The 121,896-nt window shown below is 46.5% G+C and overlaps 1 protein-coding gene and 1 long non-coding RNA gene across 12 annotated transcripts; one reads left to right on the top strand and one right to left on the bottom strand.

The window, feature by feature from the left end:
- Window positions 1-229: 229 nt before the first annotated feature.
- Window positions 230-115,980, bottom strand: SLC8A3 (solute carrier family 8 member A3). Of its 10 annotated transcripts, XM_041400215.1 has the most exons (9): window positions 115,867-115,980; window positions 115,444-115,691; window positions 94,042-95,853; window positions 25,268-25,374; window positions 14,457-14,474; window positions 4,319-4,443; window positions 3,686-3,785; window positions 2,333-2,608; window positions 230-2,011 (listed from the first exon to the last, which is right to left on the bottom strand). In XM_041400215.1, the coding sequence occupies exons 3-9, from the start codon at window positions 95,805-95,807 to the stop codon at window positions 1,635-1,637; spliced, it is 2,769 nt and encodes a 922-aa protein (XP_041256149.1). In that variant the 5' UTR covers window positions 95,808-95,853; window positions 115,444-115,691; window positions 115,867-115,980; the 3' UTR covers window positions 230-1,634. The 10 variants fall into 10 exon arrangements, with proteins under 10 accessions (XP_041256149.1, XP_041256139.1, XP_041256178.1 ...); XM_041400205.1 differs by having other exon boundaries at window positions 115,444-115,961; XM_041400244.1 differs by having other exon boundaries at window positions 2,333-2,605; window positions 115,444-115,961.
- Window positions 17,284-31,599, top strand: LOC121333702. 2 transcript variants are annotated; one of them, XR_005952349.1, is made up of 3 exons: window positions 17,284-17,407; window positions 18,400-18,493; window positions 31,417-31,599. It is a non-coding gene; the product is annotated as an uncharacterized LOC121333702 (long non-coding RNA). The 2 variants fall into 2 exon arrangements; XR_005952348.1 differs by lacking the exon at window positions 31,417-31,599 and adding an exon at window positions 28,665-28,745.
- Window positions 115,981-121,896: the final 5,916 nt, after the last annotated feature.

Genomic DNA, 121,896 nt, shown 5'->3' with positions numbered 1-121,896 from the left:
GCAGAACTGTACCTTTTGGCAGCCCTTTCTTACTTGCTGCCTCCCAGAGTTTAGCTTATTTTAGGGAACTTGATGAAAATTGCTCCCTTTTACAGCACCTGTTTCGTGATAGAAGAAATTCTCTTCATCTCAAAAACACTTTACACAGAGTAGGATTTTAACATTCTCTTACAGGGCTCTCAATTAAGAAATTTGTTTCTAGATAGCACTGTTTATATAGATATAGGTATAGGTTTTATTTATTTTATTACCAACCCAACATTTCAATTTGCAGCTGTTGATGTAACTCATGACATACTCTCATGGTGGTGGGTTTTTTTCTTCTTTGTCCTTAAAAAGAAATGCATTTCAAATTAAAATGATGCTTTTTTGTCTGTCTGGTGTTCCTAAAAGGTATTGAGATGATGTAGGAGTCCTGACGTGGGTGGCAGTTTTTAAGCCCGTACCTGTCAATGGCCTGGAGACCACCAGCGAGGTGCAGGTGCTCTGAAAAATGGAGTAGCAACGGAATGGAAGGGCAGCCACACCACAAATCTGGGTGGGATGGTGCTGGAAACATATGGGCACACTATCCAGGTTCTCCTGAATTCATTTCCACCTCTGCGCAGGAGGACCACGCAGCAAACCTGTCACCACCACCATCCCAAGGAACCAGTGCTGTTTTCCCTGTCCCCCTTGCTCCCCTCAGGGCAGGATGTTTTATTTCTTTAACAGTTGTAAATTAACATAATCTTCTCTCCCTGCAGTACCACGAGCTCAAAGTTAATTATACAAAGAGAAATGCCATAGTCAAAATATACATGACACGTATTGTATTAGAGGGTTGGGGTTTTTCTTTCCTTCCTTTTTTCTTAGCCCAGGCAGGTGGTTGAGATGCTACATGCTCCAGCTTTTGTCACTAAATGTGTGTGACTGTGTGTCTGTGTTTGTATTAAAAATATATCAGTCTTGTGATGTTCTTTAAAAAGAAAGAAATGGAAGGCGGCAGGGGAGGAAACGAGTAATAGTGAAAAAGTTTTTTGACTGTGTCACAGTCTTTTGTGGCTTCAGAAATACACATGTTCAGTTCCAGCACTGACGGCAGCTTGAAGCTTTAACTTTTTAACATTTTTCAGATTAAGTAGTAAAAAAGAAAGAAAAAAAAAAAAAAAGAATCAGCGTGCTCCCCCAGAACCAAAAAGCAACGAGCAAACAGAAAAAAAAAGAAAAAACACCCCCACAAATTCCTGAATCAGACTTCTGCAATTCTCAACTAGTAAAAATGAGGATACATCTCCTTACAGTGGAGGGGTGCTCGTCAGGAAAGGAGATGACCCCCTATGGGAGAGGTGGCCTTTGGAGATGGTTGAAACTTCATAATTTCATTGAATAGGGTCAGTGCCTGGGTTTATTGTGTTTTATTTCAACACTTGCCATTGTTGCTTTCTTTTGTACCATTTTTGGATGGGTTTTGTCTCTGTTTTTTCACTCTGTGATGGTTTTGCCCTTTTGGCACGCAGCTGTCTGACTGTCCGGGCAGCGGCAGCCCCTGGCAGACAGCCGTACCCTCCAGTGAAACCGCGCTTCCAGGACTGGTGTCCGGTGAGGTAACGGAGGAGGGGGTCCCTCCCCCGGCAGCACCGTCCCTCCGCCGCCTAAAACCCCTTGATGTAGCAATAGGCCTCCAGGGTGGCGAAGAGGATGTAGAGCAGCCAGAGGCTGACGAAGAGCAATGTCGTGGCCACTTTGCACCCTCGGGGGCCGCCCAACTCCCCCCCAAGGTGGGGTCGCCGGCGGTAGAGGAGGACGCTGATGCAGATGAAGGCGAAGATGGTGAAGAGGGTGACGGAGAATGCCAGGGTGCCTGCTGACACCTGGAACTCCTGCCCCTGCGACGCCCAGTAGATTGCTGCCACTGACCACGCCAGCCCGATGCCCAGGAAGACGTTGACAGCGTTGCTGCCTGTGACATTGGTGATGGAGGCATCAGCGTACATGTCCTGGATGGCTGCGGCTTTGCTGGCGAAGGTGTCTGGGGTTGAGGGAGGAGGGAAGGAGAAATCACTGAGGGTCCAACAGGAGAAACAGACAACCCTTCATGCCTGGGGGGCAAGGGAGGCTCAGGTGTGTTACCAACCAGGTTAGGACACAGAGCAAGAGGTGCACAGGCCCCTCCTAGGTTCAGAGACCCCATGTTGTCACAAAGCAAGGCGCAGACCTTGCCTGGGGACAGAACTTTGAGGATACCCTTCCCAGCCTGAACCCCATCCCATGACAGAGCTTCTCCCCTGAAATCAGGAGCATCTCCAGAGGATTTACCTTCCACCCCATCCCCTCCCCATGGCCACCCCACCTGGTACAGAAGTGCCAAATGCGACGAAGACAACGGCCGTCACCGAGTCCTTGAGGCCAATGGTGCAGCCAAAGTGGGAGGCGAGGTCTCCGATGACGGCCGTGAGCATGCCGATGATGAGGATGGAGACGACGAAGCAGGCCCAGCCATTGCAGTACTCGGTGGGGGGCACGCAGGCAAACAGCACCTTCCAGAAGACTGTCAGGAAGTGCATCACGTAGTCAAAGCAGGATGGCAGGCGCTCCTCACCAGACTCATCCTCGTCTTCATCGCCTGCTGCAAACAACACAGAAGGAGAGGTCCAGCATTATTCCAATGGGGCAGCTCGTGATTTGCTTCTCCACCCCAAGGCTCCAGGGATTCTGCTCTACTGGGACAAGGTGGTGTGCTGCTAGCCACGACAGTGAATTGAAGGCACACCAGGTCCTTCAGTGATGGGTGAGGCTCGGCAAAAAGAGTATCTCCCAGGCACCCCAGAGCCCTCAGGGATGGGGAGTGATGTAATGGGGCATTGTACCCACAGAGGGGCAGCCCTGTCCCTATCCATAGACAGTCACACAGGAGGTAGTCAACCTGTGGAGATCACTGTTGAGTGGCACGAAGTGGCATGAAGAAACTACACGGGCAAGTGATGTTTTGGGCCAAAACTAACGGAAAGTAATAGAATTGGGAAACTGGAGAGATCTTTTGATCCTCCTGTTCCAGAGCACAGGCTGGGTCATCCACTGCCTCCTCTACAGCTGGGTGGAAAACACCCTTTTGAGGCAGATGCCAAACCAGCCATCAAGGAAAAGTTCAGAAAGATGCCCAACTGCCATTAATGGCAGAGATATGCCTAAAATACCTTCCCCACAGCTGCCTAGCTCTGAAAGCAGTGAGCTCTCTCATCAGGCAACAGCTGGCAGGTCTCTGGGCCTTTTCCTTCACCAGCTGCTGCCTCATGAGACAACATCTCCAGTCTTCATGTGGTAACTCTCCCCATTCCCAGGAACTCCACTGGCTATGACAGGACATCTCCCAGTAGGAGCTACCTGCACTGGCCAGGATCTCAGCCAGGATGGGATTTTGCTGCCTGCACACTGCTCATCAGATCACTGAAGCAGCAGGAGCACTGCCAGCTGACGCAGCCTTTGAAAACTGGCCTTCTGGAGGGCTCTGCACCAGAAGATGGATCTCCTGGGCTCCTCACTAATGCACCTGCAAGAGCCCACTGTATTTGGAGCAGAGGAGCTCTTTGGACTGGCTTTGCTGATGGATGACTACAGCTGAGCATCACTGGCCAGGGAGACGCTGTCATTCCAGGCTGCATGAATCCTGTGGATGTTCGTATGGATTTTCTGATGTCCCGCTCACCTGCGCTCACAGTAATGGCCTCCATGAACTGGTCCCTCCAGGAATGTGTCCCTACAACCAAAGCCAGGTTTGTCTTCCTAATCAGTTTGTCCACGGTGCTCTGTTGAGGGAATAAAGATGCACAGCAATTAAACCAGCTGCTAGTGGGCAAGGATGATCTTGCAGTGCACTGTGGTCTCACAGACCCTTTCCAAACTATGGAAGTGTCACAAGCACTCTCCTACCAGCTAGATTAGGCCATGACTAGGGCTGAGCTCACCTTTTCACTGGACTGGCTGATCCAGACCTCACCAGAGCCAGTTTGTTTGCCACACCTCAATCCTGATTAAGTTCCTTCTTCCCTCAACCCTGCCTGACCAGAGACAGCTTTGCTCCTACATCCTCCTGCCCACTGGCTTCTTCTGCTTGCAGCAGGGCCTTCTAGCCTTTCTCCATCCACTCCCACCAAACAGCAGCTGCTACTTTTGACATTTCTTGTAGACTTCACCTACCCTTTACTGCATTACATACTTCTTTTCCTCTCTCAACAGCCCTTTTCCTGCACATGCTGCCCCCTCAGTCCTGCTCTCCAAGGCTGCTCGATAGTGCCACATGGCTTTCCCCTCCTGGAGGACCCTTAGGACACCTACTAACCTTGAACTCATAGGACTCCTCAATGATGACTTCCAGTTTGGGGTGCTCTCCGAGTATTGGCTTGCCCATCTCTGCAATTCTCTTGGCTTCCTCCTCTTCAACTGTCATCTTCCTCTCAGCCACCTCTGTGGAAGCAAGGCCAACACCAAGCTGTGGGCAGCAGCCCTGGACCTCCAGGGCACCATGGGGGCTTGTCTGCAGGGCCTGAGCATGAGTTTATGCAGCCCCCTCACAGCTTGCTAAGTTCACACAGCAGTTTGGGGGGCAGTGGTGGGGTGTTGGACCACAGAAACAAATGACCAAGATTTCTGAATATCAGTCACCAAGAACATAGGCAATGCATTTTAATTTATCAACAAAAAAAACCCCCTTGAGTGTTTCTTCAGTCTGCATTGGTGCTCTCAATTGACACTCTCCCAGCACCCCTACAGCAGCCACAGTTTTGGGGAGACCGAGGTACCAAATCATTCTGCCATTTGGCAGAAGTGCCCTTTAAGACACTTCTAACACACACTCCCTCATTTGAATTAACAAGAGACAGAGCCTTTTTTCCCCCCTTTGAGCAGAAAATCTTGGTTGGCTCCTTGTGCCACTCAGTGCTTGATCTAACACTCTGACACACACAGTCACAACCACATGTAAACCACACATGAATTGGAAAAATGAACAAGAGGTAATGAAACAACTAGTTTTTTCCATTCATAATGCTGTGAAGGTGCTAAGGCACTGGAACAGGTTGTCCAGAGAAGAAGTCAATGTCCACTGTCCCTGGAAGTCCAAGACCAGGTTGGATGTGGTATTTGAGCAACCTAGGGAATGGTGTCCATGGGAGTGGGATTGAAACCAGATAATCTTTAAGATTCCTTCCAACATATTCCATTCTGTAATTCCACATTTAGTTTCTACTGAAGGAAACTAAACCAGGACCCTGGGTCAGCAGCATGCTGAGATGACCTTGTGTCAGGCTCAATGTCGCTGATGACCCAGTTAACCCAGCAAGGTGCCTCAAGAGCGTTCTGGTTGCCCAGATGGGAAGGAGCATCCCAAACAGCTAGAAGGGTGCCTAGGTCTGGCCCAGGTCTTCTCTTCCACCCACATGCCTAAGTGCAGGAATATGCTGAGGGGCTCTCTGTAAAACTGAAGCCTCAAGAAAGGGGCTGGGTTTCCCCAGCTTTCCCGTGCCTGAGCAGTCAGGGTGTACAAGCTGCAATACAGGGCCCAGCTGAGCCTGGGAGTGCAAGCTGGAGCTTTTGGAAGGCATATCACAAAGGCAGAGCATCTTGTTCTGGCTGAGCAGTGGGTGAGATGTTACCTGAGGTTTCCTGTAGAGGTTACAAATGCCCAGGTAATGCCTCAGATGTGATTAATCCCATGTGGACTCCAGCAGATCTCATACTTCATACTAAAACTCACATAGAAATTATGCAGTGAAATATGTTTATAAACTCTGACTTCTGTCTTCATCTGCCTGGCTAGATTGACGGCAAAGACTGTGTGCCTTGCAAGACCTTCAGTTTATAAAACATAACTCCTGTGGCAGGTGACATTATTGTAACCCATCACAGAAACAGAAAAGTTGCACCCATCATTTATAATCAATGATGTACATCAAAACCATCACTGCCTAGCTCCAAGACAGCATCGTCTGGTTTTAGGAATCCCTGCTAAGTTTAGAAAAAAGTTACACAGGCAGAGGAAAACAGCACCTGGAGAAGAAGAAGGGCAAGCAGGATGCTGGGGGATGAAGGGGGCACACTTTTTCACTGAAAGGTTAGTTAATCATTGGAATGGGCTGCCCAGGAAGGTGGTGGAGTCACCATCCCTGGTACAGATCAAGAAACAACTGGATGTGGCACTTAGTGCTATGGTTTAGTTGACAAAGTGCTGTTTGGTCAAAGGTTAGACGCAATGATCTTGGAGGTCTTTTCCAACCTTAATGATTCTATGATTACATGATTCTTTGAAAATGTTCTACTTTACACTACACTTGGAGGCATGAATTGATGGTTATCAAGAACAAGATGCAAGGTGCTCATATTCACTGGAACAAGGAGTCAGGTATCATGTACAACTCTTCTTCTAAGACACAGAACAAGAAAGTTCAGTGTCTTGCTCTCCCTGGGAGTGTGTGAAGATAAGCTGTATCCATTGATGAAAACGCAGGTGCTCACACATCAGTTGCCATAGCACATATGACATGTGTCATGGTTTGACCCGGAAGTAAGGTTTTGGGAAGTTAAGGTCAAACCAATCAGTGGCCAAATTTTAGACTGGCACCTGGTGTGGCCACTGGGGATGTGGATACGCCTCTGAGAACACACAGGGGTTAAAAGCAGAGCACTCCCAGAGAGACTTCCTCTTTGGAGTCCGGCAAGTGAGCAGATCGGATCCTCTCCCCTGCCCAGCTGCGTCTGGGTGGGGAAGGGGGAAAGGTGTGCGGCCTGAGAATGGGAAGCCGGAGCTGCTGCGAGAGGCAGGGGTGGAGGAGTCCTGGGATGGTTTGGGCAGCCCCCCCCCCCCGGAGAGAAGGATAAGCGGTCGGGAGGAGAAGGGGTGGGCAAGGTGCCCAGCCGCTGCCAGGACAGGCTGTGCTTTTAACCCTTTTAGTGTTGAAACAATAGAAACTGTAAAAACACTGATCCTCTTCAGCTGGAAACTGAGAAGGGATGGAGGAGGGGAAAGATGAAGAAGGTTTGAGTAAGGGAAAGAATGCCAGCAGATAGAGCACCCGAGATGGAGGAGATGATTGGAGTGGCTTTAGCCGGACTTTTCTCTTACATAGCCACGGGTGAAGCCAGTTTCTTCCGTTAATGCAGAGACTGCACCTTGGGGGAGGCGGCTGGGCAAGCGCCAGGGATGATAAGGCCGCGAAGAGAAGTCGAAGGAACAGAGACTGGGGGGAGGGTGTGGTGAACCCTCGGCCTTCAGCGAAGAATCTCCGTTCCTGAGCCCCAGGCCCCAGGGGAGTGAATATGGGGGGGACAGGAGTCCCAAATGGTAAGAGGCGGCCACGTCTTGGAACTGGGGGGAAAGCATTCTTAAAAAACCTAAGGAGTAGTTTAGATCCATGGACAGTGGTGAGAGCACTGGACATGGAAGGGAGACGGTCACCATGGCAGATTTCTCTTTGAGCAGCTGCTGTGTGTGACATGGAAGCACAGAAGTTCTACTGTGTTTCCAGGGGGAAGCCGATGGCGAAAGAGGGAGACTTCTCTCTCTCCTGATGGACTGGGGGGGGCTTGTGTGAAAGGAGAGTATTGGATTAAGAATTAATGTATTAGAGGGGATTTGAATGTTAGAGGACTGGGGGGAGGAGGAGGAGTGTTCTGAAAGTATTCTATTGTGGATTGTTGTGTGTATGTAGTTTTCCCCTTTCTTTTTTGTGTCTATGTAGATTAATAAAGTGTTGTCTTTCCCCTCCATTCCCAAGTTAGAGCCTGCTTTGTTCTGTTCCCGGGTCACATCTCACAGTAACCATTTTGAAGAATACACCTCTCATGGGAGGCACTGGCATTGTGCCAAAGTCAATCCATGACAACATGACATTGCTTCTGAATGAGCTCCCCATAACCTGAAGGTCAGGGGCAAAGGTACCCTCAGCTCCACAAAACCCAGCTTGGCAGATGAGCTTGAGCACATGCCGACATGTGCTGACAATACAGAACTGAGCAGAAGCACTACAGCCATCCCAGCCGGGTTGCAAAGCCCAGGCTTGGTGACAGTCTGACTCACTACAACCTTCCCTGGAATAAATACATTTGAAAAGCTGTGGTCACAGTTGGCAGTGCAGTCCTTTAGGCTCCTGCCCACTGGCTGCAGTTGCAGAGTGCAGAGGAAATGCTCTGAAAATAAGGAATATCAGGCAGCATTTCCTCAGCTTTACTCCAGGAGAAATGATGCAATAAAAGCTCAATCCCCAATCTAACCGATTTGACAAAAGCCTTTGGCATAGTAAGAGAACACAGTGTCTCACGCAAATATTATGCCTCTAGGCAAGGCTGAACTGCAGGCAGGTCTGTAGCACATGCAGTGCAGCAAGTTTTTTTATCTCCATAGGAAATGGTATCCAACACATCTTTATCCCAGAATCTGGCATGTTGCTTATGCTAATTTATGTACTTGCACCAGGCAGGACAGTGAAAGATGTGAATCCCTCCCTGAGGAGGAAGATCTTCTGTGTCTCTTTGTGTGTTTTGCTGTGTCCAGGGCTGTTGGGCAGGCTGCATGGGAACGCCTGTGTCCACAGGACCTTGCACCTTCTAGTATGTGGCTTTGTTGTCTCTGCAAGCCACCTGTGGATCACCTACTGATGCAACAACCGAGGCAATCACTTGCCAGGCAGCTCTTAGAGTGAATCAAGCAACACAACCATGTCCAAGAGTGTCTGTCAGCCTAGGGGCTAGATGCTAGCATGAGCATGGGACCTGATACTTCACAAAGTGAAGGTGGTAGGAGTCCTGCTATTCCAGAAGGCACCTTGCCAGCAGACTAAGTGCCACCAGAGGCACCTCCAAGCCCTAGGTAAGCCACCTGGAGTGAAGAGATAAGATGACCGGCAATGGAGACCTTCAGCCTAGTGACAGCACACCCACGGAGACATGGATAAGGGAGACACTGATGTCACTTCCTCTTCCATGTGTAGAGTGAACTGGGGTGCAGAGGGAAGAACAGGGGCACCCAAGATGGCACACCAAGGGCATCCTGTGGGGACAGATGATTGAACATGACTGCCCAGCTAAGTCTTTCCATGTCAGCTAAAGGCAAACCACAGAGAACAGGCACAGAGAGCACGTCCAAATGGGTACCTCATAGAAATGTTAATAGTGGAAGCTTTTGGATAAGGAAGAAAGAAGGTAATTCCTTAATGTCTCATTAAAAAGCAGTCACATTTGTGAATGTGCAACAGGAAAGCAAAGCACAGAAACCTAACCTAAACCTAAATTTCAAAGCTGCATCTGAAAACATTTAAGCTGCAATTGTATTTTCACTGAGGCTCCATCCTAATGTAGGAGAAAAACACAAGACTCCCATGGCAGTACTGTACTGGATCTTGCTCAATGCACTTATGCAAGTGACCCACAGGCGCTAAATACCAGGCTGCTGACTGTGCTCTGAAATTAAGGCAGCGTCAGGAAGGACAAATTTAATAGTTCAGCTGATATTTTTGATCCAGAACCTATACTTGCCATACAGTCAAGGTGGGGAGCTAAGCACTTTCAAATAGCAATATGAAGCACCTACATGATTCCACCAGTGCTGCCTACCTACTGTTTTGAACACATGAGCATCTTGTGGTGGGAATCAGTGTCAACCTCTACAAAACACCACATCCCACCCTAAACCTGCTCCAGGCCTGTTGGGTCTGTCTGTTTCAGTGGAATGCTGAGGGCTGAGTTGAGCCTGTGTGTAATGACCCAACAGCTGAGAAGGAATAAACTCTTGCAAAAAACCCAGTGACAGAGAACAATCCCAATGCTCTGGCATTTCAGGGAAGCACTTCAGCCAGCACAGGGTGTACCAGCCTGCCTATAGAGCCACAGGAGGTTGCTATCCTCCCTTGCTTCCATCAATCCTTGCAATCCCTCTCTTGCTGTAAGGCTGCTCGCTTACAGCAAATGTGGAACATGCTCCTACACAGTCTGGTGTACGGCTGGGGTCTTGGAGGGCTCCTCCAGGAAGCAGAGACAGGACATCTGTGATGTGTGTCACACATCACCCCAGTATGGCAGCCTGCAAAGAACACTACTAAGGGCTGAGATAAATAAAACACAAAGTAAGGGGGAGTGAGGATGGGGGGATTGTATGTTGGGAGAGAGATATTAATTGGGAAGGTCAAGTCTGTCAAGGTGAATGCTGCCAAGCTGCAGCTTAATTATTAACTAGCCTGATTTCTGTTTGTATCTGCATCAGTACCTACTTTTCAATGTGGATTGCACCCTGGACTCCCTGCTGTCAACTCCAATTAAGCCTGATAAGGTCTGGCTCTGCCTATCGAGAACAGAGCTTGCCAGGGCCTTCTGGGCTGCCTCCACCTCCTCCCTGAGAAGGAGAAGGTGGCAGAGAGGGGTCCCCTAGACCCTGTCTGCTCTGACACTTAAGTATGTGCTACCTTTGAGTGTTAGGAACCTCTCTAGGCTGCAGGAGCACACACAGGCTGCTGAGGCCAGGCAAGCTGGGGCTGCTGTGCCAGCTGCTGCACCAAGGTACCCTGCTCCTGGTGCCAGGGAGCCAATGAGTTAGAGGGACTATTCTACATGCAGGTGAGACAACAGTCTGGTAAAATCAAAAGGCTGGGTGGGAGGAATGAGGATCAAGTACGCTTTTGCTTTTGCTGTAGCAACAGCCACAGCTGATACTCACTAGGTGCTGGACTGTGAAGGAAGCAAGAGAAATTCTCGGATAAAACCACTCCATGCTCTCATTCCACTTGGTTCAGACCCTTAAAGCTATGACAGACAAGGGGGCTGAGCAGCTCCTGGTTATGGTCCTGCCGCTGCTGTGCTCTGCAGCCCTGGGCATGTCTCTGCCATGCTCACTGCTCAGCTTTCACCCCACGTCTGTCTCAGTCTGCCTCTCTCAACTTACATCTGCAGGGCCATCCCAGGACTTGAGCCACAGTGATCTGCAAAGCACTTTCAGACCTGCACATGACAGGCCATTCCTTGGGGTCAAAATACTGTAAGCATATCCCCCCCTCATTGTATTTCTCCCAGGGAAAGGGAGCACTGAGATATGTTCCCACATCATGCATTGCTTGCCCACTCAACCTCCTTCAGACTGGGGGGATCAAACAGGGACTAGACATTGCCTGTGGCCTCTTGGACACATTACAAATCAAAGTTAGATAAAGTCCATTTCTGTGGTGTAATCTGGCCACTGCATCTTTTGAGCTGATGGCAATGATGAGCTTTGGCAATGGGAAGGCCCTGTAACACCATTAGAGAGGTAGATACTCATCACCTAGGCAATACTGTAAAACTACCAAACAACCATGGAGCAGTTTGTATTCCCTGACACTTGCTGAATAAATTGGACTAAAACCAGTAATGTATTCATGAAAGATTGCTATGAAGGCCATTTCACACTCTTCAAGCTATCTTGTCGCCATGCATTTCTGGGGGAGGAATGTATCTGCATGAAGGTCACCCCTTTTGGAGACTATGCTGCTAGGAAGAAATTAAAACAATTAAAATGGGATACTTTTTTTTTTGTTGTGGCTTAATAAGAAATAACCCTGGCTAAACAAAGTAAATAGAGAGCATGAATGAGTTCTTCTCTCCAGAGCACTGTCAAGCTGTCAGTCATAAGTGGAGAAGACTTCTGGCTAAAAGACACTCTGGCTTTGGAGATTAGCATATGGATATGCCCTTTATGGAAGAACATGCCCACATACAAGCACTGGAGCCCAGGCTGCCTTCTAAAATGTAAGGAATCTGCTTACTTAGCCCTGAAAGCTATTTTTGAGACATGATACATCCTGTATACATGCCCAGCATTCCTTAATGGTAACTGGGAAATGATGCACATTCATGAGAGAGAGGCTAAGGCACAGGGCTGGGAACTGAGCATTATTCCACTCCTGGCTCTGCCTTGAGATTGCTGCTGACATGACCATCCCTGTCTGGCCAGACAACTGGCATCTCAGTCTTTCCCACTGCTAAGTGCACATGGGAGTTTTAATGCATAAATAAAGAAAAATATTTAGAAATAATTTCTTGGAACTGGATGAACATACAGAAATTATGATATAGAAGTATCTGCCCTTTAAGGATCTAGATCACTTGAGCCCAAGAACTTTCAAGCAAAGGCTGCACTCAAGCTTTCAGTGACTTTTGCAAAGGCTGGAAAGACCTTGAGAGCAGCTCTTCCACTGCTGGCAAAGGCAGGGACAACTGGAGTACCTTTGCGCTTTGGTATCAAGTAATTCCCTGTGTAAACAATATAAAGAAAGATCATTGCCAGTGTCAAAACAGACTCTCCACAGTTATGCCATACTACTCTGAAGCCTGAACAGCTGGCGTTGGACACATGGCCAAGCATTGCATGGCCTTGCAAGTCTGGCTCAGAGACAGAAGAAATTTGGAAGAAATAAATGCTGAGCAGAACTGGTGCCCTGCCCAGTTACTTCACCTTGTGTAAAATTCACAGCCCTGTTTTCCTTGGGGGGGCCCTGCAAGGCTTGGGGGGGGCCAAAGTCAGGATCCCTCATTTCTTCCCAGGTAAGGGCTCTTGGGACAAGAGAGGCATTGTCACTTGGGCGCATCCATTAGGGCACCCACACTTTCTGTGAAGAGAAGGGATCACTCTTGTGATCCGGGGCTGTGCAGCTGCTGGCCCTGCAGGGGCTGCCAAAGCAGTGCCATGGGAAGGGGAATGCCCCAGGGCTGCAGAGGAGAGCCAGGGCACCCAACAGCCCCAGGGACACATTCCCAGGAATGGGATGCTGCCCAGGAAGAGCTGTACAAGCTGCTCCAGGAAGCAAGGGATGAGGTGTGGGACAGACAGATTCCACTGGAACATTCAATAATGCAGTTTTTAAACAAAGATTCCCATGCGCCGGTGTAACCTAAATCTAACATGACGTGGACTAAATGAGGACGTCGCTTCTCTCCCCACTGATCAGCCGTGATTGCTGCTGAGTGACACTCCAGCACGTGCCTGCTTGCCGGCCTGCTGCTGGATTGAAGCACGTGTGGGGGCCGAGCACCACGAGCCCAGCACCCCTCACATACACAGAGAACACCCTGAGGCAGCTGGGCAAGGGGGGCACCCCAGGGACCCCTCACCAGACAGAGAGGAGGCTCTTATGAACCGAAAAGTAACTTTTCATAGCTGATGACCAACTTCTCCAACAACAGCTGCCAAAAGCAATCAGCCTGGATCAAAACAGAGGGAGGAAAGTTATGTTATTTTAATAGGAATTATTTGGTTCCCGGGGTTCTGATCAAATTAGGCAGCTACTGAATTAAAGCAATGAAATTACTGGGAAGGAGGCTGTGCTTAACTCATTTCCAGTCCTCCTGGATCTGAAGAAGTAACAAAGGAAACCGTCCAAACCATTCCGAGGAGTTTTCCATAAACACCCTAAGCTGGTATTTGGGGAACTGGGGATTTCTGCCTGCCACTAGCAATTTTCTAATTAGTCCAATAGCCAATGGGCTCAGGACATCCCCTGTGCAGCAGATTTGGCATCCTCTGAAAAGGGGCCAGACTGAAGGCTGCGTGGCAGATGCTGCTCCTTGGATTTGCAGCACAGCTCAGGCATCATGAATGCTTTGGTTTTCAGCTCTGCTCGCAAACCTGTGGGATTTCAAGCTCCTCTCTGCAACCTCCATGCCCACCCTTATCTTTCAAGAAATGCTTCTTTAGTGGAAATTGAACAGTAATCGCATCTGGAATTGAAAGAATAACCACAATACAGGAGGCATACACTGCGCCACAGCAGGATAAAGACAGACCAGTGTAATGGGGATTTCAGGCAAGGAAGAGGGGCTCTGTATCAATACACAGGAAATCCTGACGCAGGGACAGGAGATGCAGAGTGCAGAACCAGAGCTGAGGGTGAGGAGGGAAATGGTGCTGATCATATTCTGGTAGTACAGCTCTGGTGCTGTGCACACCCTGGGGACCCCCTAGGATGGGAGGTGGAGAGCACAGGGGTGAAGGCGCTGAGGGGTGACATGTGACCCTCCATAGGAAGGGGACACCTGCACAACCTTGTACCCTCACCCACCCCAGGCAACACTGTCCCACACTGCAGAAATGCCCCCTCCCTGCAGAAATCCCCATCTTCCCCCAGGCATCAGCACAACCCAAGCACCAGAGCTGCCTAAAGAGAGGCTCGAGTAACAGCTTCAGACCAGGTATAGCTGCATGTATTGCTTTGCAACTCTGTCTGGATCATTTCCCTCAGACAGCAAGGAAAAATCTGGAATATGGGAAATGCTCTCAGATGTCAGTCAATCAATCAATAAATCAATCACTGTTATTTTCTTAATTGTAGTGCTCTTAACTAAACTAGCACAAACATCATGAGCTGAGGTTGTCTACAACATAACAAACACAAGCAGGGAGGATCTGACCAAAAGGGACAAAAAGAGAGCCAGAGCAGCCAGAGGAAAGGAGAAAAAGCACTTACCTTGTGTGAGCAGCAGGGCTGTGGTGAAAGAACATGAGAAAGACAGAGAGAGAAAAGAAAAAGAGGGAAGAAGTTAATATCCAACAGGAAAAAGCTGTTTTGCAGATGAAGGCTGTCAGTGAGCAATGGACATGGTGCAAGGCAGCGTGCGAGCTCACCAGGGCTGCATGTTGGGCACAGGCTGGGGAGCAGACACCACAGCAGCAAGATGGAGAGGAGACTGGGTGCTCCAGGGAGCCCCACGGCACTGGCTCCCCAAGGTCACCCCTTCCCCCCCAACAAAGGCAAAGGGATGGGATGCAGCGGGGGGAAGTGGCAAGGAGGGGAAGGGAAAGGGGGGGAAGGAGGGCGGTTACACTTGCCACCGGGGCCTGACACAAACCAAACTGACCCAAAGGCGTGGGAGGTGCCCCCGCCTAAGCTGGGTATGTGTGGTTGTGGTGGGGCTTGGCACAGCTGAGGAGCCCCAGTAAACCTGCAGGCATGGAGAAGAGGTGATGGGCAGCTCATTGAGGAGAGCAGCATCAGAGGGAGGCACTGATTAAACAGATGGCCTTCAGTGTCAGAAGGGCCAGGGAGTAACACAGCCATGCATCATCCCTCAGGATGATGCCCTGGCTGACCTACTCCTATCCCACACTCCATAGGTACCACTTTTAGAGGGTCAGGGTACCTAGAGGAGCTTAGCCACATGTAGAGCATCACTGTTTTAGTCCTCCTGGATCTCTTTGTTCCAAATTACTGATCTGCCTGACAGTGCTGCAGGGCCACAGGCCATGCAATGTCACCATAGTGGGATGCAACTGCCTGTCAGGAAATGTGGCTTCATGGTCTCAGGAAATGTAACTGCACGGTCCTCTGAGATTTGAAGTGGGAGAAAAAGAGGAGAAAGGAGCAAAGGTCCTTGCAAGGGATGACCTTACCCTGGCTCTCCATACAGACACAGCCCAGCCCCTTTGGGCAGTGACCCCCTGACCCTCTCCTCTCTTGATTTCCCCACTCCCCAGAGCTGTCACAAAGAAACATCTGGCTGGATCCCTCTTAAGTGTAACCCACAGACAGCCACAGCCTACATCCAAGTATCAAACCAGCTACAGCAGAATCCATACAGCTAAAAAACTCAAACGCTCTTTGAGAGGGGCCAAGCACCAAGTGTGTGCCTTAGCTTTAACTTCTACTTGTCTTTCAAACAGCAAACCAATCCCTGAAGACCTGGTTGCATGTGGTGACAGTATTGTAATTACTAACACTTATTATCATGCACTTTTAGTCTCAGAAGCTTAAAACTCTGTACAGAGTCAGTATTAACAGCCCTATTTGACAGATGGTGAAGCAAGCAAAAAGAAGCTAAAGGGAACATTTTGCAAACTCAGAAGTGGGCTGGAGTCCAAAAGTGCTGATTTTTCCAGACTTGCTGGTTTGGGCCTCTGAAAAGAAGGCACTTTTATATAGATGCACCCAATTGTATCTGTGGCATTTGAAAGTGATTTCCTAAGCAATTTATCAAAGGTTGCACAGCACATCCATGGCAGAGCCTGAGAAACTAATCCTGAGTCCTGACTGCCAGTCACTTCCTTGCTCTGTTGAGCCGCAACCATGGGCACAGCTTTCCCAACAGTCTGCAGAGAGACCCGGTTAAGATCTTCATCCACTGATCCGTCTCCTCAGCTGTAAGAACTGTGGGCAACCCAAGAGATCTTCCTTGTCCATGTGGACAGGTAGAGGCACAGTGAAGGGTGAAATGAAGAGGCTCCTTGCTGAGCAACCCTTCTGTTTCAGGGTCAATTCCTTTTGAGAGTCAAATACCTTGGGGAAACTCTTTGTGAGTACATTCTGCATTAAGTACAGTGCCACTGAGCCACAAGATGCAAAGGGATGTTTGCTCTGCCTGCACGTCCTGTCATCCACACACCTCTCCTTGAAGTCTCCAACAGGCTCGTCAGTACCCCTGGTTGCATGAATCTGGAGGCTCCTTGTAGCTCTGTCCTGCTACAATTCATGCTGTCATGTGACCTTCTTACTGTTCCATGGTCTTCTGGTTCTCCAGACAGTGTACAGAAATTTAATTTGCCTTTTGCAATTACAAAATGGGTCGATTTGGTGTTCAAATGTAATATAATGAAATATTACTGGGACCCTAAGCTACTGTGGCTATTAAAAAAACACACTGGTTCCTCATGTTTTTTAAAACTGTTATTATACTGCTCTGGGATTTGAGTTTATTTCTTTTTCCCCATTTGTTTGTGAGCCTGAAAAAGAACAATTTTTCTCCCTTTCACTTATGATATGATACATGAATATTTGAGGAAGCCTATAAAGCTATGAATGAAACATCAAGAATACAGCATGCAGAAAGCCAAGGGATTATTTTATCTTTATATTTCTGAGTGAATGCTGTGCATGCAAGCAAGAAAATGATTTCACGGACTAAAGCTTTCTTCCTGCACACACATCTGCTAATGTGCCCTTAGCCCTGACCTGTAATGTTTCCTGACAGCCCATCTGGGGATGCTGTACCTGTACCAGCTTCACTGATGGCCTCCATGCTGTTCCCATCCCACAAGCCTCCCTCCACTCTCCCCATCCTGGGCTGCATCCCTCCAGTCCTCCCCAGGGCACCTCTCCCTCTCCTGCACTGCTGCTCTGCACATCACGCTCCTTATGGGGCCAAGCCAGGCCACCTGACTGCTCTTGGCATTTCAGGTAGTCTCAGAGACTTAACATGTGTACTCTTACAGGAAACTGCTAAAATTAGCTCTGCAGCCAAATCCAAAATAGCAGTCCCAAGTATCCCTTACCTAACCCTCGCATGGTGTGATTGTGGACAAACACGTGTGCCTGCAGATAAGGGGGCTGTGACGCTGACTCACCCAGGAGGACCCAAAGCCTTTAGCTCTGCATCTCTGTTCCTCCTTCACTGGGGTTTCTCTGCCCTGAAGGCTTGGTTTTGAGTAGGTGAAGTCAAAATTGCATGCATGAACTCTGCTTCCCTTGTAACCCCTGAAAATGGACAATTTAGACCTGAATTTTAAAAAGCTGCTAAAAATCTGTTTACTAATAAGCCATTTAATCTGCATGTAAAAACATGTATACTTTGAGGTCAAATTCTGCTGTGACATGCATGTTGTGTGGGTTACAGATCAGGAATTTCATTACCTCCTGCTTTAACTCCAAAAAGCTTAAAGCAAGAGGAACCAGGCTTGAGATCGAAGCAGACCAGCAATCCAGCAGTCCTGTGTTTACAGCAACCTGATGTGCTGAACCTTTTTCTAAACAGGGAAACATTTTTCTCTGCTGTTTACCTCACTGAGAGATTTGACTATGCTGCATGCTTTATTCTGGACTCATTCTTCATTAACATAAAACTTTTCTAATCAGTATCCCTAAAGACTCAGAGAAGCCACTGTGTAGATAAGAGGATCCTTGTTAAAGGCCTGGGATTTAGAGAGGGAGTTGCAATGAGGGAGAGGAGGATGAATTTTGAGGAAACTCTCAGTCACACAGCAGGGCAGTCACAGGACGCCGCAGGCAAAGAGAACACACTGCCTCCACCTCCTGCACACTCAGAGGTGACCAAGAAGCAACCATGTGAAACACAGGCTCCCTTCCCCAAAGAGATGATGGTCCTCCATCTTCTAGATGTAACTGTCCACAGGCTCTGCCTCCAGATTTGCTCACTGAGGTGAGTAAACTGTTTCCCTAATAGATTGAAGAGACCCATGCATGAGGGTTTTTACAGGCTAAACAAGGCAGAGATTTTGCAGCATTAACCAGAATGCTATTATTATTGAAGTCAATAGCAGAGCTCTTGCAGGCTCCAAGAAACTCCTCCCCATCAGGAAAATCAGCAGCATTCAGCCTGATCACAGAGCTGTGAGCAAATGATTAAACCTTGAAGAAATGAGGTAATAACAATCTAACATTTTTTTGCTACTCTCATCAGCAGCTGATGGAGTTGGTGAAGAAGGAGTTTCCTGGCATCTTTTCACACTTCAGAAAACTGCAGCACATGTATCAATACAGCTTACCTTAAACAGGTATGGATCTTTGTAACAAGTCAAATAATTTCATCAATATTTTGATATAGATAACTTGATGGATCAATCCAAGCTGGGAATCCTTCCTTCTTTGAAGTTCAGTCCTTCCTCTGTGACTCCCAGTCACATCCTCCCTCTGGGCACAAAGCTTTCCCATCAGAGGTGCTGACACTTGATTAGAAGGAGATGTGCCATGAGATTTGTCCGCACCAGTTGACTCTGTGCTGGGAGGGCTGAGGAGACTTCAAACAAAATCCTCCCCAGCCAGGGCATGCCACCCAGCTGATAAAAGTGTTTGCCAGCCATCTGTACTCCCATTTCCAGCAAAGTCATATCTTGTGGGAGACATGCTTTCTGAAGCAAAACTTCACATGAAGGTTGTCAGTCCCTTTCACAAAACATAGCCCTCAGACTCAGCCTTCAGGCATCAGCCCTGAGGTTGAATCTTCTACCACTGTGCCATGAATTCTCACGAGCTGATTCCCAGTAACCCTCATGCAACATATTTTTCCAAATGCCATTTGCACCATTATCTGCAATCAAGTGAAATCTTCCAAAGTAGCCTCACTTGCCATTCAGGCTGTATCAAACTAAGTTTAGCCACAATTTAAGCAGAAGAGCAACTTCATCCAGGGAACACAAAGGAAGTTCTTCTCCTGTAATCCAGGGCTGAGGAAATACTGTAAAAGCTGATGTGTGAATAAAGTATTACTCCAAAATCTTGCTGGGACAGCAGCAAAATATGCATTCTGAGTTATGAGCTGACATAATAGCAGAGATGCTATGAGAGCAAGAGTCAAACCAACAGACAGCGTCTAGTAATAAAGGAAGACACTAGTTTCCCTGCAGGAACCCTTTAAAAAGGTGCTGACAAAAGGATGCCCAGAAATGTGGTGTAGGGTGCAGGGAAGTTGCAAAACCCTGCAGCTCTCAGTAAACAGGCATTCAGGTTACATGACTTTGCATATGGAGGAAAAGTGAGACAAGAAGGATTTGAAGATTAATTTCTTAGAAACTGAGAGGACAAAAAAAGTCAGGAAACCTGGAAAATGGCCAGGAGGATAGAGAAAAGCAACATTTACCATCCTGGCCAAGCAAAGAATGTGAGTCTCTCTCTTTGATTTCTTTTTACTCATTCACTAAGATACAACAAGCTTGCAGCAAGCACCATCTTTGCCAGTGCTCTGTGCATCTGATATGCCATTACTGAGTCAGCACTGGTCATGCTGGCTGGCAAGATACCAATCTCAGATCTGTTCTCATGTCTTTGAATTATTGGAGCACATCAACAAAAAGAGCTACTATAGTAAAACTACTTGATGTGATTTGTTTGGATGATCAGAAAGACTTTGAAAAACTCCAGCTGCAGAAAGTGGTTGGTGAAAAAGAACAGATGACCTGTGAGACAAAGGAGATGTGGCATTTATGTAGCAGGAGTAAGTAGTCAGCTCTCCTTACTGCAAGGGTTAACAGCTGAGCGTCCCAAGGCTCGAAGCAGCATGACTCATGTAACTGGGGATGAACAGTGAGGAGCAGCATCTGCAGATGATGCAAAATATTCCAGTTCAAAGCTGTATCAGTGCCTGGTCTGCATTCTGCAAGCCCTGGTCAACCTCAAGGCAGGCATTTGTGTTTGGACCACCACAGGAACACTTCTGTGTAGAGATTTTTCCTCCAGTAAGGTGATAGCAGATGCAGAGAGCAAGAGCAACAAGATGGATGTCATGCTGAGTTCTGGCCCTCACAGAGACCATCCTGGAGACCCCTGTGCCCCACAGCTCTGATCAGAGCCAAAGAGAAGTTCCCTTGACTGGAAGTGACTGCTTTGTATTGGCAGGTGTACAGGACAGCACAGACACTAATGCAAATCAACCGTGTGGTAGTAAGCCCTGCTCCCACCTGCCATCCTCCTCCACTGCATGTCTGTCAGGAGCCACTGCCACTGCAGCCTGCAGCAGCGTGGGTACCCTCAGGGACAGCACACTGGGTCTGAATAGCACCAGGCTCTGGACCAAGTTCTGCATCCCAAAATAAACCACTCAAACTCTGCCCCAGGCTGCTTTGAAAAGCACATACTACTTCTCCCTGTCATCAGTTCTGCCATCACTTCAGGGAACATTTCACCCCTGATTTCATCACTGCCACCTTGTTTGTATCCCTAGGGTAAGCTTGGATCTGCCCTCTGCATGGAGAAGTCCTGGGCTGGCTGCAGGCCCTCAGCACAAAGCTGTGGTAGTGCAGGCACAGCTAGCTGTCTCTGCGTGACCCGGATTGCAGATTACTTCCAAACATGACTGCCATTCATCTGAGGTGCCCAACGCCACTTGCCTTTCAGAGGAGCCAGGAGAAGTTTTGAAGATGCTGCAAACAGCTGAGAGCATCAGTCCTCCTACAGCACTGAGGCACAGGCTAGTGTGACACAGCTAAGTGAGGAGTAACAACAAAACGAGGACAAACTGTCAAGAAAACCACATCTTTTGCAGCACTGGGAACAAATGCATGAATAGCCAAAACCCAGAGAGACTCTACCTCAAAAGCTACCGGGCCTGGGTCCCCAGGGAGAGGCAACAGCTGTGCTTTGCCCTTGCTGAGTGAGTCACGTAGGGGTGCATCCACCACCACAACAAAACCCAGCAAAGCCCCTGCTAGGTGACTGCGGTGTGAGATTTTCCCCGTCTGTGGGCACGGGACAGTGACAGCACCTGTGCTGATGCTGGCAGGAACACGTGTGCTGGAGCCAGCACGAGCATCCCTTCCCAAGGCTGCACGTCACACAATGCCCGAGCACGAGCAAGCCCGAGCGTGGCCCGGGCTGCCTCCTCTCCGCCGGGAGCCAGCTGGTCATGCATGAATTCTGTGAAGCTGCTGGCCACAGCATCTGCTCTTGATCGCTCACAATGCTCTCTACGGGAAAACCTCGTGTAGCTCCTTATTCGTCATGCCAGGCACAAGGCAGGCTCATCGGAGATGCCGCAAAGCGCAGCAGTACAGAGCTGGGGATCTTTCCAGATGCACGGGATTTAGTGTAGCGACTGTGCCACCTTGTGCCAGCAACATTTACGAATGCAGTTGAATCTCCTGCCTCTCAGATTTTAAAACCATGGTGCTCTCACTCTGACTTTTCTCTAATGAGGCCAGCCAGGGCCCTGCGTCTCTTTCCTGGCATGGTCCTTTACTTCCTCCAGGCAAAAGAGGGTCTGTCCAAGGGAGTGCCCTCACCTCCTGGCCTGCAGCCTCTGTGCTGCAGATCAATTTAGTCCAGCTCTGACCTCTTTTCTGCCTCTTGGAAATCAGACAAGCACACTGGCTATAGCTCATATAGATGTAAATAAGAGATATATGATACTGGCTCTGTAGTTCTAGTAATAATGAGGACGTTTTACAACTGGTCCACTTCTGGGGCCATTTGGGTTTTTTGCAAACACTTGTTCTTATTCAGCCAGGAGCAATGTGACCTGTGTAGGAAAAAGAAATGTGGGACTACATAAAAACAGCCCATTTCTGACTCTGTTCTGATTCTGCTCATTGTTTAGAAAAGGCTGCAGGATTCACAGAGAACAGACAGCTGAGAAAAAATTCATTGTGTCGCTCCAAGCTGCCAAGTGCATAAGCAGGAGAAAGCCAGGGGCCTGTGATTTTCCTCCTGGACCTGCTGAGATGGAGGTGGGAGACCCGTAGATAGAAAGACATCCCCATACATGTGGAGAGGAGACCCCAGTGTGGTTCTAGGACTGAAGACTTTGATCCAGGACCAAACATTTGGCCTTCACAATATCCAAGAAGAAATCTGAGCGTACTGTGGGTGTAGAGAACAGATACCTACATGGAAGCTGTGGCATTATATGGTTCTTTTTTATGATGGAAAAAAAGTAGTAAAAAAACTAGTGGCTACAAGCTAACACCAGACAACTTCTACTTAGAAGCCATGCTCACATCTTTACCCTGGAGGGCAACTGATTGCTGGGACATACTCCCATGGGATATGGCAAGGTTGATCACTGCTTCTGCTCAAGAGCAGTTGGACTTCAGTGAAAACGGAGGGCTTGTGCTTCACAAAATGAAACCTGATATCCCTCATTGCCTGTGGGCTGCAGGAGGCTGTCTAACAGTATTAAAATATGGGTTTACATTTTTACAAGGCCACAGATGCTACATGATACTGAAATGCTAACGTAACCTGTGTCTATCCTGAACATCCTATGAAGCAGTCTGTGGGAGCTTGGACTGGCCAGAGGGCAGCTGCTGTGCTGGTGAGGTAAGAAATAGAAGACATTTCAGCAAGGGAGAGCTGTGCTGAGCAGTGCATGGGCAGCAGCCAGGTGTCCCATCACTGAGAGCAGCACCTCAGAGCAGAAATAAGCCTGTGGGCACATACATCTGGCTCTACTCTATAACAGGCACCCAGAAAGTGGATTTGAACTCCTTTTTGTAAAGTGCCTCTGTTTAAATCTTGGCTCTCCTAGGCCACCCCAAAGCTAGTGAAGCCAGTGGCAAGACTCAGTGAGAAAGGGGTCAAATACATATAGGATAAGAACAAAGATAGATGTTGGCAAGACACAACTGTAAGTTTGGATTTATTCCAGCTATGAATCCTGGTCTGCTGGGAGATGTTGGATCTCACTGTTGATGAAGTAGGACCTCAGTAGAGCTTCACGCCCTCTGCATGACAGATTGTGATTGTTTGTGACACATTTAAAGGGGTTTTCAAATGGAAGACATGAAGAACCATTTCAAAAAAAAAGCAAGCCAAGTTACTTCACACCTCCTCTCTTCTCCTATGGACTTTTCATCACACTTCATGGGGACCCAAGAGCACCAAAGCAGTGCCATTGGAGGCAACAACAGAGGGAAGGACAGAGGGAGTACAGGAGGAGCTGAAGGGGGCAGCCATGCATTACGACCTTCTCTTGCTTTTTGCATTCCCCAAGGTCCTGGCAAAGAAGCAGGAGGAGGGAGAACAGCAAAGGTGTGCTCAGAACAAAAAACATTTCAAGACAAGGAAACCCAATCAAAATAACACAGCCTCCGAGACTCAAGCATTGCACAAAAGGAGGATCAGAAGTAAGCTAGGCTCTTAAGGCAGAGATGACACCGAAACAGGGTAAGAGCAGAATACAGGAGGGCAAAGAGTACAAGTCGATCCCTCTACAGGAGGAGGAGAAAAGGAGGAAGGGTAAGGAGGAGAAAGAAGGTTATATTTTCTGGATTTGGGGTTTGGATACTTGATTTTGATTTTTTTCTTTTTTGCATTTTTTTCATAAAGGATCTCACACCTGATATTCCTCGTTCCATCCATTGCGGTTCACCAAGGGCAATGAAGAAATTCTCCTGCCTTTCGTATTCCTCCTCATCTACTATCTTAACCCTTATGGTCTTCCTGTAGGGACAACAAGAGAGACAACCGTGTACAGCGGGTCAGCTGGCTGGAGGCGAGGCAGCGGCGGCGTGGGCTCCTGGCACGCAGCCCCTTCCCGCTGGGGCGGTGCGCGCTGGCCTGCCTGTCGGACACAGCATCCTCGCAGCGGCTCCTTGGGAGCAGGGCTGTTAGGGGCAGAGGGGGCTGGCAAGGGAGTGAGGAGGCAGGGAAAAGTAGGAGGAGGACCTTGCTGATGGTTAGTGGAAGGTGACTTCTGCAGCGCATTTTTTTCCAGTGTCAGATGGTAATGGAAAGGGTGTAAGTTGCCTGAAAAGCATCAGGGACCACCAACCTGAGCTACCCACTGCATTTTAGCTGGAAGACCAATTTCTTCTTACCATTAATAATAAATACAGTAATAATACCCTCATGATTAATAATAAATCTGCAAAGACTCTGGGCTGGGAACCTGAAGAGAAGAGAGAGAGACACATTCCCCAGTGCAGTGAGGTAGGTCTCTGCCAGTGGCTACAGCTCCACCAGCTGCTAAGGAGGCTGATGGTTCTAACTCCCATTTTTAAAACGGCACATCTTATTGCTTTCTCTTCTTGATAGTATCTACCCATCTTCCTGTCCTGTTCTTCATATGAAGATGCAGTTTCTCCAGGAGATGGACAGCTTTGCTCACAGGGGACACAATGGGACAATGCCTCCAAGGCTCAAAAGGAAATGCCCTGGGCACTGAAGCAGGTCTAGCCTCTTTCCCCTGAGGCCAGCTTATCTGGCCCCCTCCACTACCCCTGCAATGCACACAGCTGCTGTGAGCCCCCAGGCAAACCAAAGGGTTTGCCTGGGGGCTCACAGGAGGGCCCTGGCTCTTCCTTGCCCTCAGCTCCTGCTCCCAGAGTTGCTCTGTGACAACCAGACCAGGGGCTGCACAGCCTTTGCCCACTGCTTCTCAGAAGTCACAGAGCTGCTTCTCTGCCAGGCCTCAATTCCTCTGTTTTTCTAACACAAGTCTGACTGGAACAACCCATAGGACCAGGGCTAGGTGATGATTTCCTGAGATGCTGGATGTGTTTCTAGCCAGCATCTTCCCACTGACACTACAAAATTTTCTTGGGCCCTCCAGTGGGGGTAGCAGAAGTTTCCTCTCAAGTCACCACAGAAATATGGACAAGCAGGACTGCTCTCCATCCTTCTCTCTCTCTCCTCCCCTTGCCACTTTGCCTCTCAGCAGCCCCAGCACCACTCCCCATGCCACCCCATGGGTACCATGTGACACGGTGTGCGTGCACAGCAGTGTTTAGGGCAGAGCAGTCAGAGACAGAGAGACATCAGAGGAAGAGAAGAGGAGGAAGGAGATGGAAGAAAGGAGGAAAGAACGTTAATGTTAGTCTGCAGGGCCAGTACTACACCTTTCTGTAAACTCATATCCACCATGCGGGGGCTCATCAGCTCAATGAAGAAATTCTTGGTTTTTTCATACTCCTCATCATCAATTACCTTGATGTGAACTGTTTTGCTGTGGATGGAAAAATAATAAGGGTCATAAAGGGGAGAGGGGAACAGAGAAGCAAAAGTCAAGGAAGGACGGAGTTAAATGGGTACATTAGAGAGTCAAAGTTTTCTCACCCACTAAACAAACTCAACATGGCCCTTTGAGAAAGGCTAAAGCCCCCTTTCTGCAAGCAACACTGGCCAATTTTCTGTTTAACCCAAAGGCAGAATGGCAGGCTAAACTAGAAAGTGAAGTTAGACAAAAACAATCCCCCAGCAAACTGGCTCAGGGCTCAGCCTGTGGGCAGTGAGGTCTGATGGCCAGCAGAGAAGCAGGCTTCCCTCACCCTGTTACCCCTGGGCACACACACGCACACAGGCATGCACACCAGCAGCCACACAAGCACACACACACACCCTGCTGCACCATGCTGCCACCTCAGCTGCACTGGCCTGCTCTGAGCTGCTGGAGCAGGTGGGCAGCAGATCCGGTGTTTCTCCTTTACCAAAATTCTTACAAGTTCTTGTACCATTTTGTAGGAAAATAAGAGCTCACTATGTCATGGTTTCCTTCACAGCAAATACATGCCTTATGCAGCGGTTACTGTCCCACAACTTTCATACCCAAAGAGAACAAGAGAAACAAGTCAAAGCTTGCCAACCCACTGCCTCCCTACAGACAGGCTGCACCGACTGTTGCAAGCTCAAAATGACCCCTGCACTCCCCTCATTCTCCCAGTGGCTGCAAAGGTTCATTCAGCCGCATCCCTCACTTGTGACTGAAGACATTGGTGCTTTCATTCCAAGCTGGTATGACCCCCTCTTAAATACAACATTGTTTGCATGTGTAACTCCTCTGAATGGGTATCTGCTTGCCATCTTGGGTCTCCTAGACTTCTAGTTGATCCCAACCCCAAGCTGGAACTGTATTTTTTAAACCAGAAGTCAGTTCCACATAAAAAGTGTTTCCCTTACCTCAAAACAATTGCTCCTGCCAGTGAAAAATCCCCTGCTTCCCACTGCTCTGTACCCACACGTAGCCCTGCAACAACAACCTCCTCTTCTTCTTCCTGCCCATTCTTAGCAGTCAAATCAGGCCCAGGTGCATGTTGTGCACAATCAGTCTTGCCTGGCAATGGGAAGGAAGAGAAAAGCAGGACTGGCAATCACAATCACTGGCAATCTGGAAAGACGTGCCCAAATTCACATCTCTATGTGCCTCAGCCTGTAGCCTTTGCAATTAAATCCTGTATCTTTGATCTCACAGTGCTTTAGAGAACAAGTGGTCTAGCCCTGCACCTTGGGAGTACTGTGGTCCCCACCCTGGGGATGCTGCCGTGGCCAGCAGCCTCTGGAAAATCACCATTTCAGCACAGACTAGGAGAATCATCACTGCAGCTTGCATTCCTACTGATATCAATAACAACCAAAAAAATTATTCAGTCATCCTACAGTTTGACCCTCAAGTCAATTCCTCCTGCACTCCAGCTGTGGAAATCCTGTTCCCTGTGCTGACTCTGGTCTTGATCTCGGTCCCAACCCCTCTCTTTCAAATGATGGCACAGGGGTAAGAGTAGAGTTTGGACAACATCAGTGTTGCCTATCCATCAGTGCAGGAATATACAAGAAAAATCATCTCCAATTCTTCTTTCTGCATTAAATCAGCTTTATTTTGGCAGTGCTTGCTCTACCCATACCACGCACCAATGCCAGCAAGCCTGCCTTCCCTTCTCTAGGCTCTTTCAATCTCTGCTAATCCAGCCAGAAAGATTTTAAAAGGTATTTCTCTGGTGTAAATGTTGCTGCTCTGCTAAGACTCCATCATGATGATTCTTTGTTTCATTTTTGTTGGAGATATTGAATTTGGCTTTTGAACCAGATTTTATCTGGGTCCCTGATACTTTGCAAAGCTTGTTCAATTTGCTGAGTTAAACCTACAGCTGATTCACAGCTCTGATCTTTCCTTGCTCATTACTACAAAACAGAAGGTGGGATTTTCCAAAGCAGACAGTGCTTCCTGGACGTGGGTTGCTTTTAAAAATCCTTTTCATAAGTACCATTACTTATGTTTTTTCCATTCTAGGAGCTTCGAAATAATCGGTATTGCTAAGTACGAGGAGCTCTATATGCCCTACCAAGTAGTTCCATAATGTTGAGACTTCCTTAGAATAGTCTTTGTTTTAATGTAAAAAAAAAAAAAAAAAAAAAAAAACAAAAAACCAAAAAAACAACAAAACAGTTCAAGGAAGGGTTGCTGGGGATCCCTAAAAGCTAGCATGGCAAAGTGCTGGCTTTGCAAAAGCAGGTCCCCTCAAGTCAGGAACACAAACCTTTTGGGCTCCAAAACCAACTCAGCTCTGCTGCAAACTGGACCACTACCACACACTCAAGCATCAGGTGGCTTTTCCAAAAAGAGAGTCTGAATTTGATTACCAATCCAGTAACTTCCTTGTTTCCTCCTTTGTGACAAGCTTTTAAGGGGAAAATAACCTTTTATCCAGGTTTGAAACACTAGGTGAAGGACAGATCAAAGTGACAGGCCAAAGCCACAGATGCCCTGCATGGACACAGGCTGGGCCTTGCACCCCCTCTCCCCATCTGACTGAATCCCAAAGGAGGTGGTGCCCAACCTCTCCAGCTTTGCTGAGAGGTGGTGAGTGCCCAGCAGGTCCTCCACCCCAGTAAAGCCTTGGGGACATAGCAGGAGCCCGGAGGTGATGCTTGGGGACCAGGTGTGGTGGGATGGGAGTGATGGGAGCCAAACTGCAGCCACTGCCAGCTCTTGCTCCAGATCAGGGTGTTGCCAGACCTCCCTGTGCAAGGAGAAAAGGAGCAGGGCAGAAGTTGGCAAGGACTGTGCAGTGACACGGGGAGGTGGGTGAGGGCTCACAGACTCAGTGCCACATAATGGGGAGTGGTTAACCTTTCCCTGGGATTTTGTGGCAGAGGGAAGAGCAGCATCCCTGCTCCCAGGCCGCTCTGCAGCCTGCACAGATGGGGGCACAGTGCTGGGTTTGCTCCCTTGAGGGGAAGTGCCCTTCTCTCGGCTGGCTGCTCCCGTGACTGTCACCACAGAAAGGTCAGTGCTGATGGAGGGGGGGTTGTGGTGGCCCATCAGGCCACCCCTCCCAGTCCACTGTGGCTGGTGAGGGCTGCCCTTTCCCCCGCTCTGCAGCTTCCCTACCTCTGTGAGCATTTCGCTCAAATCCAGGCCTATGAAAGCAACCATAAATACAGCTGCGTCCTGAGCTGTCATGAATTGTCTGGAGGCCAAAACACAGATTGCTCCCACACAATCTCATCTCTCACCTACAGCCACACTGAGAGCTGCGTCCTCGGAAGGCACGAAGAGTGCAGGAGATGGATGGGGAGAAGGGCTGGAGTGTAACGCTGCCCCGGGAGGACATCACGCTAATGTGAGAGATGTGACAGAAGGACACCGAGAGGCAGAGAGCGTGTGGGAGCAGGAGGCTTGGGAACATTTTGCTGCAAGAACATCATGACAGCTTCTTGAAATTAATGGAGGCAGAGGCGGGCACGAGAGGGGCTGGCCATGCAGCAGCCCTGATGGGCATGCTCACCACCATGGGAAGCAAGTAATCCGAAGCCTACCTTGCTCAGCTGAGCAGCTTTCATTCCCCAGCCTCTGGCTGCTCCACATGGGGAAAGAAAGCCTTCTCCATTCTCTCTGACAGTTTGACTAGGGGGCCAAGACACACCTCAGACAGCTCAAAAGCAGAGAACAGCAGAGACGATCCAAAAGCCTCTCCTGGCATCAAGGAGCCACTCTGCAAAACACAAAGCCCCACTGCCAGCACCAAGCCACAGCACAGTCCAATCTCAACACCTGCATGACTACAGTGATGGGAAGGGCTCTTTAATTCAGGGCTCGGTGCAGCTTTCAGCAGTCTGAGCAACACTTTCAATTTGGCCTGTGACACAGCAGGGCAAGCCAAAAGCCAGCACTCCCATGGAACACCTGGCCATACAGAAGTCAGGATAGCTGCTCACTTGCTTCTTTTTCTCTGAGGTTATTGCAAGCTGCCACCCAATAGCCTTCAGATGAGGTTCTGCTTTCAACATGCACTTAGAAACAACCACTGGTTTTAAAAATCAGGGATGGAAAAGCTCCTCTGGGGAGCAACATTAAGAATGAGATTTCCCTGAGTAAGCAACAGAAGATGAAATGAATAGACATCGATCTTCTCCTAAAGAACTTTGTGCACATGATGTTGCTAAATTCCCCATCTGGGAAGTACAGAGGATAATCTATAAAATCATTTTATTTGACAACATGTCCACTTCCAACACATAAGGCAACAACTGAATGGTTATTTGATTAATGTGCTAGAAAATACCGAGTATCTCTTTGTGTGGACACTCTCATTTGCAGGAATTATTGCTGAGAAGGTTAAGAGGATGTGTCTGTGTGGGTCTGTGTGACTTTGGAATGTGAAACAACTCTAAAAACAATGCAAGTCAGGAGATGTCACATAGTGTATACCACTGAAACAGGCAGGGCTGTGCAAGGGCACATTTTAGAGTCCCTGGTGGGACGCTATTAGCCAGGGTGAAAAGCAGCCGGGACAGCAAGGTAAACATTCTGGGGCAGTGAGATGAACCAGGAGATGTTCAGTAACTCATTAATGTGAATCATTAGTACAAACACTTTGGGTCAAGCCATTCTGTTCTTGACACATCCTGATAAACCCAAACCTTCATCTGATTTGCTGTGGGTACAGGTTCCTGCAGCATGAAGTTCAAAGCCTCTGGTACCAGCCTGACTCTTCCCCAGAGCTCTGCACTGGTTTGGGATTTCACTGTGAAGCTGCAGATAGGGTCCAGCTACTATGCTAGAAGACCTCATAGAGCAGTCACAGTATCACAGAATATGCTGAGTTGGAAGGGACCCACCATGCTCATCGAGTCCAATTCCTGGCAGGATACCCCAACAATCATACCATGTGCCTGAGAGCATTGTCCAAATGCTTGAACTCTGTCAGGCTTGGTGCTGTGACCACTTCCCTGGGGAGCCTTTCCAGAGCTCAGCCACCCTCTGGGTGAAAAACCTTTTCCTGATATCCAACCTAAACCTCCCCTGACTGGTCACATGAGGAAAGAGATCAGTACCTGATGCTTCCCCTTGTGAGGATGCTGGAGACCACAATGAGGTCTCCCTTCAGTCTCCTCCAGGCTGAACAGACCAAGTGATCTGAGCCACTCCTCACGTGGCTTCTCCTCCAGACCATTCACCATCCTCGTGCCCCTTCTTCAGACACCGTAATTGCTTAATGCCTTTTTTATATTGTGGTGCCCAAAACTGCACACAAGACTCGAAGTGATGCCACCCAGTGAAGAGCAGAGCAGGAAAATCACCTGCTTTGACTGGCTGGCAATGCTGTGTGCTTGAGGCAAACCAGAAGGGATTAAATAAGGTTATAAATAGTGGGGATCTGTCTTTGCCCAATTCACTGGGAGGTGGATATTTAACACAACAATGTGACAGTGTTCACAGGAAAGGTGAAGAAGCCAGCAAAAGTCTGATTTGATGCCCAAATATGGTCATATGAAATTGTGCATCAATAACCCAGAGTAACAAACTGAGAAATTTTGAAGTAAAGAATTATGTTGTCACATAGCACAGAAAAAGAAAAAAGTGTTTGAAGGGCAGAATCATTAGATCCAAAACCAGATTCACTAAACTCACCAAGGAGATGCTGAGTGATCTTAATTTCAAGAGAAAATAATGGTAATTTAAGAACCAATCCAGACTATGACCAAGACAGGAAGGTTGCACTTTGGTCTTAAAATCCTGTTTATGAAAGAAGATTTTTGATTAGTATGGAGATTATGGAATGGGGGGGGACAGGTTGTCAAACATTCAGCTGCAGAAACTGGCAATGGTCACAGTTTGTTGTAGCAGAAAGGTCAGAACTAAAGGTGCCTCTAAGGTCAGATTAGATGTTGGTACCAATTAACTAAGCAGGTGCCAACAGGATAGATGAACTGTCAGAACACCGTTTCGAGCAGATCACTGATGTGCATGTTGCTGATGTTTGAGTTACAGGAGAAGTGGTGCTGGTGCAGAAGCTGGAGACAAGCCATGGCAGGCCAGTTTCCAAGAACTGGCTGCATTGTTCATGAGGACCTTGGAAGAGCAGCTGTGCAAGAGTTATCCTACTTTGTGTAGCAAGCACATGGGAGACAGCCCCAACAGCTTCACTACCAACCAGTTCCCTATAAAGTAACATAGTCGAAGCCATCCCCAGAAAATGAGATTTTTCTCTTCTGTGTTTTCTCTTTTGTCATCAAGTTGTTTTATGGGATAACCAGATAGTAACTAATTATCTTTTAATCAAAATCACCTGATAAATTATTATAAGAAACTATAATCTTATTATTAAAATAAGGTTCTTTGCAGTGCTAATTACAATATGACCTACCGATTTCTAAGCCTGAAGCCATACAAGTAAGTCAGTTGATACTTCCATGCTTTAGTTTCTATATCCATGCAGTGCCCATGGTCCTTATTTCTCACAGGGACTTGACAGGGGACAGTCCCTACTTGGTTTGAACTCCTTATGTGGAAGATGCTACAGTGATGCAACCAGAAAGAAGATGAGGGAAGAGAGAAAGAGGGAACTTGAAGTGGTGGTGGAAGTATCATTTATTCATATGAGTATCAACTTATTCTGGCTTCATCTCCCATTTGCAGGAGCACTTCTGTAGGGCACTTTCTCTTCCTTGCTAAAGTCTATTTACTTCATGAGGGAACTAAAAGACCTCAGAAAATATGTCTGCAAAAAACTATCATCCTGCCTCTGGGCAGAGGCATTTCCACCTAGCCATTCCTGACAAGTAGGTGTTACCCAAATGCTTTCTAATAGCCACATTACAAAGATGGTTTTCTGGATGATCTTTCCCTATATTTCAACTCTTTACCCCTAGAAAGTCCTTTGCAATGTCCATCCAGACTGATAAAGCAGGAGGGGGAAGAAGCCTTTGGCACTGCCCCCTGGAGTCCCTGCTGTTCCTCCCACACAGGCAGAGTCTGAGACCGGCCCAGGAGACCCAGAGCCCTTCTGCAAGCCTCTATCCCTGCCACACATGCAGCACACGGGTGATCTCTGCTCCACTCCTGCAAGGGCCAGGGCCAGAAACATCCAGCTCTGCTACAGTAGCTCACAGGCAGGGAGGAAAGGTTCACTGGAGAAGACACCATGCAAGAAGCAGCTGTACCCCGAGGTGGAGACAATGATCCCAGTCCAAAGCTTTGTGTGACCCCTCATGCCCACCCTGGGACTGGGCAGGACAATGTGCAGGACCACCAGGAGCTCAGGGGCTCTGCCTGGCTGGCTGTTGGCAGTGTAGTTTGTTCACATAACACCAGATCTCCTAAGGCATAAAGGAGGAAATATTGACAGAGAAAGGCATCTTCCCTTTGTGTATTCCTCATGTAATCTTGGCTAATTAGTAAATTGGCTCATGCTTCAATTAGAACTATTGAAAATGCTTTAGTAGCTGACACATGATAATTAAAGGGACATAGCCAAAACTAAGAGCTGTATTTTTAGTCTTTAGTTGTATAAGAAAACTTTAAAGTATTACAAATAAAAGATTCATAGTGATAGCCATTAAAAAAATAAATCCAAAGTAAAAAAAAAAAAATTTAAATTTCCTGTCATGGTTTCTCCACCCTAGATGACAACACTAAAAGGGGTTTCTTTGTCTTTCTGGTCATCTTCATTTTTCAGTTTGTGCCTGTTTTGTGCACAGCAGCCCAGCCCTCGCTTCCCACTGCCACCCAAGACTGCCAAGAGACATGAAATGCTGTCAAATTCACATGACAATGTTTCACACCTACTTTGTACCAATGCAAATAACTGTACCAGCAATGAGAAATCAGAGCTGCTAAGTTGCAAGTGAGTCCATTAAGCACTTCCATGCCATCAAAAAAAACCAAAACAAAACCTTTAAGTGTCTAATAAATTCAGGGCAACCCAAGAGATGTGGTATATCCGTGTATCAGCCATAGGAATCACCACTGGACCCAGTGAATGGCAAATTCACTCCACTCTCAAGTCTCACACTCAGCTTGGAAACGCTGAAACACCAAAATGCTCCATGAGCTCTCATAATGCAGTCAGCCCTGCCAGACAAGATATCCAAAGCACTCTATATTTCACTTTGTTCAAACATGACAAAATGCTCTAATATACAGGGTTCTTCAAGGAAAGATGCCACAGTTTGTTTTTAAGAATTTCTGCAAAAAAAAAAAAAGGGAAAACCAGAGTTTGTTAAACCCCCTTCTTTCAGCCGAGTCCATGTTGCTGACCAGCTGAGCTATTTAGGTTCGGTTGTACAAGCATAACAGCCCAGCTCCACAGGTTTTCTTTTCCTTATTCAGTTTAATGAAGCTACTTGGGTTTGAATATTGAAGCTGTGTGTACAGACTCATGCAGGCCCTGCCTGGCTTGCTCCAAGTCAGCTTCTTCTTGCTTGCCCTATGAGACTCGATGCTTCAGGGCCAGGGGAGAGCAGACAAAATTTCAACAGCTTGTGGAACTATTTGTTGAGGTCTGTACAGTAAGTACATGTCTTGTACAAGCAATAATTCAACGTGGCAGCCCATGAAACCAGACAGTTGAGATGGGTATGAGCCTGGTGTAGGTGCAAAGCAGAGCCAGGGCCCTGAGCACAGACATTTCACCCCTCCCTACCTTGGGCAGATTCCCAGGGGAACAGCTTCATTGAGGAGATTCTGTGCCATTTTTCTCTTAGAAAGGAATTTCAGAAGGAGCAAGACTTCAACTACAACTATACTGTGGGGAGGGAGAAAGGGAGGAATGGAGGGATGGACAGAGGGAAGGACAGAAGGAGGAAGGAGATCTTTTGTTTGCTCTAGAGAATGGCTCCAAAACTTGACAGGGTGCAGGACTGGGAGTGCCCTGGACAGGACCGGGTAGGTTGGACTACCTCAAAGTCTCTTGAGGTGTTCTGAGCAAACACAAAACAGGGATTCAGCTGGAAGTGATCCCCTGTCCCACCACAGTGTTCCTGAATTCCACCTGCAAGACAGACACTTGTCATTGGCTGGTATTGGCAGATCAGTGCTTCAAGCTGTTGCCCCTAGTTTTAGACTTTTTGCTGAAGGCATGTAGATTTGGAAGCTATATTTAGATGTCTTTTCTATTCTTCAGCAACAGGGTTGCCATGGAGATGCTGGTGAGGACAAGAAGGTGGGGACGAAGGGGGGAGGAAGTTGAGGAATGAGAAATACTAGATTCAAAACAATCCTTACCAGCCTGGGAAGGCTTTGAATTCCTCCTAGGGCAAAAACTGCTGGAGCTTGTTAGCCGAAATGAGCCCCTGGCATTGCCTGATGGTGTGACCCTGCCATGCATTGCTCAATGCTTTGTGATAGCAGGTTTGAAGAGACACAAGGGGCTGGCCTTCAAGCATTGCTCCTTTGGGAAAGTGTGGCCCCTTTCACCTGAGCTTGCCAAAACCAGAACTCTGGGAACTTCATAAATGTCTTGCTGCTGCCATGCTGCTTCACAAGTTCATACTGACTCCATACTTGGTAGCTCCTGCCGTAGCTGGGGTGGCTTTGTCTCTGCTGCCAACAGTAGAGGCAGACAGGGCACTACAGCTGGGGCCAGAGCTGCCCAAGTCGACCCAGAAGCATGGGCAGGGACATGCTAGCACACTAGAGACAAACAACCCAGCACAGGAGCCAGCAAGTGGTGGGATACAGGCAGGGAATACAGGTCCTTGATCTCTGCCTGCCAGGCACACCCACATTCCCTGGGATGATACTACCTGCAGGCACAGATAGATGTGCAGATTCATACCTACAGCATTGCTGCTCCCAGCAGAGACAACACAGACTAAGGGCTCCTCCTAACATGGCTGTTCAAGACTCACTGTACAATTACTACACTGCTGATGTCCAGGTATTAGAAAGATAAATTACTTGTTGATAGAATTTCCTTGCTAAAAGTTTAGGCCTTGACATGCTACAGTGATCTCAGACCTAGGGGGAGGTTAACAAAGCCTGGGGAGAAGCATGTACTACTGATAGTGGACACAAAAAATGCAGGATTTCCAGGCCACAAGGACATTTGGCAGAAATCCCAAGATAAGGAAGGAACTAATAAAGCCAACTCAGCAACTGTGCTGAAATTGGCTCTGACTGGGCAAAAGGTCATTTTGAAAGGAGGAGATTGCAACCATCACTCATGAAGTACCGACTCAGGAAACTGATGGACTCAAAAGAAGAGAAAGACTGAGCATGTGGACTAATTAGCATGAAAAGGGATGAAAAGCTGGTAGAGCAGAGGACTGAAATAATTTAACCAACAGACAACAGAATATTGATTAATAAGAGCACTAATATGCAAGTAATTAATTAATAAGAGCATTAATAGCCAATGAACATCAATGCCTTTGTTTGCTAAAATGCATAAATAGTGAAAAGTTTTGATAGTCCTTGTGCTAACTTTGTGGATTTGTTACCCAGCATGCCTTTCTGCACAGAACTGTAAATCAGACAAATACCTTGATTCTGTATGTGGATCAGCCTCTTGCATACCAGGTGAAAGAACCTGTTTTAGGACAACAATGGCAATGAAATTTGTCTTTTCAAGAAAGGTCAGGATAGTCCCCCTAGTTCCCAGCACGGGAGCTGGCATATCTCAACACCCCACTCTCTTTTGGCTCCTGCATGTGACAGCATCCACAGATTTCAGTGCTCAAAGCACATCAAAAAGGGTGGAGAGCAAAGCCAACTTTCCCACCACAAATGCCTCCGGATACCAGCCTCACAAGTCCCCCATCCCCTCCCTCACCCTGCTCTTCCCACACACCCACGCAGACGGCGCTTTCAGCTCGGCAGGACGGCACTCAGCCCAGCCACTGGAGTTGCACTACATCCAAAGCAGCAAGGCAGCAATCTGTAGGAAATTAATGAGCTGCAAACAACGCTGTGCAGCTGCCAGCCTGAAATGAGCCCACTCTGCACACTGCAGATACAATTATTTTATATGAACAAAAGGAGCTGGAGCCAGAGCTGGGATGCTTTGGCTCTGGTCACAGGCTTCTTGTGACCAAGATAAGGGGCAGCACAATGAATTGACACAGCCAAATCTAAGTTGCATATCCAATCATTTACATAGAGCCAAGATACTGCATCTTTATCCAAGGCTCTGTGCATTTGGTGGGACTCACAGTTCTCTGTAGCACTGAAAATAGGGCAAAGGATGCTCAGTTACACATCACAGAATGTCATTTCACTCTTTGGGACTGTTTTATTTCTGTTTCTTATAGAATAAAAACACACGGGGAAAACCAAACAGGGCTATTTTCTGAATTTCCAGGAACTCATGCCTAGGGAGAAGCTGCAGATTCCCAGAAGGAGGCCAGCCCTGCTGGGCTTTTAGTTTCAGAATCCAGAGCTTTGCACCATTAAAAAACCACCTCCTTATTCATAAACTGAACAGAAATCATGTCATCAGCCAGCTTTGCACTGAACCAGAGTGATCCAGAAGGGTTAAATCTAGGAGCAGTGCAACCCTCAAGCCTCAACAGATGAGCTTCATCAGCTCCAGTTCACAGAGAGATGGGCTGCTGCACTGCCTCCCTGCCTTGCCACAGCCCAGCCCTGTGCAGAACAGTCTGGCTCAGCAGACAGGGGAGTGCTGCACACTGGCAGGACCCCATCAAAGGGACCAAGCACACCACGGCCTGCCCAGCATTCACCCACCCATGCAGGTCTCCTATAGATTCATGGAATCACAGAATGGCCTGGGTTGGAAGGGACCTTAAGGACCATCTAGTCCCAACCTTCCTGCCATGGACAGGGACACCTTTCACTAGACCAGGTTGCTCAGACCTTCAGTCTGGCCTTGAACACCTCTAGAGATGGGGCATCAACAAGTTCTCTGGGCAACTTGTTCCAGTGTCTCACTATCCTCATACGAAGAACTTCCTCCTAATATCTAATCTAAACCTACTCTCTCTCAGTTTGAATCCATTTGCCCTTGTCCTGTTTTTACATGCTCCTGTAAAAAGTCCCTCTCATCTTTCTCCTAGGTTCCCTTCAGGTACTGGTACTGGAAGGCCACCATTAGGTCACCTCAAAGCCTTCTCTTTTCCAGGATGAACAATCCCAGTTCTCTCAGCCTTTCCTCACACCAGAGGTGCTCAATTCCTCTAATCATCTTGGTGGCCTCCTCTGGACTCATTCCAGTAGGTCCTTGTCCTTCCTATGCTGGGACCCCAGAGCTGATGCAGCCCTGCAGTGGGGTCTCAGCAGAGCAGAGGGGCAGAATCCCCTCCCTCATCCTTCTGGCCCCACTGCTTTGGATGCAGCCCAGGATACAACTGGCTCTCTGGGTTGGGAATGCACATTGCCTCTCATGCACCAGCACCACCCAGTCCTCGGCAGGGCTGCTCTTGATCTCGTTTTGGCTAAGCTGCTAAATGAACCACGTGAGAGACAGCTTAAACTCCTCCTGGAGTCCCTGGCTGACAAACAAGAATGTCCTCCTATCTTCTCTACCTTGTGGTAAGAGTTAGCATCAAGGCACTTCAGCCATCCTAAAAATTTAGCCTACCCTCATTCCAACATGTCCCTCAGCTCTTATTCCTGTTCTTGCTGTCTAAACCTTCCACTACAACACTTTCAACACCTGAAACCTTAATAAAGGATGTTCTGTCTTCTCCCTTCCAAGTTTTGATAACACCACTGAACAACTGTATGACTTGACCAGTCCTGTCAAAGACCAGCCACAATCCCGATGCCCTCTGGCATATATCAAACATGACTAAATGCTGGGTTTGTAGGCTGGTCTCACATATTTGTTTCCATCAGCAGTTGGAACTGCAACTAATAAGAAAAATCACTCTCAGCCCTGGTCTGATACCTAGCTTGGTGGCAGGTGCAGCACCCTTCACCCCAGCATCAGTAAACATGTCCTCAGGGGCTTAGCAACGTGACACAACTGCTCTAAAGGCTAAAACCTCACCAAGAATTCTAGGATGAGCTCCTTGTGGTGTCAGAGGAAGGGCTGTTTAATGGGCTCCCTCTGCCCTCCCAGCCCGTTTATTTAAGAAAAGTAATGCCATGAATCAATCAGGAGTTTTGCCCATTATGGGACCTAGAAAACTTTTTATGACTTGAAATCCCAAGATAAAGATCTTCTAAAGAGAAAGAAAAAGGTGCAGCTGAGGTTTTTTTGAGCTGATTTTGGTTTTTTTCTGAAAGGTCCCATCCTAGCTCTCTGCCCAGCCAGAACATAATTGAGCTGCAATGCCATTGGTGCCTGAGCATTGTTTCCTCCCTGCTCCAGCCTCTGCTTTCTTCCAGTTCATTTCACATGTGCCCTGCAGTGAGTGTCAGTGCTCTTACAACAAAACTGCTATATGCCAGGGAGACTGTCAGGAGCAGGAGCCTTCTGCTCTGTCTGTTTACCAGGGTGTCTGTCTGTGTTTATCAATGGCTTATTCTATTTTTCAGAGGCTGTCCCTTGCTCCTTGCCATCACATTGCCCCATGCTTCCTTTGCCACCCTAGAAAGGCAGTGGAGTAAAATATATGCTGAGAAATAAACTGCGCATGTTAAAAGCTCTTCAAACTGATGCCAATCAGACACAAACAGACCTGAATGTGCACCTCATTCATCTGAGGTTCTCCGCTGGCTTCTCACCTGTGGATAGACTGCACTTATCTTTGCTCTCCAGAAGCAGAGCCAAAGCAGAGAGGATATCAAAGACTTGCTTGGTTTCACAGGCAGCAATCAGCTGGAGCAGATGGAAATGAACACACAAGTGAGATTCCCCCCACTGCTGGCTCCCCTGGCACTTGCCAGGCCTTCCTGCCACCAGGGAACACTCCCACACCCAGGGTTGCTGCTGGAGTGGCGCTGGCCCCGGGCTGCAGCACGGCAGCTCTTTCTGTCCATCTGCAGAATGCCTGCTGCCAGGGCCAACAAGGAGTGCCCTGGGCTCTCCCGGTACCGACGTGTGCCCTCCTGGGTCGGTGCGTGCTGCCAAGCAGGAGCTTACCAGGCTGGGCCCTTGAAACCAGAGTCAGGCTCTGAGCAAGGGCCAGCCGAAATCATTTAGGGCTTTCTGAAGTAGTCTGAAAAGCCCACTTTCACTTGAGCTGTGCAAGACTCATAATCACAATACTGAATCAGGAGAAATGAGGCTGCCTGAGTAAAACAACACTCGGTGTAATCTCATGGCAAGACTGAAGGTGAGTTGCATCACCTACAATTGTAAAGGAGACCCTGCAAACCCCTGCAAACCTTTTTCAGGTTCTAATGTTGAGAAAGGTCTATGGAGCCAGCCTTGAAGCTGGAAATAACTCCCCATGAAGGACTCAGAGGTGGTCTACAGCCAGAGACAGCTTGCAGCAGCAAAAACTGGCTCTGTCAGGCACACTTGCCTACAGACAACCAGGTCACATCCCACTTCCAGCAAATTAGAAATAATGCTGGGTTTGGTGGTTTGGTTTTTTGGAGGTTGTTGTTGTTTCCTTTTTTGGTTTTGTTATTAAACATTTATTTACCAGTTAGTGCCTCCTACAGAGACAGGCATTTGGAGATCTGCAGCTGGAAGAAGGACAAAAAAGGGCTACTAACGATATTGCCATCTCTTTAAAAAGCCATGATAGTAACAGTCCCTACTAGCCCTTGGAGCTTCACATATGACTCCGCTCTGACAGAGTGTGACTGTACAGGATAGCAGCACTGGGCTCTGTTTAATTTTAGCCCAACTGCTCCAGATCAAATTTTCACAGCCTCCAACGAAAGACATGGCTTTTATTAGAGGCAAAACTTATTAGTTTACAGTCAAGCTGGACTCCTTCCTTCTCATGCCTCAGCACAAATAATAACAGCTTTGCAGGCTAAACAAGGCTCTCCTGGCCATCTGTGAGACCTACTGAAGACTGAAAGATTGCCCAGGTGTAATTCAGGATAAAAATCTGATTTTTGGAACATTCAGCACTGCTGGGATTCAGTGCTGAGAGAGAAAGGGCCTAGCTCCATGCTTTGAGCCAAGAAAGCCTGTTAGTGCAGAGATGCTAAAACCTTTTTTTTGTCTTCTACTTTCAGCAACTCTGACTTGAAATGACAAGGAATGAACATGTGGGGCAGTTTGAAGGTTTTCTTTGGTTTTTTTTTTTCATAATTTTTTGGTTTGGTTTGGTTTGGTTTTTTGGTGTGTTTGTATGTTGCTTTTACAGTAAGAGCAGATTTCAGACTGTTCAGTGTCATCTATTTGTTAAACAGGGAGATGAGTTTAAATCCTGTCCTTCCAAAAATGGATTTAGGCAACATTGCACACAAGATTAGATTCACCCTGAGCATCTCTGACACCATCTAGATCTATTTTCTTCTTTTGGGGGCAATGCACTTAGATGTGGCATTGTTTTCCCCAAAATGTACATGGCTAGGAGTGCAGTGCTGTTCTTCAGCTGTGCTCTGATGAGTTTCTTCCTACCCCCCCAGGTGTTAAGGTTTTGCTCAAGTCAAGAGAGATTTATTATCTTAGTCTAATCTAAAGAGAGCCTCATTCTCTGGAGCCCCTGGCAGAACTATGCCACCACCCTAAAGCTTGCTTGGCCATTAAGCCAAACTCTGCATGCTGCATCTTCCCCGTGCTCACCTCTAGCAACACTGGGGGCTGCCAAAGGCTGTCTGGCCTGAGAGAGCTTTCCTGAGCAGGACATGTCTTTTGGCTGGCAGTGGTTCCTGGCAGACTTCCATCAAGGCAAGATACAAGGCACATCCCGGTCCCATCCCGCCCCCCTTACGCAACCACCGCCGGCTAAAAATACAGCCGCAGCCCCTGCAGCCCCGGCCAGGCGAGATGCAGATTTAATGAGGCTTCCATGGCAACGGGCTCCACTTCGGCAGGGACCGGGATGCAGGGGACAGGGATGCTTGGGGGGAGAGGTGCTCCTTGGCTGGGGGAAAGCTGCACAGTTAAAAGCTTGTGGCGGTGGGGTTTGAGGGCTTTTTCCTTGCTGATATTAATAAAACTGTGGAGTGTTTGGTTCAGTTAACTGCAGTCAAAGAGGCAAGCTGTGTAGCATTTTTAACAGACAAACCTGGACCTATTTCTGCCAAGAGAATAAATATTTACTAGTCAGCCTTAATTAAACTCCATCACCCACAGGCAAAAATGTTAAAACAGGGATAAACCAAGGAGGCTGTTTCATTCTACCTATACTGTAAACAACTTTCTCAGTAAAAAGTGGGTTTCTCATAGGGTTGACAAGATGTAGCCCTAGAACTGGCCGGTACAGACAGGAGACCTGGAGACAGCTAAGGTCACAGAGGAAGTGGTATTAGTTTATGTTTCATGGGTGACATCTTCTGTGCCAGTGCAGGGAGAGGGGCAGGGGAATCCAGTAAAAAATCAACACTGTTGATGAAAAATCTGGGATAAAAAACCACTGCAAGCATGGCTTTTCAAAGAAGAATAAAACAGAGATTATCAGTCCTCCTTACTGATCCTACTACACTGTGTGCAAGAGTAAGGATGTATGCCAACCAAAAAACCACTTTGGTGTGCATAGCTCTAAGTAACAGATTAGCAGCAGATGTCTTGTGGCTCACAGGTGTTCATGGATCCATGGATTATTTTTGTGAAATGTGGAAAATACCTTGGACAAGCTAGTTTATTACTAGTCAGATTAAATTTGCTATTCAGAAGGTGACACCTTTGCTGGAGTGTCACAGACCAAAGTCTCTGTTCCCATTATAAAGGCAGAATATTTTTCCAAAATGAAGAATTTTTTCCCCAGGAATTTCCTTCACACAGTGATATTCCTCCTTGCCCTGTGACACAACTTCCTGTCTAAGGACTAATAAGAATAAAAGAAACTCAAAAAATGAAGGTAAATAGTAATACCTTCACTTCAGTCATGAGAAACTGAAGCCTGATAAAATATCATGGGGAAAAAAGAATGCCCAACCTCTGCTCAAATATACATATTTGGCAGTAGGAACTCATAAATCAAGGCCCTCAGAATTGCTGCGTATTAATGAAAATTCTAGCAAAAGCAGGTGCCTTTAAACAAAGACACCCCTAAAATCAAACAACCCAGCCAGGCACTCAAACATGGTTTGGACCCAGTATGTCTGAATGTTAAAATCAAAGATCCCTGTTTTCCACTTCTTTCTGCTCAGGTCCTTGTATTCAGGCATCCTTCAACTCAAAGCAATCTGCCCAGTACCCTTCTCTCTAGAACAAGCCATTCCTGTGGACATGAAAAGTCATCACTTGGAGGCACTGAACCCTTATATAAGCTGATTTTGTATACATTAGCTCCCATCTGTTACGTCTCTCCTGCTAAACCAGGTTCATATCCTGCTGTAAGCCTACCAAAACACAACAAGAGGCATTTCCCAAACTGTAATAGAAAATCATCTCTCTGCCCCACAGAAAGGGTTTGCTGCTAGGATGAAACATGGCTCATGTTAAACTACACACAGCACTAAAACTATTGCCACAAATTAGGATGTCAACAGCACCAGGAAAATTTAAGGGACCCATGCAGAAAACCGTCCACAGCTGCTTGCTTAGGCAGAGACATCTCCAGCACTGCAGCAGCCCCAGCCCTGACCATCTGTGGTCATAAAGCTGGACCAAAAATATTGTCTGTTCAGGTATCCTCCTTTCTTCCTTCCTGCTCCTCACAACACAAGGCTGTCACCTCACCCTCAGTTTCCCCCCGAGCTGCACACAGAGGACTTGGCAAGATCTCCCCTCCTCTGTGGCACCATGGCTCATGCCAATTGAGTACAGCTGGAGCTCATTCTGGTCTCTGTGACATCTCCTATTTGCAAAGGTGATGGATGCACAGGTTAGACCATGCAAACCTGCTTTCTCAGGATATTGTAGTCTGAACCTTAGTGGTCACATGTCAAGATTTTTCTCCTTTCCCTTGAGAACTCTATTAAAAATAACTTTTGACATGAAATAAGTGTGGACAGTCATTTTGCCTTGTACAGCAATGCAATTCAAAACCAAACTTCATTACCCCACTGAGTTCTGTAATAAATGAGCAGACATCAAAGTTGTACACTCCCTTCCCCACATTGACAGATGTGCAGCATCTTCTTGATCAAAGGAGGTGCCTGCAACGCAGGAGCGCAGCACTAGTGGAGCATGAGGAAGTCAGTCATATCCGTACCTTTACTTACACAAACACCAATTTTCATTTAAAATTACAGCATGATCCACTGTCATTCCCTATAACATGGAGTTAAGTTACAAATGGCACAGAGGGAGAGCAGAGGCCTCTTCCATGTCAAGCTCCTTAGCTAATCTAGATTTCCAAACCAAAGGAACCAGAGCACTGGGGATGCCACCATGCAGTCCTTGCTCTGCTTCTGACAGTGTTCTCTGTTGTGACTCTAAGAAAGTCACTTCTGTCCCAACTTGTAAAATGGGAACAAGTGCTTCTTTGTCTCCGAAGCATGCCATAAGTATGAGTGCATTAATATTTCAGAACACTTCAATATATGGGAGAGAGAATACTTGAAATGCATAAATAAATAGAAGCAAAGTTTTTAAGGAGAGGTGCTATGCTTTACTAGCTCAGCTAATGTTACTCTATGAGATTCTTAACACATGGGATTTGGGCCCAAAATGGACTCAGTTTCAAAACTGGGATTTCTGTTTGAGCCTGTATAAAAAGGTTTGTATTGCCTTAAATTGTCTTTTCTGTGGAACTCATACGAATCAGCGGGGCTCAAGTTTCCTCTCCCTAGAGACTTATATCCTTAGGCCATCACAGTTTGCAACAACATAAATAGCTAATTAAGGTCTTACTTAAAAGTAAGAAAGCAATAAGAAGGCATCCTCAATTTCTTCTGGAAATACCTGAGCTTTCCACCACAGCTCTGGTTTCGAACAACCTAAGATGAGATCTACAATATTTGCTGTAACAATATATTCCACCATTATCACACTGTATTTGCTGCTCCAGTCATGGGGAAGGCGGCACACAGAGAGACGATTTGTCCTATAACCACCCACCTTGCTAAACAAGTTCACACAACCGGGTGAAACAAATGCTAACTCTCACAAAATGGCAAGACATGGAACTTAACAAGCCAAGCCCTTAGGAAGGCTCTTGAACGTCTGTTCAGTCCTCACCAGGACTGAGAAGAGCCCACCTGAGACAAGCTCCTGTAAGACTGACCTCAGTCTCACAGCAAGGTTAGTTACTAGCTTTTAAGAAATACTAAGGTGCTCCTGGTCTCTTGCAAAGAGCAAGAGCTCAGATGAGTCTGCCAAGGACATCTGAAAAGCACAGTATGTTTGGAGATCAGCATTCATGCTGCAGGAACTAGAACCATGTAAGCTGTCCCAGAGACTCCCCTTCAGAGCACAGGGCCTGCCCTGGAGGATGGGAGCAGAGAAGATAGGCCAGAGGGGACATCCCAAAGCACCACCTCTCCTGCCTGCCTTCCTCCAGTCATGCTGTCATTCCCAGACAAACTGGAAATCTTGCTTTACTACACATACAAAATGAGATAACAGTTTTTTTGGCCCCAAAGCAACTCTCACAGGCTTTGCACATGGGTTGTTTTCACACCTCACTATGAGGCAGAGAACTCTGGCAGGTTTCCACCTCACCAGGCAGCTCAGCCACCTGGCCTCAGATATCCTCCATGCTTTTTGTGTTCTCTCCCTTTCCAGGATTTTTCCTTACGGATGCTCTTAGCAGGGCATTCTTCCTGGACTGGCCCCATTTTTCTTCTCTTCCCACCCTTTTTGGCTCTACTCCCAGGCGTTCCTGTGCAAGAATCTCTGGATCCCCAGGAGGACCAACATGGGACTAGGCAACGGTGCAGAGACAGGCAGGGAGCTGCCTGTAAGGAAGATGAAGCTGTCAAGATGGGACAAGCTTGGCTTCCATGGACTTCCTGTCTGCTGGCAGGAGGGTGTCCAGCACATGACACTGAGACAGGGATATGTGGCACATAACCCGAACGAAGGCCGTGGCCGGCGCTGCTCCTTAGTCCATTTCAGGAGCCCTGCTGCGTCCTCAGCTCTCACAAACCAAGAAGTCAGCAGATCTGTCAAGAATGATAAAACCTAGCCACGGACCCTTAGACCTCTGCTTGTTATCAATTATGAGGCTTGCTGGCAGCACTTAAAGGCTTGCTGTGAATAGGAAGGCCACAGTAATTTCTAGCAATCTGGTCTCTTACAGGACCCCTCATGTCTTAATGTCTAACACACTTTCATGCATTTACCCCTGCAGCATGCCAATGAGACGGGAACCAAAGGAAGAATTAAGGTAGGAGCTGTGACTCCCATCCAGTGTCCAGCTGGCACCACAGAACTCCTGGCTACTGGCTCCTGTCTGGGGAGAAGACGCTTCCTTAGAAAAGGGTTGCTATACATGGCAGCTAGGGATGGGAAAAGATGCCTGAACACTGGTAGGGTCTTCACCCAGATGCCCTCCACCAGATTGTCCAGAGGGATTTTGGTGGCTTAATCCATCACCGCATAAATCAGAAGCATGCGTAGCTCCCCGTGGCTGCTCCAGGAATGAACTCCTCTCAGCAAGGCCAGGCTGGCTCCTGGGCAGAAACCTGGTATAGCCAGGACCACCTGAGTTAGAGCTGAGCTTATTGAACAGACATGTTTTCACACTCAGCAGCTGAGAAGTGGGCAGCTTGGTTCTTGTGTGGAACACTCAGAGCTGGGCCCAAGGCTTGGAGAATGTGCTACAGTTTTGCACCCCTTGCAAAAGCATTTCTTCACTACTTTTCAAACATTAGTAACATGTGGGCAAGGAGGAGTCAAACTTTGCCTTTTATTTCACTTGATTTACAAGAGCTCCTAAGACACGGCTATACACAAAGAAAGAATGGGGGTTCTTTTTGTATTTTGTCTTAAGTATAGGTACACAATCTGGTATGCTGGCTGTAAAGGAAAGTCTGTAGTAAATTACACCCTCCTTGCAGGCTGTTGTTGCATTTGGGTCAGGCAAGAGAGAGAGAGAATAAAATCATTACACTTCTTTTTTTCCCCTTCCCATACTCTGGATTTAGAGAACGAGCTAGAGATGAAGCTCCTGTTAAAGCACGTTTAACAAGCAACTCTGGTCTGCAGCTCATGCATAAGTGATTCTCTCAATCTGAGTCCTGATCACCTCTGGGGAACAGCCTGCCAGAGGCACCAAAGGTGACAGATGGGTAGTGTGTGTTTGGGATAAAAGCCCTATCGTCTGCATAAGGTAGCTAAGAGATGATGCCTCAACTGAGCCTTGCATTATTACCCAAAATGAAGACATTTATAGGCAGCTATTGTTTTGTGATAGGGAAGGAAAAATAACCTCTGTGATGGAAGAGGAAGGACTATAAGACAAAGACTAAAGTAGCAACAGCAGAAAAACTACAGTCTGAGTGAGAAACAGGATTCAGTCTCTGCAAATATCTGGTTCTCATCATGCTCTCTTATCTCAGCCAGCTCAGAACTGGGGCTAGAGACCAGGGGAGGGTTTGCTTTTGGGTTTTGTTATTTAATATAACTGCTCAAGTTAAAAGGGGCTCCATGAATCTATATTGTTAAAAGAAAAATCATTAGCTCCAAGCCCTAAAGAAGACACGTCTGAGAGCTTGTACCAGCTCCCATGACTGCTAGCACGCCACACTCACTTCCTATCCCATATCAGAAACCTACCCCCTGCTTTAACCTCAATTTCTGAAAAAGCTGAGCATGAATTCGTGAAAGAGACCCTGTCTGCTAAGCTCAATGGGAGGGAAGAAAACACCACATGAATGCAGTGGAGCTGAGTCAACTCCTCCATACACACAAGGAGCCTGCCATGCTCCCACCTTATTTGACGCAAGGTGGATCTGCAGTCTCTTTACTCCTAAGACCCAACAAAACAGGCTGCAAGGCTGAGTTTATTGCTCTATCTGGTATCTTCTCATTTGGCTCTAATCCTCACCAATATATATGCAATATCTCAAATGCTCTTGTGAAGATGGGGCTTTTCTGAAGACCTGACATGTTTATAGCCCTGGCAAACCATCCATTTCTATTTAATTTAGTTCTTGACAGAAATAAATATAGGCACTGAGATTTACATATGGGTAGACAGGCCAATATTTTCAGGCTTGCATGCTGAGGGCTGCATCTGTACTGCAATCACTGCTGTAGCTGTAGGTGGTGTCAAGCTCCTTGTGTTGGCTACCACCAGCTGCTAGCAATATAGCCACAGCAGTGCAGGGCTCCTCCACAGGCTAAAGCCATCTGCAAGTCTGGGGGGAAATTAATTTACACTATTGATCTCCAGGTTATTGCAACTGTTTAAAACTGGTCTCCTTCCAAAAGCTGCAGTCACTGCACAAATGTCTCTAGAATCAGAAGGCTAAAAGAGAGGTTTTATCCTTTCTGCACCACAACCACACCCCAAGATGCTACATAGACGCAAGTCCCACTTCCTCTTCACATTTACAGTAGTCTTGTTTGAGAGCCTTGGCTTTAGCTTCTCCAGACTGCTCACTAGGGTATATAAAGATCCTGCCAATCCTGGCTGGAGGACCTCTGTGATGTCAGCACATAGCTGCTGCCTACACCACCATGGCTGCCTCTGCTACCCCCTTGGCAGGGGAAGCGAGGGCTAAGCAGGCAGCACTTGATCTTGTCCCCAATGAGGGACTGGAGCATCTCTCCTATGTGGAAAAGCTAAATGAGCCAGGACTGTTCAGCCTAGAGAAGAAAAGGCTTTTGTCAATGTATCTAAATACCTAGAGTGAAGTTGCCAAGAGGATGAAGCCAAGCTCTTGTCAGTGACACCCAGTAAGTGTATCTGAAGAGATGAGAACAAACCAAAACAGAGAAGATTCCTTGTGAACATCAGGAAACACTTTTTCACAAGGGTGATCAGGAAGGTTGTGTACTTTACAATCCTGGAGACAGTCAAAATACACCTGGACAACTTCCTGTGTAACAAGATCTAGATGGCCATGCCTGAGCAGGGGGATTGGAACAGATGACTTCTGGGGGTCCCTTCCAGCCTCAGCCACTCTATGATTCTGTGAATACTGAATAACCAGGATGACAAAATGCAAAATGATCTGTGTGAAATTCCTCCCTTCGATGGAATAAACATTCTTCAAAAAGCACAACAAGCCAGAAATGGCCCAAATATGCTACCATGTACTGGGAGTAGTGTGAGGAAAACTATTACAGGCAGAGTATGCTCGAGCTGATTTTCTGTCCGGGACTTGTGCAAGGGCTGGTAAGACTCAAGCTGATGGCAGCAATAATGTCTCTGCTGCTCCGTTGCACTGGCCTGCATGTTTTAATTAACACACTGGTACCTACCTCCTTCCATCCTGAAAATGCTTGCTATCCCTCTGGATTAACACAGGGAACAATTTCCTCTCTGCTCCTCTGATCCAGTGACATGTCCACAGAGAAAAGAGGATTGGTGACCCTTGTTCTGAGACGGATTAAACTACTGGCTGGACTTCCACAAGCAGATTAAGGGAAATGACTGCCTATCCCTCTGTTTTGAAAGGAAAATTCACCCCGATCATTATGAAGGCTGAAAATTGTTGAGAGAAAAGTCAAACCTTGCACTCCTGGGATCTTAAACTAGAGCAGCCAACACAAAGTGGTAAAAGGATGTTAAATGTTTCAGTGACTGAAAGACACTGACTGAAAGACAGAAGCCAACTTATTAAAAACCCATGTGGTAGCCAGTGGTGCTTAGACCATGGTCTGTGGGGCACCAGTGGCCTGGAGAGTGTCCCTGCATGGCCACCAGGCCTGCTGCTGTTGCAATTAGAAAGTATCTGCCAATTTTGAAACAGGGACCTGCCCTGCTCTTTCTACTCCTGTCCAAGATTCACAGATCTTCCCAAGACTATTTTTGACCAGCAGGGCTAAATGACAACCTTAGCCTGTCTCTCTGTACCAGGCTGTCCTGAGGCTCCTTTTGATGGCAGATTTGAATGTGTAGAGGGAGCCACAAAAATGCCAAGGAGAAGACTACAAACAATCTCAGGAGCACTGCAACTTGTTCATCAAAGGATCTGTTAGGAAAGCAAGCAAACAGTGTGTCATGGTGGGCAGGGTACTCTAACCAGCCAGCTGGGCCCACTGCTCTGAGATTTTCAGCTTATATTGCACCTATGATTTTCACTAATGTTTCCCTTGTGGATAATTAGCTGCAGCATTGTGCTTACCTCAGGGAAGAAATGGGGTCAAGAACAGAGATTCTGGAAGAGGAGAGGAAGATGATGCGGAAGCTAAAAATGTCAAAAGGATCAATGAAAGGAAATCCCCAGTTGCCACCCTAGTAGATGATTTTCAAAAGCAAAAGAACAGGAATTCCCAAACCCCCTTCATTTTCAGCTCACTCTGAAGAGCTCCCTTACAGAGTTATCTTGGATTAGATGCAAGTCTGATAGAAAAAGCTGACTTGAAATCCTGTAAAAACAAGGTCTCTTATGTTGCTTTAACTTCAGGGCCAGAAAATCCACACAGCAGTTGTCATCTATTCAGGGTCTGCAAGTGCCTTCTACCCTTCGTTAAGTAACTAACACTTGTCACGTGTGCTTTACTAACACTCCCTTCCTCCCCGCAGGCTCTGGGTGCAGCACAGAGTTTTGCCTCTATGGGGTTTAGTGGTTTTCATTTTTCAGGGTACTTGCTGCTGTGTGGTCCTGTTGGCCACAGGAGAGTGCCCCACATTTAGAGAGGGAGAGGCAATGTCTGGGGAGGTCCCTTGCTCCAGTGAAAAGTGACTCCACTGCCTGGCATGGAATGTGCCTGGCAGAGCAAATCACACAACACCTTGGCAGGTACAGCTCCAGCCTGTGTTGAATTTAACCACAAACATCACAATTATTGATCCTGAGCATGGGCTTAGAGGGGGATATACCTCTTGCTGGAGGAGAGGACACCTACACCTGACAAACCTGACAACATTGCAGATGCTGTGTGAAACACCTCACATGCTAAGCACAACCGGCAGGGGGCTAATCTCACCTGGCACACCAAAACAGGCCAGCTCTAATCAATTCTTGAATCTCCTTCATGACACTAGTAGTTTTAAATCAGGGGTCTGAATGAAGTTGGGGCTGTTACAAAGGGAATCTATCCGTAACACATAGAGAATTTTTTCTTTCCTCTCGGTGCGGGCAAACAACATCACGAAAATCCCAGCTACTTCGCTTTGGTGACCTGAGGCAGTAGGTGACCTTATCTCTCAACCAATCTTTGCAGTGCCTCCATCTCCCTCCCCCTCCACGCTGGGGAAGGCAGAGCAGTGCCGCTGGCATGCTCAGTGAGTCAGCAGCCCTGCAACTCCCCAATCATGGAAATGTTCCCGTTCCCATGGCTTGCTCACAGCTTTGAAACTAAGATGGGACACCCAGTTTGTGATCAAAAATTGTCTTTGAAAGAAGGCAGGTCCTTCAGTGCAGTCAACACACCCATCAAAAAAGCTCTGTCTGGGCCAGGGTATATGCAGAGGTGGTCCTGACCACAAGCAGCCAGTAGAGCCTTACTGAGTGCCCTACTTTACAGAGAGAGTAGCCACCTTCCTCCTGTTCTCAGGGCTTGCAGGGCATTCCAGTTGATGGTGGGATGGGATGGTCATGATGTATTTCTGAGAAGTCAAAACAATCAGTGAATGAATGATGGGTTTTGAGTTTCTCAGCAAATGCTCTTGCGAGTAAAATGTTATTATAGCTAGGAAAAAATACTCCCTGAATTTTTGTTGCTAGCATCTGACCTGAAGCCCACTCCTGAGATTTCAAAGGAGTTTCTTTAGCTTTTTAACTTTTCACTGCTCTTTGCATTTCCATGCCTGGACAGTGAAAAGGCTAAGTAGACTAATGCTGTTTTCACAGTGTGTGGATTGTGTTCAGCATCATACTGGCAAAGCCAGGCCTCTTGAAGTTCTAGCCTCAGCTTCTGTGAAGAGATCTGAACTCATTTAAACACTCCAACTCTGCCTGTGCTTTTAATCAAATCCTTTGAGATCACCTTTGGGGCGCACTTTCTTTGTTCTGCAGCCAAGTGCACGTCCCACACCTTTATGCTGCTCCGGCTTCAGCCCTAGTCAGTGGCTCTTTTCAGACCAAGCAGCACTAACCAGTAAGGACCAAACCCAAACACAAAGGACCAAACACTTCTGTGTTTGCTTTGTATGGTACCAGCCTGTCCTGCAATAATGAGGCCCCCACTGCATTTCCATCACAGCTCGGTCACTGTGCATCACTGGTCCTCTAATGACAATATTTCTGAGTTAAGAGGGGCTGAACTCTGAATCATCAATGACAAAGGTGGTCAGCCTTTTTGCCTACCTCTCAGGAGGTCTGGATGTCCCCTGTGAGGTCTGCATGTCTCTTAAAAGGGTTAACTCCTCCCACTGAACTTCTATTGTGTCACCCCCTCTCTGGGTTGGCACCCAGACAGTGTCCTTTACTGGCCACTCACCTTCTCACCACCAGAGATATCAGATATCACCAGGAAAGCACACTCCCTTGTATCTTGCATAGGAAGTGTTGACAGCCTTGAAATCTTGATTTAAGGAAATAGTCACCACAGAATTCCACTTACTACTTCCAAATAGTTCGTACTCATTCTTACTGACTTTGACCACACAAGAAATTGTAGTGGTTTAGTTAAAATGGGGTTAAAACCTGGTGCAAACCACAGTAGAGACATCAAGTAGATCCCTAGTTTACATATATTTTTAAAGAAATAACATGATTTGTTCCTTGGTGTTCAAGCTACAAGGTTAATCTAATATTAGCATTCAGATTTGCAAAAAGCAATAACCTGTTAAAGAGCTATCTGTGCTAGATCTGATTGTTGATCACCTTTTTAAATTTAAACAACAGCCTATTATGATAGGCTAAGAAAGCTGGGGTTGTTCAGTCTGGAGAAGAGAAGGCTCTGGGGAAACCTTATTTCTGCCTTGCAGTACTTAGAGGAGGCTTTGAAAAAGGAGGGAGAGTGACTTTTTACACAGGCAGATAGCAATAGCACAATGGGGAATGGTTTTAAACTAAAAGAGAAGAGATTTAGATTAGATGTTAGGAAGAAATTCTGTTGTGATGGTGGCAAGACACTGCAACACGTTGCCCAGAGAAGTAGTGGATGTCCCATCCCTGGAGGTGTTCAAGGCCACACTGGATGGGGCTTTGAGCATCAGGAATGATACTTAAGGACCTTTCCAACCCAAATCATTCGACAATTCAATGATCACTATTACTGGAAATGGCAATGTAAAACTTAAAAATATTAAAATATTCCCATCAGTCTTTAAAGATCACAATTATATTTCTGAAATTCATCTTGGTCTTAGAATTTGACTCTAAATATCCACCCCCTGCTGTAAATTCACCCCTGAAATCAAATCTGTCAGTGGCATGGAATTTAATTTGATCTTGTGACTTTCTCCAGTACTTGCTACTAAGCTAACCCATTACATTCTGGACAACATATTAAGCTGTGACATAACAGCAGGGTCACAGAGACATGAGTAAGAAGCAATATGAGAGCCCATAAGCACCCTGATCCTTCACTGCTGCCTGTGCTCTTAGTTACTCTTATTCTGCAAGGGCAGAAAGATGATATGGATTTCTGCTCAGAAGCCTGAATCACAGTGCAATAATCAGAAGCCAAAGGTCAGCTTTAGTCCATCACAGAGGTGACTGTATAAGAAATCACCAAGAAAACTCTGACCCAGAGGGTTAGGGTGCAAAAGAGAGAGAGGTGCACTTGGTTTTCAACTACAAGTGGCTCAGCAGGTTGCACGTACAAACCTTTGGCAGCTCGTAAAACGCAGTCATCTACACACACGCCTACTCGTCCCTGTGGTGCAGACTTTCAGACAAGAGGCAGTGCTTCTCTACAGTACAAATGATAGGTGTGGAGATACACACAGCAATGCACGCTAACAGAGTGTACCAACACTGATACCTACATGCTTAAACATCATCCTCACCGGGAGACACGGGATCTCCTGCCTGCCCACACTGTTTCCTCCAGGAGAGGATGTGCTGCTGTGCCAGACTGCAGTGCCTTTGGCAGCAGCATCACCTACTGATGGGTGAAGGATGGCAACCATCCTGGAGTGGGGAAGTGCGCATTATGCAGAGCATCTTCTTTCCTCCTTCCTGCTGCCCAGGAGGCAAGAGTGAGGAGGAAAGAGGGAGGAGGAGGCAGAAGGACCATAGATCCATCAAACCAAGCAGTCTCCACAGACCTGGCCTTGGACAGGGTAGCAGGAAACCTGCATATTCAGAAAACCATCCATTTGGCCTAATCCTGTGAACAGGATCAACAGCAGGAGAGAAAACTGAAGGAGTCTGAGGTCTTTATGGTTTAGACCCATTCATGGTGCAGTTACACTTAGACGGAAGGGCTGAGAGACAACAGCATGGTACCACCACACAGATAGAGCTGCACTGCTGCTCCACCCTTCTCACTGTGATGGAGAGGTCTGAAGTGACAGAAAAGGAACTGTACTTCTTTGTGGTTTGGAGATACGAGTTCACTTTTTTCACAGTAGCTAGGATGGGGCTGTTTTGGATTTGTGCTGAAAACAGGCCTTTTCTACATCTTAAATCACTCCATCTGCCAGTGGGCTGGGGAGAGGCACAAAAGGTTGTGAGGGGACACAACTGGGACAGGCATAAGTGACCACAGGCATATCCCACAGCATATGGCACTCGCTCAGCATGTAAAACTGGGGGAAGAAGGAAGGAAAGAAAGGGGTACATTCACAGTGATGGTGTTTATCCTCCCAAGTAACCCTTATGTGTGATGGAACCGTGCCTTTCTGGGGATCGCCAAACACCTGCCTGCCTATGGGAAGTGGTGAATTAATTGCTTGTTCTCTTTTGTTTGCACCCATGGCTTTCACATTTCCTATTAAACTGTCTTTATCTCAACCCATCAGTTTTCTCATTTTTACCCTTCTGATTCTCTCCCCAGTGTCACTGAGAAGAGAGAAAGAGAACAGTTGGGTGATGCTTGTTTGGCAGCTAGGGCTTAAACATGACAACATTACAAGGGGGACACCATTCAATTTCCACAAAAAAAACAAGAAAGAGAAGAGGAACCCGTGTCCTCAGAATCTACAGCAGGAAAGAGTTTGGGCAAAATCAGGCTATTAACTCCAATAAAAGTCCCACAGAGGGCTCCTTCCACCAACTTCTATCTTGGATGCCTGTCCAAGAGCAGACAGCATTCACGCGGGTTCTTCTCCTCTTCTAGAGTCATGTATTTCAGACTCTTCTTTGAACAACAAACAGTAGTGATCTCGTAGAGATCACCATAATGCATCTTCCAGGTGCAGAGCCAAACCTACTGGTGTCTCAGAGACTACAGATCTCAAATTTTGATTCCTGATTTCAGAGCAAGGATACTCAGATCCGTATCTAGAGTAGTCAGAAATGTAGGGCTGTTGCTCTGGACCACTATGTGACAACACTGGGCATTCACTGCAAAGAAGCAACCAGTGCTTCTGTGGCACTGGACAAAGCAACTGCTGGAAATCTGGCCAGGCACTAAGGGACAGACCTGAGAACAGTCTTTGGAGAATTTGGCACCTGGAAGTCTGAGAAAAAGACCTCTTAACAAGCTTCTTGTTAGCTTCTTCCTCATGGACATTTTTGGCTCTCATGAATGTAAAATAAGCCTTTTCTATAAAGATGCTGATGACACAGCTAGCAAAATCCTTCCTTGAACATGGTCAGGGAAAACTAAAGAAAGGAAAGACATTTCTGTGGGCTGCTTTGGTCCTCTTAGCATCTCCCACAGCACAGGACCTGAGCTGCCCCACTTCCCACTTCCCCAAGCTCCAGCCAGTGAGACCTGCTGAGCAGAAGCAAACCAGAAGCAGCCTCAGCAGACAGCCCAAACCATCTCTCCCCCAGAGCTCCACCCAGGACCTTCATGCAGTCCTTCAGAGGGGAGCTGCTTTTCAGCTCTTGCCCACAGTACCTGCCCGAGCTATGCTGCAGGTGTGTCAGTCACGGCTGTGCCTGGTTGCACGTACCCTGCCAATGCCATTCAGGCTCTGACCCACTCACCATCCCTGTCCCATCACCACAGACCTCTCCTCCTGCACATCCCAGCTTTTCCATCACCAGACTGTGCTCAACCTGTGCAGCTGCTGTTTACCACTGATACCACATACCACGAACCCTCTGGCTCCAGGCACATGCAGGCAGCCTGTTCTGTCTTCTGGGTACCACAAAGCAGGACACTAAAGCACATACAGTCACATGTGCTTTTTGCTGCATTCTCCCACATGCCCTGCCAGATGACTACCTTCCAACTTAGGCTTGATATTACTCATCCCTTATTTCCAAAGGTGTTGTCCAGTCTGGGAGTGGGAGAGTCTAACAGGTCAGTAAGGTATTCCAAGGTGTCTTCAAGAAAACAGGACACTTATAAAACAGAACTGTGTGGAATATCAGCTGTATTGCACATCATTGCACTAACTGCTACTTGCTCACACCTCGGTAAACAAAGAAGCCAAGAGTGCACAGCCATTTCATTTTATTAATTAAAGTGACTGGCATTTATACAGCACCAAAGCACTTTGCAAATCTTAATTATGCTTCACAGCAGCTCTGCGAGGTGAAACGTGTTCCCATTTACAAACAGCAAAAACGAGACATAGTGAACTAAGAGACTTGCCAGTGCACTCAGGAGCTCAGTGGAAAATTAGGACAGAATCCTAGATCCCAGTGCCTTCCATTCACATTCCCTAGCTGCAGCTCCCCACGCTGTGTGCTACCCCACATCAAGGCTCTAACCTTGATCAGATACCACCACGGGGACCTCTAAGATCAAGCAGCTACATGTGGGTGTGAGTAACATCGGCACAGAGAGCTGAAATGTTCTGCCTAAGACATGTGTTAGGAATCTATAATTATTTTTTTCATATATTGAAAGAGGTGGAGAATCTACAGCCAGGGCTTCAGAATGCCTCCAAAGTTCATTTCACACCACCCAAGGCCACTGATTTTTATTGCGCTCACATTGGAGAAGACTAATACTGGGAGTCTTGGCACAGAGTTATTCCTACTGAGAAACATCCCCAGCAGCCAGAGAAGATGAAGGAAGATCCAGCTGGGTCTCCCCAGCCTGTCTGCCCTGTCCCAGAGGAGAGCTCCCACACATGCTCCCCAGTCATGCCGGTGCAAGGGTGGCACCAGACCTAGGGAGGCTGCTGGCATAGGGATTGAGGAACAGATAGCAAGGGGGTGGCAGAGGGGCAGAGGGCAAAGGGAGAAGGCCACTGCTTGACATAGCATCAGGGGCAGAGTCTGGTTTGTGGGGAGGAGGAGGAGAGGGGAAAGAGCAGCTTGAGACTCCACAGCCAGAGCAGGGATCTGCTCCCATCTCTCTTTGGGTGGGACCTTGGTCTGCAAGAGCACTGCTCTGGAAGTGAGTGCCTGCCTGAGGGAAACAAGCCTGACAGATATTTTGCACAAATAATTGAATTATTTTTAGATGCTCAACACATCCACTTGCAAGACATCTAGCCACATAGAGATGAACAGATCTCACAGCCCCTTGCTAATCCACTGAAACAGCTAATCTCCTTAACCCTTGTAGCTCATGAACAGTGGCAGGCACATGACTTCCCTTGAAAAGGCACTGCACCTCGTTACTTCTACCCCCAGACACTGGGCCCAAACAAAGGAGACCTGCAGCAGGGCTTTTTTTTTTTTTTTTCCAAGCTTTATTTTACCAGGAGAAAGGTGCATCCAGATAGAATGCCAGCAGAAAGGGACCAGGACAATACAAGTGGGAAAGTGCCCTACAGCAGACAGACCTGTCCTCTCTTTCTTCATTCCCTCCTTTGCTGTTTCTTGCAGCTTGACATATGCACAGGCATGATTCATCCCTTGCAAAGTGAAACAGGGTCATCAGCAACTATCCCAAAAGCATGATAGCTGGGTTGAGGGAGAAAAAGGTTATACAGCCCCAAGCTCAAAAGTCAAAGGCCTGGTTTGGCTGAGAATGGAAGAGAAACCCCTGGAGTCACCTTCTTTTTTTTTTTTCGACTTTTCATTACTTTCACTAGAACAATCTGAAGCATCTTATTTTGAAAGGCAGCTCAGCCTCAGTGCACTGTGGATAGCGTTGTGCTCAGTTCTGCCCTCACACCTCACAAGACCAAGGGTAGAGTCTGATCCCCATAGGCTGTATCATCACCTTTTTGTCTACAATGCATGTTGTAAACAGCAAGTCTGTAAAAACTTATCAGCTGAAGTAAACCTGTGAGATAAACAGCATATGGAAAAAAGATCCCTAAATACATGCATATGCACATTCAGACAAGGCTCAGGGGAGCCAAGGGCTGTACCTCCAAATTTGTTTTCTCCACATAGCCAGGACATAAGATAATACCCCGATATTTCAATGCTGCTCAGGAAATATCCCAACAAATATGAGTTTGGTTGTATTTCAACTATATCAGCAAATCTCCAAAATTCATGGAATCAGGACAAAAAGGATCACACGATATATTCACAGTGGCAAACAGATATTACTGCACCCAGGAGAGATGCAGGAACTGCCCAGTCACGCATGCTGGTATGGCTGTATCAGTTCTGCTTGCTGCTAACTGCTCTGAAGAAACTCTCAATAGCTACAAGACAGAGAGAGGTGCTGTTCTAAAGCCAAGGCTGCACAATACTTTGACAGAATACATACCTGGATGAATTTCCAGCACAGTTAAGATGTAGAGGCAAAGGGTTGGGGAGAGTGGTATTTCTGCATCTCATGAAATTTGCCTAATGGAGCCACAAAGGGTGGCTCCATTAGGCAAATTTCATGAGATGCATGAAATGAAAGATTTATTTAAACAGCATGCTCCAACCTGAGCAGATCCCTGCTCTGCTGCTGGGAGAACCTGATGAGTTCCGTCAACCAGCTCTGCAGTGTCCCAGCAAAACTAGTAATGAGTGTTGCACTGTGTGTATTAGTGCAGAGGAAAAGGCTTAGCCCTTCCCAAGATCTGGCCACAGCACTGCAATCCTGCTTTATCAACCAACATCCGCCAAAATATCCCAAAGTTATCAGAGTCCAAGCTCAGCCCAAGGTGCACTGAAAGTAATGCTGAAGTTAGCCCGAAGTTCTGCAGACACAGCACAAGTCCCATCATTGGCAGTGGGTCTACAGCAACAAATCTAATTTACAGATCACTTTTCCAAATTCAGCAATATTTTCAACATAATTACAGCAGTACAAGACTCAGTGTTCAGGTCTTAGAAGACCTTTAGGCATCCTAGTATCCGTTTATATCTCCTGTTATCTGTGCTGCTGTGCAAACTGCTATTTGTGGAGAGCCTGTGTGCCAACAAGTGGTTTTGCCTGCTGTGGAAACATAAACCTGAAAAAAAAAACCCCTGAGATGCTGTATCAACAAATTAAACTATTACCTCTGGAATGATTATACCTTTTTTTCCTAGACTGAAAAAAAATAAAGCCACCACTAGAAGAAAGTGGTGGGTAGGGTTTCTTTCAAAAACTTTTGTATGCTATTCAAAGAATCACTGAAGTGGATGAATAGTCAACTGAACAGCAGATTTTCCATCAGTTTGCAGAAGGGCACAGCAAAGCTGTGCCCATTGCAGTTTTGTAACACTAACAAGATTTTGTTTTGTTAGGAGTGTCACAGCAGTACCTCCCACCAGTAGCAAAGTCAAAATTAATGTTAAATTAGCATTAATATTTAAAGCAAGTTATTCTATTCCATGCTTCAGTGTTTATGAGGAGATCAGGATAATCTCTCTGAGGATTTCTAGTCAGCTTCCCTACCAGGGCAACTGCTAGATGACAACTGATACTTGCCTGTATTTGGTCTTGTTCAATACTTCCCCATCAGGAACATGGTTGAGGTGCATGATTTCTTCAAACTAGTCCTTGCCTTAAACTTCTGAGTGGGCAACTTAGTTGGATTACAGGTAAAAATTACATCTTTTGGAGCAAAGAAAGGCCCTCTTTCCTGCCTGTCCTTTCCAGCAGCCAGCTGGGGGTATTCCAATGTGAATCCTGCTTTCCCATCTGACTGCACACCCTGGCTTCCCTCTCCTCTCTCTCCTGTTCTGCCCAAACTATGTGACAAAAGCAAAGTATCTCCCTGCACTGCCCTGCTCCCTGTAAAAGGCTGCTTCTTCCCACAGCTCCCACTGACCAGTCACACTTTCTGACCTTGCCCACAGCCAAAAGAAATTGAAATTGAGAAGTAGGAACTCAAGAGGAGAGCAACTTGTAATGCTGTCTGCAGCTCACTGCTTCTCTGGCCTTGATGCACAGCCGGGATCACTGGGGACCAACGAGCTGGATGGATGTTTCTAGCCAGAAACCTTGCTTCTTCCATAACCACATGTCTCCCCTGTGAGACCCCGATGTTTCCCACTGAACACATTGCCCCCTGCAATGTAAGTGGCACTGCAGCAAGGGGAAATAGTGCCAGGACACATCAGCCATTCTAAAAAAATACTCTGAGGATTGCCTTGGCAAAGGGACAAATAGTCCCAGGCAAAACTGATGACTGGCTGAAATCATGCAAACACACATTTAATATAACTGCTCAGCAGGATTTCTAAAATCAAACCTCCAGTGCATATTAGGTCCCCTCAGAGGGTGTCCCAAAGACAACCTCACATCCTCTCCATCCCAGTCCTGTTAGCATCCTACAGACACCATGCATGCTTGGCCTCTTCCCAGAAGGACTTCTGCCAGTGTTGACTGAAAGCCCCCTGCCTGGGACAGATGGATCCTACATCTCCAGGCACCAGAGTGGGGCACCACGTGTCCCCTGTGAAAAACTCCAACATGTCAAGTCATCAAGGTTAAACAGCACCACGCTAGCAAAGGGTTAAAGCCAGAGAGGCCATTGCAAAGGGAATATGAGATGGAACAGAGCTCAGCTTTAATACATTGGAGGGCAAAGGCCTCGGGCGGTTTTTGCTGAAAATCTTAATAGGATCAGCCTACAGGATTCACTCCCATCAAAGGTCAGTGCCTATGTATCAGCTAGCAAACGGGCTGAATGCCCTCCTTGCACCAGGCTGTCCCCTCTCATCCTTGGGCAGCTCCCTGACCTGCTCCTTCTCAGCAGCACTCAGGTAGCTGCTCCCAGGCTCCTGGCTTTTCCTGCTCCACAGCGTGGCTGACACCCAGATCTTGCATTCACACTGCCCAGCCTACCTGCTGGCCCTAGGATGGGGCACAAGTGAAATTTCCTTCATTGCAATGGCTGTTAAACAAGATCCAACAAAGAAGCTGCACCCACACTTCTTTCTGTCTCATATTCAGCCTTATTTTACTTCATGGAAATAAGCCTGCAGAGATAATTTCATTTATGCTGCTCACTACTACCAACTCCAATAATATGTTTCCTCATTTGCATCGCCAAGGGATGTAAATTTTCACCAAAGAGCCCATGAACCACCCACAAAACTCTCCCCTGAGCCAGACAGAAGGAGCAGAGGGAAGAAAATAATGGCCGGGACAAGCTAAAGAAATAGGGGAAAATCCACAAGGAGAAAAATCGTGAAGAAAGGGAGCAGGAATAATCTTCAATGCTGCCTTATGGATTCTTCAAGTAAAACTGAAATATAATGTATTTCAAAAATGCCCCCTGAACTAGGCACACCTCCAGCCACTGCATTTTGCCCTCAGACGCTTGCTGCATTCACAGTGAAACGTTAACAAAAAGCATAGAGAAGTGGCCTGTGGAGCTGGGATGCTGGAGTGTCACAGCTCATCACAGGGTGGAGAAGAAAACACCCCCGAGCTCTGACAGCTCAGCTCTGCATGTCACATCAGTGTCCATTGAGGAAAGCAGGCACAGGAGATGTCTCAGAACAAAAAACACTCTACACAACAAAAGCCATGTCTATGGGAAGAGGAAGGAGCTCAAGGGGCCAGTGGAGATGTGGCAGAGTGAAGAGGAACGAAAGGTTTGATTTCAAGCTACATAGAAAATTAAAGTTAAAAAGACCATGTCTAGATGTGTAGCTTCCTACCAAGGACTAAAATGTCTTTCCCATCACGTTTTCCATAGTGTTGATAGCTGAAGTATCATGCATTACATTTGTGTTGTGGTTAACACCCTTCCAGGAGGTGAGGAAGCACACAGATTTGGAGCAGCAGGCTCAGGTCAATGAGTACGTCTGAATGGTGACATGAAATTTTTGTGACCCTATCCTGACTTCCTGAGGGAGAAAAGGGAACCCTCTGGGCTCAAGATCACATAGAGCTTGCTCCTGGCTAGGAGGCACTAAGGTGAATGGCATCAGCATTCCTCTTTTGCACAAAACAGCTGAAAGTGGATCAACCCAAAACACAGAAATATATGGTCCAAGTAGGATCTGTTGAGGGAATGAATGGCAGAAAAGCTGGGATAGTTCTCCACCATTTGCAATTTGGGGACCAAATAGTTACAGATCCATTAAAGCATCTCTCCTCCTAAGCGCAGTTCCTGGTCTTACCAGGGCCATCATGACCTTATGACATGACCCACACAACATTGTCTCCTTCGGCACAGACCATGTAAGAACCCCCCATGAGAACTGAGACAAGAGTTTTTCAGGACAGTTTCCAGGGCCTGGGTAATTTTAGGGCATTGCCAGCAGATCTGGGGGACTTTAATCTTGAAGTGGCTGGTTCCTACACATCCTCCCTAGAAAGGCAGATTAATAGCAACCTGGGGTTCATCTCACAATACACAACTGCAATACAGTTTACAATTACAGTTGTAATACAATAAACAACTGTGACATCCCAGAAAAAAGAGCAAGCTTCAGACCCGCTGAGTGTATCAAAGATATGCAGTCAAAAATAACTAATGCTAGAAATGCTGTGTAAAGCAAACATTTCACCAAAATGCAAGAGTTACCTTTTAGAAGATAATCATGGAAGCAATCTTGTACATACAGCCACAGTGAAGTTTTGTGCAGTTCCTTATGTCCCAGAGGGGTGGGAACAACTCTGAGTTCTCTGCCTGATATTTGCTGTTCAGGCAGTCTCCTAGAAGCACCTCCTGAGATCTTCAAAAAAGGCAGAAAGTAAAGGCATCCCAGGCAATCCCTCTACCTCTTCATCTGCAGTTGTTACCAACAGCTGTGCCTGCTTTTCCAAGAGCAAAAGCCAGCTGGAATTCCTTACTTCCCAGAGAGTGCTAGACAGATCCTGTCCTTACCCTGCCTCCCACAACAGAATAGCAGACGTCTGTCACATCAAGCAGGTGACCTGTTTGATCCACCTCAACATCCTGGCAGTGCCCAGCTCCAGCTGGTTTGGCCATGATGCCTGCAGCACACCAACCTGTATCAAAGTTCTCTAAACAGTTTTTGCTTTCTCCTGGTCCCAGCAAGCATTCAGTTCCTGTCTGAGAGCTTGAGGACTCCTTTCATCCTGATTTGTACAACCAGTAATGCTATTCTTATTCAGAGAAATGTCTAATTCATAGCAACATTGTTCACAAATGGGAGCAAAAAGCCTTGTGCACTGGAGGAAAAGCTCTTACCAAATACAGGTTGTAGCAGAGCTCATGCTGTCTCTTCCTGCTGCAGCCCCATCTGTCACAGCTTTGCTACCCTGACAGCATTGTCTGACAGACCATATCCACCTATTCCCTCCTTCCCATCCTTTTTCACTAGTCTTTTTCCTTGGGCTCCCTCCAGTCCTCAACTACAAACCAGATTCACAGACCAATCTAAGATGTTTGGTTTGAGAAAGAAATATCTTCTCCCTACCTCCTCTCCTCAAGGCCCCAGTGCTCTCTTCAGTTTCTTTCCAATTACCTCAGTGGCTCTTCAACTGACTGCTTATTGGTGTTATACAATACTGAATTCAGATTTGGCAACAAAAGGCTCCTCCAAGAAATAGCCAGTGCCACCACCTCACTGAGGTGACCACAGGAGACAACAAGAGACTCTTGCTCCTTTCTTAGTAAGATTTTGGCAGCTCATGGCAATGGAGAGGATTTTTGGAACAGATCAGTCATATCTGCTGCTCCCAGTATTCTTCCTACTTTTTGGGGATGGAGGGTGTGGCTAAGGGATGGCATCCCTGTCTGAGTTCTCAGAAGGCCTACACAGCTAAGTCCAAGCTGTGTCAGTAGCTCAGCTAAATCAGAGGTGAGAATTCAGCTGTCTTCTCTAAGCTTTGTCTTCTCCAAAACCTTCGAGGGCATGGACACGGACAAGCAAGGGTGAGATACAGTGAAAGGAAAAGTAGTAGGAGGCTGCAATAATGAGGGATGAGACCCAGAAGAATTTAGGGATTTGCCTTGTGCTGTTCACTGAAAGGAGTATCCCATTTGTTCAGGTCTATGTTACACTGCGAGGAAAGACACAGAAAAAAAGATAGGCGATGCTGTCCTGGCCTCACAGACACTCACCTCTATGGAGTAGTGCTGGCATGGGAACAAACTCTGATTCCATGAGCTGTGGGCTCAGGCATGAACGTGCCTTACACAAATGGACAAGATCCCAAAGCAAGGGGAGGCACTAGGAAGGGACAGACTGCCAACCCCTGTGAGCAGGGCTGAGTGAGGTACAGCATTAGCCCTGTGTGGGTAGACACCAACAGCTCTGCAAACACACAGGGCACGCAGTGCCTCCCGTTCCCTGCCATTTGCAGCTTGGGAGAAGCTCATTGTGAATGTGCAGATCCCACCCTGACGTCTCCTGGGTCTGTAAGGGGACCAGTGACAAGACAGTGCATGTGACAGCAATGGAGGGCACATCCTGTCTGATAACTTCCCACTTGTCCTCTGTCTAGGGGAGAGCATACTTCTCTCCTTGCTTCATCTTCAATCTAAGATTTGGTCAGAGTACTGTGTCACCTCAGGCACACCAGGAGGCTTCTTAATTAGCCAAATGACCTTGAAAAAATAGGATCAAGATGTCTGCCCCAGACCAGTAGAATGTTTCAAATATTACCTAGGTATGAAAAAGGATATTTTTGGAATGTTACAGACTTCACAGTTCTTCATTAAATTTGGAGAGCTAGATTGGCACTAGGGAAGTAATTTCTCCCGCACCTAGAGGGCTTACAGAGACACCCAAGATACAATAGAAAGTTGTTGGTTTTTGCAGGGAAAGAGTTAATTTTCTCCACAGTAGCTAGTATGGGGTTATGCTTTGGATTTGTGCTGAAAACAGTGTTGATAACACAGGAATGTTTTCACTACTTCCAAGAAGAGCTCACATAGCATCAGGCCTTTTCTCCTTTTCACCTCATCCCACCAGTAAAGCCTGGATTGAGGTTTATAAAGACAGATGGGACTCCAGCATCTTCATAATAGATCATGGATAGGCAAGGTGTGAAGTGAATTGCCCCTAAGCTCAATGGTTTGTGCTCAGTAGCCAGTGCAACCCAGCAGAGGCAGGAAAACAGATATCCTTGAGGGCATTAAAAGAGGAAGAGGAGGAATTACAGTGGCACAAAGCTGAGAGGGAGTGATGAGATCAGGAGGAGCAGCCACAGCAGGTATGCCTTCAGCCTCATCAAACAGGGCAAGTTTTGCTGACCACAGAGCTAATTACAGAAACAGATGAGACCCACTTTTAGTTGCCAAGGACAGAAGACAAAAATAAGGGTTGGAAAGAATGATCTACCAGCATGAGCTGGCAGGACCTACAGAAGGTGGCAGAGATAGACATGGACCAGCTATCATGGGACTATATTCACCTCTCCATGCTACCTAGAACTTAAAAGGCCTCCACCAGAATACAGATCTAGTCCAGGGTGCTGTACTTCCAGAGAGACATGGACCAAGTCCATGGAAAAACAAGGAGAACAACTGGGTAGTAAAGGAAGTGCAAATTTCAGGCACAGCATTCAAAGATGTGAAAGACTTATGCAGGAAGAAATAAAGAAAGAAAGGATCTGGCAAAAATGTATTTTCCATGTCCCTGATGGAGAGAATGAACAATAAGAGGCTGGATTTGGAGCAAGGCCAACTTAGCTCAAAAATCAGAAACCTCTTTCTAATGTGTCAGGATAGTGAATTTCTTAGAGGATATTGTACATGCCTCTGCACCAAAGATTTTCAAGAACAGACTGGGAAAATACCTGTCAGAAAATACAAACGTTCAAGTGGCTCTGCCCTAAGCTGAGATGATGTTGCACCTTTTTTTAGTTGGCTGTTTTATGCCCATGCTTCTCAGCTGACCAACCAACAGCCATTGTTCTTAACTGGGAGAGCGAAGGAGGGATACCCCTCTCCTCAGAGGGATCATCCCTTGAATTCTGTAAACTGTTGGCCATCCTTGTAACACTCCACAAACTGAGCTGCTTGTCCAGAAGGATTTCACCAGGAGCTGTCTCCTTGCCTGTCCTCTCCCTCTGTAAGACAGGCACTGCATTGACTGCCATTTCTGGGAAGGAGGCTGGCAGCAGGGAAGCCAGAATTTTCTTCCAAGTTAAAGCAGGCATTAGTGGTGACTATTGATGGCAAACTACAAGAGCAGAGTAGTGGCATTTTCTATAAATACCAGAGCCAACAAAGGATGAGCAACAAGGCTAATTTGAGAGCTGGCTAGCTGGGAGACAAAAAACCCCTTTGTTTACTCAGCTTGACCTCAGAATGCCAGAGCACTACACTGCATGCACTGTGGTAGAGATGCCATCAATCACCTGCCCTGCCAAGACATTTAGCCCCACAGTTCAGGTGAGACAGACTATGAATTAAGGATGTGAGAATTCGTTTTACAGAGTTAAGATTCGTGTCCATTTTTGTAGCATCACCAGTTTTAGAAACATCATTAAGAAGATGGTGTTTTTTAAACTTTTCCCCTATTTCTTTCCATGTTCTCTTGCCAACAAACTGCCAGATCCTGGCTAGAAATTCAGTCACTGTGCTGAAATTTAATTTGAAAAGATAGTCTTGCTTCTAGCTGAATTGCTATAAGAAGTACCCAAATTTCACAAGAAAGACAGGAACATCCCTTCTAGGTGCGGAGCCTGCGTACAGGCTTCGTAGTCCAGCATTTATCTGTAGGGGAGAAGGAATGAGAGCAGCAGAGGGAGAGGACACAGACCTCTGTATGCATTTTCTCTGTCCAAGGATGAAGATGCCAGACTGCAAGGATGCTTCCTAATGGGTGCAGAGCCACGTTCTGAAGAGTTCCTTAGGGTGGTAATTAAAGGACATTAAAGCCAGAAGGATGAGCTACAAGCCACAACAATACCTTTCATGCCATGACTTATAAAAGCTGGGTTTTCTAGCTTAACAGTCCCTTTGTTAGAGTAACATTTTGCCTCTAATGCTCATTTGAATGACATCAGAGGAAGAAGTGATTGTCATTGCTAGAGGGGCCACAACCACTTCTGTCATCACACTGAGCTGTGATTCTTTTGCCTTTAAAAGAGAGCAGCAAAGACATCACAGAAGCAGAGATGGAGATTCTCATCTAAACTGCGGGACTTAACGGGGGTGGTGTGGGTGGAAAATGACATCCACTGATAAATCCAAGCAAAGGATCTCTTACAGGCAGGCCTCTCTATTACTTGTCTGACCTGGACTGCAGACTAGAGGTTTTGTGATTTACCAGCAACCAAGGCCATCACTCTAGCCCTACCCAAAGAGCAGAGTGTTGCTAGCTGTAGGGATCCCTCGACCTGTAGGGACCTGGTTGACACAGTTCTAATGGGCCATGGCAAAAATGAGAGATGAGACACTGTCATTCTTCCCAGCCTAGAGCAATCCAGGTGACACACATCCTCCATTCTGTCCTTACCAAGTCTGAGAAAGCATCTCTGAAATAAAATCAGAGTGTGTAATTATGTATGCATGTGCTAAGCTAGGAAGTGCAAGTGTTACACTGCAGCCTCACGTATAAACCTGACAAAGTGGGAAGATCTGCATAGAGAACCCTGCTAGATTTATCTTAATAGCTTCTTCTCAAAAAAGCTATTCATAAGTATTTAAAATACTACTTGCAATGTTTTGGTGGGTATTAAATACTTATTTATTACAGAATACAGTTTTCTCTCTGCAGCCTGCTGGGAAGGACTGTTGACACCTACACTCAGAGGTCACATCCATGTGATGACCCCAAGGTCTGACTGCATTAATGCTTTCTGAAAATATATCCAGAGCCTTTGCTCCAGATGTGGGGCAGGAGGAGAGGCAGGGTGCAGACCTACATATGACTCAACATTCCCTATCTCCCATCCCTCCAACTGCCCAGCCTGGATCCTGCCATGCTCTCAGAGTGACAGCCTGCACCCTTCCAGGGCACACAACCACTGATGCTGCTAACTTTGCTCCACCCAAAACAATCCCCTCTCCATGTTGCAGGAAGTGCTGGTGCCTAAAGACAGGAATCTCACTGGGGAAATTTGGAAGACCCCCTCAGCAGCACTGGCAGCCACCTCCTCAAGGCAACAAAAATTTTACCAGTGCCAGTCCTTCACACTGCTTTTGAGAAACACATATAAAAAAATTTAACAGGAAAAAAAGACAGTGATCCTAAAAACAAATATATGTGGGCTTTGGGGCTGTAGGTTTTAGAAAAAAAATAATTGGCTAAAATGACACAGCTAGCTGCTAACCTTCTGGAAGCCAGGTGGCCAAGTATTCCATCAGTGCCATTCAGGACACTTCAGGGTAGGGTTTTTTTGATCAGATTTGTATCACACCCAGATTGCTGAAGATCTGCAAAGACACACTGACCCGAGCCCTGGAGAAGTGGATGACCTGTCTCGCCCAGCTGCACCACGACTGTAAGCCCAGCTCCATCTTGAAGCTGAGCTCTGTCTGCTGGTGGGGAGTGTGGAGCAGCAGTGATCCCATGGGGACTGGGCTGGATCCCCACTGGGGACTCAATACTCATCGATGCCAGACCACCTCCCACTTCAGATTTACTGCTGCTTCTGGCAGTCAATAAAAGCTTGCAATGCACTAGGCAGGAAACCCTCCCACCCTTCCAGCTAGAGAAATCCGGGAAGATTTATTACAGCAATAAAAACAAAAGAGACGGAAAGCTCTGGGGGAGTCTCCAAGGCAGGCAGTGCTTCATTAAAGCCCAAGCAGGCTCTTGGGGGGATGCTGATCTGTGGGAGAGACCACACCAAACGGCAGTAAGCAATTCATCCACTGGAAAGGGAAATGTCAGCCCACGCTCATGTGATACCCCAGCAGAAGGCTAGGAGAGATAACTCAAACAGAAGGGAATATTGGGCTCTGGCTTTTCAAGTCCCTGAGTGAAGAGAAACCAGATGGAAAGGGAGATGCTTAAGCAGGGGAGCCAAGAAGCAGCCACATGAGAGCACTCCCATCCTCCTACTCCCATCACTGCATCTCAGGCTCAGGCCATGGTGATAACCATTACTCTGGTCCCAAAACTTCACACACTCCTACCAAGGGACTGCATCCATGGCATGGCACTGTCTGCTCTCATGGTGCAGGGTGGCTCAGAGGGTCTGAATGGTTCCCACATCACCACATGCCTTGCAGTGCTGCAGGCAGACCTCCAAAAGAGACCCACTGCAGGAACCTTTTGCTCACTTCTGCTCCTACACACTGTAGTCCCTCCTTCCCAGCTCCCAGGTTTCCTTACTAAGGCCTCCTGATACACAGAGCATGAGATCATGTCTCTCTGGATTGTGGCAGGCGACATGCAGGGCTTGCAACTCATTGCCTTCCTTCACACAGCCCCTACAGGTCCACGTGCTCCCATACAGGAATCTATACACTGGCAGTCTGAAATTCCCTGGGAAAGACTCCCCACACATCTCCATCACCCTAGTACCCAGACTGGCTCCTCATAGCCAGTCTGGCACCCACCAACCTTCTCCTTGGACAGATGTCATGCATGGTGTAATGTCATGTTAAGCACTGTGCTTTTACAGCTAAGAAGAAGGGAGAGAGAAACCTGAGAAGAAGGAAAGAGAAAATGTATTCCTTCAAGAGGAAGAAGGGAAAGTAGTGTAGCAGAGAAAAGCCCTTGTTAAGGGCCTTGTTAGCCCTCTAAGGTCCTAGAGACTTGAGTCCCATTCTTCCCCTCTGCAGAGCTTTATGATTTAACTTCACAAAACTGCCTTTCTGCCTTAGTTTCATCTGCAAAACAGGATGTAATATCTGTAAGGAATGCTAGAAGGTGTCACTGAAGAGCAAAGTTGCTGCCCTTATGGAGGCTGCAAGGCAGATTCCTTCCCTTCCTTCATATCTTCCTGTCTGCAGCAGGGTCCCTGCAATGTTTCCTCCTGACCCAGGGTGGGTGGCTCCACACTGGGGCACTACACTGGGACTGGGATAATTCAAGAATCCTTTTACTTTTTGAGATTTTCATATTCACAGAAACAGATGCCCCCCGAGGTTAACCACTTCTTACTCAAGTCTGGATTTCCACACAGTAAGGCAATACACAACACAGCTTTGTTAAAAGCTATTCTGCACCCCAAATCCTGTCTCAGATGCAGATATGCATTCAAATCTGCATTTTCTGACAACACAGAAACATGTAACCGACATGTACACCCTGAAGGGCTCTAGATGAAATGTATCTAAGAGTACTAAAGTTGGGCTGATCAGCTGCCCCATCCCATCTCAAAGATCTCAAGATACAAGAGCAACTTCACTCCAGGAGCACTGATTTCAAGAGAAGAGGGAACAGGCGATTCCTTGGAAAGGAACAGGCAGTACCTTGGAAAGCCCATCAGAGTAATACTCTAATCCCTTCCAACACTGACTTACTTGGTACTGTTGACCAGACAAAAGCAGCAACCAAAAAGCAAGGAGTAAATAAAGGAGGAGGTAATTTTCAGTCCTCATTTTCAATAAGTAAGCACTCAAAACTTGCTATGCTCTTAAATAGTTGGGTAGTTCTTTCCTCCATGCAAAGCTCTTCAGTTCACCTTTAAAAGAAAGAGATGGATGACTTAGAGTCCAACATTCCAAAAGCAAATCTCCACTCCCCACACAATAAGCAATAATTCAGCACAGCTATGCTGCCACCAGTAATGCTTCTCATCTTCCCAGTGCACCTCTCCTGTCACTCTCTGGCAGGGGGAAATGGATGGTAGAGGTTAACCACTTCTTACTCAAGTCTGGATTTCCACACAGTAAGGCAATACACAACGTAGCTTTGTTAAAAGCTATTCTGCACCCCAAATCCTGTCTCAGATGCAGATATGCATTCAAATCTGCATTTTCTGACAACACAGAAACATGTAACCGACATGTACACCCTGAAGGGCTCTAGATGAAATGTATCTAAGAGTACTAAAGTTGGGCTGATCAGCTGCCCCATCCCATCTCAAAGATCTCAAGATACAAGAGCAACTTCACTCCAGGAGCACTGATTTCAAGAGAAGACAAGAGAAGAGGGAACAGGCGATTCCTTGGAAAGGAACAGGCAGTACCTTGGAAAGCCCATCAGAGTAATACTCTAATCCCTTCCAACACTGACTTACTTGGTACTGTTGACCAGACAAAAGCAGCAACCAAAAAGCAAGGAGTAAATAAAGGAGGAGGTAATTTTCAGTCCTCATTTTCAATAAGTAAGCACTCAAAACTTGCTATGCTCTTAAATAGTTGGGTAGTTCTTTCCTCCATGCAAAGCTCTTCAGTTTACCTTTAAAAGAAAGAGATGGATGATGGAGATAGAGTCCAACATTCCAAAAGCAAATCTCCACTCCCCACACAATAAGCAATAATTCAGCACAGCTATGCTGCCACCAGTAATGCTTCTCATCTTCCCAGTGCACCTCTCCTATCACTCTCTGGCAGGGGGAAATGGATGGTAGATGCTCCCTGCTATGTCAGGTTTCAGGGCAGCAAAGATATGAAATGGGTACAAACACTGCCAGCAAGTCACAGGCGTCAGGCTCAGAGATGACTGGTGGTCTCCTTCATAACTGCATGGCTTTGCTAATTTGATGCCTCAAATACCAGAGAGTTAGAGGGGGACACATTAAGCTACCCACAGCATGGTCAGTGTTAGAGGGACTCTGTAATTTTTTTGTTGTTGCTGCTGTTGCTGGTATTTATTTGCACGTTTGGGTTTCCCCCTGCAATGGTTCCCATATGAAACAAGACTGAATGAATTGTCAAAAGATTACAATTTTTATTTATTTACTTTTAACTGTCACTTCTGCAAACCCAGCCTAGGATCTGAGAGTCAGACATGACCTTGTCTGCTTCCCCTGGTAATAAAGACCTTGTAATTATAGAGGAAAGCCTGGTGCTGACAGACAAGCCAGAAAACATCCCAGCCTCTTTTTCCACAGTTATCCTGTTTGTGGAGGACTGGGAATAGTTTACCCATGCTGCCCGCACAGAAGCAATTCACACAGAGAAGACCGGACCTTGGAAAACTTCGAAGTTGAGAAAATTGGTAAAAGAAGGGAACAGCTACTATTTTTTTAAGCCTGGTATCCATCATGTTGCCTGATTCCCTGAGTGCAGCACAGCTCAGGAAGCACACCACAGCATGCAGTCAACATCATGCCAACTGTTCTGCCACAAGCAGGGAGCCCATGTCCAATGGGAAAAGCCCACTGCCACATCATGAGTGCAGCTACCAGGCCTGGAGGAGCCAGTGTACCATTCCTCACCACTTTCCCAGCATCTCATGGGAAAGGGGCATATCTCAGGGATCATCCCTTCTCCAGCAGACTGGAGTAGAACACCTCTCTACCACAAGGAAATTCATACCAAACCTTTCAGGGTCTTTCCTGAGGCTTCAAGTTGCCACTCTGCCACCATTCAGCCCAATGCCAAGGGAATAGTTTTCTCCATTACCACTAAAAGATGTTAAGCTGTAAGCTAATGTGCAGTTCAAGGAATTTACTTGAAAAACATATTAGTTCCTCAGAAGGAAGAGATGCTCAGTCCAGTGGGGGCCATGACACTGAAGAGGTGCTGTCTGACATGGATTTAGTTCTGCATTCCCCGACTGCAGTCCATGCCACTGGACAGATGTAAGGACTTGACCCTACACAGAGCTCTGCTGAAGCCAGCATCCTACAATAGCAGCACCCAGTGCAGGACAGATGTCTTCAGCTTTATCCTTACCCATGGGTCTTCTGAGTCAGCTCCAGTCTTCCTCAGAATCAACTCTGACGGTTCTTACATGTCTGCTCTTAGGGCAGAGATGCTCAGACCTAGGCTTCCCTGAGCAGAGCAGTGAAGGAAGCAGTGACCAGGGACAAGAGACTTTCCATGATACTGCAGCATTAGAAAATGTAATGGCTGCTACACTTCCCCCATTTTCCATGTGGGGGAACTGAGGCACAGAGCACTAATGCATCTTGCCCACAGCTGCACAGTGAATCAGAGGCAGGTCCAGGAGACCACAGTTTCCCCCATCTTATGTTACACAGCAGTGGTTGAAAAAGGGAATCAACCAGACAGACCTAAAGTAGCCACAGGTATTTTAACAACAGATTGAAACAGACTTTCCTGCTTGCAGCTACCTTAGCTGCCCTGCAAGTGCTCCCAGCTCACCAAGCCTGGCCAGTCATACCACTGCTGCAGTCTTTAACTTAAATTGCAAACCTTATTCTTGGGCTGGACTAGATACACCCCTTTACCATTCTGCTGCAAGGACTTACAAGTAAGTGAGAAGAGATTCTTCCTCAACTACTTCCCTTAGAGGTGCATCATATAAGACTATTAAACATGGCCAGAATGAGAAAAGATGCTCAGCTGCATCACCACTGGGAAAAAATCCCAACAGAAATTATCTCTAATCTACTCCTAGTCTATTTAGTTATTGTAAATGAAGCCATAATAAAGGTGATATCTTTTTGGCAGCAAGGGGTGGGTGTTGGGAGTACAGTGCAACAGAGCTGGGTCAGCCTGAAATCCAAAATCTAAGCTGTGCTTGTACTGGCTGCTCCACAGCCAGCACTGTCATGCAACTCCACTGTTGCCAGAACTTGGGGGTGCTACTGTGTGCCCCAGTATAATGGCACAGTCCTAGACAACAGTTCCAAATGGTCTTTGCTGGTTTCTTTGAGAAATCAGGACCTACCACAGCCTGTCTTCTATCCCCATCTTCCAGGTTTAGCATGAAGAGACACACATGCCTCCAACACCATGTAAGAAAAATATAATCTAGCAACACTGGGAAGGCCTCATCTATCTGGGGATGCTCTGGAAAATTAAGCTGAATTAATTAGAAATAGGAAGTTAAAGCATTAGAAAGCTGTGTGTTGATGCTCATGCTCTGAAGTAACATGACCTCAGTTCAGTTTAACTTAATCTTCTTGTAAAGACAATTAAGCTAGAGTAAGGTCCTGGGAATGAGCTCACCCACACAAGGAGTTAACAGACTTCAACTAATGTCTGCACACAAAGCCTCAGTCAATAAAACCAGAACTGGTTCAGCCTGATTTTGACAGACTCGAGTCTGACTGTGCTCTTGGTATAGCCACCGATCCAGACACGAGAACCATCACACTGTGGTTTCATACCTTTTCAAAATTTTTCACCGTTTATGCTCATATCATTACCTCTACAGAGCCACCACATGCTTCCTGAAGAGCAGCATCACCACAGCCTGTGCTCTACCACTCCAAATACACAGTTGGTACCAACACAGCTAGAGGGTGTTTAAATAGCTATTAACCACTGCAGTCATGCTCTACCCCAAAAGCTCTGGTCAGCACAGAACATTTCCAAATGCCAGCCTATTGCTATAATTTGAATGTTATTTTATTATTTTGTAGTGACAGGATAAGCACTTGTTTCTTGATTGCAACAGTAAATCAAGAGAAAGATGTCTGTATTCAACCATTTGAAAAATAAGATCCCCACTTAAAAACATGATTTGATTTTGCCACGGAAAAGGAAGCTTGAGCCTGCAGCCTTAGCACAGCAGTGTTCTGGTACCTAACTAGATCAACCAAATTAAGGGGCAACATCAAGAAGAACACTGTGATGGCAGAATTTTTTGTCCCATGGCATGACAGAGTTGCTTTCCCCAAAGCAATTCTCACTCTTCACGCACAGTGCAGACATCAACAATGCAGCCACAACTCGTTATTTCAATCCCATGAAGCCATAATCTATCAGTCAGTGCAATACTGCTCAGTACAGCGCATCTCTATGTTCTACAGAACAAACTTCCCAGAGTCCCTCATGAGAAAAGAGCTTAGTACACTTCTCTTACACAACATACAAGAAATTAAATATAACAGCACAAAATGAGAGAACTGCTGCAGGCTTATTTAGGCCACCAAAGTTTTGCAGCTAAAATAGCTCCAAAGTTAACTGTTTCACCCTCCACAGTGAAGTGCTAATGGACAGTGAATGGAATAATACACAGCCATTGACTTGGAAGGGAATTTTTGCCTAAAAGGCTTGGAGCAGTGGCTTTCAGCCTGCCATTTTGATGGCAGACTGCAGACTGCTCCTGAGGGATTCACAAAAGGTTACTGGAAAAAACAAGATTGCTGTACTCTATAAGACAAAGTCAGATGTTTCTAAAGGGGCTCGTATATTCCCCTAGAATATTGTGAAGGCAGTAAAAATTAAGAAAGGCTGACAACCCCTATATGAGGGACAAAATCCTTCTTTTATTTTGCCTAGTTTACACCGGTGTAGCTCTCTTAATGTGAAGGGAGCCTCTTCTGATGTACACCACTGGCTCAGTAAAAATTAAGAGAGAATTAGGCACAGGTCAATTCAGCTGCACATGGCAGAATCAGGATAATTAATTTAGTGAGAGTACAGCGGATTGCAAAAATTCAACAAGATGTTTCACATATAAACCTCTGCATGTAGAAGACACAGAGTACATTTCATTATCAGATAAACTGTGTATAATTGTGTCATTAAATATCATTTCATAATGACACACACTGGGGGCAGTATTAATGTTCTGCTTGGCATTATTGACTTCTAGGACTTACTAATGCAAATGGGATACTCTCTTAACTAGATTTTTTTTTAACTGCCCCTCTTGAGTTTACATGGAGACTGAGCAAGACAAAAGGTACTCCTTTGCATCCCAGGGAAGGCTTTCACACAAAAATACCTTTCATTGGACATACCACATCCTCATCCTGGACAACTACACTCAGGAGGTCACTGGACTGAGGGCACCCCTGCAGATCTCCTTAGCAAGCCTCCTGCCCCAGCTCCCACTTCAGGCAGCCTGCCAAGGTGGGTCACTGGGACACAGCTCAGCCCCACGCAGTTTACTACAGAACGAAAGTCATGCTAAGAGTGGAGAGGCAGGCTGAGGAGAAGCAAGGCAGGAGTGACTGCAACAACGCATCGTGTTCATGAACCTCTGTGTCAGAAATAAACTGTGTCCAAAGTCTGCGTTTTGCACTGAACTAAGTTATGATCCCTGCATGATTCCAGAAGTGCCATCAAATGTCCATCCTGCTTACATGTACAGAACATTAAAAACCATCTATCTGGGCCTGGCAATTTCCCTGTTTGCAATGGTCCTGCGTCAGGGTGCAGCATGCCATGGTCTGTACGGATAATAGCAACGGCATGAGGTATCTTGGCCCTGTCCAGCATCAAGACTAACTCAGAAATGAGCAGAAGGGAATGAGATGGTTTCCCCTCTGTATTTTGGCTCACAGTCATCAGGAGCTGTGGAGCACCTGCAGCCCAGTCTGTATCCACCACAGCGTGCTGAACACACAGGGCTCTGTGAGAGACTGCCCTTTGTAAAACCTTAAAGCTTGCTTACTGGAGGTGACACCACCATTATGTAGGATGCTCCCCACCTCTTCTTATATTTGCATTACTTGCCAATCCAGACTTCTTTCTTCAAGGACGTTCAAAAATATATGAAGCAGAGGTGCACTTAGAGGTAAAACTTACATGGATTGAGAAATAGAGGGTCAGAGAAGAAGAGAAAAAAGATGGATATAGAAGCATACACAGAGAGGAAAAAGATTATGAAACTCCATCTGGCTTCTATCCAGGAAAATGGAGGCTTGGTCCTGTTCCCAACAGCACAAGCCCCTATTGTTTAATGAAGAATCAGTAGTCAAGCAACAATCACAGTCAGCCCCATTGTACAATATTCAGTTGTTCTGCATCCTCTCAGGGCATGTTTGATGAATTCAGTCAATGCTCCTAACCTTAGGCTGAAACACGGGTGGCTCTGTCACTGGATGGCACAGCTTACACAGGCACAGTGCCAAAAAGTACTAATTTCAAGACTGATCCCTTAAAGCATTGGTCTGGTAGTACAACATGCTGCTATGCCATGCCAGAGCATCCCCCTGGGATTTGCAGGCTGCAATTAGCAGGTGAATGTGCCACCTTCCCCGGTGCTGATGAAAGCACCTCAGTCCCTATTGATTGCCAATCAATAGCCACTTCCCATTTCTCCTTCTCAGTTTCTGCAGTAGCAAGTGTTAGTAATCAAATAAGAGTGGCAGGCTGATAAGATCCTGTTATCAGTGCACAAGCAAAATGGGATTCTAGATCTAATCTCTTATGTCACATTTTCAACACAAATCACTGAGATTTAACCCTCTTAATAACAAGTGTGTAGCCACAGCTGCTTGAGAGAAAATTTCCCAATCTCCATCCAGGTCAAGAAAGCCAATGAAAAAGCCAAATTACGGCTCTGACTGAAATCCAGGGAGAACAGGAACAATTGCAGGAAAAAAAACCTCTAATAGCAGGAATTACTGCATTTTCTCATGGCTTCCTATCGTGATTCCAAGTCACCACAAGGAACAAAAATGCTATGCAGCCAAAAGAGCATGAACTGCCCTTTTATTCCATTTTTCACAAAGAAACACTTCTAAAAACTGAGGTTCTCAAAGAATATTTCACAGACTGGCCTTCTGGGCCTGTGAAATTTCCATACCCTTTCAGCTAGGAAAATAAAGTTCTTCCACTCCATAGGGAACTTAAATATTTCAGTTCCTACTTGCACTCCAGTTCTGGCAGACCTTGGTTAAAATCTCATGTAAATAGCCCAATTTCATGGCTATTTACTGACATGTCCTCATGGCACACAGCCATCTAGAGACACCTGGACTGTCTGAGAAAGAAAGCTTTAAATAAGCTGTCATGACTGCATGGTTTGTGCTCTTCCAACCGATCAAGTCCAAATGACATGGAAGTAACTTGCCAACAAAACAGCAAATACCAGCAAAGAGACGGTTAATGCAACTCCCTCCACCCGTTCTAACTGTAGGAGTCTTTCTACTACATTTGAGATGCTTGAGCTCAGGCCCTCAGAGGACTACTCTATTTAAAATTGAATGTTAACAGGAAAAAAAAAAATCAACCAGACATCAGGGTTCAAAGACAGCCAGGCTGGCTGTTGTGTACTTCACATGAAATACGTATTATCTGAGATAACAAGAAGATGGTGCTTCTTCCCTCCTTGTCTTTAACCATTTTTTGACTATTATTTCTGGAAAGCTTCTCCTGCTTTTTATCCCTTTCTGCCAAATCTGCTACACCACCAGTATCTGGAAGAAAAACTTGCTCTGGAGTTGCCACTACTGGTCTCCAGCCAGTACCACATAAGACATAGACAAGGGTAACTTATTTCTGCCCCACAATTTCAATGTGTGATAGACACTCGAAATTTAGACCTGGAGGTCAAAGCAACAGATCACCTGGAGAGGATGTTGCTGCATGTCCTCAGCTAGTTCCAGCAGCCAACAATGGTTGTGTACACCTGAGCAGATGGAAAATGAATACCACATGGTGAGTACATAATAAATGTGTCATGCAAAGGGATATTATCTAACACTTCCCAGAGGTTCTGCAAGAAGTACACTTGCCAGACTGGGATATAAGCTCTAATGCAGAGCTGTGCTCTACCCAGCTCTGCTGCATGTCTAGTAATCAGCACCTCAGCTGGTCAGCATCTAAGAGCATTCACCTAATTCAGATGGGACACAAAATGGGCATTGGGTGGAAAATTCAAGCTTACTAGCTTTGCCTGAACATTCTCTAGACAAGGGGGAGAAGGTGGGCAGCCCAGGGAGACCTTCCCTTGACATCCCAATGAAGGCCAGAGCTGCTTCCATTCTTTTACAGGGAATAAACCTCTGCCACTGCCTGCAAAATCCCAAGTCAGTAGCAGTGAGACCTCTGGCTAATATTTAAGACATGCTGTGCTGCCGTGCTGCTGACCGATGTCCACAGGGACCATCAGAGTCTCACGAAGCTCACCCCAGGCACTAAATGCCATTGAGACAGGAACACCAGGGAGGCACATAACTGTGTGTGAGCCTAATTTCTGGGAGTCAGTTACAGAAGGACTCTTGGAAATCTGTAGCTGAACACCAGCACTGCATTGGTGTCTGGCACTGTGGTTTCTTCCCTGTGTGCTGATATTGATCCTTACATAGTTCACTGATTGCTGGTTAATTATATGTTGCTGATAAATCAATGCACTGCTTCAATCTTGATTTGTTTTAAACTGCATGTACCAAGCAGTTTCTCCCTGCAGCACAGCTCCTTCACTGCAGAGCCATTCCCAGCCAGGCCACAGCCTGCACCAGGGCAGGTACAAGCCCCATCCCAGGTACAAGATCTGCATTTCTCTCTCCCAACTTCCCAAGGCCCATTGGTCCCTTTCTGCTGAACACCAAGTTTCTTTTGGTGAGCAACCCACATTCCAGCATACTGACCTTTCCCTTGGACCACAGGGCATATGCGCTCACCAGGACAGGGCTGCACGTTACCCTATCATCCCTGGCATGGATGAGGGTGCTGAACTGTCCAGTTCTTATGCAGGCTTCTCAAGGCTGTGATTAGGAACTGGCTACCCATTAAACCTCACAGCACTGACCACTACCTTTTCAGTCTGATAGACCAGAGAGCCTGTTAATCCATCTTGTTATCGCCTATCAAGGCTGTATCTTCCCAGTCTGGCTATAATGATGCCATAGGAGAACGCATCAAAAACCAGAAGCCAAGATAAATGTCACCCACTGCTCCCTCCATGGCCACCATCTCAGGCATCTCACCACAGAAAGCCATCAGGTTAGTCAGGCATAATCTGCTGTAGTAAACTCATGCTGACTGTTCCCAGTCACCTTCTGCAGCTAGAAAGAGCACAATCTAGCATATATCCACTCCCAGCTGGTTTTCACTGTACAAAAGCTTTTCCTTGTAGGTTCTCAGTTTAGTCAAGGCTAAAGGCAATTTAAAGTTGCTAAAGTACCCGAACAGTCTCTGGTGAAAGGACTGAGTGAATAAGGGCTTATAGCACAAGCTGAGATGGGCACATACCCGTATCACACACCATGACATCAGCAAACAAACAAGCTGGGAGACCCTGCCACCACTATGGATGGGACTTCAGTCTCCACAGTTCTCAGAGGTGCTCACCAGAGTCTGGCACCAAGTTCCTATTGGGTCAGTACAAGCAGCATGAGCAGAGGAAACAGTGGCATCACCTGTGCACAAAAACAGTGACGTGCATGTGAAAGGAGAGAATGGTGTGCCCAGTTGCTGCAAAAAGGCAAAAACAGATCAACAGTTCCACAGCTGCTAAGGGGTTAGCAAGAGGTTGATGCTTTAAATGGCAGGGCTCTGGTGAGACACTACATCCCTGCAGGAGCCTTGCAGCAATAGCTGACATTCAGACCCAAGCAGGCTCCTTGGAGAGGGCTGTGGGAGCCAGGGTCAGCATTGCTACAGCATGCCACAAAGCCCAACTGTGGGAATCTATAGGATTAGAGGATTTTAGGAAAGCTGGGAAAAAGAAAGGCCTCAGACATTAAGGATAGTGAAATGCTAAAGCAGCAGAAAAGATATATCAGCAGTAGCAAAGACGTGAGAAACAGAACAATAAAGCTGTGTAGTTTGGCTTTCTAAGTTGCAAAAGGTATATTTTAGTAAATATTTAGAAGGTCAAATATGAATGGGGCTCTGAGCATTGTCTTTTATAAACGAACCATTGTATGAGAGAAAAAGCTGCTATTGTTTTAACCAAAGCTACATGTATGTGCTTCATGTAGTTGGATAGAACTACTGTCAATATGCTTTTGCTCTATGTGATTGGCTGAAACTAGGTCTGAGATTGTCTTATAGTATGTTGTAACATTAAGTTTCCTTGGCCTGCTGTCCGGATAGCAAGCTGCTCGCATCGATCCATTGCCATAACCATGTAATAAGACTGATGCTTCTTAAATAAACAGCTCATGACGCTATTCAGGTGTGGTCCCGTTCTGTTTGTGTCTGTATATAAATGGCCGGCGTCACCCACCAACCTACCAGTGTCGCCAGAGAGGATCAATGTGCCCCATCTGGGCATGGCAACAGGAGCATCTCAGGGGTGACCCTGGGCAGGCCACCCCAGGGAGGCTTTTTCCCCAGCACCTCTTGCCCATGTAGGAATGAAGCCTGCGATTTTTGCAGCAGATCTGTATTCCTAATGAAGAAACTGTCTGGTTTCTAGTCCCTGCATCCCAGCTGTGTCAACCACTCTGCTCTCCAGAGCCTGTGTTTTGAAGTGAGCACCACACAAACTCTCCAGTCACCCACACAGCACTGAAGGGTGCTCAGCACCCAGGCACTCACACCTGGCTCGCTGCATGCTCCCCAAGAGCAGCACACCCCTCCTCGTGGAACAGGCATGCTACTGCTGACCGTGCCAGCCCCCAAACCTGTTCAGCACCTGCACCTCCCAGTCCTGATAACCCTCTGCCCTATGGTACCTCACAGGACCACTGGCTGCCAAACACAGCATGCCTATGGGCACTCACTTTTTCTCAGTAGATAAAATGATTCTGCTGCTCAGTTTGTTGAGTAATTTTCGATTCCCTCCATCTAAAAGGAGAAATAAAAACACAACATATCTTCAATTCCTATGAGAAACTGGCCAGGGTCACCAAATAATATTACCTCCATATTCCTCAGGGCCTCTCAGTGTTCTGCCTACAGGAGGTCAGATACCCTTGGCCATGCTACTGTCCCACCTCCGTGTTACAGAAAAAGCATGCAACTGCTCCTAAGGCCAAGTGAAACATGAGTCTGTTGGTAAAAGGAGTTTCCCCAGGAACAGAAAGCCAACAAATGTACATGAGCAGTGAGCATTACTCCAGAGCTGTGGTGAAAACACAAGTCAAATGCAGCCAGTGGGAGCCTGTCCCAAGTGTTTGTCTAGGTCCCCTGTTCTGGACAAGGATATGGTGCTCAAGAGCCACCAGGATTTACACAATGATACAGCGTTTTCTTTCATGCTAAAACTCTTGCTTTGCTGCAGTGTTTGGAGCTGGGGATCATCATTAGAGATACCTAGATGCCAAGAAGAAGGTAAACATGGGGAAGAATCTTGGTTTTCCCTTCACTTCAAGCCATGCTTAACAGCAGTGCTGCCTGAAAAAGAACAGATGCCCTCCCAGTTTGCTGAAGCATTCACTGGCACTAGGTAGTGGAAGCAGGTAGGCTCCACAAAGCTAGATTTTTTTCTGAGGTGGGGGAGTAGAGACAGCAGAAAGAGCAGAGACCAGCTCCTCCTTCCCTTGTCTTACCTCAGCAAGACTGAAATTTCCTTTCCTACCAGTTAGTGGAGAAGAAAATAGGAGATTAATTCATCTCCAAGACATTCCCACTGACCGAGGAGCCCCGACTGAAGTGCTGGCCTTGCAGAAGGAAACCCAGCCCCACATTAGAGAAGGCCCAGACCCCATGGTTCTTAGCAAGGAACTCTCATCCACTTCGCATTCCAACCACGATGCTCTCTATCTGCCTTTTATCAGATTACTTAGCAATTCACAGCAGAGCTCTACTGAGCCCTGGACACACCTCCACCAGGGCCCTGATGGTCAGTGATTCCCCATGGAACTGTCTCCAAGGAGAGAATCACACAGAGATCACAGAATCTGTTAGGTTGGAAAAGACCTCTGAGATGCATTGAGTCCAACCTGTGACCAAACACCACCTTGTCACCCAGACCAGAGCACTGAGCTCCACTGGCCTTAAACACCTCCAGGGATGGTGACTACACCAGAACCTCCCTTCCCTTTCCACTATCCAACCACCATTTCTGTGAAGAATTCCTTCATAAAAAAGATGCTGCACCCTAGTGGCATCTAAAAAAACTCAGCTCCACCTTTGGTGATTCACCCCCAAAAAGCCAGTCAAGGACACACACTGGGACTCAGATCCTTTGTCTCCAAGTTCAGCATGATATTCTCCTGCTTTGTAATGGGAGGAAACCTCGCTCATCCACTTTCTCCATCATCTCTCAAAGGTCCTCGTCTCATATTCCAGAGGTGACCAGCTCCCTTAGAGCTCTGGGATCTGAGGGCAAAAAGACACATGGAGGCTGACAGACAGCAACTCAACAGTACCTACAGCAACTACAATGCTGTGACAGGTAGATGAGCTTACTCACGTGGGTGGATGAGCTTTCTGTGAGAGCCATCTGAGGCTGCTGAGCTAACTACAGCAGGACTGGGGACAGCCCAGTCTTGGCAGAGCATTGTCAGTCCTCTCTAGACTCAGGGTATTCTTCAATCACAAGCAGACAATGCTGTTTCCCAGCTGACTTCTTCTGTGGGTCAGGAAATTCCTCCACAGGATTTCTTTGGGTACTCGAAAGTCACACCAACACCCCTCTCTGCTCTCCTACAGTTTTCTGCAGCTTGACTGAAGCTGATGCCTCTTGTGAGAGTTAATTGAAATTACAATATCCCACAGAAGTCCTCTATGTGGTGGTCAGTGTTTCTCACTTCCAGTCTGAAACCTTTAGCAATGCTGCACTGCTGTGGTTCACACCAGGGAAACTCATTTCAACTGGTAGTACAATTGCTCCTATTCCCAGAACATCCCAACTTGTATTAAAATCTTACCAACTATCAGCAGAAAGGTAGGACACTGCCTATTATGGACCTCAATCCCTGCAGCGTACACTGTATCACTGGCTATTACTACACAATAAGGGGCAAAAAGACAAGTTTAAAGGCATGAAGAAAACTTCCCAATCTTTAAAATTCCCAAGAAGCTTTAGAGAAGATGGCAAAGGTGGAGGTGAGCAGCCCTGGCTGGAGTGGCCTGAAGACTGGGGAGAGAAATGCGGGTGCAGTGATGCTCACATGCTGCTAACAGGTTTATTCTGCTGGCAGGAATTCCCTTCAGAAGCATTTGGGTAAGTACTGTACACCACCGAGTTCAATCTGTGCTAAGCAGATTAGTTCCTTACCGGTGAAAGGTTCTGGGCAGCAGCAGACAGTTGCTCACCATGTGATATGAGGGGGCTGTCATTATGTTTCATAGATATGATATAATTATATGCTCCCTGGAGGGTACTTCTAATTGAATTATAGGGTGTCTCACAAGTATTCTGGGCAGCGGTTCGAGGAAGCTCTCACCGCCCAAAACAAGATAGAGATACCCTTTCATTCCATTAGATGTTCTCTCCAGGGAGCAGGCCATTACCTTATACAGCAATTCACTTTAAAAAATCATCTCCCCCCATCAAATTGAAAGAAAGGTACCCTTAGCAGAAGTTTGTTGATGCTGCATACTTGTTCCTCTCCTCCACAACCTCACAGCCCTAAGAAACTCTTTTGCCCGCCACTAGGACAGCCCTACACCACAAGGGAGAAATCCCTTGCCAACAGCAGTCACCATTCCCTGCCCAGGCAACTGCTGGGCTCCATTCCCAGAGTGGGGACAGGAAATACGGTGCCACATGAGGTATGACACGTCAGGCTACGTGTACGAGGGAATCTCAGTCTTCTTCAGAAAGACTCCAAGAAGCTGTCTCCAAAGGCATCTGGCTTTGTCTCAGGCTAGGGCATTCAGGGGCTCCAGTCAATACCGCACATGCTGGGAAGGGTCCTCTCTCAGCCTGCTCATCCATTTGTCCTGCCTTCAAATGCCCCAGAGCTGTGAATGACCACCCTGGTCCCTCAGAGCCAGTCAGAGTGACCCCAGCACAAAGAAGCATTTTCCCCTGAGGCTGGCCATGCTTCCATTGCCTAGGCACTCAAAGCCAGTGACCTGTTTCATCCTTGGACGTTGCTCTTCATTTTAGTCTGGACTCACTCAGTTTTTCCACCACGAACCAGATCTTTCCAGAGGAGTTGCAGCACCAGGCTTACAAACTCAGCTGCCCTGCTGCCTCTGCACCGTAGCACCCACCTCACCTCCTCCATCCCCTGGAGGGCCAAAAGCACTGCACAGGAACACAGTGGGGATCTACTACTCCCCACAGAGTTTAGAGAAGAAAAAACCCACTTGCCACTTACTGATATTCTCCCAGCACAGATCCAGGCAGCAGATCCTTTGCTCTTTACCCTCTGTCCTGGGCACTGTGCTCCAAGGACACCACTCTGCACTTCTCTCCTGCTTGGCCACTGCTGTCTACAGCTTACTGCCAAGCCAGGGGGGATGTCACATCTGTTATGCTGGTTTTTTCCTGCCCTATACCATATAAAGGATGGGTTAATGAGGCCTCTCATTTTATTTTTTTTTTCAGTACCTCAAGGGAAAGCCAGCACCAGCTGCCCACCACAAAGTCTAATGACCTACTGAAGCTGCCATCAGCTCTGACTCCCACAGACCATGTCTAGCACTGCTCCACTTCTCAGGCCACGAAAAGAGCAAGAAAGACAATTATGTCAAGAATTTGCTAAACACAGAAAATTAAGACTTTGCAATAGGACAGGCACCATGCCACTGAGACAGTGTGCTCAGCTCCTCACGCTTTCCTAGTGCTACAGCTTCTCACACCAGCAGTAGCCAGGCTCCTCCACCCTGCCACAGCTTTCAGGTACTGGTCTGCAGGATCCAGCTGATGAAACCCTGGGAGCTCAGCTACTAGGCAAGCACTTATTGCTTATACATAGTCAGCTCACTGTTCTTCTGCATTATTCAGAGTTCTGCCAACCTCTGGTGGTGTTAGCTAACAGGACACATCTAGGAAAAACTGCCAATTCACATGCTCCCCCTTCCCAGTTGGACCACAGATTGAGAAAACTACTGCGAGCTACCAAAGCCCCCCACAACCCATCCCAAAAGTAACCATTTTTGATGTCTTAGAAAACAGAACATTTGATATCTTGCAAAGCCAATACATTGGTTCCAGCACATCCTTCCTAAATAGCATTGTGATCTAGTTGTTTTTACTGAGGGAAATGGAGACAACAGTATTAAACCAAAACTCTCAAGCAGATGAGGTAAAGGAGAGACCAACCCAGGAGGGAAGACATGTAAAGCACAGATAAGTGGAGCAAAATTTCTGTATTAAATATTGATAGTTTTATCACCATTTAAAAAAAAAGGATAAAAGTGAAGCAGCACAGTGCTCAGGTAGATAATTATCTGAGGGCAGGACACATTTGGCTTGATGATCTCTTGGAAAGAAAAACAGAAGCACGAAAGGTAATTCCTAACCTGTTTCACTTTAACAACATACTTTTACATAGAGCACTAAAGAGGTGCAGCAGGAGATAAACCATCAATGACACACTCAGCCAAACAGCCACAGCACAGGCAGAAGGAACCACTCCTGGACACTCTTAGGAGAGGTGAACAGGGAAGAGAGAAGAAGCCTCTTTCTTCCCCAGCACCTGGAAACACCAAAGGAGATTTTCCACCATCTAACAAAAGGAGCAGGAGAACAGAGCCATGGCTTTTGCTCACATGGAGTAGAGCATCAATTCCTGGTCTGCTTTTAACACCCAGAAGGTCTCCACATGAGGATGTGGAAGGAGAGAGGCAGGATAAGCAGAGGCTGTCAGGAATGTACTGTTCAGAGGGTTTCCAGTTACTGCAGTCCAGATCTAGGGCTGCACTATGCTCCACATGAAGTTGCTCAGGCTTTGTGGCACCTCAGCAGATGTCTCCACCAGCCTCCTAAGGACAGTTCCTGCAAAGCCTGGCAGGAAGAACTGGTCCTATCTGATATTCAGACTTCCATCTCACTGCCCCTTCCAGCACAATCCACCTAAAGGGTCCAACCCAGGAAGCAGCCAGTGCCTCCTCAACACCAGGACTGACTTCAGCTGAAAGGCTCTCAGCAATACATGCTGGCACCCAGCACCCAGGCAGAGAGTTGAGGGGCTTCATCTGTCAACAGTCCATCTGCTAAGACAGCTGTAAATATGTATGAGTCCACATTCCTCCCAGCTTTAATTTGCTGCTTTCACTGAAGCTAAATGGAGGATGAACTTGGTCCCTGGTGCTTCATTCAGCTAGCATAGCAAATTCTTTTATCACCTTTTTTCCTGACATGAGATAAATAAAAACCAAATCACACTGCTAGCAACAGGTAAATCAGCTCTTATTTCAAGCACCTGCCATCTTGCACCAGCATGAGCTGCTTCTCTTTAATCACATCAAAAACATGCTGAAGGACCTCCGGGTGGGGATACTTTAGGCGCCACTGTTCTCTTCATCTCATTTACAGAAGGATAAACCCATACTTGACACAAACTCTACTGCCACTCTGATTTCTTAGAAGTCAGAGTCACAGACACTTTATAACGATGCCATAAGCAGCATTCCCACTTTTGGCTTTCAAAAAAAAATCCCAGCACGTATGATGGGATGTCCATCAAGCTTGCCACCAGCATCTCTTCTTAATCCCCTGAAACTGCATAATTCAAACTGTGCTTTCTCCTTCTTCTTTACATGTGGGAAACAAATACAACCTGTGCCTCTAACCCTGTGTGTAAACAGCATGACCTCTAAGTTACTCATTTTGCAAAGGTGCTCCACTCAGTAAGGCATGAATCAGTATGAAAAGCAGGCAAAACCACAGAAAACTTGTTTTCTCTTGGATCAGCTCTGGTCTTTTGTTTGTTTTTAAACCCAAAACTTGGTTGTGTCATTTGTCAGGGTGAATCTCCCTGTGTTTGCACTAAACCAGGAATATCACTGCCCCCTCCTATACATCCCAGAATGTCCCTTTGAAGGGCCTTCTACTTGAAGAATCCATAAGCTTCCCAGGAGCTGCTGAAGAGTGATCTCTGCCACGTGCCTCATTTTTGAGCTGGGGTCCCAGCCCTCCCCTATTTAACGCTGTCACATAATGCCTCTGGCAAGAAGTCACAGTCCCTGAGACAGGATGTTGTTTGCCCTTCATGGACAGAGGGCAAGTATATCCCCCTGACACCTGCCAACAGGACAGGACTGTCTGGGAAGGTAAAGGTCAGCTCAGGGCTTCTCTTCTTCCCAGTGTGGTGTCAAGGTCTCACATTTCTGCAGGCTGGTTTTACAGACATTCCAGAAACAGTCCCCTGACACCTTACACTAATCCCCTGCAGGTCACATCACCTAGATCTCACAGTGGGACAGACTGTAACAGAAATTAAAGCATCTGTGCATGTATGTGCATGTATGTATGTAATTCAGTTAAATTAAATACTGCTGAGATACTGCTAAGAAAACTGACAGGAGTATTTCACAGCAAAAAGCAAATACAACAGCTTTTATCAATGGCAAAATAGTGGGGGCTTAACTGGAGGGCATCTGCTACTGTTTTCCCTTAATGTGAATTAAAATAGGGATCAAGAACTTCTAATTTAAGTGTAGAAGCAGGAAAAGAAAGCCAGAAGGTGCTTACCCACTAATAGAGACAAACTAGAGAAAAGCTTAGAGGATTCAATCTCAATAGGTTCTAATGGGAAGGAAGCATTCCCTCCTGAGAGAAGGAAAGCATCAGCCTCACACAACAAATTCTCATTGCCTGGAATCCCACTAATAAGTCTTAATGTTTTGAAGGCTGTCTTCTCAGAACCCAGAGAGATGGTGTATGACAGTGTATGGTGTATGACAGCTATTGAATAAGATTTCAAACTAAAGTACCAAAATAATTTTGTTATTACCTTGGTCATTAATTGGAATCATCACAGCTGATATAAATAAAGCAAAGTCTGCTGATGCAGCAGACCTCCATGTCACGTAGCCAAAATTTAATTTAGGAAAATGAACATCCAAAAATGTAGCTCCTGTTGTCAGCTTGGGGGAATAGTGAGATATTCCAGTTACTGCCTACACCTGTACCATCCCGACTCTTAACAACTGGAGAGAGGTCAGTGAATCTGCAAAAATTCAGTGTGGTCCTGAGTAATGGAAAACTATAAGTTTGATGCACACAGACCTTTCTCTGGATAGAGCACAGGTCACCAGTTCAGGGAGATCAGATTTTATTTGTTACTTTGCCTTTGATCTGCTGGGTAATCCAGAAGGAAGAGAAGTCACCTTCTCTGTATTTTTTCCACATCCTGCAAAATGGGAATACTGTCTCTCAATCTCCTTTGCAAAGTGCTATGAGATCTACTGATGAAATACCAAGCAGAAGAGCTAAGTACCAATAATAGCACTCCCCTCAAGATGACACAACCATGACTGTGTAGGTGATCAAATAAAAAAATTAAGTTGACAGTTTCCTCAAGTGCTGCATGGCAAAAAGGAAGGCCAATTAACGATGCTAAACCTCAGCGTGACATCCTTCAACCAGAAAACTGATGCTCCCTCTTCTCCCTTTCACTGGATCTGCTGGAAGAAGCCAACAGCCATCACGGCAGGTGAGTGAGCAAGGAGTTAGGGCCCAGGGTCTCTGTGTCCAAGCCCTGGTGGACAGGAGGAAAAAGGAGGGGGAAGGGATACTGACCTTCCTACCAAGCAAGGGTGGCACAGCACACAGGGGAGAGGGCAGCAGCACCAGCAAGTGCCATCTGCCCTGGGGCAACTGTAACCAGCAGCCTTGGGGCACAGCACCAAGGTGACCTTGGATCCAGACAGGACCACCTCCAGCCACCACACGCACACAAAGACATGCATTTCATCAGCCCCCTGCCAGAAAGTGTCTGAAGCCCCCAACAGGAGGATGGTTTTTCGCTGCACAGTGCCGTGGCAGCCCTTTGGAACACCAGCATTACCAAACTAAGCACATCCTGGGATGTGCCCAAGGCTCACAGTGACTCATGGTGCAGACACAGCCACGCACACAGCAGCCTGTGGGATTCTCTGGGGAGAAGCAGATAAGAAGAGGCAAGATGCAACTTGCACAACATCCTGCCCAAATCCTGAAGGGAGGGAACAGTATCCCAAGTATGCCTGGCAAGGCAGGCTTAATATGTTTGTCTCCAGCAGTCTCTGTATAAAAGGAGCAGACAGCCTTTCTGATATTAAGCACTCTGCCTAACACACACACATAGATAAGGGACTCTAGGTTTCCATGTGTTGCCAAAGTTTAGCCATTCTGACTCGGGAAAGAGGCTTTGCTGCCATTGAATGCCAGTTCAACACCACAGCATCTCTCAATAGCCAGTTCCTCCCTGAGCCACAGGCAACACTCTGGAAAGGCTCAGGGCAAATAGCTGTAATTCTAGTAGTCTGCAAGTCCTGCAAGTAACTTAGCAAGCAACAAAGGCAGCTAGCAACGTAGACCTCTTGGCCTAAGCCTTTACTCAGTACAGCTGCTGCAAGTGACAGGGCCACAGCAGAACTTCATATTCTAGCATATCAGCTAGCGATGGGTAATTTGTGTATCTTTCCAAACGTTCTAAAACAAGACATAAACAAATTTCTATATTAATTTGAACATTTTTAAACAGCAGAAACCATTTAAACAGAGAAAATTTAAATTAAATTTAATGACTTGATAGGAGTTCTCTTTCTAAAGTAAAAAGAAAATCCTTTAAAACTCAATTCATTTTTTGCTTCTGGCTCTTAATGATTTCTTTATTGCTTAGACATGATAAAGCAGCAGGGTCAATCATTCTTCTACATTTTCATACCTTCAAGAACCTATCATTTATTTCCATACAAAATCATTTAAAAGAAAAGTATTCAGTCATCTTGCCAAAAAAAAAAAAAAAAAAAAGGCTTTTGGGTTGATTGATCCTTTTAGTCAACAAGAGAGCTAGGATTCCACTTCAGCTGCTTAGGCTATAGCTGGCCCTCACTGGGGCTGGAGTTCAGAAGTAACAAATGTCTTGAAAAGGGGGCAGCATAATCAAATATTTGAGATTTGATCAATTCCCTTCTCAACAGACTGCAGCATTCAAGATTATATGGCTTGATTCACAGCTGAACAATACTCAAACACACCCATACATACACACAAACACACACACACTCTGCATAGAACCATATTTCAGTAATAATGGCATTGTTTCAATACCCCTCATCTCAGCCTGCATTCTCTTATGCTCCCACCCAAAAGTGAGTAAGGAAACTTTGACTGTGTTAGTCTAGAAAGGATCATAGAGGCAATAAGCAAGACCCGCTGGCAGGACCCATTTCCCTCTTGTTCTGTAAAGCTCACATCAAACAGGTTTTTTTGGTCCCATATATTTTAGGGAAAGCCTCTCAAAAACAACCCTGAGACAGTTTATTTTTTCTTGTTATATCTAAGTGAAGACCTGTTCTCCGTTTAGTTTCCAGGGAAAGTCCTTATCTTTGGCCCTTGGGATCTGGTAGATAGCAGCGCTTCTCCTACAGTTTGATCTCAGGGTGCTGTGTAATCCAATGCTCCCCAGATTAATTTAGCCATTGCTACACTCCAGGAGGCCAACCTACAAACTGCTTACAGATCACCTGCTGCTGCACAATGCGAGTTTTTAAGTTAATGTGATGGAGAGCAAGCTGAAAGCATGAACTGAAGCTTTGCTCTCCTTCAGTTTACACAGATCAGAGCTTCTCTGTGGCTGCAGTTCTGCAGATCCTTGGCATACAGGCATAGCCATGGCAAAGCTCAGCACTGTCTTACGTGTTTGCAAGATGCTGTTAAATAATTTGTCTCTTCCAGGAGTCAAAAAATCTTATCAAAGCGACTCCATGAGAAGACTGAGAAGGTTAAGGCAGTAAGGTGGGCATGCTGGCGCAGGAGTTTTACACCAGCATGGAAACTAGAGCCCAAATTACACTTTTCCTAGGCAAGTATCTAAACAGTAGGCTGAAGTGGGGAGCATGTTAATTTCTCGCTGCTTTCTGACTCCCTTTGTATTATCTGCTGATCATCTTTGTCTCCCTGCTGATCATCTTAGTCTCCCTGCTGTCCTCTCTATTCTGTACTGGGCTTGGTGGGCTCTTGGTTCCCCCTTCAGTGTGCAGGGGATGTCAATACCTCGTGGTGGATCCCCCTCAGTGGCAAGGCATCTGAGGCAGAGACTCAAATATTTACCCAGGCAATGCTCTGGCTGTTTGGTGACCCAGTGTCTTCAGACAGCCTTGTACCAAGCAATTCTGTAACAAATACACTGCCCTCTGGGTCAGCAAAACTGTACCAAACATCCTACCCATCCATCTTCCCAAACTGGGCTGAGCAAACTCTTCGTTGGAATAGCAGCATTGTGGGTCTGAAGTCCACAACTCAGACCTAAGTCACTTCAAATTTGTTTGCAGCTTAAATATTTACTCAAAATTATTTTTCTGCATTCAGATTTAGAAAGCAGAGAAGGAAGAAAATATTAACATTTAAATATTCTAATAATATAATGTAAAATAATATAATTACAATTTAAATAAAATATGATACCTACTACTGCTTCCAGGTTTCTACAGCTGCTACAACCTGGACCTCAAAGAAGAGCTAGCAAAATGCAGAACCAACCTGTGTTCACTGAACTTAAAGGCCAAAGACTGATTACTGAAAATTACCTTCACATTTCCAGACTAAAATTCCATTCCTATAATTCCTGGAGGTATGAATAAAGGAGTAGATAGGGAGTGAATAAAGATATGTGCTAGCTGATACGATCTCCCTCCTTGTTAGGCTTATTAGCTTGACTAAATGCTATGTTGAACCACTACACTAATTCCAGCTTCAAAATAAATTAAAATTTGCCAGCCACATGACCTTCATGGCCACTCTGGCTAGTGGGCTTTGTTCCCAGCAGGCTTCTGATGCAGAAGTGAAAGCCTCATTAATGCATCAGGTGTGATCACCATTTCAAATACACTACAAATGTCTTGTCTATGTTCTACGCTACTGCTGCGTCAAAAACTACAGTGTAAAGCAACCTACACATACTTGTTTTCTGGACTCTTTTTTTTTATTGGAGTCTGTGCCACATGGTTCTGCTGAAAGTGATTTGTTTTAACCCAACTGAAGCAACTATACAGGTATGCGCTGACCTTCTGTCACACTTTTCAAAGACAAAAAGAAGTCTTCCATTAGCCAGCACATGAGAGAAAGGGAGTACAGCTCAGAGTACTCTCTGGTACCCCAGTCTGCTGGCCTTTCACTGATGGAGTTCTTCAAGCAAGGAAAGTCTCTGCTTGAAGACCTGGTTAAGGCAAAGTACCCATAATATCTTAGGTACCCTGCTCACAGGAGACTGTAACCATAAACCTAACATTCTTCTTTGCTTTCTCCACAGAAATCAGCTTGTGGTTCAGTTAAGGAGACTGACCTGCATGGCCCATCTTCCCAAAAAGGCCAGATTAGGACAGCTGATCCCCCTCCTGCTTTGACAGTGGCTGAAGCCAGCCAACAGGAGCGTCTCTTCCTCTAACAGGAAGAACATAGACTTATAATCAAGCATCAAGACTGTGGCTATTGGCTGGATTAAATGGTTTTGTGGGCTAAAACAGAAGAACCTATCAAATTAGGACATCCCTACTTCAAAGAATTTAATATATTAACATCCTTCTGGGCACAGTACTGGGGAGGTTTGGTACAAATATTTCCTTTCTCTGATGTCAGATGCAAGCCTGCCCAATTCTTTCTGTGATAGGTCAAGTGACTAGGTTTTAACAAAAGGAACTAGGCACTTAGTAGTCAGGAGTTTTAGCACCAGGCTCACACCTCTGTCCTTCTCCCTGCTCAACTAAGGGATTTTTCTCATTCCTCACTGCTGTTAACAACTGGTACTTAAAGCAATTAGACATTATCGCCTCTCTGGTCTTTATTACTTCCTAGCTTAGCATCAGCTACTTAGTATGCAATAAAAAAAGCTGAATTAATAGGATGGGTGCTGCTTCCCTTCTTTATTCTGTATGAAAACACTGGGTCATGGAGCCACATGGGCAGGCTGTGATCTGTAATGCTTTAGACCATAATTGCCATTTGCCACAGTATTTTATAAGGGGGAAAACCACAGGTAGCAAATGAACAGACATTCAGCGACCACAGAGAAGGTGATATAGGGAATACAGGTAGACCACAGAGTCATAAAGGCTGCAAGGATTTCAGGTTCAGCAGAATAGCTTTGCAGCTGTGCCTGTGCTGGGAATTAGCTGCCACACAGACCTGCCAGTTGAACAGGCAAGCCTAGGGATGCAGTTTTGAAGTATTGCTCATGTGAAAATAAAACTTGAGGTCTACTGAGCAGCTCTTGCATGCCTGGGAATAATTGTTATGAAACTTTAATCTAGGGATTGCAACAAAGTCCTGTGTTCCCTATGTTTGGTGTTCAAACAGAGGCTTTCCCATATTTGCCCAGCCAAGTAAAACCTCATCGTTTTCCTTCTTTCTCTACCTCCATTAACCCTTAGCTTTATTACAGGACCTCAGAGAATGATATATTTTATTCCTATCCCCTGGTCCCCAGTATTTCTAAGCCTCAATTTGTCATTCCCAAGAGGGAAGGGACAAGAGCTTTGAGCTCTTAAATCCTGCTGTCGGCTCTTGCCTGATAAAGGTAAGTAGGGAAACTGATAGAAAGCTGAAGAAAGGAGCCTGTCCCTTGTCAGCATTCACCTGTAATGGACTCAAAATGTGGGGTTAAGTACCATAACTAGACCCGAGAACAGCAATGAATGGGCTACTTACACAGTTTCATCATTCTTGAACTCCAACTCCCCGTAAGTGTCTTCAAAGTCTTCGCCACCTCCTTTCGCTGTCCCTTCTACTGTCCTAAATGGCACTATGACTGTACCCCGTGCACCTGATGTCCTTAGGACTTTGACTTCCATCACACCAATGCTCTCACTGACGTGTATAATGTCACACTCAAATGTGAAGATGCCAGCATGGTCATCATCCAGGATAGTCACTGTGGCCACACAAGGAGAAGCCAACATGGCCTTTGGGTATGGGGAGTTACTGAGCTCTGGAGGTTCCTCAGTCTCCACCACACGGAGATTACTGAGCCTCACAAAGAAATGCTCATCTTCCTCAAATATGTCATCATCAATAATTCCCACAGAGAACTCCTTCTGGGTCTCCCCAGATTTCAAGACAACAGTCCCCTCTGTGAACTCATAGTCAGCACCAGCATTGGCAGAGCCATCCTCTGTTTTATAGTCCACATAGATGGTCTTGGACATGTCCCCTCCTTTCCGCACCACTGTCAGGAGAACGGCACCACAGTTCTCAAGACACTGGTAGGAGCATGGGTCAAAATAAATTTTGGAGATGAATTCCTCGGGTTCTTCTGGCCGTACCTCATGCAAGCTCGTGGTTCTCTTGGCTTGCTCAGCTGCATGCTTTTTCAGAATATTGCCAGCTCCTGTCATCATTCTGGTCGCTTGAATGCGATAAAAGGCTCTGCTCTTCTGCTGGTGAGACAAGGCATAGTAGTTGGCCATCTCCACCAGCTGGTCCAAGTCCTTTTCTGGGTGCTTTTGTTTCAGGTCCTTTAGGATCCGGATCATCTCTTTGCGAGATTCATCTACCTCCTTCCCCTCCATGGTCACTAAGTTCCCATCTAGAAAGTGAGAGTTCATCATCTTGCCATCCATCTCAATTCCCTTAGGGTGATCACCTTCTGATTCTATGATAATGCCCCTGTGCTTATCAGTACGGTACTTTTTGTGCATATACTTGTAGAAAAGCAGACGTCTATCTGCTATCCAAGCCAGAACGACACAAAGTGGAAAGAAGAACAGCGTGAGCAGGCCTTCCCAAACCTGAACCACACCTGGAGAGAAGACAGCAAGGATCATGTACAACCAGATGTAAGCAAAGATGCTCCATGCAGCTGTGACAAAGAAAACCCTCAGGTGTTTTATCTTCCTGGTTTCCCCATCAGGTATCACATAGACACAGATGGCAATGATGATAAACATATTGAAAGCAGCGCTGCCAACAATTGTAGATGGCCCCAGGTCTCCAGCTATGAATCCATGCCCACACACTTCTATCAGAGACAAGAGGATCTCAGGAGCAGAGGAGCCCAGAGCCATGAGGGTCAAGTTGGAAACAGTTTCATTCCAAATCCGAATGGTGGTCGTTGTGGTCTCTCCATTGGGTTTCTTAATTGTTATTTCCTTCTCCTGTGATGTAATGACCTCTATAGATGCCATGAAACGATCTGCAATGATGGAGACTCCAAGGAACATGTAGATCAGTGCTACAAAGTATACGATAACACGGGCAATTTTGTCCCCAAGGGATGGGTTTTCTGGGTACCATATTGGCAGGATAACACCCTCCTTGCAGTCAAAAGATCCTGAACACGAGCTGTTTTGTACTGTACTGGTTGAGTCTCCCGTCAGGCCAGCATCCACCTGCAAACCATGCAAAAACAGCACAAAAGTAACCAGCCCAAAATGGAGGAAGGCCGAGGTGACAGGCTGCAAGCTTAACCACGCCATACACAAGATGCAACTTCCACTGTGTAGATCCAAAAAGGCTGAGAACCTGAAACAAACAAAACAGAGAGGGGGGAGGGAAGCATGAGAGAGAAGGAAGATGCAACATTTACCCAAATGCACTTCAGTATCTCACCACTGAAGAGTAGTGGTACAGACGTATAGGCTGTTTCTCTGCCACTTGGAAGAAGGTATTTAGCAGGGACTCTAACAAACTGCAGCATTTACGTGCCCTGCAGATGAAGACCAATTGCTAGAAAAGTAATTCAGAGGAAAAGTGTGTGTATGTATATATATACATTATATATATATATAAATAGCTCATATATACATTATATATAAATAAATAGATATAGATACATAAAATAGCTGATTGCTGACCTACATCATGTGCAACAGGAGAACTGAGTGCTCAGCTACCACTCACCTAGTGATGCCATGGTGATCCCCAGCACACAGCACTTAGCACAAACTGTCAAACCTAAGGACCCCCCCGACTCAGAACCCAGAGAATAAAACAAGTCAAGCAGTCTCTAGCAACACAAAAAGTACCACTTAAGGCCAGTGACCAATCTCCAAATGAAGTCCATTCGTAGGACGTGATTCAGTCATAAGTCACGGAGTACCTTCGTGGCCAAATCATCCCCACAAAGAGCCCCTCCGAACAGGCTGCAGAGTCTGCAGAAGGGCCCTATGGCTCCCCCAAGCTTCTGATGCACGGGGAGTCCATGTTAGAAGGTAAAGGTATCAACTCAGAAATAGGGCAGAAGACTCATGTTCGGCAAAGTGCCAAAGGCCATTTATCAATAGCCTCTCCTCTGCCATCTGGATGGTCACATTTTACATCAATAATCATGTTTTTAAATGGTCACAGAAACCTACAAAAATGCCACATTTAGGAAAAGTTGTGCTCATAAAACACAGACGACAGAGCAAAATGCATGTACCCACTAAAATTCCCTCTGCATCCCTAAGAAATTGATATACTTTCAAATATCTTCTAAAATGAAAGTAATCTCTAACCTAAAATACCATACAAAAACAGTGGAGCTGATCGATGTAGCACATAGACTTGGCACATCACTGCCCAATAATACCTTCTATTACTTACAGACTACATTGCTGTAGGGCTTGCACCACTTAAAATTGGATTCTGAACCCTTCACATTATCATGGATCACACTATTCTCCTTCCTTCATAACAGGCCTCTGGAAGAATTTGATCTCAGGCTTAACTGACAAATCGCATTTGTGAGTCCAGACACAGGCAAGTATCTCACAGGAAACATCAACCTTAATAGTGGCATTATCTACAGCACTTGGAAGGTTCAAAAGCCTTAACTCCCACTAACTTTCATTGAGGTTTGTACTGCCAAATGAGTGGGCCTGGGATTCATTTCCCCTACTGTAACTACCCAGATCTTGGGCAGCAAGTCAAACCAAGTCTCTCAGGCTCCCTTTGTAGTCAGAGGAAAGAAACTCATTTCCAGGGAGCAATCCTTCCTGTCCTTCCTAGCCCACGCCGTGCTGACACAAAAAATCTATTTAAGACCTACATCTCCAGAAGGGATTACGTCCCTTCACACCTCTCTCTGCTGTCTCATGAGGGTGCCCAGTCAGGCAGTTTAGAGCAAGATGCCTGAACTTCAGATGACAGCAGTTCAAAGAGATTAACTAGCTCCTGAACACTTGAGGAGATCCACCCTCCTCTCTGAACTGTAAATATTCCAGACAACATTATTGTGTTATCAGCAGTAATAAATGCATCTCAAATGGCTATTTTATCATCATATTGTGTTGCTTGCCTATTTCCAAAAGCGGGTGCAATCTTCCCAATATCAACAAAAAACATTTTCAACTTTCAGATAAAAATCTATAAAGACGGCAAAACAGGAGGGAAAGCATGAACACAGACTGCAAATGAACAAAACTGTTCCTGACAAAGCACAGCAGAGGGAAGAGAATTGATTATGCAGTATCAGGATCACAAATCCATATCTGACACCCTTGATATTAAAAAACAATACACTTCATGCTGTGTGGACTAATTCAGAAGACTGAAATTCTCCCATGTTCGCCTACATACCTTCCCAATCCAATGCCTACTGTATCCCACAACCCTGGTGCCTGATCAAGCTCCCATGGATGAGAGGGACCTCAGCCCCACTGAGGACTGCTAGACAGCCCCATCCCCAGCCTTGAAACCTCACTAAAACACCCCACTGCCTGCACAGCTCATGGTCATAGCGAGGACTGAATTGCCCAGCAAATACAACTCAGATTTAGTTTGATGCTCCCGTTTTCTCCTCCTTCCCTCTCTGCACAGTATTTGCCTAAATTTTGGGCTGCAGGGTGTTGGGAAACCTCGAGAAAGGGCCAGTGAACATGTGCAGGCCAGTGACTATGAGCAAGCCCAAGATCTCTGGCTGCAAGGTGGATGTGTGCACATGACAGCAAAGACGGCACATTCCAGGTGCCCCTGACACAAGGTGCACACACAGACCAGCTGCATGAGCACAGCAGCTCCAGAAACATCCCAGGCACATCAGATCATCCTTTTCCATACTGCAGCTGCTGGCAGGTATCCACGACCTCTCGACACTTTCAGCTCCCAGCTCCTACTTAACTGTACCACATCCAGTAGGTGCTGTGTCTTCCAAGATCAGACATGTAGAAATGGCTGACAGAAAGACAGGAGTACTTTGAAAAACATATACATGACTCAACCACCTAAATTTGGTTTCAAAAATTATTTAGGAGTCTAAGTATCACTTAAATTCAGAGCCTTGTCTAGGAATAGTGCAATGACTAAACGCCCTCTGAAATAAATCACTGCTACCACCAACCTCCTTCTCCGTGGGACAAACAACTTCTGTAATTAACACTGTCTACCTTCTGTAATGCCATGATGGTTTCTATTGCTAGGCATTCCTCGACACACTCCAGGACCTTGCCAGTTTTGCTTAAATTTTTAATTTGATTTTAAGCAGAGGGTAATTTTACTATTATTTATCAAACTAATAGTATGTTATCTCAAAGACAATCTCTGCCAGACTAGCCTCTGTTTATGGTTAAGATGTCCAAATTCAGGCTATGTGGTGCAGACTAGAATCTCAGAGCTTGGGAACATTTTTCATCACTGATTTTCATTTGCTTTGACATCAAGTAGAGGTCACAATCATTTTTCTAAAATGAAATGATAATAACCCAATCCTGCAATTCTTTGCCACAGATAAAACTTCCCAGTGGGATCAACAGGAACCTTTGCTCACAGCCATGCTGTCTAATAAGATCTTAATATATGTTCATTAACACGAAAAACAGTAACCTAACCAAACTAAAAATACAGTGAAGCATTCTTATGGTCATCCCCCTATTGAGAATTGCCGCAAAAATGCTTTTATAACAGAAAAAAAAAGCATTAAATTTTAAAACTGGTCTTAAGAAAATATTGAGGTAATGGTTTGACATTCAGGTGACAGAGGACAGAAGGGTTAACTCTTCTAGCCACTCTCTAACACCAGGTCAACAAGGTTACTTACACAAGGTGCAAGTTCTCCATAAGACATAGCTACTAAATTCAGTCCAAAAACCAGTGAAGGGAATTCCTGGCCTGCCCAGAGTGCAGTAGACACGCCCCCGCTCCTCCTCTAAGCAGCGGCATTCATCTCAGCAGGGCTGACTATGACAGGAGCCAGCCTTTAGCATGAGACTTGCCCTGAGCACCAGGCCTCCAAGTGGGCTTGCAGCACAATCCTGAGTCACTCCTAGGCACTCAGAAGGCATCATGGTGTCACCACTCTGACACCAGTGTGACAAAAGACTTCCACATCTGGCACGGAGAGGCATCATTCCAGCACTGTCACTGCCCTGGCCCTACAGGATGCAAACAGGAGGAGGCTGCAACAACAGCAGTCTCTGCCCTGCTACTGCTTCCAAACTGAATACACGCAAATGAGGGCATTGGCAGTGAAGGGACCAGAAAGTGCCCTGTATGGTGGGGTAAGTTCAAAGCAATCAATCCATGCAAAAGAGAGACAAAGTGCTGTGAGCATCACTGCACCAGGATGAGCAAGCATTCAACAGCAAGGCTCTGGGAAGACGTATATTAGTTATTTTAGCTGAAGGAATTCCTTCTACAAGAGCTGACAATGGCCACATCACCTATAAATGCATAAATAGAACCCATAAATAAAAATATGAGTCTTGAAATCCTTCTGAAGACAGTCCAGAGAGTAGTATGGACCACGCTTGTCACAATTAAGGTATCTTCCAACCCAAACCACTTGATGGTTCTATGAGACAATTCCATATTTTATAATAGCTGAGTTTCAGAAGACTGATGGTTTGTCTCCTGTGGATTTGTATTTGGCATAAAGCTGGCAAGGCTCTACTGATCCCTTATAATTTAGCTTTTTGTATACAGCTTCTCACATGAATCTAAAGGTAAGGATATTTTCAAAAGGAAGAATTTACAACAAATTAAATCAAGAGGCAACATAACACAGTGCTGGCTGATAATACGTAACCTCTACATACCAAGCTCCTAATGTCATTGCTCATTAAATACAAAACCAAAGACAACCTCCTAAGTCCCTACTAATTTCTTACTTAGGCAAAATGCCCCTTAAACCATCAAAAAAGTCTTTGGATTTGACCTGGAAATAAGATTAAGTCTGCTGGCACCTCCATCTCCTTCCCCTCTTCCTCCCACCTCCCAAACAAATGAGACATGGGAGTACATCTGTGGCCACACATCCTCTCTCCCAGACTTGAGACCAGTCAGGAAAGGCAGCTGATTAGATCTCAGCACGGGGTGAGCCCCACTCAGGCGTGGGTGCTGCACTGGGGCCAGGCAGAGACAGCTCAAGGTGCACTTGGCGAGCATCTGTCCCAGCACAGAGCAGATACGGCACTGCTATCAGCATCATCTCACAGCCCCGCTCCAAAGCTGGGGGAGACAGAAAAAAGGCTCAGCTTAATAATATGACTTCACATTCCTCTGTTCCAAAGCACATAAAAGCTTTTTGATTGAACATAGAGGGTTTTTCATAACCATGAGCTAAAATTGAAATTATAGCCTTTCTGCAAAGAACACAAATAACTGAGTTTTTGCAGAGGAGGTATTATACCTAATGCACGGTCCTCCCTCCCACAAAATAAAAGCACAACAAAATATTTAATATAAAACAAAGCCTATTTTTCAATTTTCTCCATTGCAATGCTATTGAGCCCTTTGCTCATCACTACAAGAATAGTATCCAGAATGCAAGTTAAGATTTACCCGCAAGCAAAAGCCACAGCAGTGTAATCAGATCCATTTTGTCTGACAAGTACAAATTTCCAACACAGACCAGGCCTTAAACTGTCAGACGAATGGCACATGCCTGCCTATCTGAAACAAGCACAACCAAGGAGCCCAAGCTGACTTTACACAGATTATGACACAGCAAATAGGTAGTTTACCTCTGTACTACTGCACCAGCTAGGTTTTATGAGGGAAACAGCACCATAACTCATGTCTAGACCATGACAGATCCCCACAGTTCAGTTCGATGGAAAAGTTATGGCAGTGAGCTGTAGGTGCTTGTTGCTTTGCACTTCACAGTAAACATGCCAAAGCCCAGAATTAGCTGCCTATGGATTAATCCCCTTGGTATGTGTCAAAAGCAGCTTTTCTTTTTGCTCAAGACAGTGCAAAAAAAAAGCTACCATTAAAAAAGCTACCAGCTCTCTTAGCAAGTTTAATAATTACAAGCTAGTGTCTCTACTAATTTGAGCAATACCCACCATTCTAGCATGGTAAATGGGTGTTAATTGACATAACAACTCAAGCCTACTAATTCCTTATAGAAATGCTGCAGTGATGAGATCCCATTACATTTGGTGATCCCAGGGGCTAGCCCAAGCAAAGCACAAGTCTGTGTACAGTTAGGAGCAACCTCCAAACACTCAACTTGCCCTGGGGAACCAATCCACACTGTTTTTTCTGTATTTTGGTATCCATGATGCTCCTGGAAAAGCAGGGGCATAAATAGCTAACCCATAAAGATGCCTGTACTTAATTGTCCCTTTCCAATACCCCACTGACTGCACTTGACTGGCCAGGCATTTTATTTCCTTGCTCACACCTGACCCGAAAAACATCTTTCTAGGATAGACAGATATATGGATAGCGGAGCTGCAACACAGCTCTGTACACAGACAGAGTACAGAGCACCTCCTATGCCTCATGCACAGGAGGTGACAGACACTGCAGAAAGCCTCCAGTGGGCAGCCACAGCCACACTTTAAGAGCCATCCTTATTTATGGCATATGGTAGTGCACCTCCTTCAGAGCCACGGTGTGTTCGCTCTTCTGCTCCCCGTACACAGCGCTCCCGTCTGAGACTCCTCAGCCTGAGACACAGCAAGAGTTGCTCTTTTTTCCCCCCCGAACCACAGCTTCTCTTACATTCAAACCCCAAAACCTAGTATTTAGGCTGACATACAGATTATTAGTGGGCCTGCTCCTGCTTAAAAGGCAGCATTATCTGCTCAGATACAGATGAGGGTTTTTTCTTTTCATGAATATTACACAATCTCACTGCTGTTTTTCCAGGACTTTCAAGCAGGCAGTTCACACAGGAGGTAGCAGGGATCTCCGGAGGCCATCTACTTCAATTCCCTGGCTCAAATGGGGCCACCTAGAGCCAGCTGCCCAGGACTACTTGCAGCTGGCTTGTGAATACATTCCAAAATATTAAAAATATATTTGAGGATATTCAAACACAACCTTTCTGGTCAGCCTGTGCCTGTGCCCAGTCACCCGCTTAGTAGGAGACCAAGAAGCACAGCTTCTTGTTCATGGCCTGCTTGTGACCATCACATCCAGCTGCTAGTGCACAGGGACCCAGAGCAAACTCATCTTGTGTACAAACTGCACCTGGAGCTCACTGCAGTTCCTCGGTGACAACCACATGTGCATTTGGCAAAAAGTCACTGTTGTGGCCTTTCAGAAGTCACTGGGAAGCCTCCATTGCACATTTAGAGGCAGACCTTCAAGGATCAGTTTTTTCAACACATTTAGAGGAGTTTCTAAACACAGTTAAAGCCTTGAGGTGCTTGTATCCCATTACAGGTGAACTCCCCATTCTTCACAGTGACTGAATAACCCCAAAATGAGAGGGAAGGTTCAGCCACATTCTCCAGACTCTTATGCTCATGATGTGAAAGGCCCAGTGAAGACTGGGCTGAAAATCTTCCCTTTTAGGTTTAGGAGGCTGAGGGAAATAAAGAAGTGGCCACCCACTCAGTGGTCCCCCTGCCTCTTCCATGCACTGCAGCTTAAGGAGACAACGTGGAGCACCGACAACACACGGGCTTGCACCAGCCACTGGCTCCTCTGCTGCAGCCTTCAAGGCACTGGTTTCCATCACACTGTCTGGCTGGTTTATAAAGAGTAGCGAAGACCATTTGGGGAACAGTAGGGGAAAGGGAAAAACATTTCAGCAGTGTGAGGAAAACTTCTTGTCAGTGAAAGATATTTTATGTACTGCCCGTGGCAGCACACAGGGTGTGTTATTTACTGCTCCTGCTTCATAGACATTATACTGCTGGTTCAGGTGCCACCATCAGAGTGCAACTTATCACCTAGTGACTCACAGCATCCTACAGATGACAGCAGCAACTCTGACATTTCTTTAGCATTCTGGTGACAGATCTGCAACTGTTACAATTAAAGACTCTGGGATTTGTTGTCAAAAGTGCACTAGTGCTGCAGATCCCATAGTTATTTGCACACAGAGGCAGGCTAAATGGTACATAAGGAGACAAGAGGTGTTGTAGTCATACCTCATCTTTAGATCCAGACTTCATTAAGAAAAACACGAGTTTTCTGACAGAAAACACCTATTTGAGGCAAATAAAAACTTTGTGATGTGCTGGATGTGGTGCAACAAGCAGGCAGGTAGGGAGCCCTTTCCTACCTGGCTCGCAGGCTCTTGGGACAGCCACCAGCAAGCCATGCTGAGTGCTAATCCCAGGAGCTGGCGCACTCACTGTTCCCATCCTCTGGAACAGCCTGTTTATTTCTTAACTTCTCCTTCAAGAAAAAATAAAAACAAAATTTATTACTTTTTTGATCTATATGCAGCCAAAAAAAAGTTTTTACCAAAAATGCCACATCACGCAGAAGAGAAATTACAATCCCTCCACAAGTCTGTTCAGAAGGGCCTATTCCTGGCTCAGCAAGAAAAAAAAATATTAAAAAAAGTGAATGGAGGGAGAAGCAGCAAATGGTGAAGTTGGAGATTGGGCAAAAAACCAGGAGAGGAGAGGAGAGGAGAAGGTTACACTTCAGAAAGCATCTTTACTACTGCAGCAAAAATAAGTGGTTCTTGTTTGTCATATTAGAAAAACCCTCAGCCTAATTAGCACAGATTTCATTTTTTTCAGAATTAGCTAGACCGGAGACAGAAGACCTGCCTGGTCCATGCCTCAGGGACTTCCACTGCCTTCTTCCCCTTGTGACCATTATTTCCTAGTACTTTGTCCAGCTGAGTTTTAAATTATCCAAGTGATGGCATTTCCACAACTTCCCATAGAGACTCCGCCATGATGTAATTTATCTTGGAGGCTTTAGCCATCTTCCTTATATTTAGGATGAAATTAAGAAAATTTATTCTGCTAGTTCTCATTATCATGTCCTTGGAGCACTCTCAACCATTCTCCTCCCTGTCTGAGATTTACATGCTTCAGATACTTGTAAATAGCTCTTCTCCTACACAGCTTTTCTTTGGCCAAAGCACACAAATTTATTTTAATCTTTATAAATTAGCCCAGGCCGCCCTTTAATCATTTATCTTCATCTCCTCTTGATTCTCCATCTTCGAGGCAGTCAGAAGCAGACGGGTAGCTGGGAGAGCCATAGCTCAGTGCCTGCTCCCACCAAAACCAACAGCAGATCTGCCCTCTTTGGAGCAGGAAGACAAGCTTGGGCAGTGAACACTTGCCTCTCAGCTCTGCTGTACAGCAGGTTTTCACGAGATACTGGACTGTACAAAGGTTAAATCAAGCCTGATCCACAGAAACTCAGTGTTGCTCACTTTTTAAGACCTCTCCACCTGTTTGTTGTGCACCCCCAGCACAGCGGGGCTGGCACAAGGAGCACAGTGCTGACTGCCGTGTGCGGAATGAAAGCGGAGATTTCCAGAGTTTCAACCAAAAAGTCAAGGTATCCAGCTGAGATGTGGGAAATACACTGTAACACGCCCACTGCTTCTGCAGATCTGAGCACAGCAGGAGGCATGAAAAATGCACTGAGCTATGGGTTATCCTCAAAATACCTCCCACTTCACTTGGAAGGTGCCAAAACTTGTAAATTCACCCAATTTGAATACAGTTATCAAATAAGATTCCACACAGCACCCTCACCCTTTACTGCCATATATCCCCATGTCTCTCTTATTGACAATTTAGATATCTTAATCCTTTGGTGTTTTTTCAGCTGCTAATTCTGCAACTGCTTTAAAAAAAATAAGCCCTCGCATCCACGATGATTAATTCATTCTTCATAAGTCCAGGCTGTTTATTGCTCTTTGTTCATTTCTGCACTAGCTGTTTACAGATTCTCTTTTAATACTAGCTCTGTTATTTGCTAGAGACTCAAGTCATATTTACCATATGGTAATTGCAGAGATGACATGGACAACAAACAGTGGAAGCTGAGCCGCTACGGCAATTACAGTAAGTGGCAGCAGTCTCCAGGCTATCTGCTGCCCCACCTCCATTTCTTCCCTCCCCACCCCCTGATGGCTTTCCCTGTGGGCTGTATAAAGCCATATGCCACTCTGATCTCTACAGCAAAGACAGGCAGAAATTTGTTCTTCACTACAGAATTACCAGACAGGTTGATTCACCTTTTTCCTTTCGGTTTGTGTTCCAACTGCAGGTCTGCCCTCGCTGGCTGGCTGCCCCGCTCTGTCCTGCCAAGGGCAGGTAATCTGAAATATTGTCTGGAGCTAGACACCCTCAATACCCACATCCTTCTTTCTCACCATTGCAGCCTCACTACCTTCCTCCTCTGCCTCATCCATGGTCTCAGTGTGCCTCAGATATTCCCCCAAAGGAGTTGCAAAGGACCACATATCAAAGGGTGATTAGAAGCTTAACGGAGCAGCTCCTTTTAACCCACTTGGACACATGGAACCCACTGAAATCGCAAATTTTCCAATGGACACCTAAACATGATTTAAAATTCCTGCAGAAAACCAAACAGATGACTATAAGAGACTACTGCAATTTTCTCCAAAGAGAGACAAGAGGTTATTTCTTGATTCCTACCAAGAGTGTCAAGCAGATTCCATACCCAAACGTCATAGGGCTAAGCCAGGTGAATACATGGCTCGGTCCATTAAGAAGATTCAACAAAAATCAAGATTATCTTTATGCATTTCCCAGCTTGGGGGCAGTGCATACAATAAAGCACTTTGTCTGAAAAGAATGAGACTTCTCCCCTGTGATTTCCAACATGCCTGCAATGATACTCTCCCAATTCCCAGCAGTCAGCAAGTCTTAACTTAGATACCAGTGCAGAACATTTGAAAACTGGATGCAGGACATCATGTATCAGAAGACTTTTCTAGCAACATATCATAATCATACTGCTGTTTATCTCCAAACTGAAGAAATAGCATTCTCCTGGTATTCAGAGCACTTACTTTCTTTCACCAGCTTCCTCCCCTTGACCCTCCCCTCCAAAAGCCTGTTTTTACACAAAGTCATCTTAAAAACTATCTTTCCAGCCTAGTCAATTTGCATACCATTAGCAGAGGGCTGGAAAGAAAGAAGAGAGACAGAGTACTTAGGACCAGATTTTCTCTGGTGTAAATCAGCATAGATCCAGTGAGCCCAAGTCAGCAGAGCCAGCTTACTCTATTGAAAGAGATGCCTTAGGAATTTTGGCAACATTTCCTACAACAGAAACCTTCAAAAGGAAAACTTAATCTATTTCTTCTTCACAACCCATGTCACAACACACAGCAGCTGGGGGGCATCTTCCTACTTCCTCCATACAACTATATTCCTGCCCATCCTGCCCTGTTTCCTCCCTCCTCCCAATACTCCATGCTGGCCCCAAATCTGCCACAACTAGTCCTGCCAACAGGAGCAGCAGCTGAGTCATGGGTGATGACCACTTCAGCCAAATGCACTGAAACCAACAAGAGAAATAGAATATTCTCCTTCTTCCCACAATCCCAGACTGCCGCACACAAGGCTTGGAGTCTCTCCCCTCCACCATGTGCCCACTGTCACCTTGGATCAGCATGTGAAGTGCCTCATCCTGGAGGTAAAATGACAGGAGTCACTGGCTTAATGCATGTGCTTGGATAATATACTCATCACATGCAGCACTCACTGTACAATCTATTTAAGCCACCAGGGCAAAAAGAAAGGACAGCTTCTATCCTGCCACTGAGGGGTACGGCCTCCATTATGGATCCTAGTAGTCCCATATCTCCATCAGTTTCATTCAGGAATTTGAGTCCCCTTCAGGGACAGCAAAAATTATTTTTTCATCCTTTTCTGCAAAGAGAAAATTCAAACCGAGATGCATTTAACTTGCTTTCAAGTCCAAATCTCTCCTAAGACCCTGCTACAGCAAGAAAATTGCAGGGTCCCACTCTTGCTGTGAGTTTCAGTGAAGGACTGACTTGAGCAACAGCTGAGGCAGAAATAAACAGCCTGTTTTCACACCCTTACTCAACACTCACTCCCTACCCCTCCTGCCTCAGCCCAGAAAGCTTCTCATGCCCAGCCATGTTCTGTGGTGGTGCTCTGAACCCAGCTCATCCTGACGCTGATGACAGCAACTCCTGTCATCTGGGAAACCTGTCACAAGTCACAGGTAGATGCTTTGCCAAATCCAAAGCAACAGTCCCCCAACACCAGCAAGTGAGGAGCAATGGATAGGAAGAGTGTTATCTCGGGCAGAGCCACCATTAGTGTTGCATTCAGGTCAGTGACACAAGCAGGTAAAAGAACAAGCACAAAACATCTTTGACAAAATGATGGTCACTTATCAAGACAAACAAAGCCTTGAAACTAATCCATTTTGCAGTGGGAGTTCAATGAGCAGACAAATGAATAAAATGGGTACTCAATGAATTTGAGACCTGTATCAAAACAACCCTCCATTCTGCAGACATAGAAACACTTCTGGATCATCCTCCTGACCCCTCTTCCCACAGCACCCTTGTGGTCTTTCCCAAACCCAGCTACCAAGACCACCACCCCTTCATCTTGGTTGATTGCACCAAGCCCACCATACCTAGTAGCTGCTGGCTCCCATACAGATACTTGCAAATTATGACCAGACCACCTCTTCATGTTCTCTTTTCAGCAATAATTAGATAAGGTTTCTGGAATACTGCACAACCCAACATAACTCCCATGTCCCCTCCCTCAGCCTTCGCTAGGGAATTAACTTTGGTCTGAGGAATAGAGGTGGTCAACCAAGCCAAAAGAAGCTCGATGCTGGAAAGCTAGAAGGCATGGAGTTTTTGAGGAAAGTCAGGAGTTGGGGCAGTTACTGAGAATCATGAAGAAATCTATATATTTAAGAAGGAAAAGCAGAGGCAGGAAAAGGCCACAGCTGGGGGAAGGAGGGGTGTTTGTGACTCACTAAGATGCACAAACAGCAGAGATGGATTTAGACAGGCAGCAGGCAAGCCAGCAGATTTTTGGGTGTGACGTAGGTGCACCAAGTGCAGCAGAGCATCTTCTCACCTTCAGTCTCCTGGTGTGATTCCCCAGAGGGAAGGCAGCTCCATCATGCTCTGAAGGTTAAGCTGTGCCTTCTGCCTGGCACAAGGCACATTGCAGCCAATGGGTAAAACTGCCTACCTACTTAAAAGCAAACCCCAACACTGCCAGGAGGGACAGGCTTTATTTTTAGCTGGAACACCAACAGGGTCACTGCTGGTGCTGCATTTCCCCACGGAAGTCAGGGTTTCATGAAGTGTGCTGTGTGCGCAGGGTCACTGCGGGGAAAACATCTGTCAGGTCAGCTTTGGGGAGATGGATTATTTAAGTTAAGAGAAGAGGAAGCATTTACTAAAAGAAGTGAACCTGAAACTACTCTGGAAGGTTAAAATAAAAGGAAAAAATGAGGCTTAAAAAGTCAGAGTGGTAATTGGTGTGAGGCCAATGTCTAGTCCACCCATCTCAAAAATTCTCATACAGGAGAATACCCAATCATGGCTAACTCCAGCAGCATTCCCTCTGCTTGCCTCCTATGACACAAGCTTTGAAAGGCACATTCTTGTCTAGGGGCTGCCAAAGCAAAAGCAGCAGCAAGTCATTATCCCTCATCAGAATCCTTCACAAAGGAAAAGTACACAGAGACCCACCTTGCCTTACACCTTGAAGACAGCAACACTGAGAGCTCCACCTCACTCTGGCCCCTGGGTCCTCACAGGGGGCCCCAGTTAGCACCGAGGCCAGCAGCCTCCCCAGGACTCTCACACGGGCCAGGTGAGAGAGTGCATGCTCAGCACTCACAGTGAGTACATGGCAGCACCCCAAACTGAGCATGCCACGGTCCCATGGGGACAAGGAGTCAGGTCTTCCCTTGCTAGTGGGTTTCATGGGTGCAAACCTAATAAAACAGTTGGCACTGCTCCCATTTGCACTGCCAGGGAATGCAGTCTGGAGGCTTCAACATGGAGAGATGGCTGTTGATGAAGTGCTGAGTGCTAGTGTGAAGCTTTCAAGGGGCTTGAAAGAATTGAGAGCAGAGGGGAAGTTCTCATTTTATTCTCTTCTTGAAAAACCTGAGTCCATTTGGCATGTTGCATCTGAGAAATAGCTTGGCCTAAACTCTGATTTTTTTTTTTTTTTTAATCAGGATCAACCCTGTGCATGATCTTGGGAAGATTTTATATTAAAAATTATTTTATTTTTTTTCCTGCTTTTTGTGCCTCTTAATAGCTTAAGAAGTGCTTTGCAGACCCCACCACTCTTAGATTCTTTGCAACTAATTTGCATTCAGTACTATCTGTCTCATCAAGCATGGACTTCAAGGCTGAACCAACTCCAAGCCTTAACTGCTGCAGGAAATTCAGGCAGAAGCTTCACAGGTGGAAGCAGGAATTCTTAAGCCAGCCTGAACATTTTCCACCTCTGGTCATTTGTTACCACTCTGCTCTAGCTCTCTCCTTTCTACTGGTATAACTGTTTGCATGGCTAGGGCACGAATAAGGACCAGGAATCTGTCTGGCAGAAAAGCAAGCAGAACCTACCACTTGGGCACACACACCACTGCACCAGTATCCTGCAGAGGTGGGACAGGAGCAGAAACAAGCAGCCAGGATGGGAAAGCTGTAAAGAACAAGGCCCAGGTGACAAGCGTGGCAAGTGCAATAGCTGTGTGGGCAGAGGCAGGTTTGCCTCTTGCAGCAGTGAATCCTGTAACGCCTTCTGGACCATGGAACAGCCTCGTCCTGCAACGCAAGGGCAGAGACAGATCTCTGTCCCCATTTTTCCCAACTAACGTGTGTGTTCAAGAGTCACTGCCTAATCCCAACCAAAACCAGAGAAGAGGATAAAGGTGCTTATTAAGGTCAACTTGAAGCTCAACATCAAGATACTGCTTCCCAACAAGGAAGGCCTCCCTCAAGCTGGTAAACCAAGACGTCTACATCTTAATCACCCAAGACAAATTTTCCTGACAGTAAACATTATGGAGAGCAAAGGACAGGTTCTTCAGACCTGAAGCATTACTCCAAGTACCTCCACCTGTGCATGGCAGAGGCAGTGCCACCTTCGCTAATTTGTGTGTGGGAAGCTGTGGCTCTGGGGCAGTGGTGGAATTCACAGCCTGCCTGGACTCTGACAGACTCTCTCCTAGCACTACTCACATCGAGGTGAGCTAGAACACATCCAGAGTGAGCTGCAGCCTGGCTGCAGAGCGAGGTGCAGACATGCTCTAACCCTCCCTGCTTCTGCCCCTGCTCCTGGATAGAAACCAGCTTTCACCAGCATGCAGCATATGAGTGCACTGGCAGGGCACCTTCTGTTGTTAACTGGAGTTCCACGTTCACTCCTGGACATGTCACCTTCAACACAACCTCAGCAGTCAGATCTAAGTGCCCTCTCACAGGTACATCCCTGCATCACTACACTTCTTTTGATTAAAACTCTATTCTGCGATGCTGCTGTTTGCTTTGAGACAGCCTCCAAGTACCAGCCTAGGAGAGGGGAGATGAAAGCAATGGCAATGCAGTCTCATCTGTCTGTAGTTCCTAAAAGTCTTTGGCACCTCACTGGTTGCAAAACATGCCCAGCAGCATAGGATATTTAGTATTTCTGATTGCTCTTGACCTGGCTGTCTCTGCTCCTGTCCTGAGTTAGGAGGCTTAGGTAAAAAGACAGCAGAGTACAGGAAGGCAGCAAACAGAGCAAGCTCAGTTTTGCAGCCTTGAAATAATCTGCTAGTGAATGGAAACAGAAGCTTCTCCCTAAATCTGAGTGCTCTGGAAGAGCTCCCTGTTTTATTATGATGGAAAATCCTCATTGGAGTGTTTCATTAGAAAACAAGCTGTCATAAAAGAAATGTTAAGAGCCCTAAGCTCCCTTCTCTCCCATGATGTCAACTGTCAGAGACATCAATGACAGCTCAGCTGTGTGATCAAAGGCTTCAGCAAGCAGATTTAAAGACAGAATTACCAGAAAATTGAGAGTTGAAGGAGCATGGGGGCATGATAATCACCTATTTATAAATGTGTCCTATGGGGCAAACTAATTATTTTATGATGCTGTACTGCAGGAACAATGGCACCTGGGTCTCTTGGTGACACTACCAAGATGGGGTGGTGGTGCTACTTTCAGATTGGCATGACACATCCCTGCCACCTCATGCTTTGTTATTCCTGCAAAACCCTGCGACAGAAGTGCCTCCTGGGGAGGCTGGGAGGCCATCATGGTGAACTTCATGCGCTCACGTCCATGATGGCCCTCAAGCACAGCTTGCAGCTTAAAGCATTAAGGCAGAGGGGAAGCAGAGAAGCCAGCTACAGTCAATACCGTGTTAGTCCTCAAACAGCTCAGAAGCCCAGGAGACAGCAGGGGACTTGGGGTGGTTCCTGGATCTCATTCTGCGGGTAAGCAGGGACATGACCAGGAGTCTCCCCTTCGGCCCCAAACCCCATGTCACTGAAATCAGCAGATTCAGGACAACAAGCTCAGCAATACAGGTGTTTTAAAGGTTCCCCAAGAACAGCTTATCATCTCATCTATTTCTCAATGCATGAAATTCTTCAGGACAAAGACTGTAATTTACCAGACATGTGTATGGTGCTTGGAAACATGGGCCCCCAACCAGGCTGATGCCTTTAGGAGTTACTGTTATCTAAACAGTAAATCAACAATAGCATTAATCTATGCCACAATACCTCAACACAGTGGGTGATGGTAGATGAAGCATCACAACTATCAATTTCCTGGCTTCAGAGACTTTTTTCCCTATTAAGAAGATGTTTTTGTCATTGTAATTTAATTTCCTTAACTTTTGTTTTTTTAATATAGAATTAGAAATTACTGCCTGGTTTATAAAAAAAAAATTGGCCAGCAATCAAAGCCATCTTTTTTAACTGTGAAGCACATGAAAGGCACCTGAAACATGACAGCAACAAAGAACAAGGAACTATTTGTCAACGCCACTTGGTCATTGGGGAAGCTTAGGGGAGGAGACTGATGCTGTTTGTTTAAAACAAGCAAACAAAACCCTGACAGACAGACCATTTATCTGTATAGTGCTTCACTTGAAAATATTGGCGAAGGGCATACATCTTCACTTGGTTTCTAATAAAAGTGCTGACACACGCTGTTGTGGCCTTGCCCTGCCTTGGGGATAGAGGATGCCTCCCACAGGAAAGACCCTTTAAAAATAAGGGATCAGGCACAACATTGCTAAGGGCCTAGGCTGGCCTGCTGCTATCTCTCTACCTGACCAACCTGCAACACCATAGCATCTGCCAAGCTCAGACCAGCCTCCTCTGACTTCAAACCCACCAGTTTCAGAGAAAAGCAGAGGAAGCAGGAAGGGTGGATTCATCCATGGGTACCTCTTTCCCTCCTCCAAGCCAGCCAAGCTGAGGAGCAGTGCCTTGAGCATTCTAGGGTTGCCATGCAGAACAACTGCCCATGACTCCCAACGACACAGTGTGCTCCAGTCTGACTGGATCAGACAGGGCAGCTCCTGCTCTACACTGGCCCAGCAAGAACCTGTGGAGCACAGAACGGTACGTGACCCTGGCTGTGCTGGGTACTGCTCCACATGTGCTCTGCTGTTCTGGGTGCTGAAGACTGCTTCCCACACTGCCCAGGGCAAGGACTATCCCACCTGGTGATGGCATCTGTCATCCCAGGTACCATCCTGTCAGGTGGCAGTTTGCAAAGCAAGAGCAGGATCTCTGCAAAAACAAGTGCAGTGCAGACGGGTATTAGGATGGCTACCTTCCCTCTCACACCCTGTCACCCACTCGGTATTGTAACCACATCCTTACCAAATCCCCACGCAGGAAGAAAAATATCATTCATGATACAAATGAGACCCAGGACCTGAAACGTGCCTTGCAGCACACTGAAGGTATACAAAAATCCAGAAGCTTACTTGCACTCCTACTGCCCTCACATTAGGACTTCAGCAGAGGGATTACTACAGTCTGTCCTACCTTGGGCATTTGAGCAATGCTTAAACTACCCACTTATTAGAGCAGGACTCATATTTGGCTTTAAGGAAAAGAAACCAGACTGCTGTAGTGCACCTTTTGTCTAAGGCTCTCTATACCCATCAGTTGTCTCCTTCCCCACACTAGTTGATACTACACCCTTCTATTTACAACACAGGGGTAGCCAGTTTGCCTTATGTTGCACACTCATGGCAGAACTGAGGGCTCCTGGGCTGCTCCCACCCCCTCAGCAGTAGGTGGACATGCTCTTTTCCAACATCACTACTTCTATTCAGGAAGCAAGTCTCGTTCCAGTTGAACACAGAAGCACAAACATGAGCACCAAATGTGACTTTCTCAGCTAAACCATGGTCAGGGTAAACAAATGCTTCCAACAGCAGTGGATGGAGCAGGATTAGGGACTCCCTAGAAATGCTGGTGCCGCAGGGGAGTGATGCCTCTCCCTGCTGCACCAAACAAACAGAGCACCTTCAAGGCCTCTGTTTCCCCGCTCTGTATCTTGTGTCCCCCAAAGCCAGTTCTGCTGTCCTGGGCCTCCCACCAGTCTCCCAGGGACCACGAGATGTGTGCTCCAAAATGGGAAGGTGCTACCGACTGTTACCTAAGTCTTCCAACCCTGCCATCTCCAGAAATAAAGAAAACAGCTCCAAAAAAATCACTCTTTTGCTTTACAAAGAAATGGGTGGAATTAAAGGAATATATACATAAGCATGAAGAGGGGGGAAACGTGTGTAAGGCACCTCTTTTCACCCTGACTGTCCCTCCAGCATTTCCCCCTAAATATGAAACAGATTTTTAGGGTAAAAATCCCCAGAACAAGCCAAGGAACAATCCAAAAGATCAGGAACCCAACCATTAAACTACAGCTCCATTGGAGGGGGCAGAGGGGGAAACGGCCATGCTTGTGAATGGCCACGTTTTAGAACAACAGTCAATAAAACCCCAAAACCAACTGCAACGGTTTCATCTCTCAGTCGGGGTGATCGATACTTTAGACACAGGTGAAAAAACATAAAGCTCTGAAGCAAGGCTGGGAAACAGGTAGAGTGTAAAACCAGCCCACATTTAGGTCAGCTCTCATGCGTGTGCATGTGTGTGTGTAGAGTTCCCGTCCCCCTGCCGTGGGGGGCTGCGGGCCTGCCGGCGGCCCCGTGCCCTATTTAGGGCAGCGCCTGGCGCAGCAGCTATATTTGACACCCGGGGTAAACAAGCCGGCCCCGGCGGACGGAGCGCGACAGCTGCCCAGGACGGCGGCCCCGGCGCCCCCGCCCCACGGCCGGGGATGGCCCGGCCCGGCCTCTCCCGGCGGAAGAAAAAAATAAAAATAAAAAGGAAATTTAAAAGGGGGTGGGGGGAATTATAAAAAAGGAAATTTATAGCACTGCATGAGAGCCGCTTCCTCCGCCTGGCAGCCCCGGGCAGAACCAGCCCCCCCCGGGCTCCCCGGCATCCCTGCGGGCCGCGCCGCGCCGCCGAACCGGGGCACCCCCGCCCGGCGGCGGGAGGGATCCCGGTCCCCGCGCACCGTCGGGCCCGGCCCGGCCCGGCGCCCCCTCCCCGGCGCGCATCCACCCCGCAGCGCCCGCTCCGCGCCGTAGGCAAAGCCCTCCCTCCGCAGCGCACACACACACGCACCCCCTCACATACACACACACACAAACGGGCACGGAGCCGCCACGGCGCCGGGAAGACAGCGGGAATGAAGCGAGCTCCCAGCGCCTGGGCAACGCTAATTCCCTCCGCTATCCCGGGAGATGAGCCTGCAAAGAGCTCTCGTTCCCCCACCCCATAACACCCCCCGCTCCACAGCCATTCGCGTGCAAGGCATGGAGCCCCGATTGGCAGCAGGACACCTGCCCGCCAGCCTCGCGTCTCCCCCGGAGCGGGGGTGGCACCCCCTTACTTACCCTTTCTGGAGGCTTTCCTGACTTTTTTTTTGGAGGGTCGGGCTGGGGGATAGGGAGGGGGGGCTCCACTGGCTCCCCAACACAAATCCTTCCGGTTCCTAAAGGGAGCTCATCGCATCTCCCGGTGATTCACCGACGGTGTGTGCGGGTACGGGGGGGTTCGCCTTTGCATGTCAGTCCAAGTTGCCTCGCTCGCTACAAAACCTGTGCTCCCTTTTGCAGCTGTCAGGGAGAGCGGGGAGGTGCATCTGGAAAAGGGGGTGGGGGTGGAGGTAAAATGTTGATAAATCCACCAGCCTTGATCTTCAGCTCCGTGCGGTGGAGTTTGGGGAGGGAAGGGAGATTTGGCGAAGAGGGAGGAGGGCGAGGAGGACGGAGATGAATGGGGGGTCGAGGGAGGGGGAAAGAGAAAATGGATTGTACCCCAGATTGCCACTGAATCTGCTGGGCTTCCCCCGCTCCCGCGCTCACACCATCGGGGCTCGGTGCAGGTTTCCCAGCATTACGGTGCACGGCAAAGCGCTGAGCCTGATTTCTGGGAGCCAGCGAGGTTTGCACAACTGCAGCAAGAAGCCAAATCAAAAAGCCAATCTGCGAGCCTCCAAACTCCACGTCACCTATCAGCTGGGAGCGAGCGCTGCAACAGAATTACAAGCCATGCATATTTATTCCTCTGAATCCGGGGGGGATTTTCGGATCGTTTAAAGCGAGGCACGGTGAAACCAAGGCAAACCCTTTCCAAAATAAATAAAGGCAGAGCACGTCTTGCATGTAACACGCACACACACACCTCTACGAGGTCTCCATCGGTATATAGATAGAGATATACACACACTGAGCAGGGATCACTCCTGTACCATCCAAGTATATTGACTTGACTTTGTATATTTCAGGCAAGGTGGGGGAAGAACATGGTACTTGAGCCTCAGAGAAGAAGATATTGATTGCATATCTAAGATTTAAAGCATCTGCCAAACACTTCTGCGAGATTAAATATAGGCAACATAATTACACAGCCAGATTTGGTCCTGGTATCCATTTGAAGCTGCATGCTTTAGTTTGTGCTTGTGGAAACCACCCAGTTATTTTTTAACCAAAGTAAAATAACAAGTTGTGAGACAGCAAGTAATTTTAAGGTAAAAAAAATACACATTGCCTCCAAAGTTGCTATTTGACTTTGGCAGAAGACTGCTGGGGGCTGGTTTCCAGGACCATGGAACAAAGCAGTACAGTTATGCCTCACAAAAGACACATCACAGTATTTGTACACATGTTTGTCTCCCCTTAGGATCCTCTCTGTTTTTGCCCCAGCAGCTATGGGCACACGTTCCTCCAGGAGATTTACCTTCTGGCATGGCTTTTCACTTCTTTAAAGACCAGGTATTACAAGGCAACAATCCCTAACACCAGGCTATCCTGCCAAAGAATGGTCTGTTTAATCCTCCAGAGAGAAGCTGTCCCCAGTCCATTTGTCCACAGTGACTCCCCATACCCCCTGAGGTGATGGAGGCCCAGAAGCTTTCTGGTGAGACCTGAGCACATGTGCAAGTGCAAACCATCCCTGTCAAAAGCAGCTGAATAAACTGCCATGAGAAACCTGAGCCCGAGTCCTACGCTGGGCAAGAACTTTTACCTCAGCCAGGCACAGGCAGCAGACATACAAAGAAGAGGAAAGGGCAGAACAGTTACTGAGAGGATGACCTGTCTGAGAGCTGCACAGGCTTCATGCTGCCAGAAGTGGATAAGGAAAGCTGCAAATGGGCTGTGGTCCCCTGCAGGACAGCACAGACCACTAAGGCCCTGAAAGTCAGCTGGTGCATTCCAGTTAATGCTCCATAATAGTTATGGCTCCATAATAAGAGCAGCCTCTGCCCCCACACCTCAGCACAGAAGAGATCCAGAGCAATTATCCATTCTGGTCTGGCTACTCACTGTTATTAGTTAGAAGAGGGCATGGAAGTCCAGGACAGAATCACAGCAGGAGGAGGCCACAAGGGGACAGATTTGCTGCAAGTACAAGATGACAGTACAAAAGATGGCAGCAGAACACCTTGTGGGTCCCAGACTCAGCCTTTTATCTCCCCAAATGCCACCTGCCATTCCTGGGTTCCTCAAATAACCCAGCAAGGCAGCTTACCAGGTAGAAACATGGTAAGGGGTGCACATGGGCCAGAGACATGGCAAGATCCAACATATGCAGAAGTGCCTGACCTCAGGGTGCTGGCCAGCCCTGCACAAGGCTGCAACCCTGAATGATGCTCCTGTGCGATGTCAGGGAGGGGAAGGGCTTCCCAGTGCCTGGGGGAACACAGGCACATGTGCATGCATGGCCCGTGGCATTTAAATGCCCAGCAGTCTCACCCAAGCTGCAGAAGAACCCTTACTGACATCAACATATAAAATCAACAGCACAGCATCAGTGGCTGAAGTGTAAGACTGTGTGGATGCAGGGACTCTGGAACTGGCCAGTGTCACCTGATCTCCAGGTGGCCACCTCCAAGCCTCACACCCCTGCCAGGGAGGACAGCCGCAAGGGTGGCAGCTCTTCAGTCACCCCCAACACCAAACAAAGAAAACTGCCCCAGCTGGCACAGGGAAACTCTCCCAACCCCTCTCATGCTCACCAACCCATGCCCAGCTCATCATCAGGCAGTTCCAAACAACTGCTTGTGTTTAAGGCTCAGCAAGAGTGGGTCTGGAGCTGAGGAACTGCAGTACAAAATGCTCATCAGCAGGAGCAAGCCCTGGGGGCAATACACAAATTTACAGTTGACAATAACTTCAGACAGACAGAGCTCTTTATGGTACACAGATGTTTCATTTCACCTCATCCCACTACATAAAATCATGCCTAATACATTTAAGAAACGCTCCCAGGTGTTTCCCTCTTTCCTTCCCTTCCAGATGGACCTAATTTTATATTGCTCAGCTCAGGCAAAAAAATTTCATCACAAGAGGGAGTATATGAAATTTTTTATCTCCTTAGTCTTAAAGGTGTGCTTGCAAAGTACTAACCTAAGATGAAAGCAACCTGTTTATATAAAAATATTATTTAAATTTTTTTTAGAAAACCCCCAAACTTCACAAAAAACCAACCACCTCTTGTTTATATTAGCTTTAACAATTAAAATACAGGGTGTTCAAATTCCTGGGCTGTTTAGCACAATCTTACTAAACAAGCACAGATATTGGTTTTTAATGACTGCCAAGATCACTTGATGTTTCAAGTGTTACCTAAGGACCAGGGCTAATGGTTTTAAACTGGCAGAGGGCTGATATAGATCAGATATAAGGAAGAAGTTTTTTACAAAGAGGACAGTGAAATACTGGCCCAGGTTGCCTACCAGAGAGATGGTAGGCATCCCATCCCTGAAAACATTAAAGGTGAGGTTGGATGGAGCTCTGAGCAACCTGATCTAACTGAAGATGTCCTTTCTCCTTGCAGAGGGCTAGAACTAGATGACCTTTAAAACATTCCTTCCAACTTAAAGTACTGTATGATTCTAACCCAAAATCACTGTAATTCTACCAAACAGTGGAATATTAAAATAACAAAGAAAGGGTAGGGTTAGAATGGACCACTGGAGGTCATCTGGTTCAACCTCCCTGCTCAAACAGGTCCCCTAGAGCACGTTACTCAGGACTGAGTACTGACAGCTTTTGGATATCTCCACAAACTCTCTGGGCAACTGTTCCAGTGATCAGTCCCCCGCACAGTAAAGAAGTTCTTCATAAAAGTGAGGGGAGTTTTCCCACGAACAATCAGGACCTTAAATACTTCCCTCAAACTGGTCTCCAAGCTCTTGAGATTTGAAGCAGAACAAGAAATGGAGGCTTTGCTCTTCCTTTCCTTGTCTACCTAAACCTAGAGATTTTTTTAACACAACCCACAGTTTCAACATCCCATGACTTCAGCCTTCTGCTGGCAACCATGCTGATAATAAGGATGCTGACAGCAGAATGTACTCAACAGCAGTACTATTGTTAAAGACAATGTGCATAACAGGCATTGACTTGCTCTGCCAGGCCAACAGCATCTATTGACATAAAAAACTGCCAGTGTCTTACAAGTTCCAGAGGAAACTCTGTGAGTGTGTTAGCTGAGTCTGAAAAGACCTGTTCTTTCCCCTTCATTCACCAGTTATGCACTTCACACATACAGATAAGAATTTCACACAGTTACCATCCAAACTTTCAGATAGATAGGGCTATATTATTGTTTTATTATGGCAGACATGACAAGCTGTAGGCTTGGCTCTTCCTTGAAAAATTTCTAGCTGAGCAAGGCTTTAGGAATTTCTCCTACTATTGCTGTCCCACAATCTTTTGGCCCTTGACCTAAAGATCCAAGAATTGGATTTAGACTAGATAAAAGAAAGAAACAAGCACCATATCAGCTTTTTCCTGGAATACAAGCAGACTAACTGCTGCAGACCTCAAGTTTGCACAAAAGGGCTTGGCACAGCCCCCTTCTCTCATTCAAGATCTGATCTTGGTGAACCTGTTACGTTTTGGGCTATTTTTCCATAGCTTTGCTTTTCCTCCCTCAGCAGCTTTCATCAGGTGCCTGCTCACATTTGTGTCTGAAGGGATAAGATAATGTGACATTTTATTAATATGATGCATTTGCAGAGCCTTGAAATTAAGTTTTAAATCAGAGAAAAAATTACTTTCTAGGCAAAAGAGGAAAGGAGCCACCATGTAGAAGGCAACTTCAAGCCTATCCATGATTACAGAGCAAATGAACCCAGTTCAAATATAAAATTCTTTATTTTTTCCTCCTATGAAAGCCTGTTTTACAAACATGCTTAGAGCCCTGAAAGCCAAGCTGGGCTTTACACACACAACAGTGTGCAAATTCTTATCAAACAAGTCATGGGACACCTGAGAGAGTCCATGCACTCTTCATGGTGTTTCCCCATAACCAGGGGACAATTCCTCCACAGGTCCTAGCAGACAGGGGGGTTTGCCAAAGATGGGTAAAGATTCCTTGTGTATCCTTTGTATAATGCTCAGAAAGGAGAAAATTATGGGTTTAAACTTTCTGACCCAGAAATGTGTCTGTGACAGCTGTAGGTTGCAATAAGATCCTCTAGTCTCACTGCAGAGCTTCCCAAGAGGTTAATTCTGGGGTCAGAGGCCACCTTCCTCAGGTCTGGATTACAATGAAGGGCAATTCATTGTGTGGTCATCTTCACAAATGATTGCAGAGTAATGCAGAGTCAGCCCACACACAGGTGACTGATACCACAAACATGTCTTGGCCTGGGCTTGCCAAGGGTTTTCTGTGCAAGGGAACACAGACCTAAACAAACTTCAGGCAGCATTCAGACACTATGCAGAAGCCCTCAAAAAGTAAAAATCCTAACTAAGGATAGCAACCAGCCACTGGAAGTTCAGGGCAATTCAAACCCTTGAAAACTTCTGATGAGAAGTGGCATCTTCCAAAGACTCTCCCTGACAATAGAAAATGAGGGTACACCTCACAACCAGATTTTGATCAGGGTGGAATCTAGGACAAGTGTTAATTCCAAAGTTTTCCATTTTAGCACTGCCTTCAAAAACTGTGTTGATCCATGGATGGACCACTGCAGGTTGCAGAGAAGTGGACATCTGTAGTGGAGCATACTCTCTGCTCAGGACAAACACCCTGAGGCTTGGCCTGGCAAGCCAGCGTGTCCTGGGGCAGGAAACAAGACTCATTCAAAGGGGATTTTTTCTGCATCTTAACTGCCATCCATGGGTGGTGGTCAGGGGGACCTTCTCATATTGAGGAACTCAAAGATTTTCCTTATTTTAGATGTCTTAGAGCAATGGCTTAATAGCAACTCTATTACAAATTAGGTTATAAGTTTTTGAGTGCTTTTTTCCAGGAAGGACCAATGGGACTCTGGGGCTTACAGCATCAGGCTATGTGCCAGGACAAGGGGTGCATTCAAAAAGGCCATTTCAACTGCAGTGGCTACTAATGAGCAACCAGCACCAACACTGCTGGAGATACACCCCTTTTCTCGGCTGCAGAACAAGAACATGAGGCTCAGATTACAGCAGTGGATTGGATCTGCTCCTACCCTTCTCTCACTGAAGACCAAGGAACCTGGCCTCAGAGGAAGAGCTTTGGTATGACAGAAGACACCAACAAATAGTAACATGGCAAGAGGTCTGTAAGCACATCATCACATTCTGATGCATTCTCACACGTGTCTTACAAAGCGTAGAAGAGGATTTAGCTCACAAAGTTGTCAATTCATTTAACAGCTTCCCAAAATAATTTTGAATTCAAAAAAAATCAATGGGAAAAGTTCATATTTCATTGATTTTGAAACCCAGCAAAGACAAAAAATCAATTGTACCACCACCACTCTGGTTTCCCTGTTAAACACTGGCACCAAGGTGTTCTTTTCTGTTTCCTGCACCACATGCTGGCTAATAGCATGAAAAGAAAAAAAAAAT

Source organism: Onychostruthus taczanowskii, unplaced genomic scaffold (genome assembly GCF_017590055.1).
Source record: "Onychostruthus taczanowskii isolate IOZ18803 unplaced genomic scaffold, ASM1759005v1 scaffold1, whole genome shotgun sequence".
In the NCBI taxonomy this organism is placed as follows: domain Eukaryota; kingdom Metazoa; phylum Chordata; class Aves; order Passeriformes; family Passeridae; genus Onychostruthus; species Onychostruthus taczanowskii.
The sequence above is the reverse complement of the archived record's forward strand: the minus strand, read 5'-3'. Positions and strand labels throughout refer to the sequence as shown.

What these genes read in the sequence shown, in the direction of transcription:
- SLC8A3 (XM_041400215.1), bottom strand. Translation starts at nt 95,807, where the DNA reads ATGGCGTGGTTAAGCTTGCAGCCTGTCACCTCGGCCTTCCTCCATTTT. An exon ending in TTCAAGAATGATGAAACTGT is followed by an intron (nt 25,375 to 94,041) that starts GTAAGTAGCCCA and finishes TTCCATCCACAG; the next exon opens with CAAAACAGTTCACATCAAGG. An exon ending in ATTTGGCACTTCTGTACCAG is followed by an intron (nt 2,012 to 2,332) that starts GTGGGGTGGCCA and finishes CCTCAACCCCAG; the next exon opens with ACACCTTCGCCAGCAAAGCC.